At 37.8% G+C, this 144,179-nt stretch overlaps 2 long non-coding RNA genes and 1 pseudogene across 3 annotated transcripts; 2 read left to right on the forward strand and 1 right to left on the reverse strand.

Moving 5' to 3' along the window:
- Positions 1–2,630: 2,630 nt before the first annotated feature.
- Positions 2,631–19,520, reverse strand: LOC140500953 (uncharacterized). The gene is made up of 3 exons (XR_011965988.1): positions 18,825–19,520; positions 18,066–18,173; positions 2,631–15,426 (listed from the first exon to the last, which is right to left on the reverse strand). It is a non-coding gene; the product is annotated as an uncharacterized lncRNA (long non-coding RNA).
- Positions 4,887–58,690, forward strand: LOC140500952 (uncharacterized). 2 transcript variants are annotated; one of them, XR_011965987.1, is made up of 7 exons: positions 4,887–5,304; positions 51,572–51,639; positions 55,262–55,383; positions 55,791–55,907; positions 56,761–56,973; positions 57,585–57,704; positions 58,477–58,690. It is a non-coding gene; the product is annotated as an uncharacterized lncRNA (long non-coding RNA). The 2 variants fall into 2 exon arrangements; XR_011965986.1 differs by having other exon boundaries at positions 55,791–56,973.
- A 47,629-nt stretch (positions 58,691–106,319) lies between these two features.
- Positions 106,320–119,182, forward strand: LOC140502408 (large ribosomal subunit protein mL55 pseudogene; annotated as a pseudogene).
- The last annotated feature ends 24,997 nt before the right edge of the window (positions 119,183–144,179 follow it).

Below are 144,179 nucleotides of genomic sequence, written 5' to 3' on the forward strand. Positions count from 1 at the left end.
TATTAGTGGTGGGATAAAGAGGGGAGGCAAGAGAAAAACACGAGGTCTACTCTCATCACATTCCACTAAAGGAAAGAATATAATGCACACTCATTTTGATAGGAAAACCTATCTTATAATACAGGAGAGTGGGGGACAGGGGCACAAGCAGGATGGGGGGGAGGATAGAGGGGAGGGCATGGGGAGGAGAATGCAATACAAGGTCGACACTCATGGGGAGGGAAAGGACCATAAGAAAATAGAAGTAATGGGGGACAGGACAGGATGGAGGGAAATATAGTTAGGCCTATACAACACAACTAGTATGGAAATCATTTGCAAAACTAAACAGATATGGCCTATATTGAACTGCCTGTCTTCCAAAGGGAAGGGGTAGAGAGGGAGGGAGCTAAAGAAGTCGGAACTCAAAGTGTTAGGACCAAAAGTAATGTTCTTACCACTGGGTAACAAGAAATACAGGTTAAGGAGTCAAGAAAGCTATCCGACCCTACAGGACAAAAGAGAAGACGGAGACAAGGGCAGGGAGGGAGGATAGAGGAGAGAGCAGATAGGTCACAGGGGCAATTAGAAAGCTTGGGTCTGGGGGGGGGGAGGGGAAAAAAGGGGAGAAAATTTGTAACCCAAAATTGTGTGAAAATAAATGTTAAAAGTTTAATTAAAAAAAAAAAAAGAATCCTATTGCCAATTCCTTCCGTGTTACCCTACCACCCCTTATCCCCATTCACACAGACCCCCTCTACCCTAGTGCACCATAAACACATTCTGAAAGGGTACTATAACATTACAATGCTGCAGTAAATATTTATAGTAAACACTCAATAGATGCTGTTGACTTGTTATAATAATGATGCATCTTTGTAAATTTCTTCAAGGATTACAAGACATGCTTTGTTGAAAAGGGTCCTAGACTAGGTAGGAATCAGGATACTCATTGGGTTTTGGTCTGGCCTCCATCATTAGCTCTCTTAGTGAACATGGATAAGTAAATTTGCTTCTCTGAGACCCATTTTTCCTCACTTTGAAGACAACAAAGGGGCTTACTGACCTCTAAAGTCTTTTCCAACTCTAACATGACACCCCATGGTGGGAACAAAATGGTATAGTAGTCATGAAAGCACTTGAAAAGCAAAGTGGACTTTAGAGTCATGGTATGAAATGGTTATACCCCATTGTCCCCTCTTTATCATTTGCTCTACTGGACTGATTTTTTTGTTGTTGTTTTTCCCCCTGAGACTTTCCCAGTGTTCTGGTAATACCAACAATACTTTTTTCTGCAGGGTAGGGGTGGCCTCATGGCACCCAGACTGCAAACTTAAAACAACAGCAGCTGCTGCTGGCTTTGGAAGACTGTCCAGCATTTTTCTCCTTAAATTTCATGAAGCAAGAAATTCCACACTCAGCCCACCTTAATCATTAAAGAGCTACTTGTGTCTACCTTAGCATGTCTATAAAAGCCATGAAGTAGAAATCTTTAATTACTCTGAAAGGTCAGGCTTCAAAATGGTATATTTAATCTAGATTTAAAGGAGTACATTCTACAGAGATGTGCTGCTGGTATCCAAACACTTGTGACTTCCATTTTCTAAGAAGGACACACACAAAGATAGACTCTCACTGGTTCTCTTTCAATATCGAGTATTTAAGTACCTGTCGGCAGACAGAGGCTTCTTCTACTTCAAACAGCAGCTTCAAGTAATATCAGATGGATATTTCACTGTGGAAACCAATCTTTGAAAGATTACTTTATATTTTTATAATAACTTGTGAAATCTAAAAGAAGGAGCTGGTCCACAGTAGGGTGAACTTCAGTGCAAAAATGTCGGGGCTGGAGTTCTAATCAATGCTTTCCTAGTGACTTCAAATATGACAATGACTGTAAGACCTATTTTCATATCTGTAAAAAAAGTTTATCACCTAAAAGCTCTGGACGAAATACTAAGTAGCAATTCTACAATCTGGTGCTAGCACCACAAAATATCAGTAAAAGTTCTCACAAATCAGTCTTTAAGACAAATTCCTTTGAGTGGACCAAGAGATCTCAGATTTTATGAGATTAAAAGAGAGGAAAAGGTTAAGAAGAGAATACCTGGCACACAACCAGATACAATGAAGCTGCAAAATGAAAGAGAACACCGGCAGCTGATACTTTTTGATTATCAAAAGCTAAGCTCAATTGTCTGAACTTGCTGGAGGAGTGATACAGATTACTTTCTAAGGACAAAGCCCCAGTTGCCCCACCATCTTTACAGCTCTAATCCTGGGCAAATATTCAATGACTTATTGGTTTCACAAAGAATGGGATGAATTTGCCATACATGTGTTGCCATTGAATGAGATTTACAAATATTTCATGGACTTATTTGTTGGTGCTTGAGTAGAGCAATATACAATCATTACTTTTAGTAACTAAGTTCTTTGTAGTATCCATGTAACACTAGGCACTAAGGGACATTGCTTTCCCCAAGTACTATTACGTAAATCTTGGGTTTGGGGCACCACGTTGTCCAAATACTACAACAAATTGCAGAAAAAGAAAACTGGTAATCTGGTGGAATTCAGACTTGTTGGTTACATCTTGCCTTCTTAAAATTTCTCCAATGGTTTCAGTGAAATAAGTCAACATTCTTTACTTTCTTTTTTCTAAAATATGAATTAAATATAGATTCATAAATAGCTTATTTGAAGCCAAAGTCATTTTTAACCTCCTGTTTTCTAAATTTTCTCATCTCCAAATTGAAAGGGTTGGCCTAAACAGACTCTAAGGATCATTTCAGCTCTAGAGCCAAGAGTTTCTGAGGCTAAGCACAAGAACATTTCAAAAGCTGATAACAAGTACCTAGCAGACACTCAATAAATATTCCTTGAATCTCAACTTTGACTTTCTTTGGTTAGAAAAATGTCAACAAAGTTGTCTTACATGGATTACATAGCCCCTGAAATAAATAGCATACCCACCTAAGGAGAATAACATTGGAGGAAAGGAAGGAAACAGAAAATATTATTCATTTAATTCATTTTACTCTCTGGATGACTTTTTAGGCTTGGGGAGGGGTGGAACTTCTGTGATAGCAAATTATCTATACACTGGAACCTCAGGATTCAGGATGTCAGGAACCTACCATTAAGGGGGATTTCTGACTTAGCCAGGAGAAGCCAACATCCTGTGACTGCAACAGAAAATAAACAAAAGCTAAAAATAACCACTGTGATATAAAGAGCCTTGGATTTGGAGTAAAGAGATCCAGGTTCTAGTCTCAGCTCTGGGACTAACTATACAATCTTGGGCAGGTAACAACCTCTCCATGTCATCATTCTTCCATATGATAACATGGTTGGAATAGAATTGGGAAGATTTTTTAAACTTTTTTTAAAAAGGGGGTTGTGGACCCCTTTCACAGTGTGATAAAGTCTATGGATCCTTTCTCTGTATCATATCTTCAAGTGTCTAAAATAAAATGCATAAGATTACAAAGCAAGCCCATTTTAGTGAAACAAAGATGTAAGGTTTTCCCCATCCAAGTTTACAGGCCACCTGAAATCTATCCAAGGAAATATATCCTTGGTTACTATAGACTCCAGGTTAAGAACCCCTGAATTAGGTAGTCTCAAAGGTCTCTTCTGTCTCATAGGTAAAATTGGCATATCTAGAAGGCAATGAGGTGTAGTCAAAAGAACTCTGCAGTGTTCAGGAGTGACAGAACTTGACTTCAAATCCTGTCTCTGATCCTTACTACCTATTGACCTTGAACAAATCATTTATCCCCACTGGGCTCAGTGTCCTCATCTGTCCAATGAAGTGACTAGATGAGATGGCCCCTAAGGTCCTATCCAGTTCTAAATCTGAGTGTGGGAATGCTTGGATTCTTAGTTCAAAGCACAGCTGATATTGACATTAATGTTTAACCACTTAAGTACATTTTTAGTAATAAAGCAGCCAGTGTCTATGTCCAATAGCCTGAGTCAACTATGTATTAGTTTTTCTCACAATTCGTTCTGCGAGGACATCCTCAGCCTGACTTTTTTTTACTAACTAACCAACACCTTCAGGTTTATGTAGGACAGGACAAAATGCTACTTTCCTTCTTGCTAGAAGGCAGTTGGAGCAGTCAAAGCTGGATCTTTTTTCCATCCTCTGCTCCCAAAGTGGAAAGAGAGAATATGCCTGGCTGATGCTGATAACAATCATTTAGATTCTGAAAGCTCCCTTCCTCTAAAATGATTAGCCTTTCATTGTAAATAGCATCCAAAATGTGGGCTGATGAGTTAATTCATTCAAGAAGAAAATTCATAGAAAAGACAAAAGAAAAAGAAGAGAAAGCAGAATACCAGCTTGGAAGACTCAAGGGGAAGCTATACTCTCCATTAATAAAATTTAAAAAATAGCAGGGACAGGATGTTTCTGAAACTGTTAATGACATTTTGGTGTTTCTTTATCATGGGTAAACATGACATTTCTGCAGTCATATCTAGATAGGAAATCTAACATGAACAATTAGCCATTGCTATATTGACCGATGTTTGTATTAGATTCCAAGCTCGGGAATCTTGGGACCACAAGGATTCCTGGCCCAAATGGTTGCAGAGAAAAGGGAGGACCCCCAGTGTCATCTGGGTACACTCATCTGGGCAATCACATTTTTATGAGCTAATTTAGCTCATGGGAGGAATCCACTAAAAGCCATGGTGAGGCACAAACACAATGGAGGCCACACTGAAAAGTTCGGGGAGATTCAGAAGATAGGAGTTTAGGAACATCACGAACATAGAGAAGGACATTCTGTTTTCCTTCAAGATTTCTGTTTACAGGCCTGGAGAAAACCCAAGCTGTATCTCATGATCGTAAATCTCCAGATCTTCTAAGTGCCTGAATCCTTCAATTCCCTCTCTTATGTCTATGTGTGTGGTTTGGCTTTTTTTTGTTGTTTTTGTTTTTTGGGGGGGGACAGGTTGTTGCTAGGGTTTCTGTTTACTTTTTTGGCAGGAAAGCAATTTGCCTCCCTTTGGAATGCATCAGTGCATCTTAGATGATCTGTCCATTGGATCCCATACCCTATGCTGTACCTCCTGGCAGTCAGCTACTCCTTCCAACTCTCAGCTCAGGACTTCTTGTGAGAGATCTTTCTTAGATAATTTTTTTTTTCCTTTCTAGGTCAGAGAAACCTATTGTCCCATTGAGTTCACAGCGAAATACTCTCAGATACTCCTTCAGGTTGGCTTTTTTTGTGCCTGGCATCAAACTGAAAAATGGACAAAGGTTTCTAGGAGATATAAGCCAGGACCTGGCAGACAGCAGTAGCACTTCAGGTAGGTCAAGATGATACCAAGGGCATGGAATTATTGGCAATGTCCTCGATGCCCTCCCTCCCCCTGACTTTGAGATTCATTTCTGATTGCAGAATAGAGTCCTGTGTTGGCATACTGCCACCATTGAACTGCAGGTGTGTATTAGGTTTATCAAAAAGCTGCTGTTGTGATCAGAGAATGTCCACTGGGGGTGGCATGGGGTAGAAATGGGCGGGCACAGGGACTGAGGGTGGAGTGAGGTTGCTACCCCAGGGAAATGTTCTGCAGCTCCAGCTGCCACCCCAGCTGAGATATCACATAACGGCAGCAGCTGTCCAGGGCCACCAGGGGCGGAATGAAGTGCACCTGTTTGCAATATGCTTCATTATCATCCATATTCGTGTAGTCATTAAGGGTAATACATTGATAAAATACAGCTGCATCCAAGAGGAATTGCATTGCCTTTAACGTTGGGAATTTAAAATTCCTTTGGCAGGTATTAAAAGTCAGTGGTCAGGGCAGAGGCTTCGCAGGGCGAGTACTTTGTTATCTCCCGTGGTAAGCCCTGGCACCTTCCATTCTTTCTGTGCTGCATTTGCTCTTCTCTGTGGAGAATTGAGAATGGGCGAACCAAGGCCGAGGTGAGCCGCCTGGTTTGCCAGTAAGTCACAGAGCTGAGAAATGGTAGTGAGTGCTGCATTTTGACACACTCGTTCCTCCTTCTGTGTACTTGGCTGCCTCGCTTGTACAGTCTAGGACTATCACAGAACAACAGCGGGTCAGGCGGCAGAGCCAGCCAATTTCTTTAGCCCTTTAACATTTGTCAATTTGGTCTTTGAAGGGTCTCAACTTGAATGTTCAAGTTCTATTGACTGAAAGTCATTTTAAAACAAAACACCAGAATCTCTGTAAGCTCACATCTCCCTACAGGAATTAAATCAGAGACAAGAGAGAATGACATATAATGTGAATATCAAGAAGAGAAAAATTAATTTATAGGCACTGGTCAAAAGACAGCATCTCTGTAATCCATATAGAGGCAAATAGGGAGACAGATGAAGACAGACTCCCTGCTCTGTAATGGTAAACAGTACCAGGTTGAAGAATAGGAGTCCACTGTGACCCTCCTGTTCAAAAATAAGTTCCAAAAGACCACATGTTTAATGACTGATGACAGAGACTCCTTGATACATACCCCTTCACTCAGAAAAGGAGGTGAAAGATATAACTAAAGACAGAGCTAGAGGGACTCACTAATATCCAAGAGCAGGGACATTCTACCAACTAGACTTTCTGACCTACTCATAATTAGAGTATTCAAATGTGACTAGACTTTGCTCATTCCAGATTGCAATATTCAGCTCCCTTTGTCTGCCTCAGTATAGAAACACACAGCCCCTAATTTTTGTTGGCTAGCTGGTGGTTCTGCTAGTTTCTGGATTAGGAAGTTCAATGGAACTATGGCCTCTCTTGTTCTGAACATTGTATTTCTATTAAGATTACAATAGCTGTAATGCGTACCGCATCCCTCTAATGACTTAAATTGAGCTTGCAGTAAACTAAAACCACTGGCTTCTTTTTTGACACAGAGATTTCTAGCCTAGTGCCTCCCATCTTGTAAAGATTAGTTGATTTCTTCTTAAAACTTAAATGCGAATAACTTTGCATTTATCCCTATTCATTCAATCTTTTTCCATTGTCAACAACAAAGTGCCTCTTACCTGAGAATTCACCTCTGAACATATCTTCCATCGACTGGGGCCACATTGGGCCCAGATCAAATAACTCTTTTGAAGGGATAGAGAAACCAGTGAAAACAAACTGGTGCTGGGGGTTAGTGAGGATAGTTTTTGGATATTTTTTAAGGGCAAAAAAGGATCTCTCAGACAAAAATGTTTTAGAAGCAACAGTCAAAGGGAAAGAAGTGACAAATTATTCAAAACATAACCAATCATTAATAGGGAATCAAGACAACCACCTGAGCTGTTGCCTCTGTCTTGGTGACTGGTCAGGTACACAGGTACATTTTGCCCCTAGGAGAACAATCAGCTGTCAATGACTTGGGTGCTGTGCTGAGTAGAGTTAGGAACCTTGGTCTCCAAAAGTATAAGCTAAGGATTTAATATGGTCTAATGCAGTGTATTTTTTAATTAAGTAATTTTTAGTTTTCAATATTCACTTCTATAAGATTTTGAGTTCTAAATTTTTTCCCACTTTCTTCCCTTCCCTCTCCCCAAGACGGCGTTCAATCTAATATAGGCTCTACCTATGCATTCATATTAAACATATTTTCATATTAGTCATGTTATAAAGAAGAATTAGAACCAATAGGAACAAACACAAGAAAGAAGACACAAACTAAGAAAAAAAGAGAGAGTAAGTAGTATGCTTTGATCTGCACTGAGACTCCATAGTTCTTTTTTCTGGATGTGGATAGCATTTTCCATTATGAGCTGGAATTGTCTTAGACCCTTGCACTGCTGAGAAGAGCTAAGTCTATCGAAGTTAGCATCACACAGTGTTGCAGGAAACCCATTCCAGACTGACTATCAGATATCTGGGGAGGATGGCTCCCAGGGACTGTCAACCAAGGAGGTGTAAAAGACCATTTTCCTTTCTACACCTTCCTCTAGAAACAGTACTCTTTACAGACCTCTACACAGGTTACCCTGTTGAACCATGTATGCCCACAAAGAACATGAAACACTGTAGGCATTGTATATAGTAAGACTGGCAACAGGAAGGGAGTGCACTTGGTTCAGCAAATTTAGTAACATCCAGTAAATATAACACATATTCAAATCATATTAAATCATGTGCTCTGGAAAATGTTTAGGCCCATTAATAACCCAACTGAAAAACAAAACCTTGTGTACTTCTAAGTCACCAAAGTTAGCAGAAGAAAAACATATGCCATGAAATAAAGTTTGATTTACGTGCTCTTGAGTAAAGAGGGGCAATTAAAAGTCTGGCATTTGGCAATTCAAAGGTTACTTGTAAGTCAAACTTTATTTAGGAGAGACACAATGTTATGTTCCTATCAAATTCGTGTCTTGGATATTGTTGGTTTTTTTTTATAATTCCTCTCAACAGGCATTGTTTAAAAATAATATATCATTGCTGCTTTTTGTGTGTGTGAGTCACTTAGCAAAGATCCCCCTCCCCCAGCTCTCCCTTGGAAAAAAGTATAATTAAACAAATCAAACCAACATCTTGGTTGTGTCAGACAACATATGTCCTAATCCAAACCTTTATTTTACCATCCCTTTGTAAGAAAGAAGGCAAAGGGAAGAGAAAGGGAATAAGCATTAATTAAGCACCTACTATGTGCCAGTCATTGTGCTAAGCACCTATCTCATTTGATCCTCCAAACAACCCTAGTAGGTAGGTACTATTTTAATGTAATATAACTGTAATGGTACCCCCATTTTATAGCTGAAGAAACTGAGGCAAACAGATTTAGTGACTTGCCATCCTCACACAGCCAGTAAGGGTCTGAGGCCAGATTTGAATTTAGGTCTTCCTGACATCCAGGAAGGCATGCTTCACCGGAGGTCCTCTGAAGTTCAAATACTGTGATGACTATGTGAATTATTTTCTTGGTTCTGCTTTTTTATCTCCATCCATTTATACAAATCTTCCCATAATTCTTTATATTCACCATTTCCTTTGGCACAATAATATTCTCAAAAACCAATGCCACAATTTGTTCAGACATTCCCCAAACAATAAGTATATACTTTCCTTTTAATTTTTCACTTTATTTATTTTTACACATGAGCCCTAACTCTGTCTTTGACCTCCTTGATAAATAGACTCTGTAAAAATACCAGTGGGTCAAGGCACATAATATAGTTTAGGCGACTTTTCTAGTAAAGGTCCAAATCGCATTCCAGAATGGTTGGATAAATGCATTGCTTCACCAAATGTGCATTAGTGTAACTATCTTCCCATTGCCCCTTCAACAATTACCATTTTTGTCATTTTTCATCTATGCCAACCTGACAGGAGTGAGGTGAAATCTAAGAAATGTTTTAATCTGTATTTCTCATTTTTATTAATGAACTAGAGCAGGGGTGGGGAACTTGCAGCCTCGAGGCTACATGTGGCCCTCTAGGTCCTTAAGTGTGACCCTTGACTGAGTCTGGGTTTGGTCAAATGGTCACACTTGAGGACCCAGAGGACCATATGTGACCTCAAGTTCACAGGTTTCCCACCTCTGAACTAGAGTATTTCTTCATATGATTTTTGATAGTCTCCATTTCTTCTTTTACAAGCAGTCCTTATTTAAAAAGTAAGCCTTGCTACCCTTCAATATTGTTATCCATTTTGTTATGCAAATTGTTATTCAAAATACATATCACTCCTCCATGCCAAAATATTTTGACTTAAATTTTAGACCATTTTAGCATACTGTATGTATGAGGGAACTCTGGGAGTATTTTCACCCACTAGGTAGGTAGAAAGCAACAGAAAATGAATTGAGCAACTATGCTCCTGTGGAAATGCCCTGCATATAATAAGCATTTAATAAATACTTATTGAATTGAACCATGCTGAATTTCCATGGAGGTGGAGAATCCCTCCTTTATTTAAGGTCCACCCAGGGAGCAGAGTATTTTCTCCATGCCCCCACTGCTCTTCTGAACCACAAGGAGCTGAAGAGCACTTAGGAGAAAGATATACTCCCTAGTTCTTTGAGAAATGCAAAGATGGCTCTTAAATGATTTCCTATGAACAAGGTGTGAGTCATCCATATTTTGAGACAGTCACCTATAGAGATCACTGGATAGTACAGTAATGGTTGATTCATCCTTTGAGCCTCTTATTTATCCATTAAGTCCTTCAAAATAGGGCTTTATCCTATACTGTAAATTTCAGATTTATTTCACATTATTCCCTCTCACAAACTCCATGCTCCACCCAGATTGTCCCACTTCCTGTTGCCTAAGACAATGCTACTCCTACTTCCATGCCTCTGTCTCTTGGAAATATGAACTCTCTTCAAGGCTCACCTAGGAATCACAAGTATATGAAGCTTTTTCTGAAATCCACAATTGTTAATGCCCTCTCCCCAACTCCCTGGAAAATATTTGTATATCTTTTGTATTTACTTCTCTGTGTCCATGTTCTAACTCCACCACAACCACCCGCTAAGCGGTGAGCTGCCTGAAAGCAGGGACAGTTTCATTTTTGCCTTTATGGCCCTGGCGCCCACCACATGTTCTTGCATGTAGTAGGAACTTGACAAATGCTTGTTGAATTTAATTTAATTGAGCCAAGTATAAACATAGTTATGGTGCCGAAAGTGAGAGGAGTGGAGGGAAGAGGAAGGGTCTGTTTTTTTCTGACCTCCGCAGAGAAAACATCAAGGACATCTAGTGCCCTCCTGGCAATAATCTTCTGAGAATTAATAAGGAAATAGCTCTGTAATATTTCAATCTCTGAGGACAGAAGCTCTTATTTTTGCTTCTTCTGTGTTTATCAGATATGTGTCTTTCTTAATATTAACTATAAAACTAAAGCAAGCAGAAAGATGCCACTATGAAAATATGAGATATTATATCTAAAGAAGTAGGTGAGATTCACTGAGTGATTAATCTGCCATCTATTTGGAACCTTTTTAGAGAAGAATGCTACCATGTTCTGGGATGTTCTGTTTGAACTGGTGGCTTAGTAAATTGATGCTGAGGGCAAGAGACAGTGCTAATTAGTGCATGAGTTTTTTCACATCTGGAAATCTGGGGATAGCTCCTTCTTGGGTCAAAAGTGAAAATGAGCTTGCTTCTCTCACCCTGATTCCTGTTGACACTTTCATCATCACAAAACTGTCCTATTATTTGGAATGACTACCACCAGCCTGTGTCAAGAGAGTCTCAAAATTGGAGCAGCAGGGGAGGGGGAAGACCCAGTCCATGTTGTGGTATGTAGGGAAAGTTTCCAGATATCATTACCTACTATACACATGGCAAAAGCCACTGCCTTTCACCCTTTGCTTGTAGGTACAGTAAATTCCCACACACTGCTCTTAAAGGGGGTGAAGAAGAGAATTAATGGTGCATATCCAATCTAAAAGAGAGTGTTATCCACCTTATATCACTCGTTCTGTTACATTTCATTGATCGTGCCACATCATCTTGAGTCACATAAGCATACAAAATGATGCAATATAACAGAGGGAAAGATTCCACACAATGAAATGTCACACCACATAGCGTATCATACACAAGCTGTATCTACATGTGCAGGGAAGACTCAGACATGACTCATAATTTGGTAGTTCTTTCTGATTTGCTACAGTCAATTTATACATCCCAGTAAGCTGAGGAACCCAAAAACATCAACCCGCTGCAGAACTGTCTGAATAAAACGTGTTCGATCGGATTGACGAAATCTTTCAGGTGCATCTGATTAGGTTGAACACACATAGTCATAGCCTCTAGGTAAATGGAGATGGACTCAATGATTTTGTGTTTTGGTCTGTTTGTTTGTTTGTTTGATTTATTTTTTAAGATTAGGTCTCCTTATCTTGCCCAGCTTAGAATGCAGCTGCTGCTCACAGACCCCAACTACCTAATCTGCATGGAAACTTTGACCTGCTCTGTCTCCAAATTGGGCCAGTTCACTCCTTTTTAGGCAGACTGGTATCCCCCACCCCCAATCCTTCTCCTGGGATTTCATCACCTTGGTGCCAGAGGGTGTAGGTACTCATGCTCCTACTGGAGCTCAGAACTCCTAAACTTGAGGGATCTGCCAGCCTCAGCCTCCCCAGTAGGAGGGACTCTGGGTGTGAACCATCATGACTGGCTGACCACGATTTTGAAAGGATGTATTTTCTATCTATTGAAGGAAGTAAAAAAAAAAAAATACTCAGAAATCAAGATTTTTTTTTTTTTTTTTGCATTTCAGTGTATTATTAAGCATCTATATATTTGAAAATAATTCTCTTCACAGAATAAGAGGTGAATATCCAAGCATTTTGGGCATGCACATAGTTATGAAATGTGCTGTGATTTTGGCAGCATGGATTCTACTGAACAATATACAAATTGTGACTCCTTTAGTCTGACATTTTGGGCCCAGGCTTGTTTTCCTTGTCCAGGGATTATCCATGGCAAGGGTAGTGATAGTCTCAGATGTGTGGTCAGATCAAATATTGAGCATTATGTTCATCTAAATGCTACATTTTAGAAAGGACAATGATAAATTAAATAGTATCCAGAGAGTGACTAGGATGGTGAAGGGACTACAATGTAGAGCATGCAGTCAGAAAGACCCGAGTTCAAATCTGACCCCAGACACTTCCTAGCTGTATGATCCTTGGCAAGTCACTTGACTTCTGTTTCCCTCAGTTTCCTCATAGAATGAGAGTAACAATAGCTCCTACCTCCCAGGGAGGGCAACTAAGTGGCACAGTGAATAGAGTGTTAAGCCTCCAGGAAAACTTGAGTTCAAATCCAGTCTCAGACACTTACTAGCTGTGTGTTCATGGGCAAGTCACTTAACCCTGTTTGCCTCAGTTTTCTCATCTGTAAAATAAGCCAGAGAAGGAAATGGCAGATCATTCCAGTATTTTTGCCAAGGAAATCCCAAAAGGGGTCATGAAGAGTTGGATGTTACTGAAAAATGACTAAACAGCAACAAAACTTTCCAGGTAGGTAAAAGTTGTTGGTGGTGTTGTGAGAATGAAATGAAATAATCATTATAAGGTGTTTTCCACAGTGTCCAGCACAAAGGAAGAATTATATAAAGGTTATGTATCATCTTCATCATTACTATTACATGAGGAATGGTTAAAAGAACGGAGGATTTTTAGCCTACATTAGAAAAGTCTAAAAAAGATGTGACAGCCATCTGTAAGTATTTCAAGGGCTGTAGTTCACTGAAGGATTTCATTTGCTTTGCTTGGCTTTTGGGGGACAGAACTAGGAATGGGTAGAAGCTATAAAATGGCAAATTAGGTTTGTAAGGAAAGTTATTTTGTTGTCGTTGTTTTTAATTTAGAATTATCTCAAAGTGGAATTGGCCCCCTGAGGAAATCTCATCTGAAATCTAGCTAAATGACCACCTGGAAAGCATATTTTGGAGATGATACTTCTTTAGGTGTACATTGGACTAGACAGATATCAGAATCCCCTCTGAGTGCAATAATGTGATTCCTCTAATCATCTATATCCCATTCTGATAGATTCTGTGAACAAGGCAGAAGTAGTCATTCACCATTAATCATTAGTCATAGTCATAGTCAAGGTCAATTTATTTTATTTTTTTGGGTAGGCAATCAGGGTTAAGTGACTTGCTCAAGGTCACACAGGTACTACCAATGGTCAATTCATGAAAGGGTTTAGAGAAGAATTTGGGAGGAGGGGTGGAATTTAACTCCCTTTAACAGGATCAAAGAAGTTGTCATGGAACTGTAACCAATCCACAACTCTGCCTATTGTGAATTCAACTGGAGAGAGAAGGGTCAATAGGACCATTGGGTAAAGCAGAAGGGAGAGCCTAGAGAATCTTGTTGGGGCAATTTCATCCAATGCTTCCAGACTATTAGGAGACAAGGTGTCTGACAGGATTTTCTAAGGAAGGAAGTATAGAAATGTTCCTCAACCCCCAGGAAGCATGTGTCCCTATCCCCTATGTTAGAACCCTAGATCACAGGACCATTGGCTCCATGTTCATTATGCTCTGTGATAGTGTAAGAAATTTGGGGTTGTTACCTATCTCCTTGTGAAGATTGCACTAGCCAATTATCAGGGGTCCAAGTGTCCAGAAGAGAATACCCGGGGACTGGACCTTGTGTTCACAGCTACTCTAGGGCAGAGAGCCTTGGGACTAATGTAAGAATTTGATCTACATATGGCTCTGGCAAAAAGATTAAGAGAAAGAATCTAGGTCAAGTTCTAGGTAGGTCTCAATACCTTATTCCTTAAAAATTCTTTCCTTGGACAGTGAGACTTGTCACATTCTGGCCCCAGGGTACTAGAAGCATCCTTAAAAAAGCTAGAATATCCTCTCTCAGGAAACCAAGGAGTAGAGCAGCTAGGTCAGATCATAATCAGAAGTTCTTGAGAATAGAATTATATATTGGAATATGGAATAATGGAAATTTAAGGCAAGAGTCAAGAACAAGGGAACAGCATAAGTTTGAAATTAGGCATCCAGAAAAACCAAAGGGATAGTCCTGAGTCCTGTGACTTCTGCAATCATAGGTCAGAAGGCAGGAGAACTCTAAAACAGATTAATTCCTTCCGACTTGCATAGAGAAGAGGGCAGGAGTTTTATCTGCATCTTGTATAATAATAATAGCACCTACATAACACTTTAAGATTTGCAAAGCTCTTTGCATATATTTTCTCAAGTAGTTACTATTATTATCCCCATTTTATAAATGAGGAAACTGAGACTGAAAGAGATTAATTGACTTGCCCAAAGTTAGTATTTGTCCAAGGTAGGATTTGAACCTAGATCTTTCTGGTTCCAGGTCCAACATGTTATTTATTGTGTCACCTAGACCAATAGACTCACAACTAAGGAAAGCAAGAAATATAGGACAATGCAGACAAACCCTGAGGAGCCAGATGTTGAACCATATTTTCTAATTTTCCTTCAGATGTTATTGTCATGTAGACACAGTCCTTCAATGAGAATCTTGCTCTTGCCTCATCATAGCAGGGAGGTGACCCTGTATTCCTGAAAGCAATGAAGGGAAAGCAAAACCTCTAGCAACTCATACCAGGCCAGAATAACTAAGATTGCTCAAGGAAGAATTCAATACCTGTTGTCCAAGAACCAAAAAAGGTAGCTCTAGAGATACTTAGACCAAACAGTTAGCTAGTCATAGATGACTAGTGAAACCTTCTAGTAAGGTTTTGGACAACTGAAGTTTAGCCAAGCTGGGTTTGAATCCAGAATGGCAAAAGTCATAGGTCTGTGAAAGGAAGAAGACATAGCCCCTGCCCCAGCCTCCATGACAATACCTTTGAGATGAGTCTCTGGTTCTATAGTCTTGACTGCCAAATCGTGTAAAATCTTTGGAATACTTAACAACTTCTCCATGCTCCAGCAGCTCAGCAGGTTGGCTTAGAAAGGTAATAATATCCCCATGGCTTCTTCCAACATTGATGAGAATTATCAGTTGGCTCTCTGTGAAAATTATTGACTTCATCAATAATATTTTATCTGCTTACAAAGGTCATCCAGAGAAGAAAGGCCACACAAAATGTCCCTCAGGCATGGGTAACATGCAGGCTCAGGCAAAAAGACTAAGAGAAAGAATCTAGGTCAAGTTCTAGGTAGTTCTCATTAGCTGTTCTTCCTTTAAAAGTTAATGCAACTCCTTCCTTGGACAGTGAGACCTATCACATGCTGGTCCCCGAGTACTATAAGCATCCTTAAACAAGCTAGAATTTCTGCTCCCAGGAAACCAAGAAGTAGAGAAGATAGGCTAGGTCATGATGAGATATTCTAAAGAATAAAATTCATAATGGAATTATGGCTTCTTCCCCATGGCTTCTTCCAACATTAATGAGAATTATCAATTGGCTCTCTGTGAAAATTATTGGTTTCATCAATAATATTTTGCCTGCTACAAAGGTCATCAAGAGAAGAAAGGACACACAAAATGTCCCTCAGTCATAGGTAACATGCAGGCAGCTGTTAAGGGTCAACACCGTTCCCCATTTCTTTAATTGATATTTGGGAATAAGTATTAATTGAGCTGCAACAAGAAGAGCGGGCCATTTGACAAAAGCTAGTGACAGAATGGCAGTCCCATCTGCAGAGTGTATCTAACCACAGCTAACACCCTCAAAGCGTTAATTCCATTTTATGTCTTTCACATTTAATAGCAAATTTGCCATTTAATCTTTAAGACAGAAGTTACTTATTCTCAATCTACCTCTCACTTGCACTGATATAATCTCATGCCACTCAGACTGGCCTGTGGCATGAAGCCCATCACACTTTCAAATCAGGTCCATTTTTTCATTAGCTCATATCCTTCCTGAGGTGCCCTCCTTTACAGATGGCTGATCAGCAATCAACACTAGTTTGTTTCAATCAGAAAAGCAGCCGTAACTTCTCATTTAAAGACTGTTCCTCGAGAAGCACATTAACGAAAGGCATAGAGAGCTGGCATTGAGGCAACGATGACTGGAACAATGGATTTTTTTTAAAGGAAAACACAGTTAAAATCCTTGTTTTTAGAAAAATCCTTTATGTTTGTATACGACCCCACTAAACTCATAGCTTTTACTTTAATAAGCTTACCCTGATTAATAGTGGTGAAATTCTTTTCCCTTTGTCTTCAGAAAGTGATAGGTAGTTCCAATTTCTCAACTGTGGAAACTAAGGCACAGAATCAATTGCCTTACCTATCGTCTCTTAGAATCAGAAACAGCTCAAAATAGATCAAAGGTTCCTGAAGCAATCCTACGTAAATCTTATGCTCTTAAGGCTCATAAAAAGCATGCAGTCATAGAACCACTGAGTTAGAAGAGACCTTGGAGGTCATGCTGTCCAAGCCCCTGCCCAGTGCATGAATACCCTCTGTGACATCCCTGACAAGTGGTCATCCAGCCCCTGTTTGAACACATTATGTGAAGGGACATTCACTACCTAATGAAGCAAACTATCACATATTTGGACAGGGAGAAATATTGCCATCAGGAATTAAATCTCAGCAAAATTTTTAAATGCATTTCCAAGGATTCCATTTCATCTCTAGCACCTAGACACTGGAGGCAGTAGAGGCAGCTTGGCAGAGTGAATTGAAACCTGGGTTTAAAACCTGCTTCCTCTGCTTGTGAGCTCTGTGAACCTGGGGAAGTCATTTAGCGTCTCTAGGATTACATGCCATTGTCTATAAAATGAGGGGGTGGGACTTAAAGACCTATAAAGTCCCTTCCAGCTCTAAATACATGATATTATGGAACTCTATTATACTGCACTTCTCATTCTCCCTTATCCCATCCCTCTCTCTACCTATCTCAATGGTTTTACCATAGATAGATAATGATAAGTAGAAAAGTAGGAAGGAAGGAAGGAAGGAAGGAAGGAAAGAAGGAAGGAAGGAAGGAAGGAAGGAAGGAAGGAAGGAAGGAAGGAAGGAAGGAAGGAAGGAAGGAAGGAAGGAAGGAAGAAATATGGATGGTAGAATGGATGAATGAATTAATGGACAGATGAAAGAATAAGTGAACAAACATACAAATGACACAAATAACCAACTAAATAAATAAAAATAAATACACTAATGGGCATATAAGTAATTGAATATATACATATATATACACACATATATCAATAGACAGAATAGCTAAAAGTGAATAGGAAGGATAACAAAAGAACTGGATCGTGTTTTGGACTATTTCCCATATGTCCATGCTGTCATTCTCTTTCTCTCTGTTCTTTTTGGCCAATGAGTCAATGTTCTGCCCTATGACCTGCCTCACAGAGGTTAAGCGTTTACACTTTTTCAAAAACTGCTTAAGCCCACACTGGGAAATGCTGACTTTAATAGCAAGAGACTTTGACATTATTTTTTCATCTTATTCATCTCTTTTGTACTTTACTTACATGCTACACACATACCACAAACACATACACGTACCACCCCCAAGCACACTCAAATACACATACTATATACAAAACACACATATAACATATACACCCAAACATACACACATACCCATGTATAACATACACACATCAGATAATGAATTTTGTCATGGAATTAATGGAACTGTTTATTAAATGGCATTTAAAATACATATTCTAACACTCACCATGTGTATTCTTTCCAAATGTTGTGTGGAATTTTGCTTGAGAACCCACTGTTCATAACGACATCAACCTCCCATTTCAGTAACTAAAGTCCATCTGCACAGCTGTGGCTATAAACCAATGAGATTGATTTTCATTAATTTATTTAGCAAGTACCTCCTATGTATAAAGCCCTACACAAAGTGTTGCAGATACTAAGGTAAATCAAAAAGCTCTGGCCATCAAGGAGTATACATTAACCTGGGGCCCTAGTGACTTTTATCTCCTTCAAAGTAGGAATTTGGGAAGTTATTCCAGTAATGCTTCCTTCCCAGCATTTTGGAAACACCTGTTTTATACTCGCCTACAGACCCACTTTACAGATCATATAATAAAAATCATTGAACCATAGATTTTAGAGGTGGAAGTTCTCTTACAGATCACCTAGAGTCTAGTTTATGGTGTCAAAGTCATGTAGAAATGGGACCACTAAGCCATACATTAGGACCTCTACAATCCACATATTGACTTAGAAAACCAGTATTATCTATGTTCTATCGTATTTTTTATTTCTTTTGTTAAATGTTTTCCAATTATATTTTAATCTAGTTCATCCTCACTGGGAAGTACTGTGAGTCACATGTGGGTTTCATACCCCTGATCCAGACCAACTTCCTGTATTTCATAGATGAAGAAACTGAGATTTGCAGAAAGCACAGAAGTGATAGAAGTGACTTGCCCAAGGTCATATATGTACTAGTGTAATGGAAAGAGTATTTTACCTAGGGTCAGAGGACTTGTGTTCAATTCCCTCTTGGGCTACTTACTACCCATAAGACTTCGGACAAGTTGCATAGCCACTCTGGGATTTAGTTTCCTCATCTGCAAACAAAGACATTGAATTAGATAGTCTCTAAAGTTCCTTCCAGCTATAAATTCTATGAATTTCTAATTCTCTCAGGCCTCTTGACTCCCCAGTTCAGGGATAATTCCACTGTTTGAGGCTGCTGTCTCATTACCTTATGGTCATACTTCATTTGTCCCCAAAATAGTCATAATAATAGCTGACTTTTTCTATAGTGCTTTAAGGTTTATAAAGTGCTTTTTACATGCTGCCTTTCTTGACAGAGAGATGATGAACTCAGAATGCAGAACAAGACATACATTTGCTGTCACAGCCAATGTGGAAATGTGTTTTATTTGACCTCATATTTGTTACAAAGGCTTTGTTTTTCTTTATTTTTTTCTCTATGACAGAATAGGAGTAGAATAGGGAGAAAAAGGAAAAGAAAAGAAGGAGGGTCATCGAGGTATTTCTTTAATGCAAAGACTAGACCAGAGGGGAAGGTCAGAAAGAAATAAAAGCAAACAAGATAGATCTAAAAGCTAAAAAGAAAAGCAAGCTACAGATCACAGAGATCTGAAGTTTCATAATCCATCTCTCTCTCTCTCTCTCTCTCTCTCTCTCTCTCTCTCTCTCTCTCTCTCTCTCTCTCTCTCTCTCTCTCTCTTTGGTTCTACTATGTATATGGAAATTCCCACTTTGGTATTTTTTGAGTTCAGAAATAAATTTTTCATTATGATATATACAGTTTTTCACTTCGACCTCTTGACACACTTTGATCGTAGATTTTATTGATAGTTCTGGTCTCCAAATCGCTAACGTCCATTTCTAGAAAAAATAAATCCATTTTCAAAACAGGAAGATGTCTCACTCTTTGGTTAACAGAAATGAATATGCCATGGATTCTTCTGGCACTGATTTTAAAAAAGTCTCCAAAACGAAACAAGCGGAAAGTTTCTCAAGGTAACAACTTTGAAGAGCAAAGCATTCATTTGGATGTTGAAATTCTAACTTATTTGTTTAAAAATATTTTGCATCTTGTATGACACAAAGACCTAATACACTCCAAAACTTCAAAGTAAGCTTTTTAAAGACAAATACTAATCTCTGTGTCCCTAGAGCCTACCACTGAATAGTGCTTATGGTATATACTTAATCAACATGTATTGGATTTAGTTGACACAAACCTATCATGAAATCCTTGGACCATAAGAATACGATAGGTCTTTATTTTAGAATATTCAGTTCATTCTAAGATGTGTACTATTAATGTTGGTATTACTATTAAAAACGGTTCTAGGGACCCTTCATTTTTCTGTACAATTAATTTCAATCTAACTTCTGATTGCTGTTCTATTATTGAGGGAAGCAGGATCCCAATACCACATTTACAATGAATATACATACATAGCAATTATCAAAAAATTCATTTATCTAATTCCATAACAAAATAGAAATCAGAGAAACTATACGTAGGAAAATATATACCAGACAACACAGAATGAAATTCTCTCACTGGGAGCAAGGTAACTCAGCTCAGCCAACAAAAGGAGTCTCAGATCTTATCCAAGGGGAATTTCCCTTGTGTTGGCTTCTTCCTGAATTTTATTCTCCCTGTAGCAACCCGAAGTGGAGTTGGCATCATCCAGCTTCTCTCTAAAAACTGGAAGCCAGAAGCAACTGCAGAGTCTAAAGCAACTCAGCAACTCAAAAAAAAACCCCAAAAAAGCCCAGAAGGGTTTTCTCTGTGTGCTGTGTCTCTCTATCTCTGTGTCTCTGTCTGTCTGTCTCTTTCCCTCTCTGTCTCTTTCCCTCTGTCTCTGTCTGTCTCTGTCTCTCTACATCTCTCTCTGTCTCTCTCTGTCTCTCTCTGTCTCTCTCTGTGTCTCTGTCTCTCTCTGTGTCTCTGTCTCTGTCTCTCTCTCTCTCTCTCTCTCTCTCTCTCTCTCTCTCTCTCTCTCTCTCTCTCTCTCTCTCTCTCTCTCTCTCTCCAGCTCATTCCCCTCATTCACAGACAGGACATTGATCTCAACCAATGAAGAAAGTGTCTCTTATCAATGGTCTTTGGGACTGAGGTTACATTCAAATGAGGAAACTATTATTCAAACAGATAAAATGACTTGCCCAAAGTCAAATAGTGTGTGAGTGGAAAAGGCAGAATTCAGCTGAGGTCTTCTGACCCCAAGTCCAGGGTTCTTTCAATCAAACCACAAGAATCAAACTAATTATTGTCTAATAGTTCCTTCCTACAAACCACAGTTGGTGCTGAACATTCAGCCACTTTGTTTCAACAAAGTCTATTATGACAGCATATCGCTACAGTGAAGCCCCACAGACCTCAAGACTTGACAACTTGCTATATTCCATGCAGTTTCCAGGACAGAAAAATTTCATTATGAGAAAAAAATCTGGACACTTTCCTGGTTGTTCTCTATATTGACATTTCTCCCACATGACAAATTACTCCAGGAAGGATTTGTGGACAAGTAACCATCAAATGAAGCCCATCAAGTAGAGCCTTCTCCTTTCTTCTGGACTGCTGCCAGATCAGAATCACATAGGATCTCAGGTACATAATTTTCCTAAGAAAAAGAAATTTTTGGTGCAGTGAAAAGAATGCTAAGTTTGAAGCTCAAGTGACCTTGGGTCAAATTTCCATTCAACTACTCACTAATTGGGTAAACTTGGACAAGTCATTTGATTTTTCTGGGTTCCAGTTTGCTCATCTGTAAATTGAAAGAATTAGACTAGATGAGCTCTAGGGTCCTTTCAAGCTTTAAGTCTATCATTCTGTGACTATTGCTATATGTATATACAAGGCCAATTGGGGAAGGAGATTGACCCAAATATAAATGACAACTGGACAGTCGTTTTCAACTGAATCAGTTGTATTGCTTTTATCAAACATGTTTTTTGTTTCTCCCCCCAAAATTTGGTTTACGTGTGCAAACATGCCAAAGAGAATGGTAGTACAAAGCTATACAGAACAGTTAGTGTGGCTGATGCTGGACCCCACACTACATGACATTCTGCCCCACTCTCAACGAGTAACTCTCCCAGGAATATCCTTCAGATTTTTGGAGAAAATAGCAAACAGATGACCCAGCCATTTAAGAGAATAGGAAATTAACATTATCAGATCTCATGAGGATAAATGAGAATACAGAGGATTAAAACTGGCAAATAGAATGAAGGCAAGTCTCATCAGCGATGCTGCCACATATGAGTCAGCAGCAGCTCTGGATATACACATAGGATCATTCTCAGATCTCCTAAATGTTGCTGGCTTGAGTTATTTTTGTGGACATGTGCTTTTCCAGGGAAATGAAGAAATATCCTAAAGAAAATGACAACAGTTAGTTCCTCAGTGAACACGCAGGGAGTCTGAATGCTTTCACAAGTGAAAAACATGTCAACTACTACTTTGACATGTCACATAAAGACCTAAAAGATGCCATGGCCACACTGTCCAGTTTTTTATATTTCCTTTGTTTGATGAGAGCTGCAAAGAGAGAAAGAAAGAGAGAGAGATGTACAATGTACTCTCATGTCTGGGAAGCAACTGAAACTTCTGTCTTGATTGGTCTATTTATGATTTGCAGTAGATTATTCTGGAAAGATCACTCAAAAGGCAAGCCAGGTTAAGACCAAGGGTATCCTGATAAACGTTTAGCAACTGTCTCTCCATGGGAAAAAAAATGTACACCCGACATACTTTTAAGTTTAACATGCATTATTGACATTTTCTTCATCATTTTATTAAGTCTAGACAATCAATAAAACAATAAATCAAACACAAATTTGTAGTATCTTCTGATTTCTGTGAAAATCCTTACATTAAAAATTTAACAATTAGTCCTTGTGAGCCACCATATATTGACTTTAGCACACCCTTAGATGTTATGCCTCTCTCAATACTGTCTACAGTCATATTAGCTTGGTGACATCAAACTGTTGATTCATATTCAACTCACAGTCACTAAAATGTCCAGATCTTTTACTAACAAACAGCTATCTTGTCCTGTTTCACCTGTACTGTGTTTGTGAAATGGATTTTCTTAACTCAAGTTGAAGACTTTACTTTCAGCACCATTAAATTTCACTTCCTTAAATGTGGAGCCATATTCTAGCATATCAAGATCTTTTTGGATCCAAATTCTGTCATTCAAGGTGTAAGCTATCATTCCATATTTTAGATCATTTCCAAATTTGATTAGCAAGCTACCTCTGCCTTTATCACAGTCACGGATAATGACACCAAACGATATAGGAAAAAGCAAATAATTTTATTGCCTTCTCCTAGAGACCTCTTTCCAACTAACATTAAATCAATGATGACTACCTTTTGGGTACAGCCATTTAAGCAATTCAGAATTCATAAAATTGTACTATAATCTAGGTCACATGCATTCTTCTTTTCTACAGGAATAGGATGAAAGTCTTTATCATATGCTTCCCTAAAATCAAGATAAATGGTATGTATAGAATTCCTCTAATCTAACCGTATAGTAACCCTGTCAAAAAAGGAAATGAGGTTAATCAGGTTTGGCCTGTTCTTGATGAAATTATCCTATGATCTTTGTGATTATTACTTCCTTTTCTCTATATTCACTAATTATCTCTTCAATAAATACATTTGAACATGTCTCCAGGAATTCAAAGTAAGCTCACTTGCCTACAGTATGACAACTACTTTCTCTTCCATTTTTTTGAAAATTGGGAAAACATTTGTCCTTCCATAATCAAGCAACTCTCCTTTCTCTATAGTCTTTCAAAGATCAATGATAATAATTTGGCAATAATATCTGAAAACTTTTTAAGGTATCTAATAATTCAGTTCAACAGAGTCAGGTGACTTGAATTCATCCAAGACAGCTATGCGCTCCTTATCCCCTAGTTATCATTCTTAAATATCAACCCCATTTTGTGTTCTTTCCTTTCCAATCCAAAACCTTCTCTCCTTCACAGAAAAAACAGAAACAAAATAAGGGTTCAGCAGTTCTGCCCAATTGCTTTTATCAGTAACCAGTATGCCCTCCGAATAGTGCTTCAGGCTTCCTTAATCCTATTTTTCCCAACAGAAGTTTAAAAATGTCCCTTCTTAACCTTAGCTTTCCTCACCAACCACAAATCATTTGGAGTGATCACACTCTTGACACCATCTTAAAGAAGATGCCATGCTTTTGTGTCCATCCTCCATTACTTGTTCTCACTTCCATATCATTAACATATATTTTAAAACATAAGATGATTGCTGAGTTACTTGTGTTTCCGCTTCAATACCTTTAGGCAACTACTTTTTTCACCCTTCTCATCTAAATTGTTGTTTTTAATTTTGTTTGTTATCGCTGTTGAGGGGGTAATTTTGTTCTTAAAGCTTTCCCTACTAAGCTAACTGCCCCTGCTGAATTTTAGTCTATGATCCTGGGTATACTGAATCTATCCAAAACTGTTCTCTCTAAATCTGGGGAATATATTAGACTTGTCTAGAGGCTGAACCCAGGTCTTCTGGATTCTGAGACTAGTTCTTTATCCACTGTAGCACACTGCCTCAGTCTCTTAACTACCTTTTCAGACCCAGCTTAGGCCCTACCTGTTCCATGAAGTCTTTTCATCTTCCACAATGATTTTTCTTTTCTAACTATTTTATAGTTTCTTATCTATAGTGAGCAATTAGTCTGTTATAATGTTATTTCCTGTTTGTGTATGATAATTAACACTTTGCTTAATTAATAAATGTCTGTCAAATGGCATGGGTTGGATGAAATGACAGTTTCATAGTATCTTATTCTAAATGTAGTTTATGATCTGTTTATTCTGACTTTAGAACATTCCATTTCTGTACCATCACAAGTACTGACTCCCAAGCCTGCAATGTACTCCATCCTAACCTCTGTCTCCTAGAATTCTTAGTTACCTTAACTTTCATCTGAAATCAGCTCAGCAAAAAAAGTTATTAAATATTTATTATGTGCCAGGTACTGTAATAAGCATTGGGAAGACAAATGCAAGCAGTTAGAAAGGTGGTATCTGCCCTTAAGGAGCTTATAGTCTATTGGGACAGACAACATAAAAGACAGCTGAAAACACATGAACTGTTGGGGGAGGAGAAAGCATGAAAGCAGTTGTGAGAGTCACAAATGGAGCCTGAAGTGGAATGAAAGGATAAACATGATTGGCCTGAGCCCCTCCCTAAAATAAAGGTTCTTGAAGTAACTGACCAATCAGAGGAAGGGACCACAAGAAAAGAGGGATCTTTCAGAGTGATGCATTAGGTGTTGGTGGAGGAATACTGGAGACTGGAAGAATGATGGATCTGCATAAAACATCAAAGGATTATATAGTTAGGTGGACTTTTTCCTGAAAAATAAATTTGAGAGGTCCCTTTAAGAAGGAAAAAAAATCTCTAAGAAGCCAAAAATATTTTTCTGACTGACATTACAATTGATACATGACCTGAAAGAATATGTCCTTGAGCAGTTATTTACCATTTCTCTTCCTCAAAATGAGGGTTTTAAGCTAGATAGCTCTAAGGTCCCTTTCATCTCTAAATCTGTGGTCTTATGATCACAAAACCTGAATTGGATGGGAGCCTAGAAGGAAAAAAAAAAGGTCCATCCAAATAAGACTTCATTCCACGATATACCTAATAAGTACTTAATCAGCCATTGATTAAAAACCCTCCAGTAAGGGGGAGCACTTGATCTCCAACACTTTTGTGTTCATCCTTCCTTGCTGAAGAAGACCATGCCATCAGAGAAATGATGACATGACTTGAACTTCACTTTGAGTGAGGGAGGGCTGTGCAGGTCACCAGTCTCACTCCTCCTCCAGAGCCATCTGAATCCAGTGACCAGATATTCATCAGAATGACTGGAGATGACCCAGGATGAGGCAATCGGGGTTAAGTGACTTGCCCAAGGTCACACAGCTAGTGAGTGACAAGTGTCTGAGGTGAGATTTGAACTCAGGTCCTCCTGACTCCTGCCCTATCCACTGCACCACCTAGCTCTCCGACACTTAGTAAAGTGCCTAACACTTAAGAAAGTGTTTAATCAATGCTTTGACTGTCTCCTAAGGTAGCCCATTCAACACCCATTCAACTTTTTGAATTCAATAAACTTCATATTATTCATTGTAAGGAAACTTTTCCTTGCATGAAGTTTGAATCTTCCCCTTGGAAAGTTCTACTCTTTGTTTCCAGCTCTTCCCTCTAGGAACAAGGAGAATACATCTAATCTCTTTGCTGTAGGACAGGCCTTCAAAGTTTTTCTTCTCCAAGATGAACATTTTCATTACCTTTGATAAAAATAGAAATGCATATAAGTAGGAAAATCTAGATTAAAAAGATCTAGAAATAATTCCTTGCAATAGTTAATTTTTTTCAAAAAAATACATAAGAACATGTATTTGGGGAAAGGCATCTCCATTTGTCAAGAACATCTAAGATACTAGAAAACATTTTGGCAGGAAAAAAATGGTTTAGACTAGTACCCACAGTCATTTCTGCTTTGCTATTATTGTTATACCTTTGTTTGCCTCAGACCTGTTGTTGGTCATTCTGCTGTTTCAGTCATGTGACTCATTGTGACCCCATCTGGGTTTTTCTTGGCAAAGATACTGAAGTGGTTTGGCATTTCCTTCTGCAGCTCATTTTACAGATGAAGAGCTGAGACCAACAGGATTGAGTAACTTGCCCAGGGTTACATAGGTAGATTTGAACTCAGGAAAATGAGTCTTTCTGACTCCAAACCTGGCATTCTATCCACTGTACAACCTAACTGTTCTGTCTAAATGGAAAAACCCTCTAAAGACAAACTTGATCTCATATTTCATTGAAAATATTGAGGCTGAAAATAAAATAGACAAAAAAGAAAGAAAAATTGTCTTTCAACAAGAGTTTCCACTGCTGTCCTCAACTCATATCACCCAGATGTCTTCTGCCATTATCCCCTACTTCACCTGTCTCATATAATGAAATTGTTCCTCTCCTTCTCAAAGCAAATTGTTCTACATGCACAAGTGATCCCATTCCATCCTAATTTCTTCCCCTCCATCGCTGCCACATTACCCCCTCTATCATCCCCACTCTTTTAACTTATCTTTGTTGCCTACAAATATGTGCATGTCTCTCCATTCTCAAAAAACACTCACTTGGTCCATCTCCACTAGCTTTTGTCTTATATGTCTCCTTCTTTTTGCCACCTAACTCCTTGAGAAGTCATCTAAGATAAATGCCTCTACTTTTTCTCCTCTCACTCTCTTCTTAACTCACTACAATCTGGCTTCTGACCTCATCTTTCAACCAAGACTTCTCTCTCCAAAGTTACCAATGATCTCTTTATTTCTAGGTCTAATTACCATTTTTTTTAATCTTCAAACCTCTCTGCTTAGCAGCCTTTAACAGAGTCAATCACCCTCTTCCTCTTCACTCGCTTCTCTATAGGTTCTCCTGACACCACTCTCTCCTGTTTTTCCTCCTATATATCCTACTGTTTCTTCTCAGCCTCCTTTGCTGCATCTTCTTCCAGGTCATGCCTACTAACTGTGGGTTTCCCACAAAGTTCTGAATTGAGTTTTATTCTCTTCTCTCCTCTTCTCTTTTTTCTATATATTATTTCATTTGGTGATATTAACTCCAGTAGATTAAATTGTCTCATGTTTCTTAAATCTTCAGATCCAGTTCTAATCTCTCAGATGATCTCTAGTCTCATATCCTATCTGCCTATTAGAAATCTCAAACTGTACTTAAACTCATCTTAAACTCAATATGTCCCAAAACACTCATTGTCTTCACCTGCCCCTCTAAATCCTCCCCTTTTCCTAATTTCCCTTTTACTATCAATTCAAAGGAATTTATGACCAAACAAGACATAGAGAACATTATGAAATGCAAAATGGATAATTTTGATTACATTAAATTGAAAAGTTTTTGCACAAACAAAGCCAATGCAACCAAGATTAGGAGGGAAGCAGAAAATTGGAAAAGAGTTTTTACAACTAGTGCTCTGATAAAAGCCTTTTTTCTAAAAATATACAGAGAACTGAGTCAAATTTACAAGAATACAAGTCATTCCCCAATTGATAAACGGTCAAAGGATATGAACAGGCAGTTTTCAGAGAAAGAAATTTAAGGTGTCTATAGTCATAAATAAATGCTCTAAATCACTATTGATTAGAGAGATGCAAATCAAAACAATTCTGAGGTACCACATCACACCTATAAGATTGGCTAACATGACAAAACAGGGAAATGATACATGTTGGACAAGATGTGGGAGAGTTAGAACATTAATTCATTGTTGGTGGAGCTGTGAACTGATCCAGCCATTCTAGAGAGCAATTGGGAACTATGCTCAAAGAGCTATAAAAATGTGCATACTCTTTGACCCTGCAATACTGCTTCTAGAACTGTATCAAAAAGAGATAATAAATGGGAAAAGGACCCACATGTACAAAAATATTTATAGCAGCTCTTTTTGTGGTGGTCAAGAACTGGAAATTGAGGGAATACCCATCAAATGGGAATGGTTGAACAAGTTGTGGTATATGAATGTAATGGAATATTATTGTGCCATAAGAAATGACAAACCTGGAAAGACCTATATGAACTGATGCTAAGTGAAATGAACAGAACCAGGAGAACACTATACACAGTAACAGCCACAGTATGTGGGGACTGTTTCTGATAGACTTAGCTCTTCTCAGAAAAGCAAGGACCTAAAACATTCCCAAAGGAATCAAAATGCCATCCACATCCAGAGAAAGAACTAGGGAGTCAGAACACAGAATGAAGCAGACTATTTTCTCTTTTGCTATGTTTTGTTTTGTTTTCCTTATGGTTTCTCCCATTCCTTTTAATTCTTCTATGTAGCATGACTAATGTGAAAATGTGTTTAATAAGAATGTATGTGGAACCCATATACGATTGCATGCTGTCTTGGGGAAAGAGGGAAGACTTAGGAAAAGAAAATTTGAAACTTATGGAAGTGAATATTGAAAACTGAAAACAAATACATTAATTTTAAGAAAAGAAGAAAAAAGAGAGTACTGCCATTCTCTCAGTTACCCAGGTTTGTACACTAGGGATCATCTTCAACTCTTCCTTCTTTTTCACATATACACCCATCCCCATTGAATCTGTTGCCTAAGTCTTAGGTCCTACCTTCATAACACTTAACATATGTCCCTATCTCTCCTCTGACACTGCCACTATTCTGATGCAAGCCCTCATCACCTCAGACATAGACAATTACAGTAGTCCACTGATTGGTGTCTCTGCCACAAGCCTTTCCCTACTTCATCCCAAACCTCTTCTCAGCTGTCATGTTGATCTTCCTAAAATACAAGTCTAACTTTGTGACCCTCCAACTCAATAAACTCCAGTAGTTTCCAATTATCTTCATGATCAAATATAAAATTCTCTTTTTCATATTCAAATCCCTTCATATCTTGTCCCTTCCTAGCACCACCTTTCCAGTCTTCTTACATCTTACCCCTGCTCCACATACTTTGTAATCCAGTGACACTGGCTTTCACGCAATATATTCCTCATACATGATATTCCTCTTGTTTCCTGGGAATTTGTACTGGCTCTCCCCCTGCTTATTATGCACTCCCCTCTCATCTCTGCCTCCTCCTTCCCTGGCTTCCTTCAAGTCTCAGCTAAAATTCCACCATCTAAAGGAGGTCTTTTCTGATCCTACCTGATTCTAACTCCTTCCCTCTATTGATTAGTTCCAATTTTTTCTTTATGTATTTTATTTGCACATAGTTGTTTTCATGTTGCCTTCTCAGTTGAATTTGGAGATCCTTGAGAACAGGAATTGTCTTTTGCCTTTCTTTGTATCCCCAGTGTTTAGTAGTAGAGCCCTGGCACATAGAAAATTAGTCCAGGTAAGACCGGATAAGTAGAATTTGAGAATCATCAGTACAGTGATAACAATTTAATCTATGGGAATTGATATGATCACCAGTTGAAATAGTATATAGAAAGACATGGGCCCAGAACAGAGCCTTGTGGGAAATCCATATTTAACAGGCATGACCTAGATGAAAACACAGTAAGAAAGACTGAGAAGGAGTAGTTGGACATATTTAATAAGTGTAAAGACCAATTAACTAACATAACAGACAATAGAAAGCAGTTTCTTTCACAATTATAGTTAGGAAATATATATAGTTAGACAAGTTATAGATACATCTATAGAAAAATAAAGAAGATAATTTTTATGAAATGAAACAAGCTTCTGCAGGAAAAAAAACAATTTCACTAGAATGAGAAAGTAAAAAGTTAACTGAGGAACACATCTTTGCCTCCGGTACCTATGATAAAAGTCTGATATCTAAGATATATGGATAATTGACACTATATAAAAGAACATGAACCATTCTCCAGTAGATTACCAACAACCCAGGAAAAATAGCTCCAAATCACAAATAAAAAGAAAAATTACAAATTTAAAGACCTATAAGATTTTTACCCCAAACCCATCAAACTCGCAAAGATAATAATAGACGAACATGGTATGTAGATGGTGGGAGGAAGGGAGGAATGTTCTATGAGGAAAGAAGGTACACTAATAGACTTTAGTAGCTATCAACTTTGTATTGTGAGGAAAAGTTGGAAATAAGTGAAAAAAAATTGCTAACCTGTTCATAACCTCTACCTAGCAATCATATCACTAGATATATGTCCTATCCCATAGATGAATATGACAAAAATATGGATCAAAATACTCATAGAAGTACTTCTAGTCAAAGGGAGAAATATGAAAGAAAAATGGAAACAAAATGAGTGTATTAGCATTAAGAAATAGCTAGAGAAACTGATATATAAATGCAAAGAAATGTTATTTTATTTAATAATATTGGAACAGCAAATATAAGGAATTGAGGGAAACGAAGATTTGTTTGAACTGATGCAGAACTTTTATGAAGTAAGCACAATCAGGAAGACAATATATGTAAAGATAATATTGAAGTAATCAAAAAGATCTCTAAAAGGACTGAAAGGAAGTCAAACTCAATTCACTGTAATGATCAATAAGAAAATATCCCTTTCTCCTTTTAACAGGGAAATGGAATGCTATGGCTGAGAAATATTGTATACATTATCAGTCATGTCAGTTTTTCTTTTCTTAGCTGTTTTTCTTGTATACAATGAAGATCTCATTGGAGACGTATCTGCACATGATTTTAGTCACAACAATAAGGCACTATATTAAAATAAATTTTAAGTAAAATTGGTGTTTATATATTTATATATATATGAAATGCTCTACATATGTACATATATGTGATATATATACATATGTGTATATATATGTACATATGGAATATATATATTCAAATCTACACATGTGTATATATAAAAGAAACTGGTAATATACATACATATTTTGTCTGTGTGTGTGTGTGTATGTGTATGTTATCCCCGTTCCTTCACTATTACCTCCCTCATTCTGAACAACATACTTCTCTTAATTAGACTAAATTCATATTGGCTTATTTTGTCTTTCACAACACACTAACAGCTCATGTTTTTTGAGGTCCATAAAATCCCATGATATTTTTATATGATAAAAAGGAAGGAAACAAGCATTTATTAAGTGCCCACTATGTGCCTGGCACTGTGCTGTGCTTTACCTCATTTGACTTTCACAAGAACTGTGGAAAGTAAGGTTATCCCTATTTTATAGATGAGACAAAATAAAGTGAACATATATTAAGTGACTCGCACTAAGCCACACAATAAGTATCTGAGCCCAGGTTTGAACTCAGGTCTTCAAGCCCAGTACTCAATGCACTACAGCATCTAGTGACTTCAACAAGAGCTGTTTAGTCTCTTCGTGTAGTTATAAAGTTATAAAGATGATTTTAAAATAAAATTCATTTATAGAGCTTTACATGTGTTCCTAATAAAGCTTATTTTATGAAATTTAGAGTCTAGCCAGACTGCCAAGGATTTCTTAGGATCTTGATTCTGTTAGTTTCATGTCATCCATAAATTTGACAAGTATATCTTCTGTGTTGATATCCAAATTATTAATTTCTTAACTCATTGGTATAGGCCTTCCTTCCACTGGGGAAGAACCCAGCCCATTCATGACTTCTCCTGCTATAGATTGGACCTTTGATTTCACTGGCATAAAGAGCACCAAGAACGGACACTCTCTCCACCAATACAAGTCAGTGCCTTTGCAACTTACAGACCTAGAGAGTTGCCTAGGGCATTGAAAGGTTAAAGTGACTTGTCCAGAGTCACGTAGCTAGTGGGTGTCAGAAGCAGCACTTGAACTTCGGTCTTCCAGACTCACAGGCAAACTCTCTATCCACTACCCCATCCTTTCTCTTCACTACTTTGTAGTGAATACACTTCCATTATTTTTTCCAAAGAGGATCCACCGGATTCCTCCAATTTAATAGTTTGTAGATAACAGTACAATGCTCCAACTCATCATCTGTTGTTCCTCACTTTTGTTATATGGCCTGCCTACCTCCTTTAGAGTTCATTCATAGGGTGTCCCAAAAATCTTAATGTAGGCTTAAGCTTTACTGCACTAAGACTTTTGAGATGCCATATATGTGTATATATATGTGTATATATATATATATATATATGTATATATATATATACACATATATATACACACATATATCCTTTATACCATTTCCCATATATGTCATCATAATTTCTCTTTTGGTCATCTAAAATCTTTTTTTCTAAGGTCATGGTGAAACATGATTCTCAGTCATGAAGTGACCTTGAGAAACTATTGGAGTTAAAAAGGTGTGCTTTTGTAGGAAAAATCATTGGGACCATTGAAAAGATGGCAGCATTTTCTTAATATGATCTATCCTATTATTTTACTCTTATTCATTGAAAGCCCTAACTCAAAAACTATCCACATTGCCTATATTTGGTATGATATTGACAAACTTAAAGGTGAATTATGAGGGGATAGGAAAAGGCATGCTAGGAAAGGAAAGGAGTGGGGGAACATAGTGATTAAACTTACACAGTGCCAAAATATTGGCAATGTTTAGGCCAAGAATTGAGTCAAACAATTATGGGACTATCTTTGTCTATCTCACACCAACCAGCTAGTATGACTGGATCTTCTTGATCTCTCCTAAAGCATATGGTCCCAAGGATGCTTACTTAAAGCAACTATTCAACTGTAAAAGTGGACTAATTTCAAACAATCTATTTTCTTTCCTTTGACCTTGAATGAAGGCTACCATGAAATATATTGGCATTTCATAGTAATGTGTCACCACCATATACTAAAGTGAAACATTATATACCCAGAAATACCACATTACTTGTAGTAGCATCTTACCTACTGAGATCAACTAAACAATGGCAGTTACTACTAAGAGTAGTGACAACTTGAGTGCATAAAGATCAAGAAGGTAGGGCAAAAATATAAAGATTTTGAGAAAGATGATAGATCCAGTGAGGAAAGCAGATACTCAAATCTGTAAAAATATTGATTTAGAGGTGGAAGGGACCTAAGAGGTCTTCTCGCCCACCCCTTTCATTTTGCATGTGAGGAAACTAATGCTCACACATTGTGATTTTCCTGTGTTCATACAACTGCTAAGTATCAGAGGTGGGATTTGAACCCAGGCCCTCTTGAGCCAAGGTTCAGTGCTTTATCCACCACATGATGCTGTCTTGCTTAGTATGTGCTTCCCTGTTTCCTCCACCATTGCCACCACCACTATCCTTTATATCAAGCTCCCTCCCACTAAAAAAGAAAACTTCTCTTTTCCTCCCTGTCAGTCCTGCTTAGTTAAAACCCCAGGAAAGAATGGGTAGAAATCACCATCTCTACATTACTATAATAGTTTGCAGCCAGCAGAAGTGAATAACAACTTCTAGTCACTGACATGTGATCATTTCCCATCATGTTCTTTTCAATCCAGTTAAGAATTGACTGGTATCCATCCATAAAGCACTAACATCAAAACTCAGACTTAGACAAGGTATTTATTAGTAAAGCTGCTGATGGAATGAAAGAAGGAAGCAAATTCACTTCAGAGTAGGAAAAGTTGTGTCTAGCTAGCCGTAATTAGTAATCAAACATCCAGGTTTCTGTGTAGAGCACCTAATGTCACTGACTTGCATATGCTGGATACTCAATGAATGCCTAATGATTAAATTTATGTGAGAATTTTCTTGGAGTTAGGAAGACATTGAACAACTGAAGTGGAGAACTGAAGTACTTTTCAGGTAATGGAGGCCAAAAACTTGCTCTTCCCTAAAATGCCCATTGCTGGACAAAAGTGACTTTGGGCCTTTTAGTTGTCTAGATAATTGCCTTAGTTACCCAATTCATTCTAGTGTGGTGGAATTCATCCATGTCTGCACATCTTGTTTTATAAAACAGTTGCTAAGTATAGAGTCTTTCATTGGATTCACTTCCTATAGTCTCATTGCCTTGTTTATATACTTTATGAGTTAGACAGCAAATATTGTTATCATGTAATGAGTTCAGGTTGACAAAGCACTTGGAGATCATCAAATTTAAGATGATCTACAATGACAGTGCTGCCTTTTCCAGTCTGTGTGATCAGCACAAATTAATTTTCACATATCATAAAGCAACATGACCATCAACTGCATAGTTAAGACAACATGTATTCAACTCAACAGTTTCATCTGAAGTTAATACATAATTTACCTTGGTTGGGTCATTTTTAAAGGACAGTTGGAAGCTACCCTTTGGGGATTGTTTTTGACAGGAATGGGTTAATCTTCTAACCTTTTCCCTTCTTGTTCCAGTCTCAAGGTTGTCAAATGGTTAGATAAACATGGTGCTATTTTCCGATTTTGTTTCAGTGTCTGTCACGAGAGTGGGCCAATTTCATACCATTTGCTGCTTTCATTACTGTCTCAAGGTTGTCACAAGAATTGATAAATTTCAGACTGTTTTTCTTGTCCTCATTACAATCTTAAGGTTGTCATGAGAATGAATTGATTTTGTGCCACTTTCTGTTCTCATTACGGTCTTTGTCATGAGAATGGCTTCATTTGGGGCCATTTTTGTTCCTGTAACACTCTTTTGTCATAGGAGAAGGGAGTCTTCAATGAAAATGAGAAGACATCAACTCAGACACTGATATTCAGAAAGAACTTGTTCTCGTGACAGAGATCATAACGAGAACAGAAAATGGTACAGAATGTATCCATTCTCGTGATGATTTTAAGGTTGTGATTGTGTGACCCTGATATGATCAGAGAAGGCAGACAAAAGGCAGCATTTCCATTTTTACTGCTGTTGTTACAGCTGTTTCTGCCTGTCTCTTGTTGGAAGGGAAAACTCTCCATGTTGGCTTCAGAGAGGTATTTCTACTAAATTAAGAGGACGCACAGAAGGGAAGGTGTACAAAGGAAAGACAGCATGATATTTGGTAGGTAAAGGCTACAGTAAAGGCAGCTTTGACAGATCTTGCTTACAAGTGAATCATCTTACTTTCATCCATTCTAGAAGAGTCATCTATCCTAACTTCTTGACTAAAGAAAGTGAAGATCCACCATTGAAAACATTCACAAGATGGTCAACATACCTATGGTATTACAATCTTTTTAAAGAGTTTGCCATTCCTGGTTTCTTTCTTGGGTAGATAATGTTCAAGATCTAGTAAACTCAACAAGCTTCTGTCAGGGAGGTAATAAACAGGTTATTCTCCCTAAGATCTACTTTGAGAGCACTTAAATATAAACTATACTTGGTGGTCTGCAGTGTTAGAACTCATAGTGCTTTCTATTTTTGCCCTACCTTTCTTTTTACACTCAAGTTGCCACTACTCTTAGTAGTAAGTGCCATTGCTTAGTTGATTGTAATGTCATATTTCTGGGTATATAATGTTTCACTTTAGTACATGGTGGTAACACATCACTATGTTCCAAGCCTTTCTAGGATTTTTCTCTGTATAAGGATTAGTCTATTAGCCTTGAAAGTAAATCTGAGTAGATCCCATTTATGTGAGTTTCTAAAATCAACTCTTATGACTGAACTTAGCAAACCATACAGTACAGTGGGTCAGTTCAAAACAGTAGCTGATATTTAGAAAGCACTTTAGTCACTTTTCCTAACAAAGCACATAACCTTTGAGGTAGCTAGAACAAGTATTGCTTCAATATTTTAAGGACATGTGACATTGCTGGAGTGGGTGCTCCCTCCCCCAACATAAATGGTAATTCTTCAACCTATCTTTATATAAGACAACTAGGTAAAGTTACTAGGCCTAGAGTCATCAAGATATGAATTAAAATCCTTCTTCAATCACTTACTAAATGTTACCCTGAGCGGGTCATTTAACCTGTCTCTTCAGTTCTTTTAGCTATAAAATGGAAAGAGTAATAACATCTAATTCATAAGGTTGTTGTGAGGATCAAATGATATAACATGAGTAAAGTGTTTTGCAAAACTTAAGGAGCTATATAAATGTGTGTGTTCATTCATCGTTGCTGAAGAAGACCATGCCATCAGAGAAATGATGATATGACTTGCACTTGACTTTGTTTTGAGGAAGGGAGGGAGGGCTGTGCAAGACACCAGCCTCACTTTTCCTCCAGAGCTATCTGAATCCATTGACCAAATATTCATCAGGATGAATGGAGATGAACCAGGATGAGGCAACTGGGGTTAAGTGATTTGCCCAAGGTCACACAGTTAGTGAGTATCAAGTGTCTGAGGTGAGATTTGAACTCAGGTCCTCCTGACTCCTGCACTGGTGCTCTATCCACTGCACCACCTAGCTGCCCCTGCTATATAAATGTTAGTTAAGAGGAGGAAGATCAGGTAACTAAGTGGCACACTGGGTAGAGAACCAGGCCTAGCATCAGGAAGACTTGAGTTCAAATCCAATCTCAGACACTTACTAGCTGTGTGACCCTGGGCAAAGTCATTTAACCCTCTTTGCCTCAGTTACTCATCTGTAAAATAAGCTTGAAAAGGAAATGGTGACCCACTCCAATGTCTTCACCAAGAAAACCATAAATGGGGCCATGAAGAGTCAGATATGACTGAAAAACAACCAAAGAACAACAAAAAGGAGAGAAGGAGGAGGAGGAGGGTAGCTATCAAGAGTTGTACTGAAAATTTCATCACCATGCAGCTAACTAGGCAGGGAACTTTTCTGAGCTTAGCTACACTGATCCTTATACAGCATATATACAATTTGCTAATGAAAGCCTTTTCAAATTGATAGACCCTTCAGTACACTGACCTTGCCTTAAGAACCCAGAATCATCCCCATGCTATGGTAAGGTACTGAAGTTATTCGGTGTAGTTAAAATATTATCATCCCATTTTAAAGATGAAGAAAAAGATTCACAGAGGTAAGTGACTCACCCTTGACTATTAAGTGATAGACCCAGGATTCAAAGGGAGATTTTCTGATTCTAAATTTAGAATTCTCTCTCTTCCATGCCATGAGTTTACTCCTTTTTTTTTTTTTTTTTAGAATTGTGTTGGCATATAAATACAATTTCAGACAGAGTTAACTAAATGGTTCAGTGGATAGAGCACTGTACCTAGAGTCAAGAACATCTGAGTTTGAATACTGCCTCAGACACTAGCATTGTGAACATGGACAATGAGGGGATCAGTTTCCTAATCTGTAAATAGAGAGGGGTAGACTCAGTACTATCTAAAGATCCTTCTAGATCTAAATGTATTCCTATGATAATAGAAGGGAGACAGACATATTAAGTAAAAAAGAATGCAAAGAAGTCTATAAAGACCTGAGATAACACTTCTGGCAATACAATGAACTGGGTCCACAGATGGGGGTCCCATGTAGATAATAAAGCAATTGAATAGCAATTTTAAAATGCAGCTTTGAGATTGTTATACTTTCTCTCTTATGAACATAAGGAGCAACAAGAGATAGAAGTTTAAAGATAGAGAATGTCCACGGAAATGAATAAGTCAGTTTTATAAAAAGGAAAGAAACAAGATAAAAATGCTATGCTTCCTGCTCATTGAGATGTCAGAAAGAAATCAAGTTCTCAGTGAAACTGAGGAAGACTTTATTGATTAATTAATGGGTAGGAGATGAACAGGAAGACAAAGATGTGAGGATGAGCCACAATTATGTAACAAGATACAGGTTACCAGGAAGTAAATTACAGGTCCTGTTGAAGATAAAGACAATGAGATTTTCTTGAAATAGACCAAGGCAAATCTACTTCCCAAAAGAATGAATACTGAAGATTCAAATTGACCTTGAAATGGTCGGAGGAGGCGTACAAGACTGACGTCAACATGTTCTAAGGCAAAGGTTCTGCAATATCAAGGGAATCCAAGGGGATATAGCAATTGCTTAAGGCTTGCCCCTTGACATATGTAACAGATGACAAAGGTCTTATAAATATAAATATGAAAGACTATATCTAGGGACAGCAACATTTGGTTAATACTGGTTAACTTTTTCTTTAATAAGGCACATCTTAATAACAAGCAAAGATTACCAAAGGACATAATAGGTTGGTGGCAATAGAAATTCAGAAAAGTTGTTAGGCAATATGGAACAATAGAAAGAGACCTGGACCTGTAGTTAGATAAAATACCTCCTCAAGCACTTTCTGACTATCTGACCATGGGCAAATGTCTTAATTTCTCAGATGCTCAGTTCTGGTATTTATAAAATGATCATAATAATATTTGTACTATCTACCTTCATAGGATCGTTATGAGGAAAGTGCTTTAAAATCTGAAAGTGCTATATAAATGCAAGTTGTCATTCTTACAGACTGAGAAGGTGTTAAGGAGTAACTTCTAAGTTGCTTCCACAAAGTCAAGAAATAGCATTTCTGGTAGTAGTTGGCAAATCAGATCGGACAAGTAAGAGATCAGACCGGATGATTCAAATGGCCTCTTCCCCACCAATCTACACTGTTGTTTTATAATACAGATCATCTTTTCCCAGCTTTCTTCTTTTTTCATCAGTATCCCTAAAGTGGCAGGGCTGTGATATCCAACACGGTACAAGGAAGTCTAAGGACATAGGGTCAAATCCCACCTGTGAGTCTATGTATGTGTGACCTTAAGAAAATCACTTAACTTCTTTCAAACTCAGTATCCTCATCTTTAAGATGAGGAAGCTTCATTCAATGACATCCAAGTTTCCTTCCAGCTCTAGACCATTTGGAAGTGGCTAGGATAAATATTTAACCACAGATGCCCGGAGCCCTCAATGCTGTACTTCCTACATCAGGCACTCAACATCCCTGAGGTGGAATGACCTCACAGTTGCTTATTGCTTTTCATTAATTTCTTCAAGTAATTGTACATTTTAAAGCGTATCATTTATCAAACTGTTAAGCTCTTTATGGTATCAAAGGGTCATGTGACATGTGAGAGATCCTAAAACACATCCACTCCATTCACAATTCTCCTCCCAGTACCAGAGATATTATGAGTAGCTAGCAAAGCCAGCACATTTCCTCTTTGATATGTGTCCCTTTTTTCCCTACCTTTGTCTGCTCCTTAGAAAGGAAGCAATACCTAACTAGCCGGGCTCACTGGATTGCTAGCTACCCCTAGTCAGTCTGTAGCCTGGGAAGGGATGCACTTATATCAATGATAGATAAATCCCAGCTAGAAATACAGGTCCCTGACAACCTAATCACTGAAACCCTGTCAAGTAACCCCTAATTTTGAAGCGAGTGGTTAATTCCCAGCAAATTGATTTATGCACTGTTTGAGGTTTGGCGAGTCGTGTTGTTCATCTGTTATTACCAGGAACTCAGCTCAGCCTATTCATTTAGACCACTGACACAACACAGTGCATCTCCCAAGAAAATTTCCTTTGTCAGCACATCTAGAATTTGCTAATTAAATCAACGATGACATTATTCACTTTCTCCAGGAAAAAAAATCACTCCTCCCCCCTTCTCTTTCCTTCTCCCTCTCTCTCTCCCAGTCTCTCTTTCAAATTTGACTCTTATAAGCATAGTCTATCTAGAAGTTTTAGTGACCTTTCCTCACAGACATATGGTGCTTTATTTTGTCTGCCTACCACAGGAAACTGATAGTTACTCTAGCCAATTTGGTGTTGTTAAACACACACACACACACACACACACACACACACACACACACACAAACATAGTAACGTTTGCAGGGAAATAATATAGTGACTACTCTAAACGTTATTTTTTCTTCACAAACCAGAAGTATGGACTTCATTTACATGATAAGGCCAGCCAACGAGTATTTGTTGCCTATATTATTCCAGTTGAAGTGGCTTCAGAATACAAGGGAGCCAGTTTGCACCCCAGATTATGTAATAATAGGTTCATGATATCCCTGCTTCCCTTTCTATGATCTAAGTTTTAAGAAATTGCGAAAGGATCAGAATAAGCCATTTTGTACATTGAAAGTTTCAAATCACAAGGGGTCTTTTGTGGGACTTTTTTTCTTTAATTTACCTTTTTTTAAGAGAAAAAAAGACAGAAATAGTAATTAAAGTTTCTGAGTATGTTTAATTATTTTTACAAAAAATGCCCTCCTTTTTTCAGGATCAGGAGATTGCAGAATTTAGACCTGGAAGGGATCTTAGATAATAATTCATTCAACATCCTTTTTAAAAAAAAAAAAATTTACAGAGTAGTAAAAGGTCAGAAATGTGAAGTTACTTGTCCAAAGTTCTGTTGGTGGGATATGGCAAAGCCAAACTTTGAACAGTCATAAGATCATAGATTCAGAGCTAGGAAGGACTTTCAAAGACCATATGGTCCTTACCATTCCCACCCACATCTTTTCCAGGTAAGGAATAAGAGGCCCAGAGAAGTCAAGTGAGTTTTCCCAGGAAACATGCATAGAATTGTTAGAGGCAGGATCTGAACTCAGCTGTTCTGACTCTAGGAGCAGTACCATTTCTTGTATACTTCCATACTACTTCCCACTATACTAGGCTGACTGCTCAGCGGGGGATAAAATGATGAATGCTGAAACAAATGTAATTTCTCATGTTTCAACTTTTTCTTATTCCTTCCCCCCACACCTCAATCTTAAAGGCCTATGAATTTTTAAATCTTTAGTAAGCAATAGGATTTTTTAAAAATATACTTAAATATCATCATCAATTTACACTAACAACTCTCACAGGTCTCATGAACCTTAGGTATGATGAACTAGATCTACAAATGAGAAGGTTGGACCTTTCTAGTTCTTTCTGACTCTCAACTTGTGATCCTGGGATCCTGAATAATCTAGATATAGGCAGAATACGAGACCAGCTGCCTGATGAGGTCAATCAAAAGTCCATTTGCTCAAATATATCTCCTCCAAAGTCCTCCCACACTATTTGAAAATTCTACCCTTCAAGTCATTTCTTTGAGGTAAAGCTATGTCTTAAAATTCAAAGAGGATACCTAGAAGCTTTGAGGCATATATCCCATTGAAATCCATTTTTGCTCGTTAGCAGGAATAGACAATTTTCAACAATTCTACATTTGCTAACAGCTTACTTTGTAGGAGGTGGGAAGATAAAGATGAGAAACTGTATAGGCCTTGTGTTCAAGAAGCATATAGCCCAATTAGAAGAGAGTTTGGCATAATGGAAAGAACATTGACTATGGAATCAGTGGACTTTGGTTCCAAACTTGTCACTTTCTACCTGTGTGAGTTCAGGCAAGTTACAAACTCTCTGAATCTCAGTGTCCTCTTTACCTGTAAAATAAAGAACTTGACTAGGCAGCCTCCAAGGATCATTCCAGTTCTTAAAAAAAAATGAGAAAATTATACAAATGAGTGTGGTACAAGGTAGACTTTAATGTGTGTAAATGAAAGATCCAAACAATGTGTTATAAAACATTTGAGGCAGCAAAATTGTTCACCTGGAGGGAGGGAGGAGGAGGATGATAAGACCTCAAAGTGGATTGTAATCAAACCATGATGGCAAGAGTGAAATATGTCAACAGAGATATGGATGAAGTTCATTCCAGGCATGGAGGAGTAAGCTTGTGAATGAGCAGAGGTGGTAGAGAGCAAGATGATATTTGTTTGTGCAAGTAAGCAAGTAGCTTGGTATTGGAATGTGGATCATATTAAGAATCTCATGAAGTAATACTGGAAAGGTAGATTGAAGACAGATTATAGATGGCCTAAAATATTAGGCTTAAGGAGAATATATGTCATCCTATAGACAAAGGGAAGCTATGTTGTAAAGGATAGATATTATTACGTTATTCTTCTGATCCTGTTTGGTCAATTTCTGAAAAAAAATTATCCTGGGATAAATCTCTATCCTGTTATTAATCTTTTTGGGTTTTTTTTTACTTACTACTACACAAGTTTATAAAATAACTGCCTCTGTAGTTGAATAAAATAGTAAGCTATTAGTTCATCTTCCACAGGCTTACTGAAAGTAGACAACTCCAGTAGCAGATAGGATGGTGAGGACAAGTGTACCCATTCTGTTCCCACATGAGTTTGGTTTCTTCTTCTAGGTCATAATATTTTAGAAGATTCTTATTCAACAATGGTTAGAGATTATTAGTAGTTGGTACCATGACTAATATAATATTATAATTATGTATTTAATGTTCTTCTCTGTAAGTGAAAAAAATCCCTTCCTTTTGTAATTAAATATGAACAGTGGGATGTAAGTTCATTTTATGTAGACTCACAGAAAGCATCTTTGAGCCAGCCCTAAGACCTGACAGGATAACCAAGATGACATGAGCCTCATTTTGCTTCTACATAGTTTTAAATTCTTCTGTCAGGTCTCCATATTTTGAAAACATTTCATTCTACATAGATTGAAGAGTATTCCTACTTGGTACAGTAATGTCTATTTAAAATGTTATGAGGTTTTTTTTTTTTATTTTTATGAACAAATGTTAGGTCCAGAGAGTTGTGGGTATTAATTCTATCAATAATGATGCTCTGATTCTAGGACAGTTAATATGATAGATTCTCTAGGATATATTGGGTTTTATATTCATAGTATAGGGATTGATCATCTGTTCATTCATAAAGAACAGTGAACTTCTGATATAAAATTCTAATGAGATGTGCTATATGGTTTCTACCATTTTTTCACAATATACATTGATCAATAAATCTGATCTTCTAAAGTAAGAGTGGGCAAACTATGACCCACAGACCAAATAGGGCCCAACACCTGTTTTTGTACAGAGGAAAGAAGTAAAGACCATTCTAGGGCCATATAAAAACAGACTGGATCTGGCCTGAAGGTCATAGTTTGCTGACCCCTCTTCTAAAGGATAAGACGTGTTATTTCCAGTGGCAATGATCTGATCCTGAATTACATAATAAACCCTTTTCTGCTAAAAAAAAAAAAAAAACCTGCCTCTCAGATGATTTTCTAAGATGTTTTCATCAACACAGTAATGTTGCTTGAATTCACATGGATATAACCAATAGTGAGTTTGTTTTATTGTTCTCTTGGATCTTAGCCTTTTCATAGGCTTCATCTGGTGATGAAAGATTTTGAGTTACATTCAATAAATAAGATATCTACCTATTGTGAACCTTCACTATTGCATAGTGACATGAGATCTATTTCTTCAAGTTATTTCTGCTGTTTTTAACCTGTTTATCATCTATCAATTCCAGGTGATGTCGTGGATAGAGTCAGGAAAACCTGAGTTCAAATCCACCCTCAGATACTTACTAGCTGCGTGACTCTGGGCAAGTCACTTAACCTCTGTTTAGTTCAGTTTCCTCAACTGTAAAATGGCGAAAATAATAGCACCTACTTTCCAAGGTTTTTCTGAGGATCAATTTAAATAATATTTGTAAAATACTTGGCATTGGTGCCTTGTGCTTCATAGGTGCCATATAAATGTTTATTCCCTTCCCTCTTTTTCTTTTTTTTTTAATGAAAAAGTATCTGTCTTTCTATGGTTGCTTTAAGATGATGAGCCACATGTTTCATCAATATTGTAAGAGTTTTTGTTGGGAAGGTTTCCAAATACATTACTGTCAATGTTACAGTTCCAAAAATGCCTCATAAGATTGACATTACATAGGTGCTAATTGCTTTGAACGTATTCATCCCATTGATATTTCACTTTTAAATTATTATTATTTTAGTTTGAGGTGTTATTTTTATAGTTATTTCATTTTTATCTTTTTATGAATTTCAGATAAAAATGATCCAAGGACAAGTTACTATCCTGCAATTATTATATTATATTCATTGTTCTGTGCACTATTGCCTAGGAGTACAAAATAACTGCTATTTATAGTTGAGTAAAATATTAGAATATAGACTCATGATAAGTAGACTCATTAAAAGCACCTTCCCTACAACAATTTCAGTACTGACTGGACAATAGGAATGATATGAACTTCATTTTATTCTAACATTATTTTGATCTCCTGTCTTAGTTCTCTAAATTTTGAAAAGTTTTCATTCGATGCAGCATGTCTTATGAGTGTGTGGTATGGCAAGATCTATAGGTATTTAAAATGTTGTTCTTTAATTTACGTGGGTCAATGTTGTATTTGGGTGACTGTAAGCTACAGTTTGGTCCATGATAATGCCCTGGTTCCTGTACAATTTATTGGTTGAGTTCTCCAGGATCTTTGGAGGTCTATATGTGTAGTATGGGAAGTTGTGGTCTGTCAGTCCATAAAAGACAAAGGTGAGATTCTGAACTATGCTATTAGTCACCAGGTTATGTCTTGCAATGTATTTGGTAGATGCTAAATTTTTAGAGCCTGAAGTGATGTGTGTGCAGTTTCTTCTATTTCTTTTCATAATCTACATTAATCACTAAGTGTAGGCTCTTTAAAGAAAACCCTTGTGTAATGTCTGGTGGTAATGACCTGATCCTGAATCACCACCATAAACCCCTTCATTTCCATAAGTAAATCATAACATTTTGGCCATTTGCTTAGATGTCATCTTTTGATTCTGTTTCTGGGTTTTAGTTATTCCATAGGTTCCATTCAAAGATTGGCCATTTATCGTTATATTTTATAAACTCAAGGATATTTCCCTTTTATCAGTTTATAATATTGTTCAGCGATTTTTACTTATTCCAAAAGTATTTCTGTAGGTATTATTATTGTTGTTATCTTATTAATACTATTATATTTAGATTATATCCATATGGGAATTTAAGGTTTGTAAATTACTTTATGTACATGTTCTCACTGGATCCCCTCAACATTCCAGTAAGGTAAGTACTCCAAGATGCTGGAGACAAGGAGACCAATAAGAAGGTCTTTACAGTAGTCCAGGAAAAAAGGTAACAAAGACCTGAAGAAGAAGAAGAAGAATTAATAATAACTAACATTTAGTGGACTGCCTTAAGATTTAAAAAGGCCTTTATATATACATTAACTCATTTGATCCTAACAACCACCTTGTTATGTATAGCTATATCTATAATTATATCTGCAATTATCTATCTATATATTATATATAAATATATCATCTATATATAATTATGTCTATGATTATCCTCATTGGACAGATGAGGAAATTGAGACTGAGAAAAAGCTCAGTGACTTGATCAGAATCACAAAGCTATCTCTGAAGTAGGATTTGAATTCAGAACTTTCTGATGCTGAGTCTGGCAGCATGGGTAGAAAAGAGAAAAGAGATGCAAAAGACATTGCCATGGTAATGGAGGCACACTTCTAAATGAAAAGTACTAAATGAGAAGTACTAAAATTGGAAGGTCAGAAAAAGGTATCTTCTCTGCCCACCATTCTTGCGCCATGTCTCTTCATGAATCGGCATAGTGTCTTCTAGTTCCCCAGCACAGGCTATAACGTAGAATGCCAGAGCTAGAGGAGACCTTAGAGATCATCTTATCCAAATGCTTCATTTTACAGAGGAGGAAGCTGAGGCCCAGAGAAGGTGTAGAGGTTACACATGTGATTAATAGCAGAGGCAGAATTCAAACACAGACCCTCTGACTCCAGGGTTCTTTCTACCACATTACCTGTGGAGAATTCTTAACATTGTTGCTTTAAAGTGCTAGGATTCCCCAACAACTCCTCACTTAACTCATTTACTTGTCTGTCCCATTACAGCCAGTTGATTAATCTCAAACCCATTTACTAAAAATTCCTTGTACTTTCCCACTTTGGAGCCATCTCCAAATCCTTAAAATTGCCTCCCCCTAGATCTCCCTCTAGGTAGCACAGTGGATTGAACTCTGAGCTTGGAATGAGAAAGATTCATCTTCACGAGTTCCATTCTGGCCTTAAGACACTCAGTCGCTGTAGGATCCTGGGCAAGTCGTTTAACCTTGTTTGCCTCAGTTCCTGTAAAAATGAGCTGGAGAAGGAAATGGCAAACCAATCCAGTATATTTGCCAAGAAATCCTCCAAAACTGGGATCACAAAGAGTCGGACTTGACAGAAATGATGCAACAGATATCCCTCTCCCCTGAAAAAACTCTAAAAACCTACCAAGAAATCTACCTATTTGGAAAAACAATCCCATTTTTACCATGAAGACTTCTGAGCTTGATCAAGGGAAAAACTCTGATTCTCCAGAACTTTTAATAAAGATTAGAATGGTTCCTTTCTTGATAATTTTGCTTGGTGTTGAGATCCTGGGCCTTCTGCCCAGGTCTAGGCAGGAGGGCTAACTCTCGGCAATACGGGAAAAATCTCCCACGAAGAAGTCACAGAACCAAAACAGGGCTTGGGACAGGGGAGAAAGGAGGAAAGAGGGGAAGGGATAATGGCAAAGCACATCAATAGGAATTTATTAAGAGCTCACGAGTGTCAGACCCTGAGCTAAGTGCTGAGAGGAAGCATCATCCCCAACACACACACATCCACACCATAGATAATTAATTAGTTAAAATTAGAATTTATCTCAAACTCAACATGTCCCAGAGTTCAGTAGCTTTTGCCCCAAACCCTCTTCTCTTCCCAACTTTCCTATAACAATTGAAGGCACGACCTTGCTCCTAGTCACTCAGGTTTTGCAACCTCCATTTCATCCTAGAGTTCTGATTCTCCCTCACCCCACATAACCAGTCTCTTGTGTATGGTTCTTATATTCAAAATATCTCCCTTCTCTCCACTCGTAGAACCACCACCCTCCTTCAGACCCCATCACCTCTTGCCTGGGCTATTGAAAAAGCCTTTTGATTGGTCTCCCTATCTCAAGTCTCTCACAACCCCAATTCATCTTCCACTCAGCGGCAAAAATGATTTCCCTAAAGTGCAGGTCTGACTATGTCAACCCCACACCCTAAAATCAAATATAAAATTCCTTATTTGGCCCATACAGCCCTTACCTAGACCCTTCCTACCTTTCTAGGCCTTTTTACCCTTTAGTCCCCTAGTAGAAGTCTAGCTACAACTCATTACTCCTAATACAAAACATTACATCTCCTGACTGTGTGCATTGGCTCTCTCCTGTCCCTCCTCACTTCCAACTCCTAGCTTCCTTCAAGAATCAGCTCAAATCCCCCCTTATGAAGGAAGCCTTTCCCAGTCCTCCCTGCTGTTCTTGCCTCTCCCTAGAGATTACCTTCCATTTATACTGTATATATTTTGCATAATTATTTTCATGTTGCCTCCTCCATTAGAATGTGAAATCCTTGAGCACAAGGGATTATGTTTTTTTGCCTCTCTTGCATTTCTAGTGCTTAGTCTAGTGCCTGGCACATAGTAAGAGATTAATAACTGCTTGTTAACTGACTGACTGGTTTTTCTAAGATCACCTTGTGATCTTGGATAAGACACTTAATCTTATCTGGAAAATGAGGGGATTGGATTAGATTCTTTGAAAAGTCCTTTCTGGCTGCACAATTGCGTAATTCTAATGCATAGGATCAAAGGTTCAGAATTGGAAGGAGCTTTAGAGGTCATATAAACCGGTCCCTTCATTTTATAAATGAGGAAACTGAGGCACAGAGAGGATAAAGAAATTCTTAAGTTGTCACATAGCTAGCGTTAGAGACAGAATGGGAACAGGAGTCTTCCTGACACCTAGTTAAGGATAATATTCACTTTGCACCTTACCTCCCACAATATACTACAATCGATCTCTGTACTTATCTAGTTCCCTGAACCTAGAGTATCCTTATTATGATTCACTATTTTTAAGCTGAATTTTAAAATTTCATTGTCTGAGACATTATGTATTTGTGTGCCTATGCAGAGGCAGGTGATAGACTTAAAGGGATGGGGAGCCTGTGGCCTCAAGCCACATGGCACCTTCTAGGTCCTCAAGTGCAGCCTTTTGACTGAGTTCAAGTTTTACAGAACAAATTCTTATATAAAGGGAATTTGTTCTATGAAGTTTGTATTCAGTTAAAGGGCTGCACTTGAGGACCTAGAGGGCCATGTGTGACCTTGAGGAGGCAGGTTCCCCACCCTGGAGAAAAACTTCTAGAAGCAGGGCTTCCAAACGCCAGATCCATGAACTTTTAAAAATATATATTTTGATAACTATTTCACCATAATTGGTTTCCTTTATAGTGCTATATATTTTATTTTATGCATTTAAAAAATAATAATGTTCTCAGAATAACCTGGGACAGGATCTATTGTCTTCACCAGACTTCCAGAAGAGTCCATAATGTAAAAAAGTTTTAAAAAACCTTGGCTCTAAAGGGTCAGAATAAAATCAGTTTGTAGGGTTCTGTTTCCACAGTGTCATAAAAAATTAGGCCCTTGGTAAGTGAACTTTGCTAATGAAAATGTAATATTGAAGGACTCAAATAAGAGCAGGTGGTGGAGGGAGGAGAAAATACTGCTTGGGGAGCAGCTTGAGTAAAGAAACAGGAAATGAGAGAACGGATTCCACATCAAGAGTTGAATCTAGATATCCCCAGCTAGGGTATATAAGGTGAGACAACATGGCCAGTTCCCTGGAGGTCCATAAACAATCATTCATATTCATTCTTTCAGCTAATTGGGAACTCTGGAAGAAATCAGAGGAGATTTGTGATCTGATAAAATTAGTACCCTTCTTGACCAATTCTGGCTGCAAGGTACAGAATGAATTGGGACAGGGGAGATCCGTAAATGGGCAACCCAAAGAGAAAGTATAACTTTTTATTGCTTCTCACAGAGAGGGACATGGAGGGGGAAAGACCCAAAGAGATATTACCACTTGCCAAAGAGTCCAAATGTGTGTTTTTATTCTCGTTCCATTCCCAAAGATTGCCTGTAGACAGGCTATGTCTATATGATGCCAAAGCAATTAACTGTGAAGTAGGAAATGCTGCCTATCTATCTCTCAGTTGTTTTGTCTACACGTAGGGTCTCCTATCATCACAGTAATCCTGATAAAAAGAACTAACAGAATGACCTTCACAAGTAAAAACAGTGGGGTCTCTGCCTGGATAGTAGTTGTCCCTTGTGATGATAAGCCCCACCTCTCTATCCCTGATCCATTCCTCCTCTTCAGGCTCTAAATTCAATTTCCGTTATCATACCTCTGCTTTTATTGAATATTATTTTGTACCAATGATTGTATCTGAATTACTCTTTGCTTTAAAAAAAATCTGTTACTGCATTTGCTGACTTGATACTTCATTTCTGAACCTGAAATGGAACCTTCCCCAACTCATTGCTTACTAACCAACTATTTTTTTTCCAGCTTGTCATTTTGTTTAATGTTGCAAAACAAGGCAGTTTTTTTTAAAGGCAGGATCTGATTTTGCAAAGAGATGTCTAAACTTAAGTGAAATAATGGATGTAACAAAATACCACCAAATATGACAGCTTTGTTCTGCCAATGTAATTTGCTGATTCTGGAAACCAAATGCAGAACAGGCTGTGCCAGTCTCAGAAAAGAGGCTTGTGTGACAGATATAGACCTGTTTAAATACCGGCATACACTACATTAAATAGCAGACTTCTGCATTCATTTATGTTTTTTATTCACTTGTCATAACCAGTTTTTTTAATACTTCATTGTTCCCACCCGCCTGATGCCCAAGAAGGCAGTCTCTTTTTAAATGGGGGAAGATGGTATTACTTGACAATGCAACCCAATTCTTTTATTTTTAATATTATTTGTGATGATATTTTAGGGAAATGACTATAGTCAAAAGATCATTTTCAGGGAGATGCCAAATGAGTGTTTAGAGAAAAGACAATGATAATAACAGCTTACATATCTAGATTCCCCTAGAGTTATGTACCACTCTGGAAATTAAAAAATAAAAAAGGCATTTTTCTCAATATCATCCCCACTTCCCCCTGGCCTAAAATCATACAAAAATTCCTGGGACTGTGAATCTGGTACCCTTCCCCCTTCCCCTTTCTCCTCCTAAAACTACCAAGGCATAGAAAGGAAAGCCTGAGAAACATGCCCTTGGCTATAACTCAGCAATAGTTACTTGGCATTTCTTCGTTCCATTACAGCCCTAGAAACATAACAACTATTTTAGAGCAAATAGGACACTCTAGAATTACCTACACTGAATTATCTTCTTTCCCATATGCCATGATGATAGACTTTCTCAAACATTAAAGAAGCATTGAACTCTAAGCTCTTCAAGGGCAGGGACTATGTCTTCTGCTTACTTTTCAACTCCCAAGATGAATGGTGGAGGGGCACAAAGTGCCCAGTGGGCCCTTAAAGTGTATCTCCAGAAGACTGATTTAGTGTTTTTTTTTCCTGGCATGTACATAGTCAAATCAAAGGGAATACTTTCTATGGTGCCACCCACTAAGTGCCCAGTTCATTGAGACACTTAATAAGTGTTCATTCAATCAATAAATGAAGAACTCAAATATTTAGAAGCATTTTCCATTCAAAATGTAAAGAGAATGTACTTTGGGTGAAAGGTATATTTGTCAGGAAAGCCAACAGAAATAAATGTGAGATCAGACATCAGAACAAACTCATTGTTCAGTCATTTCAGTCTTGCCTGAGTCTTCATGACCTCATTTGGGGTTTTCTTGGCAAAGATACAGGAGTGGTTTGCCCTTTCCTTCTCCAGCTCATTTTCCCAGATGAGGGAACTGAGACAAACAGGGTTAAACAACTTGCCCAGGGTCACACAGTTAGTGTCCGCAGCCAGATTTGAACTCATGAAGATCAGTCTTGACCCTAGGCCTGGCATTCTATCCACTGAGCCACCTAGCTGCCCTGAGAACAAACTCAAGGTGTACTAAACAATGATATTATTTCCCCTGTGTATGAAATATGAATTTCTGAATTGAAGTTGCTTGGAACTCTATATTTAGGATCCTCCTGTGCAAGGCAGCAGCATCTTGGCACATCCTTTCTATGACTTTCATGCATTCATTCATTCATCCAATAAACTTTTATTTAGTACATACTATAATTATAGCTCAGTGGGTTGTTGATCCAACTGCATTTCACAATCTGAACAATAGAAAGTTTTTCTACATCTGCTTTTTCTGATGTGGATGGCTAGGACAAAAAGTTTTAAGTAATTGCCTCATTTGGGCAGCTCTGCAATAATACAGCAATTAGAACCATATAATTCCAAAGTTAAATGGCATCTCAATGACCATCTAGTTGGTATTCACTCTCACAAAAGAATCTTATCTACAATATACCTGAAAAAGGTCATCCAACCTTACCTTGAAGGCTTCCAGTAAAGTGAAATCTACCACTTCCCAAAGCATCTCATTCTACTTTTAAGTAGCTATAATTTTTAAATTTTAAATTTTTTAAATTTTAAACCAAGACTGAATCACTTTAAACATTGTATCATTTTTCTTCTAGGATCATTCTGGAACCAAATGGAGCAAGGTTAATATCTGCTCTACATGGCAGCTCTTCAGGTGTTGGAGGTACCTATCATACTCCCCTGAGGCTACTCTCTAGGCTAAACATCCCCATTTCTTTCAACCTCTCTGTATATGAGACAGCCAGCTAGTATATCAGATCAAGTGCTACACTTGCAGTCTGGAAGACATGAATTCAAATCCTATTTCAGTCATCTATGAGTTTCGTGACCCTGGGCAAGTCACTTGAGTTAATAGAGTTAAGTGACTATTAAATCTTCCTCAGTTTCCTTATTAATGGGAATAATAAATAGCATCTACTGCTTAAGGTGAAGATATTATTCAATAATATTTATAAAGTACATTGTAAACCTTTAAAATGTTGTGTAAATGCTAACTATTATCATTATTTACTAAGGACTGGAGGTCTTTCACCATCCTAGCTGACCTCCTTTGAATGCTCTCCAACTTATCAATATCATCCCTGAAATGTGGAGATCAGAGCTGAACACAATACTCCAGATGTGATTTCACCAGGGCTTAGTACAGATGGATTGTCACCTCCTTATTTTAAGAAGCAATGACTCTTCATGTAGTACAAGATTGCATTAACTTTCTTGGCTACTATATGTGGAGTTTGACTCTTATTAAGCTTGAAATCAGCTACAAAGTTTGTGTTTTTTAGACAATCTGCTTTCTGACCATGTCTTCCTCAATTTATATTTAAGTCAATTTCTTGAATCCAAGTGTATTAAATTTAATCTTATTAGATTCAGCTCAATGTTCTACCCTTTCGAGATCTTTTTGAATCCTTACTCAGTCACCTGATGTGTTGTTATCTATTCCTTCCAGCTCTGTGTCATATGCAAATTTGATGAGTATTCTCTCTATGTATTCAAATAAGTCATTGATAAAATCTTGACTAGGGCAGGGCCATGTACAGATTGGTAGCACAATCCTTTGGAGAGCTCCTTCCAAGGCAACATCAAACCATTAATGACTGCTACTTGAATCCAGTTTTTTTATTCAGTTCTGGATCCATTTAACTGTACAACAATTTAACCCCATCTCTCCGCTTTTTCCACATGAATAATTCTTTACCGAATTAAAGTTTAGTTTAATGAATGATTTGACGATTCCCAAGTAAACCATACCTACAGCATTTACATTATCTACTAATTGAATAACCCTACCAAAGAAAAGGAAATGAGGTTAGTCTGGAATGACTTGTTCTTGAGGAAGTCATGCCTTTCTAGATGTTCAGTAATCATCTCTTTGATTATATAGGGTAGAATTTCCCCAGGAATTGAAACAAGCTTCCTAGCCTGTATAGTTCATTGGATCTATTCTCTTCCCTTTTTGGCAAATGGTTGCCCTCCTCTACTCCTATTATAACTTCCCATTCTCCACAATTCTTCAAAAATCACTAAGAATTGTTCAACCACATATTTGATAGTTCTTTAACTACCCAAGGATGTATTTCATCTAGGTCAGGTGACTTGAATGGATCGAACACATCTAAAAATTTTTAATCTCCATACCTTGATAGGGTATCATCTTATTTTAGTCATTTTCCTTATGTTCTTTCTGGTGCAGAAATTATTCTCCTTATGAGAAAAGAAAAGAAATAAAATAAAAATTGAGAAGCTCTGTCTTCCCTCTTTTGTCCCATTCACCAGAAGCAGTAGCCATGTCTCCCTTTTAATCCTTTTCTTACCTTCAATATAGCTTTGAAAAAAAAAAAAAAGATTTCTTGTCCTCATCTTTCCTCGTTAGCTTTTACTCATTTGGAGTTTTAACCTACCCAGCCAGATTCCTATGGCATGGCACTTTTAGATGCATTATCTGACATGTAGGTCTTTCAAGCAACTCTCATTTCTCTTTGTCATCTGAATTATTTCCCTTTGTGTCTTTGTACTTTCATTTTTGAGTTTCCATTCCTTTGTGACTGATTCCCCTTGTAGTTTTAGTTCATGATATCCAAATTACATTTTCCTTGAATCCATTAAAATCTGCTTTCCTAAAATTCATAACCAAATGGAGAAACAAGAAGTAGAAGTCAGAGCTCTCTCCAGTGAGGAATCTAACTTTTGCTTGCAGAAAAAGACATTTACATGAAACAAAACTATAGGTAAGAGTATCACTTTATAGTGTTAATAGGTATAAAAGGGCTGAAAGTACTGAATATGAGGGGGCAAATTAGCCAAGAAAAACTTCCTGAAAGAGGTGAGTCGATTCATTTTGAGAACTGAGTATTATAGATTTGAGGAAAAGGACAATTTAATTTGGTTTCATAGCTTGAGTAAGCAACAGATCATCCACATACAGAGAAAAATAGAGGACCTGATAGGGTAAGAATGGACCGACCAAATTTGGGCCATTGTGAGAGATGCAGTTTGAGACATATAAACAGAACAGTGTTCAACTGAATGGAGAGGCATTATAGATCCACTCTAGACACTTAAACAAAGGATTGGTTTAAGGAAAATTATTTTTAAGGAAGAATATTCCATTTATTAATATGCAGAATGGATTGCAGCAGAAAAAGACTGACTAAAAATCAGAGATCCTGCCAAGATTATATATTGTAATCCAGGCACAAGGTGATAAGATCTTGGATTTGAATGGTGGTTTATAGAGATAGAAAAGAAGAAATTCTAGAGATATGGCATGGGACTAAATATGGTTCTGTCCTAGTCAATTACAGAATCTATCAATAACAAAGGTGCAAGGAGAGGTCTGGCCAGTTTCTTGATGTGTGTTGCTTGCAATATAAAAATACTATATCTACTAGGAAGATATTGCAATTGAGAGCATACCATGGTTGTATCTAAGTGATGCTCACAGCCTTTCTTGTTCTTGGAATGCTTGACCCTCTCCTTATAGAAATTTGTCATCATTTGAATTCCTTCTTATTTTTAAGGCCCCAATTCAAATGAATTAAATAACCCAGAGAATCTGGTAGTTACATGTGAGTAGAAATTTCAGGGTACTGTTAAAACTGTGTCTGCATACATCTGGGGAACTATAATTTAGGTCAACTCCACCAGTCAACAAAGATGCAAATGTAGCAGACTGTACAGAGGAGCAGTTTCTGTTTCAAGTTTTATCATAGTTCTGCCATTGAGTATGTAGACTTAGTTTGGCATAAAGCTGTAAACAAGAGCTTAGTTTGCAGTTAAGAACTTAGGAAAGTGTCAGCAATAGGTAGATTATTAATAAATGCTTCTTATTCATTTTTTCAGTGAATTATTCCTTCCTCACTCTCTCCCTTCTCTTTCCCTCTCTTCCTCTTTCCTTCCTTCATTCTTTTCCTTCACTCCCTTCCTTTTTTCTTTCCTTCTTTCTTTCCCTGATTTTCCTCTCTTTCTTTTTTTCTTTCTCTCCCTTACCTTCCTTTCTTCCTTCTTTCTTTCATCTTTCATCAAACTATCTATGTAAAAAGTACATTGAGGGCAATAGGAAAATAAATAAGACATTCCTCCCAGACAGAACAACAATCTTGTGCTGGTTTGACAGACTTCATCCTCTTTCTTCTCTAGATTGAATATACAAAACCTGACTGAATTGTGCACATACACCCTTATTCTATTGTACCCTACATCTGCAAAAAACTATTGTGCTTAGGCTGAAAGAATATGACATTCTTTAGCTGCTCACAACCCCATAAATGTCGTCCTCAACCTAGACGTTTCCAGACCAGCCTCCTTATATGGATAACTACTTTGACAGAGTTTCTGCAGCACGGTCATAACATCACAGAGCTTTAGAGTTGGAAGGGATCTCATTCATGGATCATCTCATCCAAAGGTAAGCAAAGTATGGCCTGTGGGCCAAATTGGCCTTCCGGCAAGTTTTTATGTGGCTGATAAGCTAAGAAAGAATATTTTAAAATGTAAAAACCATTTTTAGTCCACAGGCCATACCAAACAGAAGGAGGCCAGATTTGGCCCATAAAACATGGTTTTGTCAATCTGTGACTTCTAATCCAATAATGTCATTTCATAAATAAGGAAAACAAGACCCAAAGAGAGCTTTGCCAAAGGGTAAGCATAGGAAGTGGGGGAACCAGATTAGTTCCCAGCCCACTTAGTTTTCAACCACTAGTTTTAATAACATTATGTTATTTTTGAAAACATTATGTTTTGAAAAGCTTGAATTTTATCCTAATTTTATACGTGATTTTAGCAAGAGATTAATAATAACTCTTTTCCTAGAATACTTTAATGTTTAATGAAGCATCTGGCAGCACAGTGGATAGTGTGCTTGACCTGGAATCACAAAGATCTGAGTTCAAATCTGGCCTCTGATACTTACTAGCTGTGTGGCCTTGGGTAAGTCACTTAATCCTTGTTTGCCTCAGTTTCCTCAGTTTTATAATAAGGATAATAATAGTACCTACTTCCCAAAGTTGTTGTGATGATCAAGTGAGATAATATTTGTAAAGCGCTTAGCCACAATGTCTGACACACAGTAGGCAATTAATAAAAGCTTCCTTCCTTAATCACAGAAGCACAGAAATTGGAACTTGGAAGCAGCCATTTAAACCCATTGGCCTATAACTGGAAGCCTTTGTTCTCTTCCTTTTTTTTTTTGAAAACTGGGGCAACATTTGCCCTTTTCTAACTTCATGCTATTACCCCCATTTTCGATGATTATTCAAATACCAATGACAGTGGCTTTGTAATTATCCCTGAAGTTTCTTTTGGTACCTAAGGATACAGCTCATCTGATCCAGATGACCTGAACTAGTCAAGGACAACCAGCTACTCTCTTATTATTCCCTCATTATATAAGAATGTTTTTAAGAGTCTATTCTTTCCTTGGATGTATGGATGTCCTGCATCCTGCCACATGAGCAGAGAAACCGCAAATATGACAATGTTGAGTGATAGTAGATTAAACTGCTTGACATGATGTTTCTAAGCATGCTATCCTCCATAATTTCATATAGCATTATTTGTCAAGACTTAAACTCTCCATGCCTGAGATGCACTTCCTCTTCACGTCCAAATCACAGAATTCCGAGCTTCCTTCAGAGTTTATATCAAAGGCTATCTTTTTCAGGAAGCCTATGCTGATTCACTCTCCCCAAGCCATTAAAGCCTTCACTCCTGAAATTTCTTTGTATTTCCTTTTATATGTTTTGTATTCACTTCTCTGTTGAAATGTTCTTTAATCCCATAGGTTCTTTGGGGGAAGGGACAGTTTTGATTATCTTTGCACTCAGTGTAGTGATTGACATGTAGCGAACACTAAAAAGAAATGCTTATGAAGAGAATAAAGGGGCATCACAATTGCTTCATAAAAAATGTCATCGGAAAAGTTCTACAAATCAAAATGAGATGCTGGATGACTGAGTTAATTTCATTTTTGAATACAATTCATTGCTTTGTTCATGTAAGTCCATAAAAGTTAAAAGCACTGGGGTTCCCTATGTTTTCTACCCTTTCCCTTGAATATACCAGTCCCTCTCAAATCTCCCTGTGCAACCACGTCAAAACAAATTGCATCATATCAGTTCAGGATTCCCTCCACCTCACCCCTAGAAGCCAATCTGGAGATTTGGTACTGATTTTGACACTTTGTGAATGATGAAGTAGCTCACATTTGCTCATATTCCCAGCATATTTTCCACAAGAAGAGCTATTTGTCAGTTTTGCAGCATAAGCAAAGATCTATCCTGTTAGGCAAGCAGTAAGGCTGCTTTGCCAACTTTCTTACTCCTCTTCATATTGAATGAATTTGTAATAATATCATTTGGAGTTTTCCTTTGATTTCACTCAGTTTTATTGACACACAAGCTGTTAAGCCAAGACAGAACAATCATTGTGTAGATTTTCAGTAAATCCAAAAATTAAATTAAACTTCACTGCATTCTGCCCTGAACTTGCTTATCACAAAATTAAAATAAATATGAAAAATATTCTTTAAAGATCATCCCACTAGAAAATCAGCTGAAAAACTTAACTTGTATTAAATATGTTTTAAGAGTATTTATACTTCCATAGGATAATAAATTTAGAATTTGAAGGAACCTACCTTGGAAGGAATCTGGCCCAACTCCCTTATTGTACAGATGAAAGAACTGAGGTCCAGAATATTAAAATAACTCAGCCAAGGTCATTCAGGTAATGTGTCTGAGCTTAAACTTGAACTTAGTCTCTAGATACAATGTTCTTTCTATTACACCAAATTCCTTATCCCTTAACAGAAATGGTGTTTCCAACCTATATACACCAATGAATTAAAAAGTTCAAACTTTAGAATGCCATAATTCATAAAGTCTGTTCTATTTGTACCAAACAGAAAGCAATAAATGTTCTCTTATTCCCTGATTCACACTAATTTGTTTTTACAAAATAATAAATCCTAGTTTTTTTTTTCCTTTTCTGCCCGTGCAAATATCCTCATTTAGAAACTCTGCTCATTGGATCATTTTCTTCAAAATTATAAGCATAGAAGCTTTTCATTATGTGTCAGTTTGCATTCATCCATCTATTTGGTCCTAAGGATAAGAGCATCTAGGTGCTATGGTAGATAGAGTATTGTACTTGGAGTTAAGAAGGCCTGTGCTCAGATATTAACTAGCTGTTTGACCTGGAAACATCACTTTGCCTTTCTCTGCCTGACTTTCTTCTTGTTTAAAATAGGACTAATATGATCTACCTCTCAAGGTTGTTGTAAGGATCAACAGAGATAATATATATATATATATAAAACACTTGCAAACATCAAAGCACAAGATAAAAGCTAGCTATTATTATTAACAGGACAAATATTGAGTTTGAATTGGAGTTATACTTAAACATCAGCATTTTGGTAGAGAAGTTGAATGAGGAAAAAATGAAAATTTAATTAATTCTTAAAATAAAATTGTCCATTTTCCCCATCTTTTCCTAGAGGGTCTAATCAGCTCACCATTGTTTCCTTCCTCTGTTGCCTTCCTCTGAAGAACTACCTCAGTCCTCCCATCTCAGACCATCATCAGACTCACTACAGAAGATTTCCCTTTCTTCTCATTCATAGGCCATCTACATCTGTGAGCTGCACTAAAATGAACTGTGAAAAATACAGAGCATTTGTTAGATTGCTAAATTTTCATTAAAATAACCAAATAACCAAAGCTGTTGTTTATAGCATGGTCAGTTCAATCACAAAGAGTCAAAGTTGTGCTGCAAAGCTGACGCTGTTGGGATTCATTTTGCCCACAGGTAGATTGATCTGGGACCCAATTGTGGGTCCTTTGGGAAAGAAAAAAATAAAAGAAGTTTTTGGAATTTTGTCAGGGAGTTCTGGAAACCCCAGGTAATCTCCTTGTCAATTGCTTTTAACCACCTCAGGAACTTGGGTAGGGGGAGGTATTTGAATAAATTTTTCGTGAAAGGCTGTTTGCCTGAACCTAGGACTTGAGTAATCCATGGTGGCAGGTGAGTTATAGTGAGAAGGATACTATGTAGCAACAATAAAGACAACTGGGTTTATTAAATATAAAGTATACTCGGTAATAGAATGGAGATCCACATACTCACATGGATGATTCTGTTATACCATCAATTCCTGGCACTCCAACAATGCCAACCTAAAAAAGTTGCATCAAACTTTGAGGAACAGGTAAGCATTGGATTTAACATGAGTTCTCTTGAACATGAAGATAAGGAAGAAGAGACAAGGTCCCTGTTGAGTTTAATATCCCACTGGAAATATATGATGCAAAAGGTCTTCCTCCCTTTCCCACTTCAGAGGATGAAGAGATATTCTCTGACTCCTTGCTGCTTGCCATGAACAACCTTCATTGGTTGCTTTCAAGCACACTATCATCATGCCCCATGTTGGATACTCTTTGCCCTCAACCCCACTGTCAGCTTCTTTTTGTATGTCTTCTTCCCTAGTTAAATTGTAAACTCCTTGAGGGTAGAAACTATCTTTTGTGTGTGTGTGTATCCACAGTACTTAGAACAGTGCCAGGCTTAATGAATTATATTGTATTGTATTATATTACATTGTATTACATTATATTATATTATGTCATATCACATATCACACATCACATTATATCACATTACATCATATTATATCATATTGTATTATATGTAACATCGCAGCCTTTCATCCAAATTAGGAATTTATCTTTTCCTTCTAGTCAGTCAACAATCACTTATAAAGTACTTATTATGTGCCATCCACTTGTATATTGCACCACTTAATTGTCCTGCATATGAGGTGAAAGTTTAATTGTCCTTTCCTTCTATTGGCTGTTTGCTGCAAATACAGGTGTGTGTGTTTGTGTGTCCGTGTGTGTGTGCGTGTGTGTATGTGTGTTAGATTATAAATTTCTGAAGGGCATGGACCAGGTCTACATAATTTTATTCTTTTGGCACCTAGGACAAAAACACAAAATGTTAGGTAATCTATCCTGAACTTCAGTCAAGTATAGCCAATTGCTTGCTGAATAACTCCTTTTGGATGTCTTGGGGGGAATCTCAAATTAAATATGTCCAATATAGAACTCATTATCTTCCCTCCTAAACTTATATCCCCTCCAAACTTCTCTATTTCTGTTGAGGATATCTTCCCTCTCACTCACAATTGTAATCTTGAGTTATCCTTGTCTCTTTCCTCTTCATCAGACTTCATCTGTTATCAAGTTTTGTCAATTCTACACTGTCTATCCCCATCTCTCTCTATTGACACTAATTCAAGTCCTCACCATTTCTCACTTGAAATATTATAATATCTTCCTAAATGATCTCCCTATTTCCATTCTTTTCCTTCTCCAACCTCTCTACCACACAGCTGCCAAAATAATATTCCTAAGGCAGAGGTCTAACCATTTGACTCCTCTGCTCAAAATTTCAGCAGTTTTATTGCCTACAGAGTAAAATACAAACTTAGCCTGATATTTAAGGACCTCCACAATCTGGCTTCCACCTGCTTTTCCAGATTTATGTCATACTACTCCCTATGTTCCAGACAAAGCCCAAGTTCCAGACAAAGAGGTCTATTTATATAACTCTTCTCCACACTCATGTCTCCAGCTCCCCACCTCCATGAATTCACACCCACCATCTCCTATGATTGGAATGCACTTCCTTGTCATCCCCACTCAGAGGAGGCCTTATTTTCCTTCAAGTGTCTGGTCAGATACAACCTTAGCACCCCCATTTCTCTCACTCTAATCTTTTTTTTAATTAGAGTTTATTAATTTATTCTGTTTCTTACATTGCTAACCTGTATAAATTATCTCCGCTCTGTGAGAGGTCTCTTATAAAAAAGTAAAACACTTAATGAAATTAATGATACAGTGACCTCATCTGAAAGTGCATGCAATATTCCACATATATAGCACCCTCTACTCTAAATTGACAAAAATCTATTTTCTCTCCCCCTACTCCACACCCCATTGAAAAAAGAAAAGAAAAACTAATTTTGCATGACAAATATGCCTAGTCAAGTAAAATAAATTCCTGAATGGCTATATTCACAAACATAGGTAGATAGATGATAGATAGATAGACAGATAAATAGATGATAGGCAGATAGATAGATAGGTAGATAATTAGATATATAGATGGATGGATGGATGGATGGATGGATGGATGGATGGATGGATGGATGGATGGATGGAGATGTACTTCTGCAACCTAAATCCATCGTCTCTCTGTAATGGATAATATATTTCAACTATGGTTCTCCAGAATCATGAATGGTCATCATTTTGATCATAGTTACTACAACTTCCCAAGTGTTTTTTTTTTTGTTTTACTATTGTAATTGTATAAATTGTTCTATTGGTTCTGCTCATTTCATTATTCATCAATTTATAAAGACTTAAAAATTATTCATTTTTATAATCTTAATATTATAGTATAATTTTTTAATTTTGCTTTATCATTCTGCAATCTGGCTTCCAACCTTACCCACTCAACTGAAACTGCTCTTATAACATCTGTTTTAATGTCCTTTTCTCAATTCCCATCTTGATTCCTCTTCAGCCTTTGAAACTGTCACATCTCTCCTCCTGGATAATCTCCCCTGTGTGGGTGGTCATCACGCTGATTTCTCTTGATTCTCTCCCTTCCTGTCCGAACATTCTTCAGTCTCTTTTGTTGGACCTTCATCCACATCACTCCTGCTAATCATGGGTGTCCCCTAGGACTCCACCTTAAAGTCTCTTCTCTTTTCCTTTTCTACTATCTCCACTGGTGATCTCATCAGTTCCCACAGATTCAATTATCTTTAAACAGACGATTCCCAGATTTATATAGCCATTCCTAGTGTCTCTTATGAATTCTAATCCTGTATCACCAACTGCTTTTTATATCTAGATTTGGATGTCCCTCAGTTATCTCAAACTTGGAATGTCCAAAACAAAACTCTAGCTTTTCACCCAAACCTTCACCTCTTCCCAATTTCTCTAGTGCTATCAGTCAGTCAATAAATATTTATTAGTCACCTACTACGTGCCAGTCCCTGTGCTAAATACTGAGGAGACAAAAAGAGGAAAAAGATAGTCTCTGCCCTCCAAGAGTTCATAACCTGCTGCAGAGGGTGCCACCTTCCTCCAAGATGCCCCAACTTGCAACCTTATCACCAACTCCTCCCTCTTGTATATCTAATTACACATCTAATCTATTGTTAAATATCATTTCTACCTTCACAATATCTTTCATAAACATCTGTTTCTCTCCACTCAGACAGCTACCACCCTAGTTGTAACCTTTATCAATTCTTGCTTGAACTATCACAATAGATCAATTAAGTCTTCCTCCCTCAAACATCTTCCCATTCAATCCATCCTCTGCTAATTTACCTGCCAAAATGATTTTACTAAAGCACAGGTCTAACTCATGTCAACTATACACACACATTCATACATACACTCTCAATAAACTCTAATAAATTGGCTTTCTATTACTTTCAGGCTCAAATATTAAAGTCTTTGGCATTTAAAGCATTTCATATCAAGATGCCTTCCTACCTCTCCAGACTACTCTCCTCCACTCTAAAATCTGGCTACACTGGACTGCTTGCCAGTCCCTGTACATGATGTTCCATCTCCTAACTATTTGCCTTTCTGGGGTGTATGGAGTATTCAGGGAGGACTAGCATCTCTGGTGTGAGGGCTTGCCAAACCCTTTTCAATGCTGTTCATCTTTTGGGGTCTACCTTCACCACTCTCACCTGTGGCTCCAAGAAGTGTAGCATATGCAGCACCCATATCCCAGTAAACCATCTTGGCAGATGGGCTAAACCAGACTGAGAGTAACCTACAGACCTCAAACCCATTGGTGAATTAGGGGGATATGAACATGAAGCATATGAATACTTCCCCTGGCAGATTGAGTGGATGGAAAATAATTTGTTCCAATGACTCTGAAGGTGGCTGAAGCAGGTCTTGGAACATGTCATCAAAGTCATCAAAGATGCCAAGGTCATCCACTGCAACCCAGACCATTGCCAGTTGTCCTGACTTTTGTCTTGCCACTGGACTTTGATGACTCAGGAAGAGTAAGACTAATGACTTCATGCAACTCTGCCTCATTTAAATCTAATTCATGTGCAAATCAAGACATCAACCTGTGATGCCATTGGTCCTAGTTGAAAACAAAGGATAAACAACACTGCACCTTTTCAATAGCTGTACCTCCCATTTGGAATACTCTTTTTCCCCATTCCAATGCTTAGATTTCCTGAAAGCCTTTAAGACACAATTCAAATCCCACCCTACCTCTTTCAGAAAGCCTTTCCCAGACCTTCCTGATTCTAGTTCCTTCCCTCTGGGATTACATTCTATCAATACTGCACATATATATACATATATATGTAGTATTTACACACTCTCTCCTCCATTAGAACATAAGCTCCTCAAGAGTGGGGAAGCTTTGTTCCCCCAGCACTTAACACATTCTCTGGCAATTAGACAGAACTAGTAAGTGTTTGTTGACTAACCTCAACCATTAAACTTCCTCAAAATCCTCCAAGTCATCTTGCCCTCCTTAATATCCCCTTGTTCTGTATCCATTCATGCATATATATACCTCTCAAGCAATAAGGAAACTTCTTGAAGGTAGGAACTATTCGCTTTTGTGTTCTTTGTATCTTCAGTTTGTAGTATCATGCCATGTACATAATGATACTTCTCAAATCTGAATTGAATTGAATTGATGAGTGCCCTGTGGTAAGGAGGAGGAGGAGAATAGTGATGATGATAATGACAAGGACTGTGTGGTAAAAATTACTTTAGAATTCTGAGAAACATCATGCCCAGGATTATATACATATGTGTTATACTCATGGGTCCCCAAGCAGAGCCATATGGCATATATGAGTGCCCACAACTGGAGAAAAAGTCTGTGCTGAGTACCTCCAAATGGAGCAGTGTCCTGACTGTAGCTTCTAATTTAAGGCACATGCCAGACTATAGATCAAACTCATATTCGGAAATCCTAGGAAAGATATGACTAGGCTCTAGGGGCAGTCTCTTCAGTTGAATTCCTTCTTTAGCTTCTTAGCACTTTTGCCTCTGCCCAGCTTTTCTCCCCATTCTCTGACATATTCTCCATTATTAATCCTCCCTACACTATATTCCCTATTATTAATCCTCATTAACTTCTCAATATCTTCCTTTCCTCTTATCTATCTAAACTAACAGTCAACAATCTATGGTATATGAGATGAGTAGTAGTGGATCAATAGCTGAAGCTGGAGAGAAAAATGTGCATGTGGATCAGGCAAAAGTTATCTAGATGAAATTATTTGGGGGTATCCTCCTGTTTCTCATATCAGCACCTCTTTTCTCCTTTCTGGCAAATACCTCCCCACTTTTCTATTACAGCATCAACTCATAACCAATTTATTCCACAAACATCTATTGATCACCTACTATATGCAAGGCACTATATTAGGTGATAGAGGTGCCGATTTTGATAGGATTCCAGGTTTAAAAGGTTGTAAAGACTATAGAAACTAAGAAGGAAGAAACAATATGTACACAAATAATTATGACATAAGTGAGAGTGTTGCATGTAAAGGAGAAAAGTGTAATGAAAAATTTGAATAAGGAGAGATCATTTTCAGCTGGGGAAGCTGGGGGCTGGGAAAAAGTTAGGAAAAGTTTCAAGGAAGTGGTGCTAACTCATTTGGTCCTTACAGAAAGAGGTGAGATTTTGGTCAAGACTTAAAAGTACTTGTGTATCATACAGTCAGTCAGTCCAAAAAGTATTTACTAAGTTCTTATTGTGCCAGATGTTATATTAAGTTCTGAGGATTCAAAGGAAGGCAAAAAACAACCACCACCAAAAACCCAACAACAATAGCTATATAATCCTTGCCATCAAGGAGGCTATATTCTAATGGAGTTTACAACATGTGAGCGTTTGTCCTTTGTTGCTGAAGAAGAAATAATGACATGGTTTTGATTGAGGGAAGCTGTGCAGGTCACCAGCCTCACTTGTCCTCCAGAGCCATCTGAATCCAGTGACCAGATATTCACCAGGATGACTGGAGATAACACAGGATGAGGCAATTGGGGTTAAGTGACTTGCCCAAGGTCACACAGGTAGCAAGTGTCAAGTGTCTGAGGTGAGATCTGAACTCAGGTCCTCTTGACTCCTACACTGGTGCTCTATCCACTGCACCACCTAGCTACCTCTTTATAATATGTAAATAAGAGGGGAGGGGAAGAGAGACAGACAGACAGACACAATTACAGAAAATGTAATTTATGGTCAAAGAATTGAAAGGGGGGTAGTGTAGTTGAACCATAGAGTGTATACAAGGGAGTAAGGTAGAGGGCCTAAAAGAAAGGAAAGGTTTTGGTTATGAACTTTAAATGCCAGAGAACTTTATACTTGATTCTTAAGTTAATAAGGAACCACTATAAAAAAGGTATGGATGTGGAGGAATACAGAGACAATTATTTATATATGTGTGTGTGTGTGTGTGTGTGTGTGTGTGTGTCTATAAAATACTCATGAAAGGAGTCAAAATGAGACAAGGAAGGGAAGGCATTTCCAAAGAGAACTGAGATATCCTTTTAAAGATGATCTTTAATGGAATTGAACAATAAACTGTAGCAAAATCAACCTAGTTTAGTTTTCAAAAACAAGTATGTGACTTATTTACTTGGAGACTAAATGGACATGCAGGGGAGTGGAATCAATAAACCTACTTTATGCCTCTTACAAGGAAATTTTCCAATTCATGTAAAGCCTTTCAGCCCATAAGTATTTATTGAACAGATACTGCATGTGAGATACTGTACCATGTGTTTGGGACAGTATGGTATAGTGGAAATAGTGCCAAACTTGGAGCTAGCAGTGTCTGGGTTCAAATCCCACCTCAGATACTCATCTTGTAACTCTGAGCCAGTCATGTAACGTCTCCGAGCCTCTGTTCCCACTTCCATTAAATAAAAGAGTTGGATTACATAGCCTCTAAAGTCTTTTCTGGTTCCAAATTCCAGAAGATCAATGGTGTCGAACTCAAATAGAAAAGGGAGCCACCAAATCCTTCATAAGGATCCCTATGGGAAACCACAAGGTAATATTAAATATGTTTTATTGCACCTTTGTTAATTTGTTAAATAGTTCCCAGTTATGTTTTAATCTGCTTCCGAAAAGCAGTCAGGAGTATCTGTGGACCGCATGAGTTTGAGACTGCTGTTGTGCTTGATTCACAAAAGAAATAAAAGACTTACTCTATGTCCTCAAAGGGTTTGCAGCCTAGTGGAGTATTGAAAGATGAATCTGGCACGATATGGAAAGGGAAGAGATTAGGTTGGTAAGACTTTGAAGAACTTGGTCTGATCCTTTAAAGCGTGACGCCATCACCAGTAAATGAGTATCATTCTACAGGCTTCTCTCTCAAGTCTCCCTGTGAGACAGCATAAATGGCTAATATTTCTTGTTTTGTAAGGGTTTTTTTTTCTTCTGATGTTCAGATAAATACATGTTGAACTCATTGCCTGCTGCTTATTGAACACACAAGTTGCCAAACGAGGCTGGCTACTCACTGATTCTGTTAATCTGTGAATGCCTGAATTCCATACACAACATATTGCCTCTTGAAACACAATTGAGTCAACCATTTCCACCAAACTGGAATGATTTTGAGTTTGCTATTTGGAGGTCTTTCTTGTAAGTCATATTTAGAATGATATCCTGGCTTGGTGAGAATTCTTAATTTTCAAGTTTTCTCACCTTTTAGAATCCCCAATTCCCTCTAAGCCTCAGCTCAGACTTTATTTCCTGCATAAGGTTTTTTCTGGTATCCCCCAAGTCTGACTGCCCTTCTCCTCCCACTGTATAACTTCGCATTTATTTTCTTCAAACCACTTTATCTGCATACATATTGTTTCTCTCCAAATAGAACGTAAGTTAGCTGAGGAACAAAGACTGTTTCCTTTTTGTCTTTGTATCTCCAAGGCCTACCACAGTGAATGCCACATAGGAGGCACTTAAGAAATCCTAATTGAGTTAAAAGGAATTCTAAGACCCATTTAGCTATTAGATATCACTTTACCAGCTGGTCACCTTGCTTACCTTGTCTTTCCTTCTCCTTCCAAACAATAGGGAGCATTTTTTATGATCTTAACAGATTCAATGTTTGATTTAACAAGTATTTATTAAGCACCTACTATGTAGTGAAAGGTGCTTTATGAAAATTAAAGTTAGTTGTTTCAGTAACCACAGCTGGTTCTCAATTTCAGCTTTGAATCCAGGATAAGTAATTAAGCAGAATCCTCTTCCACTCCAGGCCCTGCTCTGACACTATCCACACTACTCTGGGAGCTAATTGCCTGTAGCATGCTCCGTGCATCCGGAGCTCAAGGTGGGGGCCCGGAGAAGAAACAAAAGCCAATTAGTTTGCAGTGGTACCCATAAAGAAGTAGGCCAATCACAATTAGAATACTTTGGAGGCCATTATTAATATTTTTTTAATCTTTCAAGGATGCTCATGAATACCTGTGGATTCTTGGACTCTCTTCTAGGCTGCACACCTGTGCTTTATTCTGTTCTGAGTACATTCACACTTTTGTGCTTCATTTTAAAGGTACCCAAGTGTTTGCCTGTGGCCTATGGTGTCGGCGCACATTAGTTTCTTCTGGGCACTGGCATCACCTGGCTTTAACAATTTCTATAACGATCTTTACTCAAGTAGGCCAGTGCCCTTCTGAAGGGCAAAGCAAAGTCACTGAGAAGTAAACTAGGAGGGATTGGAACAAGATCCTGAAAATTCCAATATCGGATTCACAAAGGACATTTCTGGACAAAGTCAGCACTGCAACTTAAATTCATATCGCTGGGGGAAACTTTATGAAATCAGGAAATGTGACTCATTATTATTTGTGCAAATTATGCAAGCTCCATCTTTAAAAAACCAAGAGGGGAAAAAGAGCTGAGTTTCAGGGTATCCAAAAAAAAGTATTTGGATTTCATTTAAGTGAGAAGGATTAACTTGCATGCTGATGATTTATAAATGGCAACAACCCGATCCCTTACATTCTCCACTGCAGTCATCTCTTCTGCACAGTAATTCCCAGCGTTCCCTTTTGAAAGCCCTTGATATTCAGTTAGCCCCGAGGTATAATGTTTGATAATATAGCTACTGCTTCTGTCACTGCGTTTTGTACAAACTCATTCTATGTGGCCTAGAATGGTAAAGATTTATGTATGGGTATGGAAAATAAAAATCAGCATTGATTAAAAGCCCCAGATAGACCATCCAATACCGCCCAAAGAACATCCGTTATTTTGCATTTTGACGTGGCGATTGATAACTCATAAATGCAAGCAGGAATGACAAATGCGGATGGAAACCAGCTTTGACAAAAACGATAACAGTATCGGTCTCGAGGGGCGATGGAGGTATAAGCAGGAGCTGTTTAAAATATTTAATCATTTTATGAAGGCTGCAAGATGTTGTTTGACCCTGAAGGAGTGTGAATGTCACATGGATCAGAAATTGCCAAGTCTTTGAAGTGAAATAAAAAAATGGTGTTATTATAGATCCTTCTTGACATCCTATCATTTTTGTATAGGATTAAAAATATGTATACAAAGCACTAGATAAAGGACTCCAGCAAAGGATGTCTTGGTTGAAGGGAAGGGAAGTAAAGACATACTGGTTGTGAATTTTTACTTCAAAATCCCAAAGCAGTTCTTTTTATTTTTTCCCCCGAATGGCATGAATAGATCCAACAACCCCTAGTAAAAAGGCTCCTTTGGTTTTTAACTAAAGGGTAAATTACCCTTTACTTTTGTTACCTGGGGTCCCACTGTTGGAAATTTTTACATCTTTTTTCCTGGTGCATTCAGGCTCACTTGGGTATTGTGCTTACAGTACATGTATATGGATAGCCATACAGGACATACCTAGCTATAAATAAACATGGGATATATTTATATACCTGTGTGTGAGGGGGTTTTATTTGGTCCACAGTGAATTGGTAATCTTAGTTCTTATCTACTGTGCTGTTTAAAATCCTCCAGGTCTGCCAGCAGACTGAGGCTCTGAGTACTCATGAGTAGCAAAGCCGCAAGTGAATTCTGAAGGAATATTCCCTTCTGACCGAGGATTATCTCATGTTTCACTGTGGAATATCAGTGGATGAAATATTATACTATATGTTTTCTTTTATCTCTTGTATTTCTTTTCTTGTTTTTCCCTAGTCTTGATCCCAACCCCCCACCCCACCCCATTTCTAAATCTTGTTTTGACTGTGGTTTGTGGGTGTTAGGAGTGGTTTGTTTCAGGGGACTTTTTCTTTTTGGGGAACATGCGTTTCCTTTTGGTGGCTGGCATTTCATTGTTCTTGAGGTATTGTTTTCCCTTCATTTTCAACTCCTCTATAGATTTTTTCATGGTTAGGAAACATTAAACTTAGCATGTAATTTTTTTAGTTCTTTCTTGGATTGCACATATGTGTGTACATATGTATGTGGGCAGAAAAAGAGATTATATATGTGCATACAATTCTCTTCTCTTTAAAGTTTTTATTTTATTTGGATAGTCTCATTTTGCCCCAATCTATATTTTATGATCAAGGCAAAGAGTCCTAGCAAAACTTTTACAATACCCTACACAGATTTACCTCTGCTTCCTCTCTCCCCATTTATTTAGAAATTCCCATTTGTTTTAGAAGCAACAATCCCAGTGCCCCCAACACCTTAATCTTTCTCCATCCCTTCTCAATACCTATGCCCACTGTCCCATACACACATGCTCACACACACACACATACACACACACACACACACACACACACACACACACACACACCACCTTTCTTTTCGGTGGCCACATTCTTTGTTTGCTCAGGAGAGGCTAACCTGTGTATTTATTTAGGAGGGTATCAAAGTTTCATTATCAGTGGTAAAAGGGAACTCCCAGTATTTATTAGCACCAATTGCTACTAATATGCCTCCCTGAATATGGGTATGCAATAAAGTCTTTTGGAAACATCAATATTCCTGCAAGTTGCTGCATCTGCCTCAACAAACCCACACCATAATGTTCTTTCTTTCTGCAATATCTAGTCACATATTAGCAGAGACAGAAATGAGGAAATCCATGGTAGTCTTCTTTCTACAAACTCTGATCCATTATGCTACTCTTTTCCCCTTAGTATCTCAAAATACCCATGATCGTTGGCAAGATCTGGGCTAGCATTCTGTCTGATTAGCCATAACAGAACAATGTTATCTGTACACTCCCAGAATCTGTGCGGCTTTCACTCTCAATGAGATAAGAACAATGGGATGTTTTATGTTTGTTGGCTTGCAGGATTCTTAATGTGGGAAAAATACTCTTGTAGTTCCATACCAATAACGCTACATGGAACAAAAGTGTTGATATCGTATGTACAGAATTTGGCAGTTATTCAGAAGGTTTAGCAATATTGAGAAATCCATCAGTATTGAAGATTATTGCATTATGGTTAGCTGTTTTCAAAGTTAAAGGCTAATCAGATTTTAGTTAATGAGTCCCAATTACCCTCTGCATCAATTTAAGATTCCTAATCTAGCATTCTAAGATGATCCATGAGTTTTCCCATTTCCATCTTGCTTTTCTCTTCCTGTCCTTATTAATACTTTGTCTTTTCCCTCTGTTTGAGTCAGGAGAACTATCAATCAATGAACAAGCATTTATTAAGAATGTGCCAGCCCATGGACTAGGTGCTAGGCATATGAAAAACACATAAAACAAATTAAACAGACCCTACCTTCGAGGAACTTCTACTGGAAGAAAATAACACAAATAGAAAATATATGCATAGTAAATACAAAATGATCTGAGGTGGTGAGTCTAAGAGTTGTAGGCCTCAAAGGAAGTCCTTGTGTAGGAGGAGGCAGTTGAGCAGAGCTAGAAAGGAAGCTAGAAGGTAAGAGGACAGAAAAAGTGCACTCCTGTCATGAGGGTATGTGCAAAGGAATGAGTCAAAGAATGGCATGCACAAGGGCTGGCAAGGTCAACTTGACTATACCATAGAGTGCATGAAGGGTAGTAATAACTAATAATAATAACATCTAACATTTATATAGCACTTGCTATGTGCCAAACTTGGTGCCAAGCTCTTTTTAACAAATAGCATCTCATTTGAGACTCACAACAACCATGGGAGGTAAGTGCTATTATCCCTATTTTATGGATGAGGAGACTGAGATGAATAGAAATTAATTAACCTGTCCGGGGTCACACAACTAATAACTGTTTGAGGTCGGATTTGAACTCAGGTCTTCCTGACTCCAGGCCCCATAATCTATTTGTGCTATTTAATTGTCCTGGTAGCCAGCTAATATTGGAAAGATAGGCAGGAACTGGATTATGAAAGACTTTAAAACAGAGGAATTTTTATTCATTCCTAGAGGGCATAAAAAGCTATTTGTGTCTTAAACAAGAGAGTGACATGGTTAGACTGGGGTTTAAGAATATCTATCTGACAACTCTGTGTAAGATACATTGGAAATGGAAACATCTAGGACAGTGAGAGCTTTTTCAATAGTTCAAATGAAAGGCAATGAGGACATGAATTAAATTGTCATCTTACTAGTGGGATGAAAGTGATGGATATGAGAGTTGTTATAGCTGTAGAATCAGTAGAACTTGATAACTAATAAGAGTGAGTGGGGGGAGAAGGAAAGAGAAGAGTCAAGGATGTCTTAGAGATTAGGAACCTGAGTGATTGGCCTCACAAGGTTCTACCATAATCCACATCCATTCACCTCTAGCACAACCCTTTGGAACTTCTTTAGAGGCAAAGATCTTGCTTGTGATCTATACATCAAACCAAAAGGACCAACTGAAGTAAAATTCACTTCATTTTTAGTCAACTATGATCTAAAACAAATTTTTCCATATTTCCAGTTTTCTTAAATCTATTTTCAGAACCTTGCCCATGCTTGTAATGAAAAACTTTGAATGAGTTTAACTGGTTTTCAAGCTTCTAGTCTCCCCAACTCTGATTCATTCTACATATGTCAATGACAAACTAAGCTTTCAGCTTCAAGACAGCTTTTGTTATATCACATTCTTCTGTTTAAGAATATCCTTCCTGCCAAGTATGGTGACACGTGCCTGCAATTCCTCCTACTAGAGAGAGTGATGCTAGCTAAAGAAATCTGAGCCATGGTGGGCAAAACCAAAGAGGTATCTCCACTAAGTCTGACTTTCATATAGTGAATCCCTGTGAGTGAGGAGTTAGTGGGGGGAGGAAGGGATGGGTGACATTAGGTTACCTTAGGAGGGGAAAACTGGACCATATTGAATGTGGTGTAGGTTGAAGCTTTCATGCAAAATCAAAGAAGAACCAGGTCTGTGAATATCCACTGCACATTTAGCCTAGATAAAATAAAGAGGTGAAAGAAAGAAAAAAGAAAGAAAGAAGGGAGGGAGGGAGGGGGAGAGAGAGAGAGAAAGAGAGAGGGAGGGAAGGAGGAAGGGAGGGAGAAAGAAAGAGGAAGGAAGGAAGGAAGGAAGGAAGAAAGAAAGAAAGAAAGAAAGAAAGAAAGAAAGAAAGAAAGAAAGAAAGAAAGAAAGAAAGAAAGAAAGAAGGAAAGAAAGAAAGAAGGAAAGAAAGAGAGAGAAAGAAAGAGAGAGAGAAAGAAAGAAAGAAAGAAAGAAAGAAAGAAAGAAAGAAAGAAAGAAAGAAAGAAAGAAAACAAATAAAATACATTCCCACCTCAAATGCATCCTTCTTCAGGAGATCCCAGGTTTCTTTAGTCATTAGTACCTTGCCTTCTAAGATCACCATGTATCTGTTTTGGATTTATGTTATATATGCCTATAGATATATAAATTTATATGTTGTCTCCCCCAGTGAAACATATGTTTCTTGAGGGCACGGATTGTTTCTGTATTTTCTTTCTTTCCCTAATGCTTAGAAAGCATTTGATTAATACTTATTGATTGCCTTATTGATACTCTATTGTGTGTTTCATCAAATCCAAACACCTCTTTCTGGCTTTCAAAGTGCACCATAATCTGGTCCCACCTCATCAGTATGATAACTTAGGAAAAAAAATTGGTTGTGGTTCAAAGCTTGTTCAAAGCAAGTTCAAAACTTGATGCAAGTTTTTGTTCTGCTACTTAAGAGTTGTTTGACTCTGGGTAAATCATTTAGCTTCTTGACTTTCTCCACTCACTGGAAATATAAATTTGAGCTTATTCTCTTAATCTCTCTCTGTCTCAGTTTCCTTATCTGTAAAATTAAGGGTTTAGACAAAATGATCTCTCTCTAAGTTTCCTTCCAGTTCAAAAAGCCTAAGATTCTTTTGATGGATTCTATACCCCTAAACTGGTGTTCAAGTATGCCTCTGAGCCACCAAGAAGCCGTTCCACCTTAATCTGCTAACTTGTACAGAAAGCCTTTAGGTAGTCTGTCACTCAAGAATTATGCCAAGGACTTTGTTGGATATCATTTCCAAAACAGTACCACACTCCAGATTATTAATCATCCTGAACACTTGGGTCACATATTAACTTGGACCAAGGAAACTCTTGTATACAACCAAAATCTTTGTTGGCATCACAAACCCGAAAGCTGTCCCTGACTTCTGCTACCTTGGCAGGAGGCAGTCAAACAGTGTCCTGTTAGCCAAGCCATGAGAAAACACTAACCAAAAAGTCAGCATATCTTTTGGCCAGATTCACAGAATCTAGTATTAGCATAGCATCCAGGTTGAGACCAAAGTAGAGGTCTATGAGGTAATGGCATTCTTTGATCTACCATCCAGTTGTGAAACTGACTTCCCATGATTTGAGACAAGTTACAGCAATAATATCTTTTCACTCTACTTCACATTATATAGTAAGGTCACCCATGATGAGATCTTGGAGCATGGTCAACCAAATCATTATTACCACAAAAATACTAGTGAAAGATAGGGTGGAATAGGCATGAATGGAGTGGTTCAGTTTGAGAAGAAATATGCTCCCAAGATATAGGGCGGAATCATTGATGCTGATGGTCCCTGGAAACAGCAATCACAGACACTAAACCCTACATCAGGCATCTATTGAGGTTGTGTCTACCCACTGCAGCATCCAAACAGAAATGAGAATTGTTCCTGCTGTCAATTTTGGGGTAAATTGATGAACTGAAACTATCTTCCACCACTCAACATTGCGCATCATAGATAGCAGGTATTTAAGAGATGTTTATAGAACTGACTTGAATTCATGGTAGAATAACATCAGAGATTTAAAAGAATCAGTTTTCCATTATATACAGTTACCCTTCTTAATGCTTGACTTAATACTTAGAGTATTTTTATATTTTAGGGTTAACCTTAACCCCAAGTGATCCTATGACTGAGGATGCAACACCATAAGAATTTTCTTACTTCAGTTCCTGAAAATATTTATAATCTTTTTCAGTGCAGATACTCTTTTCACAGACACATAATAATCTTGTGAGTTACTAAGACCAAAAAAAAAAAAAAATCAGCACCTGGTAGGTCTGATTGACTTTTGGACAACAATCACTCATTCTGTCATGGAATTTTTACTCAAAATCTTTCCAATTTAGGAAGACTTCACAGAAATTTTCATTATTTTCACTATATTCACTGTATCAGTCTTCAAAAGTCTAAGGTCACTTCAATATGAGGATAAGGCATCAGAGTAGGACTTTAATTGAAGATCATCAATTATCGTCTCTCCACATTCCATCAGAGGCTCTGCTTGGTTTAACTCCAAGAACATCATGCCTCCCCCAGGATAAGGTGATCACCTGAAATCTCATCACCACACATACTAACTCAGTTTCTGATATTCAACATCTCAGCATTCTCAGTTGCTTCTTCCTCACGATTAGAGGGTTGGAGAGCCGAGCAATAAACTCCTTCCAAAGCCTTCCTTTCTTTACAGCGGGTTCAGAACTTTTCCAGGTAACATTTCATTTGCATCAGTGGCTCTGCTTAGTTTCAATTGTACGTGTCATCATGGAGCCCACTGAATACTCTCTGGTACCTGTGGTGACCCTCTTTATCCCCACTTTTAGCTCCTTTTTGGATGTTATCTTTCCCTATTAAATTATAAGCTCCTGGAGGGCAGGGGTCCGTCTTACTTTTTTCTAAATTTGTATCCCTAGCACTCAGCACAGTGCCTGGTACATAGGAGACATTTGAAAATGTTTATTAAATTGAAAAGAATTGAAATCATCAGTCTATTAGTGGGGAGTGCATAAAAGACAAGTTTCCACCTCTAATTTCCTCAGTGTAGGAAACTCCTGTGGCTGGACCTTCCCTCCAGTGATACAGATCACAGTCACACAACTATTTTCTCTCAAAGGCTTGACTTAAACCCAGGTCTTCCTGATATCAAGATCAGTCCTACTTCACTACAATGCACTGCCTTCCTAAACAGCATTATCATATTTTAATAAAGTAGACACTGATTTATATGCCTGCAACATAAATGCATAGGAAAAGAATCATAAAGATAGCAATAGTAGCAAAGACATATCTAGTGGTCTACCTCACCAAAGGGAGATTAACATAGGGTGGCTACTTTAACTAAATATTCTGCTCCCCATTCTATCACATTCTGCTCTTTATGATATAAAATTAGTGCCATTCCCTCTGAGATGATTTTTTTCACCTTTTTCTAGTCCCAAAGTCTTCATTTCACATAGATCATACTTAAATATCAATATTCCTGAGTTGCTTGAAGTCAGGGACTACTTCACTTTGCATTTGCATCCCTAGCACTTTGCATGCTGCCTAATCCAAGACTTGTTGATTGGTTGAATGGTTGATTGATCTCCATCTGTGTCCCTTCAAACAAATAGGCATGTAATATGTATACTATTGGACCCAACCAAGATATTTTCATCCATCAGAAAACTACCAGGCATAATATGAGTGACATATTGGTCTATGAATACTTATCCTAGCTTCTGATGTTAACAAAATTTTGTTTTGTTAACAAAACAACACTTTCATTTTTCATCTGTCAGAAGACTACCGAGCATATTATTTGTGACAAATCACAGAATTTGAGATTTGGGAAAGACCTCAAGAAGTTTACTGTCTGGTGATTTAGGACTCTCTTAGACCAGAGAATCTATCCTAAAGGAAATGCCACAACTTCCCTTAGAGAACAAGTACCACATGTGGGAAACTTTTACTTATATCTATTTAAATCCCTCATGATACAGTTTAAGCTTGTTTCCACTTACATGTCCCCCAAGAGAGATCACAGTCCTCTGTACATTCCACTCCATTCCATCCCATTGGGATATGTCATTACTCAACAAATCGACTAAATACTGTACCAGAAGTTCTTTTCATTATTTCTCAGTTTAGTATTTTTAGTGATTAATATTTTATGTTAGATCATGCTGGGGTATCAAGGATGCTAGTTTTAGAGTCAGAGTAGCTGGGTTCAAATCCAATCCAACTTCTGTCATGTACTACTCATTGTGACCTTAGTCAAGTCATAACTTCTCTGGATTCAATTTCCTCAACTCCAAAATCAAGACAAAAATGGATGGACTAGGTGACCTTAAAGGCCTTGCCAATACTGGACTTAAAGTGAGAAACACAAGTTCAAATCTTGTCTTAGATATTTACTAGTTGTGCAACCTGGGGCAAGTCACTTGATGTCTCTCAGCCTTAGTTTCAAATGGGGATAATAATAGCACCTACCTCTCAAGGTTGTTATAAAGATAAAATGAGATAGCATATCTAACATGTTTTTCAAATCTCAAAGCACTATATAAATGCTAGTTATTATTGTTATAAATATTATTACATCATATCTATATCCAATCCTAAGCCTAAATCTATTATAGATAGTATTATATCTATTATATATCTATAGCTATTATTATATAAAGAATTCTATGATCATCCCGCCCTGGAGGACAACAATTCTTTCATTCTTTCTCCCGGGATCTCTATATGTTCAAATGCTGGACATTTCCTCTCTCCAAATGGTTCTAAAGACATCTGTAATGGGGAGTTCTTGCCTTCAGGATATGATGCCAGTTGAGAGTCAAGCTAAGCCAACAAGTGACAAAGATACGCTCCCTCTTTATAAGTTGAATTATAAACAATGACCTCCAAACTTTTAAGAAGGGTAGACTATGGGTCCATTTCTCATGGCAGAAACAGTAGTACAACCATTAGAATGAAATATGAATAGAAGGGCACAAAAATTGCCAGCTCTCTATATGATAGCCCTTAATGGCCAACAAGCTACTAATTCAAAATTCTTCCACTAAAAATTTACCCATTTAGAAAGCCAAACTTCCTTTAATTAGGTTGTTTCCCACAGCTATTCCCTACCATTCTGTATCAGAAAGAGCATAGTAATGTTGCAATGTTATTTTTCCAGGGTTATTTTAGAACTTCAGGCACAAACCACCAGTCACCCCCTACACACACACACACACGCGCACACACACACACACACACACACACACACACACACACTCTATTTCTTCCTGCCATATTTCAAATTTGGTGGGACCACAAAGTAAAGGACATTTGGAAACACAGTATGAGAATACTTTGGCAGATGAAGAACTCCACACATGGCCAGACCATGGAGTCTTAAATCCTTCAAGTTTTCTTTTTTCCCTTTTGTTTTTCCCTTGCAGTCCACGGGGAACTACCGTGAATGTATAATCTCATTTCATTCAGCCTGACTCTTCGCCTGTCAGATGTTTGTCAAAGCCACGAACCACGCAATTAATAGTAATCCAAATGGAATAGCCCTCAATCAAAACAAAGCCGTATCCAGTTATTGATGGGTTTGGTTTTTTTCAAGAGTTTCTAGCTAGAGGTTTCCCAAGCTTTCTAGATCTTTTCTAAGACAAAGAGGTGAATCAATTTGCAGTCAGGCAGTTAGGTGTGGACCTTTGTCTCCTCCTCCTCTTTCTTTTTCCTCCTCTTTCTTCCCCCTCCCCCATACAGTACTTTCATTTCAATATCCTTGTTACTAAATCTGAGACAATATGTAATTATACAGAAGAAAAATCTGTCAGGGTACCGCTGAAGTTGCTTAAATTGTGCTGATTTACAAAGATGAGAGATTTTCTCCACTCAAAAAAATACCTTTTTTGTGTGTATAATGGCAAACAACCTCCTGCAAAGTCAACTCCTTTTCTGAAAGTCATTGCTAGTTTTATAATTTCTGAGTCATTAGATAACAGATAGAACTCCACACTTAGTGGTTTCAAATGTTTATGGTCTGCAATTCATTCTTAATGAGCTCTCTCCATGTCTTTATTCTTTTTCACACCCTCCTGCTGGGAAATGTCTTACTCTGCCTTGGCTTTTGTTAATGATTCCACAATCATTTCAGAGCCATTTCTTCTGCCTTATGTAATTCTGACACTGCATAAGAGCCTGGCTCGGCAGCCTCACAGTTGGAAATGTAACCTTTAATGTATTAATTTCTCTTGCTCAAAACAATTTAACCTCTGTCTTGGTTTTGTGATTGCTAAGTGTTCCAATTAAATGCCTCTTTCATTTTTTGTCCTGGAGGGCTTGATCTTACCACGATGATGTTGAACGTACCCTACCTCGCAAATGATGAGCATGCCGGGGGCCCCCTCAAGTGTTCACCATCAATCCATTATCTCTCTCATGAGTGTCTGTCAGGTTTTCAAAACAACCCCCTCCCCAAAAAGATTAATTAAACTAGTTTTCAGAACTGGGGAACACCACTGGCTTGAAGTGGAATCAAATAATTGGGGAACAGAAGAAACTGGGGACTGCGGGGACAAATGTTCCTTTTTTTTTTCTTTTATGAAACCCTCTTGATCAGTGTGAACTGATGAATGAATGGCCATTTAAAAATGGAAGCACCCACTTTGGGCTTCAACCCATGTAGAGAGGAACAAGATTGGGAAAAGGAAGCACAACAATGAAAATAAAAAGGATCTCTCAACCTCTATTTTTTGTTTATTATTACCTGAAAAGCAAGTCCAGCAAGATGTAAGGTATGTTGGAGCAAACCGTCCAGTTATCATGGGGTACGGTGATTCTCTGCATCTATTCCAAAGGTAGGGAAAATTCCAATGTGTAATGAGTTTGCTTATAGTTCAACATCCAAAGTATTTTCCCATATTCTTATCTGAGATGAGCTACATCTGTTAACTATCCAGGTTATTGACTCCACTATAGACAGGCAAGAGGCCTTCCTCAGAATCACTGACTCTCGTAGCTGTAAGAATATTGGACTATGTGGTCCAGCTCCTTTCTCATATAGATGAAGTAATTGAGGCTTCAAGTGGTCCAGGAAACACACTACAAGAAGAGTGGTAATATATTTTGACTCTCCTATAAGTTCCCAGTTTAATTTGGTTTTCAGTCTGTTAGTAAGGGAATTCTCTCTGGGAACACTTCTATTTTGAATTGCCCCGGGAACCAAAAGGTTTATTCTTTAGAAAAATGTCATTGTCCTCTTACTGAACTGATAACTCCAATATCTTTAAGGTTGTGTCTTCATGCACAGCCTCGGGATAATTATGAAAACCATTCCAAAGAGCAGTTTCAGTCAAGCCAATTGAAATAATTTCTATATGGAAGCACCATCCAAGAACACAAATTTTGCTTCCCCACCTACCATGCTGCAGAGAAATGTCAAAAGTATGGCGATTTTAAACATGTCTGGAAACTACTTTATTTTGGTATTTTCAGCAAAAATATTTCCAACTTTCCTAGTCTGGAAGCTGAGGATATTCTATGTTCAAATTCAATTGTAGAGGTATAGAATTATATTAATGAAATTATATTTATGTAGATATAAATATATGTGTGCATATAATGACTACATGTGGAAGTTATATATGTATATAGTTTTATATATATAATTTTGTATGTGACTACATATGTTGCTATACAAATGAAATTATATATAACTATATATAAATCTTTTATTTGTTCATTTATATATTTATAGACTCATGTATTTATCTATGTATACATACATGTACGTATGTACACATATATTATATTTTATGTATGGATGTGTATACACACACAGGTGGCTTATTATAATGGATAGACAGTCAATCTCAAAGTTAGGAAGACTTGAGGTCAAGTCCTACTGGTCACATATTCCAGATGTGTTTTCCTTTGGTAAGTCACATAGCCTCTTAGAACCCTAGGCAGCTCTCTAATACTGTAAAGCTAAGCGGGATCCTTTGATCTGCATTAGTCAAAGGACTTTCCTTGCTTGAAATTCACTCTACCAATGAAACCACAAGTTATATCTCTACCCTAACTAGCTATTAATATGCATAAAAAGCCAAGTCCGTAAAAAGCAGTTTTAGTCACATACTTATAGCACCTTAGTTATATACCACTTCTTGTACAGATGGATCAGATTCATTGGTTGAATCAAAATGTATATTCAGGTCCATTATGAGTATTCTAATTACAAAACTAGCTCTTTCATTTCATCCTCACACCTGTCAATCAGTCCTGCTCATGAATCAACCAAGTAGCAAATACAAAAACATCTCTTAGGGAGGGGAGTATATCACATGACTAAATTCTCCATTTTTGGTAGAAGGAAGAAAATGGTTTGATTAAGTCAGCTATTAAATAATCCAGACATTCCGGCAACCAACAAGGTGCAGAAGATAGAACGCTGACCTGGGCATCACAAAGACCACTGTCCAAATCCCATCTGTGGTACATAGTAGCTTTGTGACCCTGAGCAAATGACAACCTCTCTGGTCTCTTTCTTCATCTATTAAATAAAGGAGCTGACCTCTACGTTCCCTTCCAGTTCTTAATCTATGATACTATAAAATATTGAATCACTTATCTTATAATTTTTAAACCTTCAAACCATCTGAGGGCATCACATCTACATAGCTCAAATTATTTCCATTCTCAAAATGAATAGTGGAATGATTAGAGAATTGGGTTCAAGAGCTTCCTCTTGAACATTACTTGAATCTATGACTAGAAAAGTCATTTAACATCTCAGTGTTCTGGGCACTCTCAGACTATTGGCTGCAGGGAAGATGATGACTGTAAGTTGCAGAAAAAGTTTCTTTACCTCGGAGTTGCCTATATTAATAAAATCACAGGTCCATTCTCCTGTCCTTTCTATATTAAACATGTCGTTTCTTCCTCAAAAAAACTTTTGAAATTACTACCACTAGTTTTTGTGTTTTCTTTTTCCTCCCCTAGTATGACAATCAATGGCTCCTCCTAGCTCTCTCCCAGAGTGCTGCTCTTTGAAAAGATGGATTTTATCACCTTGTCGGAAATTTTGAGAGGTGCTGAGTCTCTTTTAAACATCGCAGTTCCATTGTGTGCACCACAAAGGCTCTCCCCAACTCGGTGTTTGCTTTTTTAGGGTTCTTTTCGTCTCTATGTCACTGTTGAGTCTGGCATTCAAAGAAGAGCAAGGTGAAAGAATTCAAATCTGTATCCTCTGAGTGGCAATGCCTAAACAAGAATGCACTGTCTCACAAAAGGAAAAAGGAAGAAAGGAAGAAATCCCCATAAGAACAAACAATACAAAAATTCAAAGAAATATGGAGAACTACTGAGGTCTGTAGAGTTCTCAAGCTGTGGTGACAGGAGGAATGCCAGTTTCTGAAAATATGTTCAGGACTGCTGAAGGCTTAGGCTTATTTAATAATAGAGATTAACAAAAATCAAACTTAGGCATCTCTGTAGCCATCTCTGATGCTTCCCTTTAAATAATAATCCTGAGGAGCTCGCAAAAGCATTTTATTAAATCTTCAAGTTACTCTTGCTTACAGCTAGGCAGCAGTTATTAGTATCCCCATTATAATTTGTTGTTGGTCAGTCATTTTAGTTGTGTCTGACTCTTAATGGCTCCATTTGGAGTTTTCTTGGCAAAGATACTGGAGAGATTTGCCATTTGCTTCTCCAGTTCATTTTACAGATGAGGAAACTGAGGCAAACAAGGTTAGGTAACTTGCCCAGGGTCACACAGCTAGTTAGCATTTGAAGTCAGATTTGAATTCATGAAGATGAGTCTTCCTGACTCCAGGACCAGTACTCTACCTACTACACCACCTAACTGTTTTCCCATTAAAAAATGATTCCCATTTCTCAGACAAGGAACCTGAGGTCCTGCTTTCAAATTTTAGTGAGGCAATGAATAATCCTCAAATCAGTTTCAACTTCCAAATGGAACCCCAAATGGGACTGGAAACAGGATAATGTTACCTCCACCTTTGCGTGGTGACTCTCTTTCTCTTTACTTTCATTTCATAAAAGCAGACATTTGGTACATGGACAATGAGGAATATTGCTCTTGTCAAACACAAAGTGTGAATTGGTTATTATATCAATATGACTAATTTTTTTCCCCTAAAACAACAAGGACAAAAACCAACAAATAACCCTACAGAGGACTTGATGAAGGAGGTTGAAGGAGGTTCTATTCCAATGACCTCTAGCACAAGACTGAAATATCAGAAGATTTTGCTGCATCTTTTGATTATTTTTAAAAATAAAGAAAAACTGATATTTTCATTTTCTAAGTTATTTTTTCGTAAAATCAGATGAAAGTATTTTAATTGTTATTTATGAATTTTGACTATTGGATTAAAGCAAATGTTGGTTCTCAGTGCTTCCATGACACGTGAGCCAGGAGGGAAATGCTACTGTATGACTCCAGGGGCTAACTTGTTAGATTAGGAATGAGAAAAGCAAGAATTCTTATCCTTTGCTGTAGTACATTTCTTTGGAAGCTGCTTAATCTGTCTTGATCTTGGTTTGCTCATCTACCTTATTTTGTTGGGGATATTGTAATAACTAATAACAGTAGAAATTGCAATGTGACAGCTACTACGTAAATGAGAATTGAATTAGAAATCTTTAGTAATGATTACTCGACTAAAAGATGCCCTCTGAAAATTATAACCAATCGTTCTACTGAGGTCTATCAATGCATTCACATATACACATATGTTCAGAAGCTAAAACAATTTTAACCTTCCCCAGAGGGATAAAGCTATTGGACTTGGTTCAGTTTTTTGTATTTAGTTTACATTTCATCTTTTCCTTACACCAGACTAGCTGTTTAAAGACTGTACATCTGCTTGAGAGTCTTTTGTTAATTTAGTCTGTATGAAACCTCCATTTTCATCCCTCTAACTGTTCCTTAAATGTATAAAGTATGTTGAGAAAATGGATAGATTACCAGATCTATAGTCAAGATGACCTGGGTTCAGATTCTATTTCTGACACTTTCTAATGGTGTAACCATGGATAAGTCACAGGCATGTTTCATTCTGACTGTAGAAGGAGTTTTCAATACAGTAGTACACTCCACCCCCCAAGCCCCACCCCACACAATGTTAAGATCACCAAACTTTGACTATCTGAATGTGTGTTCGTCCTTTGTTGCAGAAGAAGACCATGCCATCAGAGAAACAATGACATGACTTGCACTTGACTTTGTTTTGAGGGAGGGAAGGCTGTGCAGGTTACCAGCCTCACTTCTCCTCCAGAGCCATCTGAATCCAGTGACCAGATATTCATCAGGATGACTGGAGATGATCCAGGATGAGGCAATTGGGGTTAAGTGACTTGCCCAAAGTCACACAGCTAGTGAGTGTCATGTGTCTAAGGTGAGATTTGAACTCAGGTCCTCCTGACTCCTGCACTAGTGCTCTATCTACTGCACCAGCTAGCTGCCCCGACTATCTGAATAACAACTGCCAGAATCACAATTATTACTAGTATTTGGGTGTCTACTCTTGAAATTGGTGAGAATGTGCCTTACCCCAAATGTGGCACAAGTCCAATTCCTTTCCAAGACATGAACTTGGGTGTTATTTCTGGCTTTTCCTAGTAATTAGCATTTGCATTGTTATTGAACTCTCAGGTGGGTAAACTCTAAAATGAGGGTGTATTTTAGCCTAAGCCAGTTGCTGCCTTTGAGGGTTTGTCTCCTTTTTTTAGCACCTTGGTAAGTAAACATGATTTATTTCATGCTCTTCTCTTTAAGAGCTGAAGATGAGGGAAGTTTTATGTTGAAAACAAACAAAAAATTTAAGGTAATATCCATTTCAATGCACCTTAAGAGTAGAATAAAGAGAGAGCTGTTGTAATAGACAAAAGAATATGAAGGGGAAAGAATGAACGAATGAAAGATTACACCAAGGTTTGAAGAAATAGTCTCATTAAATAACTAGAAAATGGCCTGCTATTGATTAGGCAGATGGCCTGTATATTGCTCTGACGGGGAAAATCTTTTTTGTTTGTTTGTTTTGGTATTTCTTCTTGACATAGTAAACTAAGTAGGGATTATATAGCCTTGATTGAGAATATTCTACTTCTTGATACACACAATGGCCCAACATGAGGAATTTAAAGCAAAATGATATATTATCTTCCCTCTGGGTGCCATGACTATGCTTGAGTCATTTCATATTGCATAGATTGGCAAGAGAGAAGAGTCATTGCAAATTGGACTGAACCAAATTTTCTAGGCTATAGTGGTCTACAAATTTACCTTTAAGATACAGATTTGCAGGATTTCAACCTCAGAACCAGAGCTTTGGCTATGATACAAGGAGAGAGGGAAAAGGAAATAGCAGTACTCTCATACTTGGGACACTGACAAGGTGAAAATATCCATAAGAAAGTTATTAGGATGATGGCACACCTTAAGACTATACAATAAACAAGCATTGTTTGAAGGAACTGTGGATATTTAGCCAAGGAAAGAGAAGCCTGAGAGGATGAGAGGAGGATCAAGACACAGTAACAGTCTTTTAATATTTAAAGGGGTGTCGTATGAAAAAGTGAAGAGACTTGTTCTGTTTGGCTCCAGAATGCCAGATCAGGAATGATCAGTCAGTGAATCAACATTTATAAGCCCTTACTATGTATCCAGCATCATGCTAAATACTAGAGAAGCCAAAAAAAAGGAAAAGCAGCCTTTCAAGAAGTTCACATTCCTGTGGGTGAAATAACAAGTAAATAATTAGGAAGATAAAGAAATATAAAGAATAGATGGGAAGTAATCTTGAAAGGAAAGGATCGGGCAGCTTGGAGGACTAGGAAAGAACCTCTGAAGGAGGGGGATTTGAAATGAAGCTTGAAGAAAACCAGGGATGGTGAGACACAGAGGTGAGGAGGAGGCAGAGGCAAGAGCCAATGAAAAGGCATAGAGAATAGGAAGATGAAAGTAGGATGGTGCAGACAAGTCAGAGTGTGTGGAAGGGAGTAAACAGTAAGAAGACTGAGAAGAGGAAAGTCTTCAAGGAGCTTCAAATGCCAAATAGAACTTTGTGTTTCATTTTGGAGGGAATAGGGAACCACTAGAGCAATCCTACTGCCTTTGAATACTCTTAAATAAAAACCTGATTTGGACCAATTTCAGGCACTTAAATGGAGGATGCATTGGAATGGGGAAAGATATAAGGCAGGGAGACCAGTTAGGAGGCTACTTCAATAGTCCAGGAGAGACATATGCTGAAACAGCACAAGATGTCTTGGGGTTTATGGGCATATATCATTCGTCTAATTCAGGGGAGTCAGTACCCTGAACTTCCAAGAAGATACAGAGAAATCAGATATCAGCAGAGATGGCTTCCTCTGCCTCAATTCGACAGGTCCAACTGCCTGATCATAATTACCAGAGAGGGAAGCACCAACATCAGGGTTTTCAAAGCTGGGGGGCTCCTTAAAGCACCTTCCCAGAGCCCTCATCTGGCACTCAAACATTCTTACAAAAACTAAGCCCCCAAAGTAAAAGCTCATCCTCAGAGTATTTATACACTTTTTAGAGTCAGAGAGCATAACCCTCTGACCCAGTGCCTCAAAAGGAAAAACAAAAGGTACTTGAGATCCTCCTACAAAACAACTCCCCTAATCAAGCTTCCCACAATGGGCAGGCCCATCAATAGGTGGGAAAGATCTTCTTTAATCACATTATTCAATCAGAGGCACTTTTAGTAAAACAAAAACAGCAAAAGATTCTAATTTAATTGCCAGTTTAAATAGATATCCTTTGAGTTCCCTTCAAATTCCGAGATTCCATATTTCTTATGGACAAAGGTAGGGTGAGGAATGGGTGATCCTTTAATTCCATTCTATTTCTTTTGTAGCTATTCAAGCTATTCCTCCTGGACCACTCCATGTCCTCCAACATCTTCCCTTTTTATATCAAGAAACATTAGGTTAGTGCCAACCAAATGTGAAGAACTCCTGCCTTGCTGTTAAAAACAACAACAACAACTACCTAGAACATTTTCAAAGGAGTAGGGGTGAGTGAGGGAGATGCACAAAAGCCAAAAGGCAAAGAGATGACCACCCAAAGAGGCTAGAGTTCAGGGTAGATACACAGGTCAGACACACATAGCTAGGTCTAGTAAGAGGTAACAAAACAGAAGAGGAGTGGGAGAGGGATGGTCAGCTTTAGTTGGAAATGGAAACAAGAAAGAGAAAAAAAGGAAACAAAGTGGAACCATCTTGTTCCATCTATTCAAGACCTTTTCTCCTCAGGCATTCCCTCCCTGCCAAAGATCTTTCCTTCAGACAATTTTATAACCTGTCTAGCATAGATTCCTCATCCTTGGTGGAGCCAAGGACAGAAAGAAAGCAGCAGCCAAAACCACAAAGCCCCACCTCAGCCATTCAGCTTGTCTACCCAGCCTCCTTCATTAGCATCCATTTTTAGATCTCTCCTGAGAAGCCAGATCATCTCCTACACTTGTTTTTACTATGGTCATTATTAGAGTGATTGATTCAATTATCATGAGGTGTTGCCTATTCCAGGGTAGCATTCTTCCAGCTGAAAAGGTGTCCTTAACCCAGATCAAATGGTAATAGAACTGACTCTACATGTCATTCTCAGGGGGAATTCTTGCCTAAGAATGTAAAAAGAAGTCACCTTTTCTGACTATGTAAGTCTGAATGGATGTGCTCAAGTAAGAACTAAGTTGCAAGCTAAAAACAAAAAAGTTAGGGGAAATAAAATATTCATGGTCTCTGTACTCATGTATTATATGATATAAAAGATATTTCTCCTTAATATCTTTCCTCTTAAATTCTCTTTTCTCATAGGATAAATCTGTAACTTTAGGTAAAACTAACAGCCTTAGGTCACATGAAGTCATAGGATCATAGGTTCAGAACTGGAAAGAACCTCATGGGCCCTCTAATTCTTCTTGCTTATAGGTGAGTAATGGAAGCACAGAGAAGTCAAGATTACAGAGGTAAAACACAGCAGAGATGGGATTTAAACCCAGGAAGCCAGGGCATCTGGCTCCCAATCCAGTGTTCTTTCCACCACACCACACCACAAAAATTCAACCAGTTTTCTTTCTATGTACATCATAAAAATAATTAGATTCAGTCATACCAGATTCAGTCACTGAAACTATGCCATCAAGTAGCTCCAATTTAACCCCTTAGTGAAATTAGCCATTTAGTAAGCAGTCACAAAATAGTACCCACATCAGCTGTAACATCTGCCTTCCCTTTCCCACCCTGTAAACACAATTAAACTAAAGACGATATTCATCCAAACAAAATAGACATTTCTAGAAAGCTGTCACCTGTCAACACACTTTTTTTTCTGCAACACCTTTCAATGTGCTTCTTTCTGCAACAGAAACATCTGATATGATCTATATTATTCCCTAGATTATCTTGAGGTCAAGCCCAGGAAGACTCTAGGACACCAATGGGGTACTTTCTTACTATCCTAATATTTCTGTCCTCCTTAATTGTGGACCATGTAGACAAGTGAAACAAAACTGGAGCAGAAAGGGAGAAAAAAGCTTTGGGTTAAATAATATAGAAAATTAGAAATTCTTGCTTCATGTAGACACAGCTTTAATTCCTAATAATTATTGTTGCAAATGCAAATACTGGTCCCTGGGACTCCTCACGCATTTGAATCAAATTCTTAAAAACAATTGCTAGCTCCAGATGAAAAACAATTTCTCAACAGCTGGAGAATATTTGCAGAAGGCAACTTTAGGAGAACAGAGTGAGAGAGAAAGACAGATAGACACAAAAGCGATCACGAGCCATAGCGTGTCTAAAGAAATCTAACAACCTCAGATGGCATGTTATTAATTACCGCACCTACAGCTATGCTCACCATTAAGCTGCAGTTAAACCAGCAAGTTAAGTCAGAATAGCATTTTGTGTTGTCAGCACCGTTCATCAAAAATTACCCTACCTCTTACCTTATTAAAAATAGAAATCTTTTGAATATTAAGACCTTCTTACTCAGTTTCAGGGATAAGGATAACCATAATAACAAAAGCTGACAGTTACATAGCACTTTGGGGTTCACAAAGCATTTCACATTCATGATTCCCTCATTTGATCCACATAACCACCCTATGAGGTAGCTCCTGAAGGTGCTAATATTAGTATCCCCATTTCCATTTTACAGATGGAGAAACTAAGGTTCAGAGAGTTTAAATTACTTACTGAGGGTCACATAGTAGAAAGTATCGAAGGCAAAATATAAAGTGAAATCTCCCCTGACTCCAAGATCATTGCTAAAGTGTCAAAGTGCTGTCCAAGTCAAGATGTCTTTACCCACACACACACACACACACACACACACACACACACACTCACATATACCAGGCCATACAGTACTTTATTGTTCTAAGGTTTCTTTTGTATTCAATTGCTTACTATACAGACAAAGGAAAGGAAGGTAGAAAAATATGTTGGGCCAAATAATACCCCAAAACAACAAATGCATATACATTTAAGATATAGTGTCCCAGAAATACAAAATCCAGGGCAGATTTAAGATAATTATTTTATTTTTTATGGCCTTTAGGTAATTACCAATTCTTTCAATGACCCTAAGTTTCTCTCTGAAACAAATCTCCATGTTTTTAATGCCCATATTTTTCTACCTTTGGTTTACCCTTATGAGTCATGAACTACCACAGTCTATGAAGAAATGGAACTGAAGCCCATCCAAAGGGCGATGGAGAAGTGCATTGTGGGCATCACCAGGCCATAGAATAGTATGAATAAGGAATTGTGCCGTACAACAATATAAAGAAATTCATCAAAGTACGACCAGAAAAAAAATATTACCAGTCACATGCAGAGCGCAACAGCAGATGGATAGTCCCCAGAATGTATCCACATATCTGCAAGAGAATAAATGCAAAGAAATCCAGAGACACATACAACAGGCAGGAACGGAGGAATTTCAGTCTACATACTTAGAAAATCACAGATTCATTGGAATTGGACAGAGATAGACATATCATAGAATCATAGCTTTAGACTTCTGAGGACATGAATGCAACCTCTTCATGCAACCGTGGCTAAAAAAAAGAGTAAGCAATTTGCTCAAGATTATACAGCTAGTAAGCATCTGAGGCAGAATTTGATCTAAGGTCTTCCTAACGCATATTGCATCACCTAGCTCCCCCTATCTCTGAGCACAGTATTAGAACATGGAGGAAATATAATCATTTCTTTTAATGTTGTAGATAGAACTAATTAGAGCAGGCTATCAGAACAACACGTAGAAAGAATAAAAGTCAAAGATGCTTGGGGGGCAGCAGTGAGGAGAAAGGAACTATAATGAATCTTTAAGTCCATAACCAGTTTGGAAGGCATTAGCTTAAGGTACCATAAAATGAATTCTATCCAATTCCTAGTTTTCTAAGTAAAAACTACAGGGTAGGGGTTTTTAATCTGGGATAGATTTCAGGGGGCCAGTGAAACTGGGTAAGAAAAAATGAAATTGTATTTTCACTTACCTTCAACTGAAATTTGGCATTTTCTTAAATTATGAATGTAGCCCATAAACCATTCTTCTGATAAAGGGTCCATAGACTTCAGCAGATGCCAAAAGAGTCTGTGACACACACACAAAACATGATTAAGATTCCTTGTTCTAAGGCCACTGAAGCTCAGGTAAGTATACTCATGAGTCTGAATCTACTTCAGTTATATAAAGATGTTCATAAACTCAATAAGTTAAACTAGAGGTGAAATTAACCAATCCCCTTGCCTGTGATATCATAAATTAAGCCTCTTTTTTTCTCAATTATTTTCCAACTTTTTATAGAGTTGGTTAGAGCACCATGGTATTGAGGCAGAGGTCAAAGACATTTTTTGTTACTATGTGCATCAATTTCATAGCAACAGACTCTATCCCTAGGCCCTGATCATGTACCTTATAAAAGTATACCACTGGTCACAAGAAAATCTAGAGGGAAGAAAATACATAAATATTTATGATAGATTGATTGGTGATTGAATGACCAGGACAAATCTATGACCACTATTAGAAGAAAAAACAACTGCACTCACAGGTCCTTCTGATAGCAGGCCTGTCGGTACAGTAGCTCCATATTTTATATGAGACAGTACATTTCAAAGTCAGTAATTCTTTGATCTTTCACAATAGGATTTCAAATAAACATAACTCCTTTCATCTGAAGAAATACAAATAATTACCACTATTATTTAATACTATTAGTATCATATGCCTTTGCAGGTGTATAAGCTATAAGGCATTTAATGGCTTGATAATGTGCCTGAGGTCGTAGAATTGTTTAGCACTAACTTACAAAACCACCATTACAAATGAACTTGCAAGGGAAGGAAAAAGTTGTTATGCTACTAACCATGACAAAAAAAAGAAAAATAGATAATTCTTTAAGAGGAAGCAAAAAACAAGAAAATGAAAGAAGAGTCTATGCAAGAATATCATTGCATTCAAATACTGAAGCACATGACATTTTTGGTCTCTGGAGTATGAAGAAGGAAATGTGTGCGAAGAGGAGGAGAAAGAGGAGGAAGAAGATGGATTAGTCTTCTTTGGCCCATCCGTCCCCCTCCTCCCCCCATCTTTTAAACACACTACACTTTTTCACTAATGCAGTTCTTTTTTAAATGTGTTGTTTTGCATTGTTGGTGGGTTCTTTTCACTTTCTTCAGACTGAGCTCACGAATTAGTGGCACATCCAAGTTCCCACTGCAAATCAGTCAGAAATAATATTCAAAGTGTCTCTCAAAAAAATAGGGACAGGTAGGTGCTACGTGCCGTCTAGACTTACTTCTTCGGTTTTGTATTTTACATCTTAGAAATCAGTCACACAAACCAAGCAAGAAGCCAAACAGAAATACCCATTTCAGAAGTGTGAAGACAGTTAACCTTTAAACAGATGGATAATTCTAGACAGCACTGTAAAATTAATAGGGCCTAAACCTTAGGTCTCAAAGCTGCAGAATACATCTTTGGAGACCATGTTTTTGAGATCATCATAAATCAATTTTTTTTTCATATCAGTCCCTTATGCATACACAGTCTACAAGAACTGCCAGGTTATGAATATGTATGTCATGACACGCTGGCTGATCCCATACTCTAGTATCAAAGGTTCTATATGCTTATTGCATCAGACTATACCTTCTGCTAGTTGACACTGCCTGAAAAACATCATTGCCAAGGTGTTATTGCTACACTCGGGGAAAAAACAAAGTTTGAATTTCTGTAGGGAGTACTTCACTTCAAGTAGGCCTTCTCTTGGGAAAATTATTTCTATTTTTTATTTGTAAATTTTTCACTCATTAAATAAAAAAGTGTTGTGGACTTTTAAAAAAGCCAAATCAGTTCAAACCTCCCAAGAGACACATCATATGAAGGGCAAAATGTCAAGGAGGAATATAACCTGAAAGATGGGATAGCTGTCTCCCAAAGGATTACTTGCTGCCTTACTATTCAAAAGTCACAAGTGGGGCAGCTGGCAAAAAAGTACAGATATACATGTATGTTTAAAAGAAAGCGAGGGGGAGGTAGAAGAGGGGGCCAAGGCTGTGTAACATTATTTTTGTCAACTATTTTACAGAACGTTGGTGGGGATATCTCTTTAATGACTGGGAATATTTTAAAATCTGGTAGGTCATCAAATGCCAAGTAAGAATCTGGATTTGGATGGAATTAAAACTGAAAAAGCAGTGTTACAGAACTGCCAGCCTCAGCTATACCAGTTCCTAGGAGACTCTTCTGTTAGCAAGAGGAAAGATGTTGGCTGTGGAATAAACATGAAACTTGAGCTGATCATCTCTTGCCTTGATACCACATAGACTGCTACTAATTATGGAGCTGCGTGACAAGCAAACGAGTCTCTGAATTTGAAGAGTAACTCCAGACAAAGTCAGCCAGTTTGTCATCATGTCTGAGAGACCTAACGAAGTTTGAAGGTTATGGCTGTTGCTGTTTCTATTATTAAAAAAAAATTTTAATTAAAAAAAAATAGAATCATGAAAATATAGACAGAGTTTAGAGCTAAATCCTAGGATATGTGTTACTGGAACAGTGGGCATGTTAGGTGGGGGAGGGTCTCACATTTGATGTTTTCCTCTTCTAACTTTCCCCCAACCCAAGAGTATTAATTTTTTTTTACCTCCATCAATTAGGAATCTATGGCAGTTGGAAATTTTGCAGCTATCTACTATTGGAAAAGTTAATGTAATAGTATTACTGCAACCACCAGGAAATTCTAAAGCCAAAAGAATTCAATAGGGATCTGAGCAGAATACAGATTGAATGGACTGGGGGGAACCATAACAATGGCCTGGGCTGTCTACATGCACAGAAAACTCACTGCAATAGATATGTATTGAATAGAACAGACAATATCGAGCTTTCAAGCAATATGTGACCCACTTTAGCGGATGCCTTCTGCCACTGAGTATTCAGCAGCACATTAACATAAATGCCATAAAATGTTGGCCCTGTATCTTCTTTATTATTTTTATAGATATATAATTATTGAAAGAAGGCTGTTAACTTTTTTATGGACTTTTAAAGTCTAGCTGCTCCTTCCTGTCCTGCTCTATTTGAGATTGGTAGTTTGTGCTCAGCAGAACGACTGAGCTGCTAAAATGGTGAATTGCTTAGGTGCACAGTGTGGGTAGGGAGGAGAGGCAGGAGTTCCAGGCTGTTCTGCCATTTCATGGGAAAAGAAGGGGAACAGGCGCTGTCACGTAGCAGGTCTAAGTACAACACACCATGTGAATCGGGGGAGACTGATCCATCAAGGGCAAGATGTAGACCAAACCAACCCTCCTCTTTAGGAAATCGCAGCACCCCTCCCTAATACACATTATAACCTCAGAACTTCAGCAGTATCATAAAAATAATAAAGAGTAATGTCCCATGTCTGGAAACAGAAATTATTCCGATCATAATATATGCATTCAATGTAATTAATCTAGATTTGGAGGCCATCATATCTGAACTTCTATTAAAGCTGACAGGTCCAGCTCAGTTCAATCACTATCAAAGAGTACTCCCAAACTCTCTTACTAAAACATAAGCAGATACACCATAGGAGGAGCCATTATGGTGGCCACTTTGACTCATATGTTATACTTTTCTTCCTTCCTTTTTTTCTTTTATTTTTACTTTCTCTCATCTTACATAGGCAGTCAGGAGAGGTAATTTAACTTTCTGTAGTCCAGAAGATTAAACAGTGTCTCAACTAATTGCCTTTCAGTACGTCACTGTTTCTCATAGTGTGGGGAACAATTCAACCATATTCTTTTAGAAATCTTTCTAGTCCACAATATCATATTTAACAACATTCCCAGCCTTCCCATGCATTCCAAACCTATTCTAATAACATTTATCACTACCACCTTAGTTCACCCCCCCAAAGTATAAAATCTGTACATTTATATTTTGCCTTCTAATAAAACCATCTCTGACTTACTGACATCCCTCTAACCATCACTTTTCCTGATAGTAACTAAACTACCTGAGTGTTTCCACTGAGCATTAAAGTGTTTACAATAAAAAGCAAGTCCCGGGGGAGCCTCATTTCATTGCACAGCTTATAAATTAACAAGAAATGAAGACTGCTGTGAATGGCAGAGACAAAAGGAAGTTACACACTCACTGGGAATTGAGCGCATGCACAAAAAATGTCTGAAAATCCTACAAATCACAGATGGTTAAATATGGATTGAGCACAGGCCTTCTACACAATAACCAAACAGAGGCTATCAGATGGGCTTTTTTGATTACCATAACATGACAAGCATTGGGAGTAGTGATGACAAATTGAAGTGTTTTTTTTAAAAAAATACAAGTCATTCACTGACTCACTCGGTTATAGAAGGGGGAGTTTGTTGGGTTAGGAGAAAGTTAGAAGAGGAAAACACCACATGCAAATCCCTTTCCCACCAAATCTCTCCCTTGCTCTAGTAACATCTATCCAAGGATTTAACTCCAGCACAATCAACGCTGACTTGAACAATGAGAAATATCAAGAGCTATCTCATTTTACTGTTCTCAACTGAATAATAAATATGTGAAGGAAGGAAACAAAGAGAATGGAAGTGACCAGTGGCAATGGTCAATAAAAGTTTGCTAGTCTACTTTATTTTCATCCTTCTCCTGCAGATAGCTATAGTCCTGGAACTAAAACTGCAAATGTAGGTACATACTTTGCCCAAAAAGCAACTCCATCAAACCCAGCAATTGCTACAGCTATGCTACAAGAAACAAATATATACCCACTGAAAAGTGGTATATGCTATTGATAGGAATCTAATATGTCACTCAAAACATCTCTGTAAAAGTCATTGTTTCACCAAGACGTCATAGAAAAATCATCATGATTTGTCGAAGTATTGTCTCTTCCAGTCAAAGCACGTAATTAATAATTTTTAAGACTGTGAAAATGATTTATCTGGGAAGTTCCCAAATAACTTAAGTAGTCACTGGTCTCTGGCAGCTTTATTTGTTTGTGGTATGAAATCATACTACTTAGTCCTCCTAGCTCTGGATCCTATTAGGAGAGTCTTTTTTTGACACCAAAATAGGCTAGTAAGACTAAAGTGGAAATTAATCTAAAGATGCCAAAGGAATCTTATCACTTCAGTTATTCTCACTGGAAAGTAATATTCAATAATAAAGTTCTGAATTCCATTACGGAGACACTGAATAATGTGGTTACTGTTAAACAAAATTTTATTGTCTTCATGTTTGTTCCATAAAAATAAATATATATTTTATCTAATCCAAATTGCATCAGACTGTTATAATTTGTGAGAGGTGTTGAAGTGCTTTTCTCACTGTTATTTTTAATGTGCTTTCCTAGATAATGAACTCAGGCTTAGAATCAGAGAAATTAGAGATTGAAAAGACCTCTTGGGTCAACCAGGGCACCTCCCTGCCAGACTCAAGAACAAGAGAATATTCTACCAATGTGACAATTCTGCCCAAGCAGAAGCCAAGAGAGAAGAGGAGAAAAATATTTCCTTTAATTGGTCATTTTGTCCCTGAGAGCTTATGGTTAGGAGTACACCCTTTAAGAAGATATATTGAAGACATTTTGCCATATTCTCAAAAGAAGCTTCCCTTCCATTTACTTAGTGGCTTGGGGTGGGAAGGGAAGAAAGGAGGAGGGAAAGAGGGTACAAAATGAGATTCTTATGGAAACCAGGCCAGCCTGTAAGGCACGCAGAGTAATTGGCCACTTACACAGTGTGATTTCAGGGACTCCTGGAACACTCTTCTGCACCCACCCAGGCTGCTCCCCTACCATTTGTTGCTTCCTGAAATTACCCTAATGGAACACTAAGAAAATGCCAATTCCAATGGGATAAATAGCACATTGAGAAATTCTCACTAAGCTGTAAATAACTGATATTCTTCTTGACTGGAGATTTTATTGGGGTGGGAGGGGTGATGAAAGAGAAGAAAAGACAATATTCTCTAAGTGGGAGGACTAGGTCACAGAAGACAAAGGTCAAGACAAAAAAAAGACAAATTAATTGCACTTAAGTGCTACAGGACAAGGAAATGTGTACATGTGATGCTCCGTGCCTCCCCTCACAAATCACTTTGTTTTGCCAAGTACAGAAGTTCTAAGCTCAGAACTCTAGGCCGGTTTCAAAAATGACCTGCACTCACATCACCCCTACAAGGCAATACCTAGAAGCAGTTCCATGGTAATGTAAACACCACAGAAATCATGTTTAACTAAACTTTTTCTTGGCTCTTTTAAGTTGGTTTCAGGGTGTCTGGTAGGAGGAGTGGTCCTTTGGTTTGACTTGGCTCTGCTGATATGTTTCGCAAAACATGCTAGAAAAGGATAAATGATATTGATGCACTCGTGTCCAAGAATATGAAGGATGTCACCCACAGGCAAGTGCATTCCCAGAATCAGGAATGGAATTCCAAACATGCTCACAGGGCCACAGCATAGTGCTGAGGATTCATTGCCCAGATGTATAGCAATGTTCTGATCTCAGATGAGCTGTCAGTCCAAAGTAGAACCTGGAAAGTCTTATGGGCATTTTGTGACTATATTTTATTGCTGACTTGATGCATATATCTTACCATTCAGTTCAAGTCATCATATATCTATTAAGCGCCTACTATATGTAAGGAGAAAAGTATCATGCTTTCATGGAGAAAAAACTGACCTTGGAACCAAGCAGTATTAGATGTTGGATCCACCTCTGATATTTGAGCTGAGTGACTGCAGAAAAGTCACTTAACTCTTTATTGTAAAAGCAGTCAACCAGCATCAAAGAAGGGAATTTCCTCATTGGAAGTTCCCTACACCAATGAAATCACAAATAAAAACCTATGTCCTTCCCAAAATCAAAGCACGGGCTTCTATCATACCTGTTTTTATATTCTGGAACAGTGCCTTGCATATTCAGGGTTACTCAAAACTTTTAATGCTGTCTTAGGCTATAATAACTTGTAACCCCTGTCCCAAAATACACTGACATGGGACTTTCTTCTCATCAGTGGAGACCTACGAGGAGTGAGGCAGAGTTGGCAAGAGACAGAGAGCTTGAGTTCTCAGCAATCCCCTTTTGTGACTCTTCCAAGCCAGTGTCCCCCTTTAGGAGCTCTGCACATAGGAAGAATCATTTGGGACTCCTTAAGTTTCAGATCTTCAAGGGTTGAGTCCGCTTCCAGTTTCCAGCTTCAAGAAGAGATCAACCCCACTTTAGGCTGCCAAAGGAAAAGACTCTGGGAAGAAATGAGGAGATGGAAGGTCTCTCTCATGTCTCTGTATCCAGTTGGCTACTCTAAAGACTTTGGGGAGATCAAGGACACTGCCTTAGTTGAACTGTGCTACCTCACTCCCAATGGGAGAGCTCCTTTACTCCATACTATCTGGTACATTTCCTCCTGTATACATCTTCTCTGATTTCTGTTTTTGCTATGATTTGGATAAATGGGCATCTGTGTTGTTGTCTGTGTGTATTCATCATGAAATTGGAAGTAGATAAAAACAGAGCAGCAATTCTACCAATGGAGACCCCAACACAGAAGGCTATCTAAGGGATATTTAATATGCTTTTCTGCTCCCCTACCAGTACCACACACATCATACAAGAGAGCAACAGTTGGCTAAATCTATGCACATACACCTCAAATGGACTATTTTTATTTGTACTGATCATTACTATCCAGTTGTGGGTCAGGGTAACCATGTGGTACAATGAAGTGCTGGACCTGGAGTTAGAAAGGCCTGAGCTTAAATACTGTCTCTGGGCATGTCACTTAACCTCTATTTGTCTCAGCTTCCTCATCTATAAAATGGGGATGAGAATAACATCTACTTCTCAGAACTGCTATGAAGATAAAATAAGATAATATTTGCAAATAACTTTTCAAAAAGCACTATATAAATGCCAAGTATTTTTATTATTGCTGTTGTTACCAAAACTATGACTTATTCTAACCAAACTGATAGGTTAATTCAACCTAAATCTATTTAAGGGTCTTATAACTTGTCGTCTATAGATTTGCCCCTGAGGGAGAGATAGATGGGCTTCAGAGAATCCATGACTTTGATTAGAAAAAAATTACATCCTTATTTTCACTCATCTTTTATTGAAATTTAATATTTTCTTCTATTATAAATGTGAGAAATAAGCATGATTCCAAGGAGCCAATAAGCTCCATCAGGCTGCCAAAAAGGTCCCTGACACACATACAAAAAGGCTAAGAATCCCTGATCTATGGGTATAGATAAGTCACAGGAATGTGTACATTAACTCCCAAGACCATCTTTTAAAATATCTTCTGTTTTTCTTTTTGGTATATACTCCAATACACCAGTGGATCCATGATCTATCAATGAGGGTATCCCTTCCAAATGAGTAGATCCACACACCCCCATCCTGTGGAACTCTTGTATGTTTTCCTCCATACATTCATCCCAGAGGGTCCTCCTACATTACTCAGGGATTTCTACTAGTTCTCTCAAACATTATAGCAAAATATACTGGAAAGAGAACTTTCTGACTCTAAAGTCAAAGGACCCACATTCAAATCCTACTTCTGATGCTTGGCACCTGTGTCATCTTGACTAACATACTAAACCTCCCCCGTGCCTAAACTTCTTTATCTATAAAATTAAGGTGGGGGGACCTGAATAGCCTCCAGAGTCTCTCCCAGCTCTAAATCAGGAGCCTATGATTCTAAATGAACACACAGATTGTCCCCTGGTTATCCCTTAACTCTCAACATGTGACTGATCCACCTTTTTTGGAGTTGCGTATATCAAAGGATCCTATGATCTCCAATGACATACTTTACACCAGCCAGCAGTGTCAAATTCAAATGGAAATGGAGAACACTAAGCCTGGCAAACATCCTTACAAAGGACACCTGCATGCTGCTTATTGACGTAATGTTAAAATGTAATATTATATATGTTTTATCTCATTTTCATTTATTTAGTCAGCTACTCCCCAGTGACATTTTAATCCAGTTAGCCTGTGTATTGCTGCCCTGGGAGACCAGTAGACCCCATATTTGACTCCTTTACACCACTTCTCCTTACCTTAGCATATATTTACATATCTTTAGAAAGCTCACATTTTGTTGCTGTTCGGTCATTTTTAGTCATAACTGGCTCTGTGACACAACTTGGGGTTTTCTTGGCAAAGATGTTGGAATGCTTTGCCATTTCCTTTTCTAGTTCACTTTACAGATAAGGAAACTGAGGCAAACAGGGTTAAGTGACTTGCCCAAGGTCACACAGCTAGTGAGGGCCAGATTTGAACTCAGGAAGATGAGTCTTTCTGACTTCAGACCAAGCACTCTATCCACTGCCTTACTAGCAGCCATAGGAAAAATTCACATAATCTGAATTAAACACGAAAGAAACCATCTGCCATTGTTTGCCCTCTATGGCTGCCCATACCCATTCAAGTCCAAAGTGGAACAAGATGCTTATAGCCTGGTGATATTAGATGGGAGAGAGAGAGACAGAAAGAGAGAGATGATAGATGGATAGATAGAGATAGATAGATGATAAACAGACAGACAGACAGAACTTTATTCTTTTTCCTTCAGATTTCCTTGTTGACGTCACAAGAGTGGTATTTGTCAGAAGCTAGGTGGAGAATAATGACACAACATAAAAGAAACAGCATAGGTGACCTACTTCCTCCACTAGATGTGGATGGATGCCTTTGAATTACAGGAGGGAAAAAAAAACCCTACTTTTCAAACTCGAGTACAAAAAAATAATAACAGCAACCCAGTGCTTTAACATTTTACATGTGCTCTCTGGGTATATGGTGCAGAGCAATGTGAATAAGGACAGAATCCAGTATAAATCTTGTCTTATTTTGTGTTTCAGAAGGTATGCAATAGAAAACCCATTCTAACAATAAATGCTAGTCACCTGAGGTCTATAGCTTGTTTTGTAGCTAAGAAAATAAAGCCTCCATTCACCCTTGGCCAACTGAGTTACATTTTATGCTATTATTAATGCACTGCAAGGCTTTTTTTTCATATCAATTTGAAATTATACATCTGGGAAATCCCAGTACAACGGCAGTCAATGCTTTGTTTCTCTGTGTGGCCCTTTGCAATTACGAGAATGTGCAAATATAATTTAGCTCAGGTAAAATTCAATCAGTCACCCCAAGCACAAAGAAATCTCCATCTCCCAGGAAAAAAAAAAAGAGAAAGAAACAACCAAGAGAGTGTTTCCCTGCAAATGGCACAAGGGAGCTATAGGAGTTTCTAAAACAAATTTATTAGAATATTTAAATTCAAATTGTAATGGGAAATTTAGCTGGGTAGGTGAGGTGGTAGGGCATAGAAACTAAAGCAGAGATTCAGTTTTATAAGCCTCCTTCTTCCTTGAAAGAGATAATGTTTAATCTATTGGTACCAGCATAGGATAGACAAAAAATACGGTCATCATTTTCCCCTGGAAGATAGGGATGTGCAGGAATAATTACTGAAAATAAAGCCATAATATTTGGAAAACCATAGTCAGAATTAAGAAACTCTTACCGAGAGACCACAGAGCATTCTCTGTGCTTCTTTCCTTACTAGGAAAGGAAAATATATGGAAGATGCCCACAAAGAGCCTACAATTCAAAAAAAGATGGTCAGATGAGGTCATTCATTTTTGTCTTCTCTTCTTTCTTCTGCTATAGGGAGAGATGGCTATAACTAATTATATGTAATATTTATGAATAATGATTTACCTGAAGAAATTAAATAATTTCTTCACTTCCTAATCAATTTATAGGCAGAATATATAGAGTATATAGAAATCAATCCATATTAGCCCATTTGCTGATGGGTCTTGAGCCTTGCCCGGGTTTCCAGGAAATAATAATAACTTAAAAGGTATTTATATAATGGCTTAAGGTTCACAAACCACTTTACAAATATGTATTCTCACAACTCTGAGAGGTAGGTGCTATTATAGATCCATTCAAAATCATTAGATTTACTATCAGAATAAACTAATTCCAATTGAACCACAAAATCCAACCACAAAAATTCTTCAATACCAGCCATGTGGTTCAATTTTAGATTTTCAGTACCCACTATGTGCAAGTCCTTATGAGGAACACACATACACGAAAAGGAAAACACAATCCTTGCCCTCAGGGAGGTTGTAATTTAGTAAGTCCTTCACAAGTCCTTCTTAATGGCTTTAGTGAATCATAAATCTGGGATCATTTTCTACTTGCTCAGCTGACTGTCTTCTCCCCAAGCCCTGCTGATTTGTTTGGGGTATTTGAGTCATCCTAATTGGTCTTCTAAATTAAGGTAGGGCTAATCTTGTCCTATCTGCAAATAGACATTTTGCTATATGGCCCATAGCATAAACATAGCTGAACAATTAACTTTTTACGGCCAAACCTATACTTTCAGTCATTTAAATGACCAATTTCTTCCAGAGTGATTAAAATTCAGTCATTTAGATAGTCTAAAACATTAGCTCAACCATTTTTCAATCTGTAATTTTCTACCACAAGCTAAACATACTGGAGAAGAGAAGACTTTGGAGAGACATGATAACAGTCATAATTTTTTTTTAATTCTAAATTCAACATTGACTAAAATGAGTACTTCCATTTACAAAGCAGGATAGAAAGAGAACTGTATCTGGAATTATAAATAATAATGATAACAGCTAGAATTTATACAGTGCTTTAAGGCTTGCAAAGGACTTTGCAATATTATCTCATTTTATTCCAATAACAACTTGTGACAAAGGTTCTATTATTATACCCATTTTACAGATGAAGAAACTGAAACCCAGGGAGTTCAAGTGACTTGCCCAGAGTCATACAGCTAGAAAGAGTCTGAGACTGGATTTGAATTCAGATTCTCCCACTCCCACAGATAAGTTGGGTGCACTCCGATTCTACCTCTCCTCAGAGTTTTAGAGGTAGTCTTGAGGGAACATGGAGATCTCCTCTACAGTGCCACCAGCTTGAACCTCATTTTGGTATGTTCTCCCCAATGTTAATCACCAGGGATTAGTGTCTTGGTTTTATTTAACAATTAACATCAATTAGCTTCTACAAAAGGGGATTTACTGTGAAGATACAGCAAAAATAGAAATTGCAAAGTATTTTTCTTATGGAGGGAAAAGTCACACTCCCTCATATATTACTTCAGTCTGGGCATGTGATTATAAATAACACATATGACCCTGGTAAAAGAAAATAACTCGGGGATGGAGGCAAGATGGCAGAGTAGAAAGGCGCACATACACATAGCTCCGAACCCACAACCCACAGAACGGCTAGAGGGGACCAACTCACGGTGAATTCTGCACCCAGAGGCCACGGAATATTGGAGCGACGGAGATTTCTGTTCCGGAGAGACCTGCAAACCTCTCGCGGGGTGTCCTTCGCCCTGCGGACTGGGCACCGGGACTGAGAGCAGAGGGCAGCCCTGCAGCAGCCGCGACACCGTGAGGAAAAGATCCGAGCGGGCTACAGGGACGGGATCTCCAGCGGCCACGCGGGTCCCTCCACCCACAGAGGGACCTGCAAACCTCTCACAAAAGGTCCGTCACGCTGCAGACGCGGAGCCCAGCCCAGACCTGCGGCGGCCGTGGCTCCAAGAGGTACAGATCCGAGCAGGCTTCAGGGACGGGATCTCCAGTGGCGGCACAAGCCCCTCCACCCACAGGTGACGGGGGTCGGTGAGAGAGTCTCTTTGGTAGGTCGAGAGGGGAGTGGGGTGCCCCCATGGCTCGGGCCCCCCCGGGAGATAGAAGCTGAGAGGCGGCTGCAGACAGGGGCTCCCCAAGCGGGCGGGAGCCTGGATCCATTGTGGAAGGTCTGTACATAAACCCCCTGAGGGAACTGAGCCTGAGAGGCGACCCTGCCCCAACCTGACCACCTGAACTTAATTCTCACACTGAATAGCAGCCCTGCCCCCGCCAAAAGCCCTAAGGTGGGAAGCAGCATTTGAATCTCAGTCCCCAAAAGCTGGCTGGGAGGACCAGGAGGTGAAGTGGGTGTGAGGAGAATATTCAGAGGTCAAGTCACTGGCTGGGGAGAATGCCCAGAAAAGGGAAAAGAAATAAAACTATTGAAGGCTACTTTCTTGGAGAACAGACATTTCCTCCCTTCCTTTCTGATGAGGAAGAACAATGCTTACCATCAGGCAAAGACACAGAAATCAAGGATTCTGTGTCCCAGCCCACCCAATGGGCTCAGGCCATGGAAGAGATCAAAAAGAATTTTGAAAATCAAGTTAGAGAGGTGGAGGAAAAACTGGGAAGAGAAATGAGAGGGATGAAAGAGAAGCATGAAAAGCAGATCAGCTCCCTGCTAAAGGAGAACCAAAAAAATGTTGAAGAAATTAACACCTTGAAAACTAGCCTAACTCAATTGGCAAAAGAGGTTCAAAAAGCCAATGAGGAGAAGAATGCTTTCAAAAGCAGAATTAGCCAAATGGAAAAGGAGATTCAAAAGCTCACTGAAGAAAATAGTTCTTTCAAAACTAGAATGGCACAGATGGACGCTAAGGACTTTGTGAGAAAGACAGATATCACAGAACATAGCGCGAAGATTGGAAAAATGGAAGGTAATGTGAAATATCTTATTGGAAAAACAACTGACCTGGAAAATAGAATCAGGAGAGACAATGTAAAAATTCTGGGACTACCTGAAAACCATGATCAAAAGAAGAGCCTAGACATCATCTTCCATGAAATAATCAAGGAAAACTGCCCTGAGATTCTAGAACCAGAGGGCAAAATAAATATTCAAGGAATCCACAGAACACCGCTTGAAAGAGATCCAAAAAGAGAAACTCCTAGGAACACTGTGGCCAAATTCCAGAATTCCCAGGTGAAAGAGAAAATATTGCAAGCAGCTAGAAAGAAACAATTCAAGTATTGTGGAAATACAATCAGGATAACACAAGATCTAGCACCCTCTCCATTAAGGGATCGAAGGGAATGGAATAGGATATTCCAGAAGTCAAAGGAACTAGGACTAAAACCAAGAATCACCTACCCAGCAAAACTGAGTATAATACTTCAGGAGAAAAAATGGTCTTTCAATGAAATAGAGGATTTTCAAATTTTCTTGATGAAAAGACCAGAGCTGAAAAGAAAATTTGACTTTCAAACACAAGAATGAAGAGAACTATGAAAAGGTGAACAGTAAAGAGAAGTCATAAGGGACTTACTAAAGTTGAACTGTTTACATTCCTACATGGAAAGACAGTATTTGTAACTCTTGAAACATTTCAGTATCTGGGTACTGGGTGGGAGTACACACACACACATGCACACACGCACACATACATAGAGACAGAGTGCACAGAGTGAATTGAAGAGGATGGGATCATATCTTAAAAAAAAAAATGAAATCAAGCAGTGAGAGAGAAATATTGGGAGGAGAAAGGGAGAAATTGAATGGGGCAAATTATCTCTCATAAAAGAGGCAAGCAAAAGACTTATTAGTGGAGGAATAAAGAGGGGAGGCGAGAGAAAAACATGAGGTCTACTCTCATCACATTCCACTAAAAGAAAGAATAAAATGCACACTCATTTTGATAGGAAAACCTATCTCACAATACAGGAGAGTCGGGGACAAGGGCACAAGCAGGGTGGTGGGGAGGATAGAGGGGAGGGCATGGGGAGGAGAATGCAATCCGAGGTCGACACTCATGGGGAGGGAAAGGATCAAAAGAGAATAGAAGTAATGGGGGACAGGATAGGAGGGAGGGAAATATAGTTAGTCCTGTACAACACAACTAGTATGGAAATCATTTGCAAAACTACACAGATTTGGCCTATATTGAATTGCTTGTCTTCCAAAGGGAAGGGGTGGAGAGGGAGGGAGCTAAAGAAGTTGGAACTCAAAGTGTTAGGATCAACTGTAATGTTCTTAACACTAGGAAATAAGAAATACAGGTTAAGGGGTAAAGAAAGCTATCTGGCCCTACAGGACAAAAGAGAAGACGGAGACAAGGGCAGAGAGGGAGGATAGAAGAGAGAGCAGATTGGTCACAGGGGCAATTAGAATGCTTGGGGTTGGGGGGGGAGAGGATTAAAGGGGAGAATATTTGTAACCCAAAATTTTGTGAAAATAAATGTTAAAAGTTAAATAAAAAAAAAAGAAAGAAAATAACTCCTACTTTCTGCTATATATTTTACACATATTATCTCATTTTATCCTCATAATATTACTGTAAGGTAGATGTTATTATTATCCTCATGGAGGAAAATGAGGCAAACAGAAGTTAAATGATTTGCCCAAGGTCACACAACTAGTAAGTGTCTGAGGCAGAATTTGAACACAGATCCTCCTACCAAGCCCTCTATGTACGACACCGGCTCCAGGGGTGCAAAGGCCTGAAGAGGCCTTCCAACAATGGCTTACAGCAGTCTTTGCCTCCTCACTTGAGCACACACCCAGGCAAGATAAAGAAAGAAACTTTCTTGGGCCAGTTAGTGACTTTTGAATGTATCCCAATTCTGGCTTAGTAGCCAATCAAAAGTCCATCCCTTCATCATTTGGTTAGTAGATTAGAGCAATAACAGAAGGTCTGTGCATGACCCAAAATCCACATGGGATTGCATTAGCCATGCACACTGCACATACTCATAAGGGCTGGGTTTTCCCCAGGCTCTATTAGATCACATTATATATAATTATTACATTATATTACAATCTATTACATTAGTATATAATAAATTCACATGTAATTTTTCAAAGCTGTTCTGCTTTTCTCTAATTTCTTCTGGCCTTCCTTCTGAATGTTTCAAAAACACATTTCAATGAATGTCTTCTCTTCTTTCTTTTTTGGCAACCCTATCCCTAGTACTCATCTCACTCCCTACTCCATACTCCCAAACTGAAAAAAAAAAAAAAAACTAAACTAAACTTTCAAAGTAAACATGCATAGCCAAGCAAAACACATTTCTATGCTGGTTGTGACTGAAAATGTATGTTTCATTCTTCAACTTCAGTAACACACCTCAGCATCAGGATTCTGGAATCCTAGTTTGTCATTGCATTGATCAGGGTTTTTCATAGTTGTTTGTTTTAACAAAGTTGTTGTTGTATAAATAATTTTCCTGGTTCTGCTCATTTCACTTTGCATCAGTTCATAAGAGTCTTCCCAAGTTTCTCTAATACCATCCCTTTTTTTATTTCTTCTGGAGATGATTTGTATATCCCATTATATAAATAAATGGCAATTTGTTCAGCTATTTCCTAATTAATGGGCACCTTTTTAGTTTCCAATGATAACTAGGTTCAAGTAAAAGAAGAGCTGGTCCTGTATGACCCAGGGAAGTGCTGGTAAATATTTAACAACTAGCTCTCCAAAGTGAAAAAAATGCACACATAATATAATTTTAAGTTTAATCTGAATTACTAACATTTTTCCATCACTTTCTTAAGTCTAAACTATTTTTTTTTAATATCAATTAATTGAACCATGATCTGTAGTATTTGCCAATTTCCAAGGTATAAATGCTCACACTGAAGATTTAACAAATGGCTTTCATGAGCCGGGTAGAGCTGGTTTCAGAACAATACTGGCTTGACCCCAGTGAGTGGAGATAAAAGGAGCAGTGGGTGGCATTGGTAGATTTGGATATGATACAATGAAGAATTGCATAACACATCAGACCTTTTCACAAGTGGAGCTGTAGGAGGGAGTGAGGTCCCTAAAGATGTTCAAGGAAAGCAAGATGACCACTTGGCAGGGATATTATAGAACAGATGCTTGTTAAAGCATACATTGGGCGAGATAGCCTCTGAAGTCCCTGTCAACCCTGAGATTCTGTGATAAAATAAATTTTGTTTTTAAAAAGGCAGAAATAATTGTGCATTGGCATCTGTTTCATTTTTCTTTTTCTCTTTTCATTTCTCTTCCTTCCCTCTCTTCTTTCTCTCTCTCTCTCTCTCTCTCTCTCTCTCTCTCTCTCTCTCTCTCTCTCTCTCTCTCTCTCTCTCTCCCCTCCCTCATCCCTCCCTTTCTCTTGCTTCTTTCTTTTCTCTATCCCTCCCCCTCCTCCTCCCTCCTCTTTCTCCCTCTCTGTTTTTCTCTTCTTTCTTTTTGAGATTGAGTCTCCTAACTTGTCCAGGCTGGAAGACCCACTCACTGACCTGTTCCCACTGCTTGTCAGTATAGAAGTTTCAATTTGCTTCTTTTCTAACGTGGGCTGGTTTATCCTTCCTTAAGTAGCCTGGTAGGCTCCTTCAAACCCTATTCTCAGGGGCCCACATATTAGTGTCAGACTTAGTGGGGACACCCGATAGACTTTAGCACTACTGCAGCTCAGAACTCCTGAACTTAAGTGATCCATCAGGTTCAGTCTCCCCAGCAGCAGAGACAGCAGACATACACCATTGTGCCAGGCTCTCATTTTTTCTAATAGTAATTTAAAAAGGGTTTTTGGAGGAAGGAAGATTCAAGGGGTTTGAAAAGGCAAGGATAAGCAAATAATGTCATATCTACAAAAATTCCTGGCTAGGAAAGGGAATAAACATTTATGTAGCACCTACACATGTACCAGTCACAGTGCTAAATGCTTTACAAATATTATCTCATTTGGTCCTCAATAGCTAAATGCTATTATCATACCTATTTTACAGTTGAAGAAACTGAGGCAAGTAGAGATTAAGTGACATGCCCAAGATCACAGAGCTAGTAACTTTACAGAATCAGATTTGAACTCAGGTCTTCCTGAATTCTTAAGCCCACATCCAGAGCTCTATCTCCTCTGCCACCAGTTGCCTGTAGGGGCCACCATGGTATCTTGGTAAACTGAACTAAAAAGTGGGGTGGGAAGAAGGAAGAGTAGGTAACTCAAGTTCATACTGAGAGAGAAAAAAAAGCTTTATTGTTAAAAATCAAAATCAAAGAATCATTCATTTAGTGGACTTGGAGGGTAACCTCTAAGGTTATAAAGATATTTTTTTCTACTTTACCTGGTACTTAGATTTTTTTTACTCTGTAGCTGGAAAGTTAGACAGAGATAGATAGAGATAGATGATAGATAGATAGATGTTAGATGAGAGAGATAAACAGATAATACATTTGTAAAATATTGGCTGTATTGGCTGGAAGGAAGGAAGGAAGGAAGGAAGGAAGGAAGGAAGGAAGGAAGGAAGGAAGGAAGGAAGGAAGGAAGGAAGGAAGGAAGGAAGGAAAGAAAGAGAGAGAAAGAGAAAGAAAGAGGCAAATAATTCATAGGTTCTAGTACAAGGGTTATAGAAGAAAAGACAAAATTAGCAGCTCTGGAGACTAAAGGCTTAGTTGTTCAACCAATGATTTGTTTTGGGTTAGAAATCTATGCCCAGAAATGATTGGTGGATAAGATGATTAAAAATCATCATTGTTTTGGAGAAACCGTTAACATCCAGAGAACAGGGAGCCAAAAGCTGTGTGACAAAAAGCAGAACTTGTATTGGATTTATTTGAAAATTGCAGAAAGAATTCTTAATGAGTTTATGGCATTTAGTGGGAGGAGGCTGAGAAGTGAGAAAAGGAATGGTTTACAAAAAAAAAAGCAAGAATCACAGAAAAATATTCTTTTGTATTATTATTTTATAGTGGTTAATGAATGAACAAATGATTTTTAAAGCTCTTGCTATTTCAAAACTGTTTGAAATTTTAAAAATTATACATTTCTACAAATATAAAAATAAAACAGTTCTTGTTCTCAAGGAATTCACATTCTAATAAGGAAGACAACACATATGGAAGTGAGGACCCCCTGCCCAACACTAGTGGATGAACTTGATAACAATGACCTCAGGTATCTTGGTGGGAAGGGAATCAGTACAGACAGAAAATCATGTCCCTGGAGCATGTCTCCCTACTCCTACCTAAAAGACATAACCCTGCCATTGCTAAGGTAGTACAAGAGGCTAGGTCTCTTAAAAGTCAAACAAGCCAGCCTACCAGAGACAAGGCTTTCTGGAAGACCTTGAGTCATTCAGTAAATAGCAGGACTTTATAGGATGATTTCCTCAGGGAAACTTGTCCTATTTTGGAGGAGTCTAGGATGTTGTTTCCAACCTTGATATAGCACTTTCTTTGTTGCCTTCTGGCTATTAGATCTTGAAATAATTTATAAACTCTTATGTCTCTTTCTACGAAAACATTACCTTCTTCTTCTCCCATCATTCCTTAGGTGTGAAGATGTGGTAAGGAGGAAAGAGTCCCAGCTGTGCAGTCAGAGGACACACATTAAAATCCCATCTCTGAGGATTACTAACTGTATTACCTTGGACAAGTCACTTAAATTTCCTGGGCCTCAGTTTCCTCATCTATAAAATATGCAAGTTGGACTAGATGATCTCAGAAGTCTCTTCCAACTCTAGATTTGTGATCTTATGAAACCTTCAGACAAGAACTAACTCTGTGCAATCTAAGAATGACATCATCTGTGACTCTTTTTAGGAATCTGAGCTATTTATGTTGCTTCCTTCTCACTCCTCACATACAGACATAGAGTAGAATACTTCGAATTCAGGGAACTGAGAACACAGGGTCACTTGCTGCTAGTCCCCAACGGACCAGGAACATTCTGCTACTGTGTCAGGTAGAGGAATACAGGTTCACTCCAAGACCTTGAACTCCCTTATCCACTTGCATTTAGCAGCAAGACTCTCACCTACTGATACTCCAGTCTGGATCTGAATTGTCCTGATTATTGAGTGAATGAGTGAAAATTCATCTAATCAGTCTCATGTCATGCTTCATATGCCATCTAGTAATACACCAGGACACCAAGGGCTACTTGGGCATGGTAAGCTCTGTATTACTGCCACATATGTCCTTCTTGTTCCAGTCAACGTTCCACTTCTTCTTCAAGTGCATACTACTGAAAAGGACATGGCAATCATTTGTCCTATGCCTCTATTCAAAATCTTTGCAGTTCTTCAGACCAAAACTACCTTCCTTGGGCACCATGCTCCATATGTGTTGTTCCCCCCTGTTGGAACACAGTTCATAAACCATCACCATTTTACTCTGTAAAAATTTACAGCTGAGTTTATATTCTAAATAAGTGTTCAGAAGATCAAGTGTTCACTGAGTGAAGTAATATCTAGGCTTTATTTTTTCTTATTATCGCCAAAATGAGTATCACAGGTTCAACTTTCTTAGGAAATGGTAACAATGTCTGTTGTTTTATCAGTTTCCTACTTTCCACCATCAGCATCTTATTTAAACAGGTCAAGCAGAATTGCCTCAATAGAATGAAATAGCTTCCTATTTTTATTCTAACTTAATAGTGATTTTTATCTTTTCTCTAACAAGTCAGCAAGACCAATTATACATCAGAAACTGATTTGAAAATTATTTATATATCAGAATGTTATTTCCTATCTATAGACTAGAATCTATTTCATTTTTTGTACTGTTATGTGGTTCTTTCTATGTTCAGAGCCGCTTGTCTCCTCAAACAAATGATTCATAGTATATAAAGAGGCTTCTATAATTCACACACCCTTTCTTATTTCTGTACCATATTTTCTGACATCTTTCACCACGCCTGTTGGTTCCCACCTTTACAATGAAGCCATCAAATAGAAAGTATATCAATCAAGAGGGTCTTGACTTTCCCACAGAATTTAGCTACTCATCCTCTGCACTAAATTTTGACACATAAGTTAGGATCATTTCCATAGTTTTCTTTTACAAAGGCACACCACAATCACTGCAATGAGACCAAATGTCTCATGAAATTACATTTCTTGTTACCTTTGCAATCCAACCCTATTTGCCTTTTCTTTCTTTCTACTCTGCTGCTATCATCACAAAAAGAAGATATCAAGTTTGCTATGATTCGGATCCAATAGTATTCAATTTCACTCAATTTGACAAATAATGATTATGGGCCTACTATGCACACAGTATTAGCTAGCAACTGAGTGCACAAAAGAAAAAAATAATCAATGTCTTCAAAGAACATATGTAATCTACTGGAGGGACAGTATGTGTACAAATTAAGTAAATACAAAGTGTACATAAAACAATTTCAAGACAGAGAGTAATATAATAACTGGGGAGATCAGGAAAGGCCTTCTTTCGGAGGTGGCATTTGTGCTTTGAAGGAAACTGCAAGTTTGGGAATGTGGAGATGAAGTGGAAGAACACTGCAGATGTGGGAGACCACTTGAGCAAGAGTGTTCACTCATTGATTATAAGAGAAGGATATGCAATTTAGCCGCCAGAAGCTCATTTAACATTTACAAATAAAACCTTTTGTAGTTCTTAGTACTCCCCTCTCCAATTCCCATCCTTCTGTATTTTCACTACAAAAGCAAAAGAAAGCCATGCAATCAGACTGAGGGCAATTTTGTCCTTCATGAGTTTGAAAGTTTCAACTTTCATGAGTTGCCACAGACAGAGAAATTAACGCATCACGTGGGCAGACCCTTGGAAGTGAACCTCTCCAGACAAAGTGAGGTTGGTCCTTAACTGTTGCCAGAACCGCGCTAGTAGCATTTCCAGCATGAGGAAAGCTAGCAGCACTTGTCCTCCACATCCAGAGTTACCTTCATACCACAATGGGTCAAGTGAGTAGGACTATGTGGAGGAGATAAACACTAAACATGTTTTAAATTCATCAAAAATAGCTAACTGATTACCTGAAATACCCATCTGTGCTGTCACTTTAATCTCATTTTAAGTAAAAATGTTGATAAGTGAAGCTTTTTGTGGATAAATAATATCTAGATATTAGAGGAAGTAGTATGGACACTGAAGGGAGTCTAAATTATTCTGCTTTTTGTTCTCTGTTATGTCTTTCCCTTTTTATCACTGTAGGGCATAGATATTCTAATTTTGCATCAGATTTTTTTCTTGATTTCTTTCACAGAGCTTTACTTTTCACCTTGCTGTTTTAAGATATCAACCCCTTAAATCCAATGAATGGCTTATGTCATGTAGGACCTATAAGGAGCAGTAAGCACTGGGGCCAGGAGAACAAGAGCAGAGGCGATGGATGATGGCATGACAGTCAAGACTCACAGAATAGTAGAACATCAGAGCAGGAAGAGAACTTGGAGATCATCTTGACAAATGCCCTCCTCCTGTTACGCATGAGGCCCTGAGAGGTTCAAGGATTGGTCTAATGCCACACAACAGAGTCAGAATTCAAACCCAAGTCTTCTTATCTCAGGTCCAGTAACTACAGGATATCAAGACACAAGAGATATCACATTGTTGAGTAAGGGTATGCTGGTACATGTTTAACAGTCAACTCTCTTAGAAAAAAAATGTACACATGACACTTTTCAATTGAATGCATTATTAACATTTTTCCCATAAATTTTCTTAAGTCCAAACAATCACTAATGCAAAAATTCAAGCCATAATCTGTATCACTTGCAACTTCTGAGGCATAAATACACTGAAAATTTAACAATCAGTTTTCATGAGATATGGCTCCAGCATGAACCTGTTCTTTATTCATATTGAGCTTGCAGTACACTAAAAGTCCCAGTGTTTTTTGTTTGTTTGTTTGAAGCTGATATTTATCCAAGTTTCCTCAGACTTGTCCTTGTAGGTATAATTTCTTTGAAATTAAATGTAGGCATATTCATATTAAATTTCTTTTTAGATTTTGACCAGAGTTCTAGCCTGTCAAAAGTTGGTGGTTATTGATGTGATTTATCCTGACTCTCTCATTCAAGGTGTTAGTTAGCTCTCCCACTTTCATGTTATCTTACAATTTGATAAAAATGACATGATTCTTTTATCCAAGGCATTAATTCTTTTTAAAAAATGACCAATAAGGCCTAGAATGTACACCAGGAACAATTCATTGAGTATCATTCCAAGTCAATATCAAATCATTAGTGAAATTTCTGTGGATTCTACCATTTAACCAGCTCCAACTTTATCTACTTGAGAGATTCTCAAACTTTTGGGTGGTCATGGACTTCTTAGAAAAAGCCAATGGATCTTTTCTCAGAATGATATATTTAAATGCAGGAAGTAAAATGCATAGAATTACAAAGGAAACCAATTATATTAAAATGCAGTTATCAAAATGTAATTTTCAGAGTTCATGGATCCCAGTTTAAAACCTCTGAAATGTCATTTTCTCTTCAACTACATTCTTTGTAGATCTTTTGACTCCTTTGTCAATGGTTCTAGTGAGAGACAATGCTGTTAGGGAATGATCTAGGGACCCTCCCTGCTCTGAGGCCATGTAATCTGTGTGAAATTGGCATCTTCTTTGGACTGGTGCTGTGTCTAGGTGAAGGAACTGGAGTATCCTAAATGTGAATTTCAAAAGGAAAGTGAACCTCTGGACTTCCAGGTTTCCAGGTTTTGTATTGGTGACCTAAAGAACAAAAAGTAACCTTGGGAGTGACCTTCAGTACCCAGGCCATGATGGTTGAGACAAGGACTCATTTAGGACCAAAGCTACAGAGGACCTGGGCTAAGAGTGTGCACCCAAGGTATTGGGGGATGGGCAGGGGGTGGGGCGAGCATTGCCATTTCTGTTCTTGCTGTGAAACAAATATCCTTTCATAAAAGCTAATTGATATTAAAAAGCTAAATAAAACTGGGACATTCAACACTAGCGGTTAACAATAGGGGAGGAGGACACAGCCTTTGGAGACTTGAACCACTGGTAGAATTGAATATCCTTCCCCAACTCCCAGGGTGCCATAAGAACCATTAAAGGCAGAGAGAGCTGCCTGGTCCTGGGATAACGGGCCAGAACATATTCACTACATACTTCCAATAGAATTCATTCCTTGAGGGGAAGGATTGTTTAATTTTTGTCTTAACATCCCCTGTATTCCTATTACCTCCAGAATTAAATATTATTTAATTAAAGCCCTTCACCACCTGGCCCCCTCCTACTTTGGCATTCTTTTTTTCTCTTTACTCCCCTCTACATACTCTATAACTTAGCAGCTCTGGTCTTCTTACTGGTCTTCTGGCTCTTTACTCCATGCCTTAGAGCTGGCTAATCTCCATGCCTGGAATGCTCATCCTCCTCACCTCCACCTCTTGGCTTTCTCAAAGACTCTGCTTAAATCCCACTTTTTGCAAGAGGCATTTTCTGCCCCCTTGCAACAGCAAGTACCCCCAACATACACAGGAGGTCCTATTATACAAGTTCTTAAATCTGCTTTTCTCAAAGGAAAGCAACTTTTGAGTGGTCAACAATCTACCTTAATCAAGTACTCATATCATTCACTTTGTTCGGGGGAAAAAGTCAGCACCCTGAACTTCAGAAAAAATACAAACCAAAATTACAAGCAGAAATTACTTACAGAAAGACCAGCAGACAGGGCTTCAAACTGTCTGACCATAGACAATACATATATTGTTACCAGAAAGAGAAGCACCCACATCAGGGTTTTCAAAGCTGTAGGGCTCCTTAGCCGCTACCCAGAGTCTCTTCTGGCACACCAACCTTCTTCCACAAAAATAAGCCCCAAAGTAAAACCTCACCTCAGAGTATATGTACACTTTTCAGAACTGGAGGGCACAACTCTCAAGACCCTCATGATCCAGTGCTTCATTAGAAATTAACAAAAAGTATCCGAGGCCTATCTTTAACTCTTCCCCCCACCTACCATTAACATTACATTAACATTATACCCTTCCACCTGCTAAGTGTCTTCCTCTGATGTGACCTCCCATTTACACAGTACAAGGCTTGGATGTACATAGTTGCTTCAATGTTGTCTTTTCCATTAGTGTTTGAATTGCTTGAGGGTAAGAGCCATGTTTTTTACTTTCTTTGAATCTTCAGCACTTAGCACAGAACCTGCCATATAGTAAACACTTAATAAATGATTATTGATTAATGGATTGTGCGTAGCACAGTACTTAGCACATAGTAGTCACTGAATGAAAACTCATTGAATGAAAGAAAGGAACCTGTGAAATTTTATTATCTCTTCTTCCCAATAGAATAAATAATGTTTCTAAATAGATTTTTTTTATTGTTTGTCCACTTTCCTCACCAGGCCTAGATCATCTTGAGCTTTAGCATTCCTGGCATGTTTTAAACAGTATCATGCCACAACTTCATGTTGATTCTATTACAACTTCCATCTTCTAATAATGTCTTTCAAAAAATCTTTGGTAAGTTTCCTGTGTATTCACACAGATCTCTTTAGATAATTCCTCCCCTGCCCTTTGTTTCCTTCTCACCTGAATTATTTTATTTATGTGTTCAGAATTTCATTATTTAGAGTTTTCCAAATGCCCAGTATGAATTATCTTCTGGAATATTAGTCCATGGGATCCTACCTATCTTTCTTCTGAATTCTATGAAATCTGCTCTCCAAAAGCCGAGCATGTTTGTGAACCTGTGCCCTGCTTTGTTCTCTTTCTCTATCACAAATTCTAAAAAGGAAGGTTCCCATTGTTTTCATCCCAGCAATCAATTCATCACTGTGAAAATAACACCCAGAATATATTTTCCCTTCTTTAGCTACTCTACTTTTGAAGTATGAAATTATTATTAAGACAAATAGAGAAATTATTAGTTACTTGGAAAGAGAGTTAGACAGATGTCTAGATAATTTAAGTCCCCCATTACTATTATATTATGATTCTGTCAGGGTTGTGATTTCCCACCCTCCTCAGTTTTCCAGCTCTTCATCCATTTCCTCCATCTGTTCATGTGGTTTGTAGTAAGCTCCAAAGAAAAAAATTGCTTCAAAACTCTTTTTCACCCCAAATACTATCGTTTTCTTATTTCTAGATTTCCTCACATGAAAAAATTATCTTGATATAAAATGTTACACCACTCTCACTTTTTTACTTCTCCCGTTTCTTTTGAATGATTTATTCATTTAGAGCCCTATTCCTTTCATAGGTTTTATCCCCCTGATTCTCAGTGGTAACTATGAGGTCAAATTTGCCTCTTTATATTAGGACCTCTAGTTCATTTTGCATGTTGCCTACCCTTTGTGCAGATGCTTGAGGTCATATGAGGCTCTTGAATTTTGCTTCTGTTACATTTATGGATGTTTCAGCTGCTAGTCTTCTTCTTATAATTATTCTCTATAATACTTGGATATATGTAGAAAATTTTCCTCGTCACCTTTTCATTTCAAATTAAAGACTTTTTGATTAGACTTGCCATACAATAGGCAAATACATCAATCAATCAATCGACAAGCATTTGTAAGCATCTTCTATGTGTTTCACTGCACTAGGCACTGGGGACACAAATACAAGGAATAAAACATTCCTTACTCCCTTATAAGGTGTACTTCATCCCCTGAGATAGGAGTCTATCAATCCTGTATTTAATCCAGAAATCTAAATACTGTTTTCAGACAGAACCTCCTTAACTAGTCATTCATTTTTTGAATCTATTTAACTCTTCTCCATCCATTGCCATTAATGGGTAGTTGATAAAAGCACTTGTGTCCCTGTGGTTTTTAGTTTCTTTCATGAGATTTCGTCATTTTTGACAATGCATTCTATCTTCCTCAAGTAGCATCATTTGTACCATATGACTCACCAGAAATGGGTTATAATCTTCCATTTCAACATATCTTGGGAGATTCTTTCACATCAATCACTCCACTCCCCAATAAGGTATCAAAGTAGGATTTTCATATGGGATCATAGATTAGAGCTCTGAGTGATTTGGGAGGTTGTCCAGTACAATTCCCTCATTTTACAGATTGTAAAACTGAGGCACAGAGAAGCTGAGTTAAACAAGATCATACAGATGGCAGAATCATACAGGTGGCAGAATCAGAATTCAAATCCAAGTTGTCCAACACTGCCTAATACTAAAAGACCAAAATATGTTCATTGATGTATGATGCTCAAGTTGTGGTTGGTATTATTTTTTTCTTACTTTTCCTTTGACAATAATGGACAATTTCCTTTGAAAGTAATGGAATATTTTCAGGCCCAAATTAAAAGCTACAGCTTGATGGTAGAGTAGAGGGAATTTGGTATTGATAACTACATACCAAAAGAACTAGCCAGGCTATATAGACTCCACAAGTTTTTCTAACATGTCCTTGACAGCTGGAAGATACAATCCTAAGTACAGTTGAAAAAAAAAGGAAGCAGAAATCTTAGCTTCTATGCTTAAAGGGTGGAATCTTCTGTGAAAGGGCATCAAAATATGTCCAAATCATGAAAGTACTCTAGAGAAACAAGTCTGCAAAGTATTCTTGGAATATCTATGGCAATCTGGAAATAATTATTCTTGTGGTGGGGTCCCAACTTGGACAATGTGTGTGTGTGTGTGTGTGTGCGTGTACTGGATTGAGTCAGAGTTAATAAACATTTATTAAGCATGTACTGTGTAACAGTCACTATGCTAAGTACTAGGGATACAAAGAAAGGTATGGCATTCCTCCTCTCAAAGAAGGTTAAAACTATCTGCAGGGATAAAAAATTAAAGAATTAATTACTGCATTTTAAAAAATTGTCTCAAAGAAAAGCATAGTAATCCAATCACTGGTTAGTCATGAATTTGTTTTTTATCATTCCTGAGTAATAAATTTGGTTTAATGAAAGTGTTGTCAAGGGATAGATTAAAGCAGTACAGGGTTTTTTGTATCTAAAAATGAATTTCCAGGACTCAGAGAGGCTAAAATGAAAGAGGGTGTGCTTGTGGAGTCCTAAATAAGGGAAGAGATGAAACATAAAGTAGTTGTATAGAAGTCACTTTTTTAAGTGTCAAAAAAAGTTTGGGAAACTACAAGGTAGAAACCCAGCACAAAATTGTCAATGGTCTTCTTAAAACTTGTAAAATTAAAGGATATCACTAAAAATCCATTTCTTGAATTCATGCTTGGATTTTTTTCCCCCAGGAACCTACATGATATAAGTGCTAAGTATGGAGAACATATCCATCAAGAAAGTTCCTCAATAGAAAATTGATACTAGCTCAAATAGAATACAAGCCTGCTAACTGATTATGCTTGGATGCTGAGTAAGGTTATTTTACAAATGAAATATAACAGGAAATTATCAGTAGCAACTTTTTAGGTGTTAAACTGGCACAGTTCCGTCTTGGGGGAAAATATTTTTAAAAACAAAAATTTGACATGTAAAAATAGTGGTTGATATATCAACTCTGAAACTGTATTTGGTATCAAGCAAGAAAAAATTCTATGTTTAATCTATTTTCATGAATATGATTTTTAAAACCTGTCTTTTCTTGTCATTTTTGTGCAGTTATTCAAGGGAATATTGAGAAGTAGCCTTATTTTCAGTATCACATGGAAGTTTTTCAAAAAATGTTCATGTTTTGAAAGATAAGGAATTCAAATGTTGAAAGAAATGTGTAATGTACTTTGTCGGTCCTAACACAACTACAATTGTAATTAGTTTGGGAAATATGAGCAAAATGGGGACTGAATGATATGCTAAATAATAAGTAAATAAAAGGAAACACCACAAAATAGCAAATAGCCATTTTAAAGAGAATTATTACTGTCAGACAACTTGGCAACATTTATGAGATGTAGCTGAAACGATTCTAAGAAGAAATTTTATATCTCTGAATGCTAAGAGAAAGGTAATTTATCAGGTAATATTTTTTAAAAATAGATAATCATCAAATAAATAATCTTTAAATAAACACAAAAGTAGGAATTCTAACAAATAAAAGCTAAATTTGGAAACAAAGAATTATTACATTAATAAAAAGCAGAATTTTAAAAGACTAACCAAATCAATAAACTGTTACCTAATCTGATTTTTAAGAGCAAGAAAGAACCAAATTAACAAGATAAAAACAAGATTTTCAAAAGTTATAATTCACAATGAATTAACAAGAAGAAAAAAGTATCAAACAACATCCTGACCAGGTCTGTGTAGCCCCAGAAGAGGCCAGAAGCACTCAAAGCATCTTGTGGACACTTCCTGCACCACAGCCCTGGGATTCCGTACATGAAGTATACATCAGTTAATATTTTGGTGCCTTGAATGTGATGATGCTCAGTTGACACCTGTGTGAAGAGAACCTCCATCTCATGAGCTGCTCCAGTCATACCAGGGACAAGAATGATAGCTATGAGAAGAGTGCAGCTTCCTACAGCAGAATCTAGTGATCAGCTTTCCCACTTCACTTCATCTGCATACATCCTCCATTCAGCTCAGCTCCAGCCAGGCTTCTCTCACTTGAATACATAAGGAGGCTTATGTTCAGTTGTATCCAGTGACGTTGGTCAAGCAAGATGGATCAGTCATTCATATCAGATATAAGGAGCCTTGCAGATCCATACAATGCCAGTAGATATTGACACAGTTTCTCCAGAGGAAAGAATGATGAGACTACGCAAACTGAACCCCAAGTATGTGAAAGTGGGGGGAAATGGAGGCAAAATTTGGAGATGACTTCAATGTGGAACAATAAGCAAAATTTTGGAAGAAAAACTGAAAATATTATGATGTTAAGATTGTATAAAGCATGGGTCCATTTAATGCAACCAAATATTGAAATTTTGAAAAAATAAAAACTACTAAAGTTTAAAAAAACAAAAAACTTAGTTGCATAAGTATCTTTAAAATTCCAAATTTTTAAAATTCTAAAATACCTAAAATATCTAAAATGTAAAATATCCTAATTAGTACAATACTAAATAAGAAATCTAGATGATTCAATCTAAGAAAGAAAAAAGTGAATAAGAATCAATGAACTCACAAAGAATATAATTCTTATTCAGCTGGATTTATGAGTGATTTCTGTTCAACATAAAAAGAAAAAATCATTCCTATGTTATATAAACTATTTTCAAAAACAGAGAAGGAAGATATTTTATCAAATTCCTTCTATGAACCAAATAAGGTTCTAATGCCCAAAGCAGGAAGGGATAAAGCAGATAAAAGCAATATCACTAATGAATGGTGATGCAAAAAATATTAAATAAAATATTGACAAAGAAATTTCAGCAATATATACAAAATTATCCATTGTGAATGGGTTGGATTTATAAAAGAAACATAAGGATACTTCAACATTAGGAAAATTAGCATAATGGATCAAATAACTAAAATTGCCTATTTTATTAATAGATACATAAAAGAACATTGAAAGTGTAACACCAATTTATGCTTAAAATACTAAAAAGTATGTGGATAAAGGGAACATTTTTCCATATGATCAAAAGTATTTACTTAAAATGAAGAGTTAATATTATTTGTAACAGAGAGCCAAGGGAAGCTTTCACATTAAGATCAGCGTGGAGCAAAGATGCCAATCATCTCTATTTTTTTAAACAATAGTAGAAATGCTAGCTATAACCAATTTTTTAAAAAGGAAAAGAACTAAGCGAATAGGCATAGGTAAAAGTATTTCTATTTCCTGATAATATGATGGTTTGCTTAGGAAAATCTACCAAATCAACCAAAGTTACAACTAATATGTTTAGTAGTCAGATAAAAAAATAAATCTACAAACTCATTGGCACACCTCAATATGATGATCAAAAGTCATAAAGAAGGGCTAGAAGCAAAGTTTCATTTAAGGTATCAATAAATTGTCATAATTATATTGATACCAACCTACCAAAACACACAAGATTTATAGGAATATAATTATGAAATAATTTTTACAGAAATAAAGGTATGCCTTAATAATTAGTGAACAGACAAGTTTGATGGCTGGATCTCACCAATACAGTAAAAATGATGGTGCTATTAGATTATAAATTCAGTCCTATGCTAACTTGATGTTTTATTATAAAAAATAATAACAAAAAAATCACATGGAAGAAAAAGAGGACAAGAAAGTCAAAAGAAGTACTGAAAGAGGAAAAGAAGGAAGAAGGCTTGCATGACCGTGTCTCAAACTGCATTGCAAAGCAATAATTATCAAAACTATCTGGTCATAAATATATTTAAGGAGTGCTGATTTCATCAGTATTGGAACTCCCTGCACCAACACAGATTACAACCTCCCTGTAAGTTAGTAGATAAATCCTAAAGAGCCAAGGCTCAAAAAGGTTAAATGACTTGCCCATGGTCAAATAGACAATAAGTGTAAGTAGATAGATTTAAATTCATTCTTCATGAATTCACCATTCTTAACAATTGTTCCACGCTGTCTATTTTTTGTCAGGGACTAAATTTTTAGATCAATGGAAAAAAATAAATAAGACCCAGAAACAAATATGTGCAGCAGTTTAGTACTAGATAAGCCCAAGAACACAACTAGGACAACCAAGATGAGAAGTACTCAAAAACTGACGCAGTCTGGCAGAAAACAGTCTTAGACAAACAACTCACACCATATACCACAATAAATTTCAAATAAATAGATGCTCTAAACATAAAAATGTCATATTATAAATTAACAATATTAAAAAATTTAGGAGAGCATATGGCTTTATTCATGAAATGCAGACAGTTCAACATTAGAAATATTAACAACTGATCAGAAAAGAAAAAATTGCCTACTTTATCAATAGATACATAAAAAGAGCACTGAAAATGCAACCCCAATTTATGTTTAAAACACTAAAAAATATAGGAATGAAAGGACCCTTTCCCAATATGAGCAAAGCATTTGCTTAAAATGAAGAACTAATATTATTTGTAATAGAAGTACAGGAATCTATAGCTCTGGATGACTACATTGAAGACATCTACCTCTACTTCAAAAAATCACAGAAGTTAAATGTCAAAGTGAATTATTCTAACACTTCCTGATTCCCCAAACCATCTTACCTTAACTAAAACCTCAAAAGACAAAATGACTTGATTAAGGAAGTAACTGGAAGAGAGAGAGACCTTTCTTGGGAACTATGTGTGGTTCCTACCTTTGGTATTCCCTTCGCTCACCCATGCACCCCCATTCTCACAGTCCAACTTGGAAAATTGGGCATCATATAGGTGGTCTTACAAAATACTCTGAACCCTACCATAGCTTCCTACAATTGAACTGCAAATTGACACATGCCAAGAATAACCAGGTAGGAGAAATGATGTACTTATCTGTGAAAAACCTCCAGTCTAATTGACCCTCCTAGAAACTGAAGGATAAAATCCTTTGTCTACTATATTACTTGTCGGTTTTCCAACAAGATCTCTTAGTAATTAAAACTCATATTTTAAGTTTCTACTCTTGTAGGCCATGAGGACCTCCCCTCCAATTCTATACCTTTCCAAACCATAGCTACCCAGTTCCCTCCCACCACACATTACCACCACCACCACTACCATCAGTACTGGTAGATGGGTGGTGGGCTGCTGACATTCTGATGAAGAGGTATTCAAATGCCCTATTTGGTGGACTGGAAAGGATGCAAGATATAAGAGTTCAGATGAAAATCTACCTATAACTCCCATGCACTCAAATTAGTTCAAGCATTTCACAAGCTTCACTCAATAAGTTTCCCTGAGAGGAAGAATGGCATGCGTGCCCCCAAGGAAATGCCAGCATAGAAGTTTCCTAGGTGTAAAGTGGACAGACATGATTAAAAGTGGACAAACACAGGACTGAAAATATCTAAAAAGCAAACGTAGGCTTGAGTAAAAACTGTGGATCTCTGCCTTCCTCTCCAGATTCCTATCATATATATCGCTTGCCTTTTACTTTTTCCAATAAGATATTTATCAGCTGTGGGACCTTGGACAACTTACTTCACCTTTGTTTTCCTCAGTTTTCTCATCTGTAAAATAATAATAGCATCTAATATGCAGGATTGCTATGAGGTCAAATGAAGCACTTAACATAGCGCCCAGCACGTGATAGATGCCATATAAACATTAGCTATTATTACTACAATTAATTATTATTATTATTTTCACCGTAAATTTTCTTCCTCATGACAATTTGGACTGGTCTTCTTTGGTTCTGATTATCCTCCTATCACCTTGATCACATAACAAATTCAGTGACTTGAGGGTTTCTGTTAGCACTTTCCCTGAACAATTAGGAACAATGACGATCTCATTAAGCACTCTGCAGCATTTACACTTTTGTCACTCCCTCCTTCTGGAAACTCTTCTTCCCATGCCAGTTGCACTTTCCTGGTTCTCTTCCTGACTTCCTACCCATCCCTCTCTCTCCTTTGCCCCTTCCACTCCTGTACCCTAAATGTAGTCACCTTCCCAGGCTTTCTCTTTGGTCCACTTCCCTCTCTACACTATGCATTGCTGGCCTTATTATTTCAGAAGTCTTCAACTATCACCAGTACGCTTCTAATCTACATTTCTAATCTCTTTTCTTTGAAGTTTCAAACTCACATTTCCTAACTGGTGGATATCTCCAAGTCTTTTTAGAAGCTAACAAGTAGCATATACAAAATTGAACTTCCCATCCCATCCCCAAACAGATCTTCTTCCTGACTTCCTAATTTTTGTTGAGAATACCACCCTCCAAGTCTCTCAAACCTAAAACCTTAAGATCATCATCTAATTTTCCAAGTTTTTTTTACCTCTCGTATCAAAGAACTCATCAATGCCTGTCAATTTTGCCACTTCAATGTGTCTTTCATCTACCTCCTCCTTACCATTTCCACTATTGCAATGTTGCTTCAAGTCTTTACAAGATTTTTTTCTAATCTATTACAATAGGATCTTAACCAGTCATCCAGTCTCCAGTAGTCACCCCCTTCCAATTAATCCATAAATTGTTGCCAGAGTAATTTACCTAGCTACAGTTCTGATCATATCACCACTCTATTCAATATTCTTCAATGGCTCCCCACTGCCTGTTCATAAAATAATAAATAAATATATATCCTAAATAAAATTTATAATAAATAATGTAATAATTCAAATTAATGAATGTAATAACCTTTTAATAACTGATAACATTTAAATTTAAATAAAGACATAAGAAATTAAAGAGTCATAAAATACAATTCAAAGCCCTCCATAATTTGACTGCAACCTAAATTTCCAGGCTTATCTCTTATTCTCTTTCCTCTAATCAACTCTACTTCTTTCTGCTACCTAAGCCCAATCTTCGCATGCATGCCTCTTGCCCATAGAAGTGTTCTTTATACCTGGAATGCCCTCCATACCTATCCAAATTCATCAGTATCTAGTCAACATGATATTTCTTCCATGAAACACTTCTGGATTCCTCTCAATGACGAGTAATTTCTCCCTTCAGCCTTGGTTTTGGCACTGAAAACTTTCATATTATTTTAGGTTTATCTTCCTAGTAATCATCATCATTCCATCCACATAATAATGTCAAGAACAATTGATGTGAAATACGGCATTTTTTAGGGAGACAGTTTAAACCCATTATAATTCTATTGAGCCTTAAATCCATGATTGTTTCTCCTAAATAAACTAAAGTATGGCTTCCAAATTAAAGAAGAAGTCTATTTAACACTTGATATACATGGATGATACCAAGCTATATGGCTTTACCATATACCATAGACAAACAATACATAAGATTGTTCCTTCATTGTGTGCAATCTGTCTCCAATGCTATAAAAATGTCACTTGGCCTTTATTACTGTACAAGGAAAGCTAGAGTCTGAAGACTTTGAACTTATATCCTAAGGTCACATTGAACTGATGAAAGGAGGCTGTACTTATAAATACCTTGGACTCTCCAGTCAAGTCACATAAGTACGAAACTATCAAAGAGGAAGCCATATCTGAATACATTATTGGGAAACCAAAATTAAATGAAAATGCATATTCAGCAGTTAACACCCATGTCACCCCAGTCTTAGTGTACACTTTTGGAACTGTAAAATAGACCATAGCAGATTTGGAAAACATCCTAACAAAAACTTTCACGATTCTAACAAAACATAGGGCTCATCACTCAAAAACTGCTATATAAATATTAACACATCCTCCCCAAAAAAGAGGAAGAGGATTAATAGACATCCTCAGAGTGTATAATAAACAAGCAAAAAATAAATAGAATACTTTTGAAACAAGGAGACATCACTTTACTGAACAACGATACAGGCCAATAACAGGTACACAACATAGAATTTGGCAAATGTATTTTATTTCCAGATGGAACCTACGAAATGGCTAAGACTCAAAAGTGGAATAAAAATCCCCTCTGTGGGTGACATCTTCATGAACTCAACCAACAATATGTTTACAAAGAAGCTTAGGACAAATGGATGAGTCATGCAGATTTGTTTCTAGAAACGGAAGGGATTTATAATGGGAGTTAAGGACTAGAACCCTGCCACCAGAAATTATACAAGGGTTACCTTTAAAGAGTCCAGATTAAATGATCAATGCAGATTAGGCAAGGAAAAGCAGAAACTGGGCAACGCATAGCTGTAAAAATTTATCATCTGTCACATATCTAGTGAGACAAGATCTGGTAGCTGGAATTATACATCAGAAGCTCCCTATCATTCATAAACTGACAGATGACAAATCTACATACTACAAATAGTAACAGATATTGGACCTGTGATTTTACTGGCATAGAAAAGTCCCTGGAGGGGAAATTCTCTCTACCAATGCGGGTCAGCACATTTTCTGTAACTTATAGTCTTAAATATTTGCCTAGAATTCTGAGAAGTGAAGGTTTTGATCAGGGTCACACAGTCAGCACGTGTTAGAGGTGGAATTGGAACCTGGATTGTATTGGCTCTATCTACTATGCAACACTGCCTCAATTAGTACAGATGCAGCAGACCTCAAAATATCCTTAAGAACTCAATAAAACTGTACATTTTATTATAGGCCATTGCAACCAAATTGTTGCCCACAATCACATAAAGTTAATTGATTCATAAAAAATTAATAAAAAATATTTTCTTGGATGTAAACATAGCAAATTTTTAAGCTACTAGGAATACAAAATTTTCAAAATGTGGAGATCTATCAGAAGTAACCAATATTATGTGTGAACAGGATATGAAGTACATATCATCCCCAACATCCTTTCTGCTACTTCGGTTGTACCTAGAGTGAGTCTGTAAGAAGATGAACACATTATAATACTTTTACTCAACTACAAAGAAGCAGTTATCTTATATGACTGTGAAAAAAGTCCACAGAAGATTAAATATAAAAGAATCATATCAAGATAGTGATTTATTCAAGGATCATTTCTATCTGAACTCCACTGAACAAGATGAGAACAATTTTTCTAAAATAATACAAGAGTTTTCATTTTTATGGTGCAGCCACTTCGTTCTTTTCCTACCTTCTTGCTTTTGAACTTTGCATTATACCCTATGTCATCTCATTTCTTATATCCTCTACAAGAATGTATGTACTTCAAAGACAATGATTGTCTTAATTCCCTTTGCATTCCCCATTGCACCAATACAGTGTTTTGGTGTACTAGGTGCACAGTAACTGTTCGTGTTATTGAATTTTGATGTTCACCCATTTATGAGTCAGGTATAACTTTATTCAATTTGTACTTGGAGAGCCTGAGACATGGAGACCTTTTCTGAAATCATGGCTGTTCCTTCGAAGGTCCATAGATATACAAAGGATCAGATAGAAGTCTCAATTATTTTAATACTAACAGTACAAAACAATAATAGTGGGATAAAGTATATATCATCCCCATCATCCTGCCTACTACTGGCATTGTATGAAAGATACTTTTGGTCAGCTCCTGGAAGATGAGTTTATATGTTAATACTTTTAGTCAATTACATAAAAGTAGGTATTTTATCCATCTGTGTACACCGCACATGAAATGCAAAAAAACAATACCAGGTTAACAAGAGTAGAGGATGAAGCCCAAAGTTATTAAGTGACTTGTTTATGACTATACAATCCCTAAATCTCAAAGGTAAGATTCAAACCCAGGTCTTTCTTAATTCTGTCTATCTTTCCCATTGCAAAATGCATTATGCAAGAAGTGAGATAAAATATATTATCAAGATACCATGCAATAAGAAAAGGAGCTAAGTCAGACATGCAGCAAGAAGGAGAGAATAGGTAAGCTGTACATCGGTACACTTGGAATGTTAAAAGTATGAGAAAGTCTCCAACATGTTGTGTGGTTTTTATGTGGAAAGTTATCAGAATCATAGAATTTTAGAGTTGGAAGGAACCTTAGCTGTTACCAATCTAACTGGTATGTGATAAAGGATCTCATCTACAACATACCTGATTGTTCAGCTGTTGCTTTCCCAAGTGAGGGGAGAATCCTATGATCACCAAAAGTAGCCATTTCTTCTTTTAGATAACTCTCACCATTTGGAAATTTTTCCTTTAATCAGACTTAAATTGGATTTTGAGGGGGTAACTTCCACTCATTGTTCCTAATTCTGACTATTATGTGCAAGCAAGGTAAATCTAATCCCTTTTCCTCATGACAACCATTCAAGTACTTCAAGAAAGCTTTCATGTCCCCTGAAGTCTTTTCTTCTTCATGTTAAATATCCCAAGGTTCTTCAACTGGTATTTTATGCCATGGACTCAAGATTTTTCACCATGCTGGTTGACTTCCTCTGGATACTCTTCACCTTATCAATGTCCTTCTAAAAATGAGGTGCCAAGAAAAGTTGTCATTCAACCATACCATTTATGTCTCTTTTAACTTACACTTGCTTACTTGGTTGCCATATCAGGCCATTGACTCATTGAGCTGGTAGTCCATTAAAATCCTTAATCCTTAAAAAAAAAAACAGATGTTTTTCTTTTCCCCAACAAATGACAGTCTTACCCAGCTTCCCTTATATTTTACTCGTGAGGTTGACTTTTTGAACCCAAGTGTATGATTTAACATTATTCCTATTAAATTTCACCTTATGAGATACAGACCAGAACTCCAACTTGCCAACATCCCTTTGAATACTGATTTTGTGATCCAGTACATTAGATACTCCTCACAGATTTGAGTCAAATGCATACTTGAAAGTCATACAATCTATGTTTTTTATCCAAATCACTGATAAAATTTATGGTAGAAAAAAAGCTAAAATCCTTTGTATACACCATTGGAAAACTCTTTTCATGTCACTATTGAACCCTTAAGGATTGTTCTTTGGGTAGAGTCATTCATATAGTTCCATTGCACTGTAATGTCACTTTGTCTAAACTCACTTATCACAAGTCAAGTTCACTTGGCCTATAGTTTGCAGAAACTATTCACTTATCTCAAAATTGGGACATTTTTTTTTCTCCCATTCTATTATACTTGTTTTCCACAATTTTTCAGGAATCAAACAGTGAATATACTGCAATATCATCTACCAGGTCTTTCATAATAAAAATAGTTAATATTTACATATCATTTACTATGTGCCAAGCACTATGCTAACAAAAATCCTGGAAGGTTGACGCTATTATTATAATACCTATTTTACAGATGAGAAAATTGAGGCAAACAGTAATTAAGAAACTTTCCCAGGTCACAGAGATGTTAAGTATCTGAGACCAGATTTGAACTTAGGTCTTCCTGATTCTAAGACTAGTGCTCTGTTTATTGCACCACCTAGCTGCCCGACTAGTTCTTTCAGACCCATAGAATGTCATTCCTCTGTGCCAAGTGACCACAACTCCTCTGGGGCAGCTTGATACTCTCTCACTATCTCCTTACTCACCTTGAGTAGCAGACCCCCATTAGTCATATTTGATATTTTCTTTCTAGTCCCAAATCATTCAACCTGGCAGGGAAATCAGAAGAAAACTTAGAATTGAGAAGTTTAGCCCTCTTTTCACTATCTGTCATCCTGGGGGACACAGAGAAGAAACATAGTTTCATAAAAGATGAGGAGACATAAAGAGACTGAAATCTGCACAGCCACACTTACATAATGGCAGATCCTCCAAGTTACTACATAGACAATAAAAGCCAAACTTTGACTTTGAAATGCTCAGGAACTGTATCAGATTTTTCTTTTCTTTTTCCTTTTAAAATTTCCTCTGGATAGTCTGAGTAATTTGAGCCATTTGGAGTATGGGGATTTCTGCTTAAATATCTAGACATTAATGACAGTTTGCTCATGTTTTCAGTTTTGCAGAGTTTCAATATAGTTAGAAAATAAATGTTTAAAAGCTCTATTTACATATACAAATGAAAGGTAAGATTCCAGAACACTCTACCTGAAAGATGTCATTTAATGAAGAATAAAAACCCAGAGACTTTTCTACCTGAAAGTAGGTTCCTTCATTTCCAAACTGCCCATTGCCTGTTTCTTAGGGAGCAGATACAGAATTTGCCTCTCTATATTAGTCTGAGAATTTCTAATCAAAACAGTGAGAGACTGAATCTAAGCACCAAGGCCAGATCCAATAACAAAGGATGTGGCTGTTACATGATTTTTTGTTTTGTTTTGTTTTGTTTCAAATATTGCCTACACCCGACCAGCAAGAAGTGCATTGTGTGTGATCTCAGGAAAGAAAAATTGAAAAATTATGCAGACAAATACTAGTAGGAGTCTGGAGTTTAGAAAAACATGTAGTTGCCTCTCTGTTTTTATTGCCCATGAAAGAACATTTCATATGGTCAACTGCTCAAATTTATGTGGGCCCTTAAGGGTAAGTTTCCAGGGTGCTGAACGGGGATTCATACATACAGTTCTCTTCATTGTTCATGGAGGCTGTGTATCTACTTCTTATTCAGTGCCCTTTGTTACATATGTGTATTATATATATAATACATACATGTATATAATACATGCAGAAACATAAACATACACACGCACATGTGTATGCTTGTGTTTATGTATTATAAACGCACCTTCACAGTAATGAGAGTGGAAACCAGGGGGCTATAAATATTTCTGACATAATATATATTTTATAATTGTATATTTTGTTTATTTCATATACAATCTAAATCTACAATAATACAAACATAACCAAATAAATAAGCATAATATAATTATGTTCATGCTTTACATTTTATCACAAAACTATATTTAGTCTTAAGTATCTGTGGCCTCTTGCTACCACCCCAAATATCTATTAATGTCCAGGACTACACTAAATCATAAGAGAATTGTCAGTGTGAACATTCTACCATTTCTCACATCCTCAGCTACCTCCTCCTCCTTTACCACAGAACTTTCCACATTATTACCTTTCTATTTTAATGTTTTCAGGAAAATGTTGAAAAATTTTGCAACTGATCTCAGAGGAATTGAAGTGGTGGTATGGAATAAGCACAGTAAAAATGAAAAGAAATATGGCATTTGCCTTCTCCAGCTCATTGTGTTACAGTTCAGATACAGTTTGTTAACTAAGAGAAGCTAAGTGTGTGATACACTTTTTATTGTCCAAGTTTTTTCCATTGTGCGTTTAATGTAACCTGTAGCTTCAAAGTCTTAAAGATAAATAACCTAGCAAAGGTCACACTTCTATTAAGAAGGCAGAAGATAAGAATTATGAGTAAGGAAAAGAAGACATTTCCTAGAGTTTGTAAATCGTGTGTGTAAGTCACCTAGGAATTAACATAATATATGAACAGAGCAGTTTGGACAATATGTCTATAGTCTGACAACCAGTCTTAGAAAGAACCAAGTTGGCTGCAGCAATTCTTTTTTTTGGCCACAATAAATCTTGAAGACCATCAACTTTGTCAAAGAAGATACCACCTGTGTTAGTGAGTGAAGTACCTAATGTCCAAAAATCAGAGATCCTTGAAGGACCGAAGCATGAACAGAATCAGAAAATTTGGCCCAGATGGACAAACTATACAGGAATTCCCTGAAAGGTATTTTTTTCTGATCTTCAAGAGCACAGTGTACCTGTGCAATGATTCACAGATAACAATGCTTTTTCAGGTGTCTAGCAACTTACAGCAATACCAAGGGGAACTGGAAAAGCAGAAGAGGACTTAGTGACTTCAGAATGGGGATTATCAGTTGATTTTTTCAAATAAAGGTGATCATCATAGCGACAGATTTCATGAGGAGCACATACATTGCAAACATCCCAATCCTCCATTGGATTCAATCAGCTAAAAGCAGTACCTCACAGATGTTTTTGCACCAGTAGTTGCTCTGTTTCCTGGTAAAGATGTGAACTTGAAACCTCAAGCCTTTTGTGTTTCATGCTTTGAAGTGAGTGGTTTTCTTTCCCCACCGAGCAGCACCATTTTAACTGAACGTATAAATTGCAATTGCCTGTAGGTCTTAATGCAATAGCAGTGCCATATGTTCTCTGCAGTCAGCAGTAGGAATTCCAGGAAGGGGGAAAAAAACAACCTTAAGTTGTGCAACAGAACTCTACAGCTGTGGCTACAAGCCGAGACAACAACTGGAATATTATACATGATGCCCAGGACACTGCGGCAGTTCCCATCCTCTCCCAGAAGGCTGCTGAATATTATGGAGCATTTAACAGAGAAATCTCCCTGAATTCAGCAAGGCTCCATTACAGCCTACAAGCAGGTGTGGCAACCCTTAGTGCTTTGCCATTATGTTATCTTGCATCTCTCATCTTCAAAATACTCTCCAATTCTGACTCTCCCAAGTGTGTGTGTGTGTGTGTGTGTGTGTGTGTGTGTGTGTGTGTGTGTGTATGTGTGTGTGTGTGACAAAGACAGAGACCAAGACAGAGAGAGAGAGAGAGAGAGACACTCCCACCACAATGACTGGAACACACTGATACACTGATCAGTTTTCATTACTGATTGTTCAATAGCCCTCAGATTAATTAGCATTAACAGTATATAAACTCAGCAGGCATTTTAGAATTTCATCCAATTGTGCTTTCAGCTGTAAAATAGATACCTACACATCCTTTACTCTAACACTCTCCATTCTTTCTCCCTCTACCACCATCACTACCACCACTGTACATGTCAGTACAGGACATGTCTTTGTTATCCAATATGTGATGTACCATCAGCTTACTTCACACAGAAAATCTCGGCTAGGAGGTGCATTTTTCAATGGCAGAATCTAATGGAAACAAATTCAGTCCAAGGGTCAATTATGGGCTTATTTTCATATTTATGGACTGAGTACTTCCCCCCAAAAGACGTTAATGATAGCCTAAAGGACAGGCTAATCAAAACAACAGCTACTGAAAGGAAAGAAACACTGTGAAATTCTACCCACCTCCTCCCCACACTGAATTGTTACATTCTGTACATTCTTTTTCCCTCTTGATCATTCCCTAAATGAACACTTTTGAAAATCTCTTGTGAAAGTCTGTGTTTTCACAATGCTGATTATTCCTAATTCCCCACCCAAAGAAGTGGTAAGTGTAGACACTGGGATATAGAGGAGAGAGCACCGGATTTGAGGCTAAGAGATATGGGTTGGGATAATGACTCTAATACCTACTTGCTTGGGTACCTCTGGGAAAGCAGAAAGAGCTCTGGGTTTGGAGTCCCAGGATCTGGGCTCTCTTTGAATTTGAGCACCATCGACGTATCTAAACCTCAGTGACATAGGGATCATGGGGTGTGTAGACTGAACTAGATTGGAAGGGACCCCAGAAGTATTTTAGTCAAACCTCTTTATTTTATAGATGAGGAAATCAAAGTACAGAGAAATTAAAGTATTTGTCCAGCATCTATCTCACAGGTGTTCAGAACGATTTGAAACCAGATCACCTCACTTCGAAGCATTTGTACTTTATTCTGTACCACCACACTGTCTTCACCTATAAAACAAGGGGGTACATTAAACAATCTCTTAAGTCCTTTCTCCCTCTAAATCCTATGATCCTAATAAAAACTCACAACACACTGAGTCTCATCTGTAAAACAGCAATATTTTAGGTGGCTTTGTGTAAATTTGATATTAAACTAATGTCACTCTTCTCTGAAACAGGGGTTGTTAATTGATCTTTCGGAGACTAAACCAGTATCCACTGTTTTTTCTGGTTAACTCTCTTCTGTGATATTCAAGGGCTATTTAATATAAAGCTGTGCATTCACCCCACCATTGTCCAGCTTTTTAAAATTATGCCAGGTGAATTTGGGGTGATAAGCTATTCCAAAGCAGCATCCCTCTTTAAGCTGTACATGCCAATTAGAACAGTAAACACTAAAAGCAATCACTGAAAAATTCATGTGGTACAACTTCATCACATTGTTAGCTGAATTTGTTGGTTATTAAGCAACATTAGATTTAACAGTCTTGCATTCATTTAGATAAATAATGCTACATTGTAATTTCAAATGTTCCTTGAACCAGCCATGATCAGAATGAAAGATGCAATCTATAATTTTTATAATCTACCTTTAAGCCATGCATTGTAAGGAACCCTGTGCTTTGGGATCAAGACAAAGGTGTCTACTACCTCTCCAAGGCCTCTGAAAACCTATAACTTTGAAAATCCTCTCCTAGAACACACATTACAAGACAAAATGTCACTCTTTGTCCATGATGAAATGCCTGTAAGAGCCTGCCTGTTGGACTTTAAATAATTTACACCTCTATTAGGAAGATAAGCATATCTGTGTTTGTTTTCTGACTTGGACCACTTCATATCTCTGAATCTTCTCTCATGCATGAGATAGCTAACATTTTAGATACAAGTCAACCCTGAGTCTCCCCAGACCTACTCCTCATATCAAAGACCCCAAGATAACATAACAACAGAACTACTGAGTTTGATGTCTTCTTAAGGATCCAGATTCTCCCCAAGGACCCTTCTTCATGTGCACATTCTCCAGACAAATTCTCTAGCATGTGAGATCAAGGTCATGCTGGAGCCTAGCCTGGGGATCATGACAGAATATTCAGCCATCCTATGCTTTAGGTCTTCTCTTCTGCACATGAATACATGCACAAGAAGGGAAGTCTTTAGTGAGTAATTATATGAAATTAAGAAGAATATTACCAGGCACATGCTTAGGAACAATTAAGGACTAAGACCAAAACAAAGCAAAGACCAAGCTTTTTTGCCTTCTGCACATGTAATGAGTATATTCTAGTTCGAAGTACAGAATTATGATAAAGAGGATATAGTCAAAAAGTGTTTGATCCTGTATCTAATCTCTCTTCATGAGCTCATTAACTCTCATGGGTTCAATGATCATCTCAGTGTCGATTATTTGTATATTATGTATCTTGCCCTAGACTCTCCTCTGAGTTCTAGGCCCACATCGCCAACTACTTATTGGATATTTTAACAGCATGTCCTGTGGGCATCTCAAACTAATAGAACTCATTGTTCTTCCTTCAAATCCCACCCCTCTTCCAAACTTCCCTGCTACTTTCAAGTGTACCACCATCCTCCCAGTCTCCCGGGTTCACAGCCTCAAGATCATCTAGTGTCCTCACTCTTATTCACCTCTTATGTGCAATCAGTTAACAAATCTCCACCAACTTCCTAGCTGAAACCATCTCCCTGACTTCCAGCTGCATGTTTCTCCCCATACCAATATATCCTCCACATAGCTCCTAAAATGATCTTTGTATCCTTGCCTCCAATTCCAAAAATTGGATCCCATTAAATCCCTATTTGCTCTAATATGAAATACTCCTTTATATGGCTCTTCATGACCTGAACTGCTACCTTTCCAGTCTTCTCACACAAATTAGACAATTGACTATCCCTTGAACACCATGCTCTATCTCTATGCATCTTCATGCTTTGTATCAGTCATTTCTCAGACCTAGAATGCCCTGCTTCGTCATCTCCTTCTCTTAGAATCCCTCAAGACTTCATTTAAAACCAGTTCCAGTTAGTTTTAATCATGTCACTTCCCAAACAACAAGGTGGTATAGAGGAACAGAGCATCAGACCTAGAATCATAAAGATCGGAGTTCAAATTTGATCTCAAATACTTAACAGAAGGACCCTGAACAAGTCACTTAACCTCTGTCTTCCCCAGGGAAGGGGAAAACTTTTTATTAAGTACCTGCTATGTGCCAGGCACAGTGCTGAGCACCTTACAAATATCTTATCTCATCTGATCAACATGACTCTCCTGGGAGGTGAGTGTCATTATCCCCATTTCCATTTCATAATTGAAACTAGACAAGATGTTAAGTGACTTGACCAAGGTCACCTAACTAGTAAGTATGTGAGTCTGGACTTGAAATCAGATCGTTCTGGCTCCAGGTTCGGCACTATCAATTCCAAAATGTGGATAATAAAAACATCAACCTCACAGAGTTGCTGTAAAGATCATATAAGATAATATTTGGAAAGCTCTGAGAGCAGTACTGACACACAGTAGGCACTTCATAAATGTTTGTTGATTGAAGGCAATGGTCCTAGATAGTTTTTTCTAGCTGAGAGAGGAGAGATGCAAGATCTATTTTTTAAGGATGTGGGAGTCTTGGACATATGTGTAGGCAGAGGAGAAGGAACCAGCTGACAGAGAGAGAACAAAAATTAGAAAAAAGAGAAGATTGAAGTGCTAGCAAAGATAAGAAGGAATGGGAGGGGTTAAAGAATATATGTGGATACTTTGGATTTTGTCCTTTGGATTTGGCCTGTTCATATCCTTTGATCATTTATCAGTTGGGGAAAGGGAATTTGAATTAGTTCCTTATATATCTTGGAAATGAGACCCTTATTGGAGAAATTTGTTACAAAGAATTTTCCCCTGAGTTAACTGTTTCCTTTCTAATCTTAGAAGTGTATTCATGTGAAAAAAATACTCCAAATCACTAATATTTAGAGAATTCAAATTAAAACAATTTTGAGGTTCTACATCACACAGAGCTGACAAAAAAGAAAATGACAAATGTTGGAGGGGCTGAGGGAAAACAGATACGCTGATGAACCTGTGGATTGGTCAAGACATTCTAGAAAACAATTTGCAACTATGCCCAAAGGTTACTGAATGATGTGTCCTTTGACTTAGCAAAACAACTACTAGGTCATTAGACCAGAGGAAAAAAATTAAGAGGATAAGATTCTATATGTACAAAAATATTCATAACAGTTTTTTTTGTAATGGAAAAGAACTGAAAACCAAATAGTACATGAATGAGAGGCGGGAGAAGTAGCTGAAAAAGTTATTATATCTGAATATAATGGAATACAATTGTAATATTTGAAATGAAGAAAAAGATAGTTTCTATAAAATCTAGGAAGAGTTGTAAAAACTGATGCAGAAATGAAGTAAACATAACCAGAAAGACAATTTATACTATAAGATCAACATAGTGAAAATAAACAATTCTCAAAAATATTAGGACTCTGGTCAATGCAACCAGAGAACTGATGAGATACACATTTTTAGATATGGACAATGTGGTAAAGTCTCTTCTTTGACTAGGTTTATATACAACAAAAGTTTCATATTTCTTCCTGCCTCTTCCAGTGGGAAAGAGGATATGCAAGTAAGAAAAAATAAATGCTTGATAAATTTTTAAAAATTAAAACTTTAAAAGTGCACTTAGAGGACTTTGCCATGGTTAGTGGAAAGGACATCTGATTATGGGAGGCTAGATAAGGAAGAAAGAGTAGGGGATAATGTCAAGTGGTTTTGAGATGGAGAGAAAGGAGAAAAGGAAACTCACAGCAAAAAGCCAATGTCAATCAAGCACTGAACATTTCAGGCACTGTGGTAAGCATTTGGAACCTAAAGAAAAGCAAAAAACAAAAAAAACCCAGTCCCTGCTCTCAAGAATCTCAGAGTCCAATGAGAAACTCACAGTTTAATGTAAAAGCATCCTCAATTTTCTCAAGCATGAGATGAGGTCCCAAACTTGGGGATGGGAATGTAGAGCAAAGAAGGAATCTATAGGAGGACTGAGGATAAAAGATGAGCTTTGGAACAGCCTCTGTAGGGAGTAGAGTATAAGAGCAAGTAAAAAGATTGTCTTGCTGAAGTCAGGGCCTTATCCAGTCAGCTTGGTTGGATTTCTTCTAGCTCTGTTGCAACTCATGAATAGGAGTTGAGGAGGCAGATGGTGGGAGTTAGAGTTTGGTAAGGCATGAAGAGTGATAAGAAAAGAGGGTAAAGGGATTCAAGAGCAAAGGACAAGAGCAGTGTAAAGTTGAACTGGTTAACTATAGGGTTGGGACAGATTTCCTAGCAACATCAATGATCTGAGAAAGCACGGAGGGGTAGAAGGAATGCAGATTGTGATGAGGACAAAGAATGGTTTTAGAAGACGTTAAAGCAAAGAGCATCTAGGTGGCTCAATGGATAGAGCACCAGATCTGAATTCAGGAAGACTCATCTTCCTGAATTCAAATCTGGCCTCAGACACTTACTAGCTGTGTGAGCCTGGGCAAGTCACTTAACCCTGTTTGCCTCAGTTTCTTCATCTGTAAAATGAGCTGGAGAAGGCAATGGCAAACACTGCAGTATATCTTTCAAGAAAACCTCAAATGGGCTCATGGAGCCAGACACAACTAAAAAACAACTTAACAACAACAAATCCATACTGAAGTTACTATCATTTAAAATAACTGTACAAATTGTTTTAAATATGATTTGGAGTATGGCTTTTATTTTCTGAAATTAAAATATTGCTTAGTCTATGCTGATTATAATTGAAAAAAATTGTAGCCAAAGCCTTCAAGAGTCCAGGAAGAAAGAAAAGTAGAATATTTCACAATGGGAAACAGCAGAACAGTAAAGGAACTAGGATGAGGAAAACTAATATGAGCCAGAAAGCAAGAGGCCAGGACCAAGATTATTTGAATGCAAATAACTGACAGAGGGACACTATTTAATTGGCATGGCATGGAGCTGACAAAGACAATTGGTCAGAAAGAAGGAAGTTAAAGTTAGCAGTTAAAAGAGACATTTCTCTCAAACACGATTCGGACAGCACCAAAATGTCACACAAAAGAAAGAAAAAGACCCCCAACCACTCTCCAACTATAGTGTTCCTCTGGCACAGGCTACTGGCTAAAAGGTCAATCAACCTTAACATGACAGGATGAAACAGAAGCTTTACTTTGCTTCTACCTATGTATGTGTCCTTCTTTTTCCAACATAGCATTTCCTGAATCTCCTCCTCCATTCCTCTCTCTTCTCCTCTATACCACCACCACCACCATCATCACTTCCACCACAGCCTGCATCATCCAGATTTTGATGGAGTTGAGGTTTGTGGAGTCTCAATGGAATGGACCTCTGGCTTGGGGTTTGCTTGTTCTTCTCAACGTTACTTCTCTCAAAAAGCTTTGGGTCTACCTAGCCCATGAGTCCTGAGGGCCCTTCCCCAACCCATGGGTGAATATGAGATTTTCAAATATGAATGTCAGAGGCAGAGATTCAGAAGAATGGAGAGGGCTGCCATAATCTGTTTTTTTTGCACCTGGTAAAGAGGCTTCCCACCGCACTAGTGAAAAAGCAACAGTTGTGACAAGTGGAATAATTGAGGTTCCACTGATGAGGCTGCCAAGTTGATGAGGATAGACAGCAAGGAAGAGATCCAGGTTCTTATGGGCAGTGGAGCCATGGGTAAGTTTCATTTAATAGGGATATGGACGATGTGAGAAACTCAAACATACTCCAATCCTATTCCCATGGGAGTCAGGAAGTTTGCCAAACTTTCCATTTATTTTAATGCTGAAGCAGAAGCCTACGAGAGTGAAATTCTAACCTAATGGAGGTCAACAGAGGGAAAACAGAGATTGAAGCCTCTTCTGAGACACATTTGTCTGTATTTACTTCTATCCAACCCAGTTACACTTCTTACCTAGATGAAGAGCCTCTGCCCCTGTGAACAGTGAGTGAGGGATAAGCAAAAAAGTTATGCTTGATAGAAACAAATAAACATCTAGTGATCCAGAACCTAGGTTAGCCTAATGTAGAGGCGCTAAGCTTTCCTGGGGATGTTAATGAATGGGTATTAGCCACAGCACACCCTTGTGTTAAGAAACTCCATTGTTAGAGTGGTGTGATGGTGGAAGGGCCTGCAGGATACAACTGTGCAAGACACAATTGATGTAGCATTTCCCAAATCAGCTCAACTCTTAACTGAACCCCAAATCCAATGGCCTTTTCCCAGTCCTCTGTCTCTTTGGCTTCTCTGCAATCTCTTACACCACTGATCACCTTCTCTTTAAGACTTCCTTCTCTCTAGGTTTTGGAACACAATCTTCTTTTGAACACCACCTCCCACCTATCTGACCACTCTTGATGACTCCTTTGTTGGATCCTTATCCAGATCATGCCTTCTATCCAAAGATGTCCCTCAGGATTCTGTCCTGGCCATATTCTCTTCTCGTCTCCCTCTATACTATTTCACTTGATGAGCTCATCAGTTCCCAGATATGTAATTACCACCACAATGCTGATGATTCTCAAATCTACTTATTACTAAATCTACTTCTCTTAATCTCTTTTCTGAACTTCAATCTCAAATCTCCAACTGTCTTTCAAACATCTCATACTGAATGCACACAGGAGACATCTTAAACTCAATATGTCCAAAGCTGAACTCATTTTTACCCCCAAAGATTCCCCTTCTAACTTTCTTATCATTTGAGAGGACAACACCATCCTCCCAGTCCCTCAGGTTCCCAACTTAGGTAATGTCTTCAGCTTTTCACAGTCCTTCACTTCCCATATTCTATTTGTGGTCAAAGTCTGTTGATTTCATAGTTGCAACATCTCCCAAATATTCCCCCTTCTCTCCTCTGACAATGCCACCACTCTGGTGCAGCCCTTCATCATCTCACATCCTGGACCACTGCAATAGTCTGCGAGTGGGGGCCTTCCTCAAACTTGCTCCCACCACAATCCATCCTTCATGCAGGTGACAAAGTGAAGGCCTGACTATGACATCCCCCTACTCAATAAACTTCAGTAGCTCCCTATTGCCTTCAGGAATACATACAAAAAACCTAGCCTCCTCCTATTTTTTCAGTCTTCTTACATCTTAATCTCCATCACATACTCTTTGATCCAATGACACTAACTTCCTTGCTGTGAACAAAGCACTCCATCTCTTGACTCCAGGTATTTTCTCTGGCAGTGAAATGATCTCTCTCCTCACCCCTACCTACTGACTTTCCTGATTTTCTTTAAGACCCAACTAAAAGGCCACATTCTATAGTGAGACTTTTCCAATCCCACTTACTTCTAGTGCCTTTTCTCTACTAATTATTTTCTATTTTTCCTGCATATATCTTGTTTCGATAAAACCCTTTGTTTTTTCCCACATTAGACTGTGAGCTTCTTAAGGGCAGGGACTGTCTTTTGCCTCTTTTTATAATGAATTTTAGCACACAGTGGGTAATTACTAATGACTGATGAGTTAAATGTCACACTTGGTTAACATTCTTAATCACAAGGCTTGATCTTGCCAGTCCACCATGCATTCAAGAGATGATTTACAACTGAAGAAGATGGAAGTTGGCTGGATTTATACACATTTCATTCTGATGAAGATCCTAAGAAAGCATTACAATTAGTGAGAAAGGTATCATTCTCCTATCTCTAGCCCCACACACACATACATATTCCCACAAGTAACAACACATTCCCACATACCATATTTTGTACTTAGGTATGAAAACCTCACAAGAAGAAATTTGGCACCTATTATAGGCAGTTATAAAGAACAACACATGCAAAGCTATTTGGTTTTGTTCAGTCATTTCAGTTGAGTCTGACTCGCCATGATCCTATCTGGGGTTTTCTTGGCAAAGATACTGGAACAGTTTTGTCATTCCCTTCTCCAGTTCATTCTACAGATGAGGAAACTGAAACAAACAGGGTTAGGTGAATTGCCTTGGGTCACACAGTTAGTAAGCATTTGAGGCCAGATTTGAACTCAGATTTTTCTGACTCCAGGTCTGGCACTCTTTTCACTACACCACCTTGCTGCTTTGTGCAAAGTTTACAGTTTTTGTTTAAGTAAGGATCCCAGCTATCCCCAGTACGATTCCCCCCATGCACAGGGCCCACTTGAAAACAAATGAAGATGGAGGCTAACCTAGGGATCATAGTAAAACATTCCCTCAATCAATATCCCTCCACCTCAAAATAGATCTTCTCTTCCCCACACAAGCATATGAACAAACAAGAAGACTTTCAGGCATCACTCACATGCAACTAGGAGAACAATTGCTATATGTGAATAAATGTGTGTGTTCATCCTTCGTTGCCAAAGAAGATCATGCCATCAGAGAAATGATGACATGACTTGCACCTGATTTCATTTTGAGTGAGGGAGGGCTGTGCAGGTCACCAGCCTCACTTCTCCTCCAGAGCCATCTGAATCCAGTGACCAGATATTCATCAGGATGACTGGAGATGACCCAGGATGAGGCAGTTGGGGTTAAGTGACTTGCCCAAGGTCACACAGCTAGTGAGTGTCAAGCGTCTGAGGTGAGATTTGAACTCAGGTCCTCCTGACTCCTGCTCTATCCACTGCACCACCTAGCTGCCCCATCTGTAAAATAAGAGGACATCAGAAGTCTATTACAATTCCAACATGCTTTGATTCTCTCTCTGATTGATTCTTCAGCACCATATTGGTTTAGTAATATGGAAATGAGCTGAGTTAAGCAGAGATAGCTAGGGGGTGCAGTGGAGAGACAGCATCAGAGCTGGAATCTGTAAGACCTGAGTTCAAATATGTCCTCGGATACTTACTAGCTGTGTGACCCTGGAAAAGTTACTTGACTTCTATTTGCCTCAGTTTCCTCACCTGCAACATGAAGATAATTATAACACCTACCTCCTAGGATTGTTGTGAGAGTCAAATGAGATAATTGTAAAGCACAGTGCCTGGCACATAGTAAGTGCTATGTTAATGCTAGCTATTGTTTTTAACTATTATTGAGCAGAGACAGATGTCTCTTCTTCCAGCTCTGATTTTCCTATCTGACAGATTCAGGTGAAGGTCATAATGAACTTGATGAAAACCTGATCTATTACTTTCTACAATTATACATTTTTTCGTCCTCCAAAATAATCTCACTACTACCACGTCCTTAATTGTCCAGAAATCAACATGGACACAAATTTGTGGCTGCATAAAAGAAATGCTACTTATGTCATATATGCAGGCCCCAAGACAGTTGGGGTTTTTTTTCCTCTTTAGTAGTTCAGCCATCAAATATGAGGCTTGAAACTGCATTCATGTGCTAAGACTTGATAGAAAGTGGGATGGCACAGTGTGAAACGATCTGATAGCACGAAAAATTGTTGTTAGGAGGTGTTGGCACTTGAAAAACAACACATCGTTTTCCTGTTGGCTTCAGCATGAGCTTTCTCCAAGAACGTTTGTGCCATGGCCCCTGTTTGGAAATCTTCTGTATCACAGCTGATGGTGAGTGCAAAGTGTGTTAACAAGAATCCTTCCACAACCCCCACAGACTCAGTGAGGATGCAGTGAGGTGGCTGGAGTAGACGCTGATGCAGTTTTACCATCAGCTTCGCACTTTCTCTTTTGGCTTTAATATAAAATATACATATATATGTATATAAATATAAATTATAAATATATGAAAGCAAAAACAAAACTGAGAAAGAGTCCAGGGTGCATTCAGAGAGTGTCCTGATGGTTAAAGATTTTTAACAAGCAAAGTCCGCTGGGACAGAGTTTGCAAAAAAAAAAAAAATGAATAGTAACTGCTAAGTAAGTCTCAACTGATGCAGCTGAGAGTTTAATACCTATTGAATCATTTCCCCTCCATTTCTGGCTTTTCTTCTGGAAGATTTTCTGGGGATTTCTTGTTATTGTTTCAAAGCTCTTAGGACTGGGAAGAGTAATGCTTCTCGTGGGTAGATTGACTGTGACATCTGTTCATATGTCCTTGATCATCACTTCTAGCTTTCCAGTTGTGACTAGTGGATCTTTTCTTGTTAAATCAGTTCCTCCCCTGTTCCTGCCCACCACCCCTCATTTCTAGACTTTGGGCCTCTTTACCTCTGTCCCCATCCAAGTGAACAAAAAAATATGGCATGTCACTTCCCTTATTTCCTGCCTGTATTTCTACAACATGAGTTGGGGGAATGCACTACTTTTCTGGAAAGAGGAGAAGGGGAGGGGGTGTCTGTCCTAAGCAGAAGTTACTCTATCTTTTAGTGGAAGTTTTTAGCATGCTTATAGGAGTGTGTGTGTGCATGTGTGTGCATGTGTGTGTGTGTGTATGTGTATTTGAAAGAGAACAGAGGGAGGGAAAGAGAGAGAGAAAGAGAGAGAGCAATAGAGAGTACCAGGAATTATCTATGCATAAAGAAATTAAAAGAGAATATTTTCCAGAGCAATTGAAGCCCATCTCCTGAACAATGACGACAGCTCCTCATTTTCGACAACAATAGAGGGCACGTAGGAGTCAGCTCATTAGAATATCTGTGGCTCTTTTCTGTTCTCTCTGCATTAAGCCCCCATAATGTCAGTTGTCACTTATTAATGACAATTAACTAGTAATCATCAGTGAGACTCTTCGAGGTGGTCTTCGCCTGACAGGTGAAGAAAGAGAACATTGCGTAGTGCCATGCAGTGACATGGAACCTTCAAAGGGAGCACGGCATTTCCATAAATTATTTCAGAAAGAAATTTTCTTTTATACATTCTCTTTAAAGCTTAAGGATCTTTAACCCTAGAAAGGCTACAGGATTGTAGCTGCCCTTCCCTTTCCCTGAGTCTTTCTCATAGAAGCAAATCTACAGAATTGCACTAGAATAGGGCTCTTGTCTCTGGAGGGTGTGGCTGTTCGTTCATCCAATTGTGAACCAGGCCTTCATCCAACTATTTCATAACACCTGTTTGATATTCAGTATTTATCATTTAATGTTACCTCCCCAATCAATAACTATTATTTCCTTTATGTACTGGTTGAAATCCTTGTTGCCGTTGTCCAAACTTATTGTACAAAGGCACTTCACCCATTTCTACCCATATCCATCATCAAAACACCTAATTCAGTCTAAGCTTTCTTTACTGCAGATCTCCTTAATCTTTACTGATTTAGTTACACAATCACCTCCCTCAGAATATCCATCTTCAGTGACCAACAGAAGGTATGTTTATAAAGTCTTACTGGAATATGGATGGATCTTTGATTTTTGTCATTGGTTCAGAGGACACCCTGTATAGGAACATCTTCCATGAACATAGATCATAACCAGTCTATGGCTTAGCAGATAAGTCCTAAGGAGTTGCAAGTGCCCATAGACATCAAGTGTCTCGTTCAGCATCACATATCTAGGAAAGGTCAGAGGCAGGCTTTCAATCTAACCCCAATAGTTTATCCACAATACCAAACTACTTCAAATTGGTTCAAGTCAACCAATCACAGATCACAGAATTTCAGAGATGTAAGAGATCTGACTATCCTCAAAGCTACTTTGCCCAAAGTCCATAGCAGGTCCTTTTCCTCCTTATAGTATTAAACTAATAAATGAATGTATGAGTGAAATGATTAATGAATGATCAGTATTTTTAATAGCAATGATAAATACACAATCAAGAAGAAAAGTACAAAAATGTGGAAAAGAATTTAGAGACACTTGAAGGAACACAACTTACTTTCCTATTAACCCTCATGAGTCTCCTTAAGCCTCACCGATTTACACATTTTTAAAACTGGGAAGTCTGTCCATGTTTCTTACCTCCTAAAAAAAGTTTGGTGTTGCCCTATTGCTTCTAAGATAAAATTTAAATGCCTCAGTCTAGAATTTA

This window comes from Notamacropus eugenii, chromosome 4 (genome assembly GCF_028372415.1).
Source record: "Notamacropus eugenii isolate mMacEug1 chromosome 4, mMacEug1.pri_v2, whole genome shotgun sequence".
Classification (NCBI taxonomy): Eukaryota; Metazoa; Chordata; class Mammalia; order Diprotodontia; family Macropodidae; genus Notamacropus; species Notamacropus eugenii.